This window comes from Python bivittatus, unplaced genomic scaffold, assembly GCF_059951505.1.
Source record: "Python bivittatus isolate LINGU-HERP-01145 unplaced genomic scaffold, Pbiv_v1 ctg000960_np1212, whole genome shotgun sequence".
Lineage (NCBI taxonomy): Eukaryota > Metazoa > Chordata > Lepidosauria > Squamata > Pythonidae > Python > Python bivittatus.
Window position 1 is genome coordinate 7,977,883 of NW_028277124.1, and position 122,082 is coordinate 8,099,964.

At 37.8% G+C, this 122,082-nt stretch overlaps 5 protein-coding genes across 17 annotated transcripts; 2 read left to right on the top strand and 3 right to left on the bottom strand.

Annotated features, from left to right (window-relative positions):
• Window positions 1–3,453: 3,453 nt before the first annotated feature.
• On the top strand, window positions 3,454–10,038 carry GRPEL1 (GrpE like 1, mitochondrial). Its single transcript, XM_007428937.3, has 4 exons — window positions 3,454–3,606; window positions 5,169–5,334; window positions 8,487–8,568; window positions 9,474–10,038. Exons 1-4 carry the CDS (start codon window positions 3,530–3,532, stop codon window positions 9,818–9,820), a joined length of 672 nt encoding a protein of 223 aa, XP_007428999.1. The 5' UTR covers window positions 3,454–3,529; the 3' UTR covers window positions 9,821–10,038.
• A 138-nt stretch (window positions 10,039–10,176) lies between these two features.
• On the bottom strand, window positions 10,177–18,007 carry TADA2B (transcriptional adaptor 2B). The gene is made up of 2 exons (XM_007428938.4): window positions 17,678–18,007; window positions 10,177–14,514 (listed from the first exon to the last, which is right to left on the bottom strand). The coding sequence occupies exons 1-2, from the start codon at window positions 17,945–17,947 to the stop codon at window positions 13,522–13,524; spliced, it is 1,263 nt and encodes a 420-aa protein (XP_007429000.1). The 5' UTR covers window positions 17,948–18,007; the 3' UTR covers window positions 10,177–13,521.
• A 56-nt stretch (window positions 18,008–18,063) lies between these two features.
• CFAP184 (cilia and flagella associated protein 184) lies at window positions 18,064–26,625 on the top strand. Its single transcript, XM_007428951.3, has 2 exons — window positions 18,064–19,319; window positions 21,475–26,625. The coding sequence occupies exons 1-2, from the start codon at window positions 18,237–18,239 to the stop codon at window positions 22,018–22,020; spliced, it is 1,629 nt and encodes a 542-aa protein (XP_007429013.2). The 5' UTR covers window positions 18,064–18,236; the 3' UTR covers window positions 22,021–26,625.
• Window positions 26,626–35,471: 8,846 nt separating this feature from the next.
• KIAA0232 (KIAA0232 ortholog) lies at window positions 35,472–91,874 on the bottom strand. 12 transcript variants are annotated; one of them, XM_088131477.1, is made up of 15 exons: window positions 91,739–91,872; window positions 91,106–91,230; window positions 87,996–88,163; window positions 77,530–77,588; window positions 71,318–71,359; window positions 66,119–66,256; window positions 63,807–63,873; window positions 61,130–61,214; window positions 55,477–58,717; window positions 54,550–54,658; window positions 40,703–40,801; window positions 40,401–40,475; window positions 40,069–40,167; window positions 37,740–37,837; window positions 35,472–36,737 (listed from the first exon to the last, which is right to left on the bottom strand). In XM_088131477.1, exons 6-15 carry the CDS (start codon window positions 66,164–66,166, stop codon window positions 36,564–36,566), a joined length of 4,095 nt encoding a protein of 1,364 aa, XP_087987603.1. In that variant the 5' UTR covers window positions 66,167–66,256; window positions 71,318–71,359; window positions 77,530–77,588; window positions 87,996–88,163; window positions 91,106–91,230; window positions 91,739–91,872; the 3' UTR covers window positions 35,472–36,563. The 12 variants fall into 12 exon arrangements, with proteins under 12 accessions (XP_087987603.1, XP_025022859.2, XP_087987601.1 ...); XM_025167091.2 differs by lacking the exon at window positions 87,996–88,163; XM_088131475.1 differs by lacking the exon at window positions 87,996–88,163 and having other exon boundaries at window positions 70,855–71,359.
• A 6,003-nt stretch (window positions 91,875–97,877) lies between these two features.
• Window positions 97,878–110,371, bottom strand: ECSCR (endothelial cell surface expressed chemotaxis and apoptosis regulator). 2 transcript variants are annotated; one of them, XM_025167093.2, is made up of 7 exons: window positions 110,215–110,371; window positions 107,794–107,841; window positions 106,032–106,154; window positions 104,819–104,917; window positions 103,919–103,955; window positions 100,736–100,818; window positions 97,879–100,534 (listed from the first exon to the last, which is right to left on the bottom strand). In XM_025167093.2, exons 1-7 carry the CDS (start codon window positions 110,270–110,272, stop codon window positions 100,503–100,505), a joined length of 480 nt encoding a protein of 159 aa, XP_025022861.2. In that variant the 5' UTR covers window positions 110,273–110,371; the 3' UTR covers window positions 97,879–100,502. The 2 variants fall into 2 exon arrangements, with proteins under 2 accessions (XP_087987605.1, XP_025022861.2); XM_088131479.1 differs by lacking the exon at window positions 107,794–107,841 and having other exon boundaries at window positions 97,878–100,534; window positions 110,215–110,361.
• Between the last annotated feature and the right edge of the window lie 11,711 nt (window positions 110,372–122,082).

Here is a 122,082-nt window from a genome sequence, read left to right on the forward strand (position 1 = left end):
CAGCAAGAGCACTGAACTGTGACGCATCCCACAAAGCAGGGGCCGCGGGTCGGACTACTTCTCCCTATCAACACCAATTGGGATCGGCCTTGGAGGAAGGAGCTGAACCAGCACAGAACTGTGTCTCCCAGCCCCAACTCCTGCAGCCGATCCAAAAGGATATCATGGTCGATGGTATCGAAAGCTGCCAAGAGGTCAAGAAGAGCAAGGATGGATGCACTATCCCCATCCCACTCTTGCCAGAGATCATCTAAAAGTATGACCAATACTGTTTCTGTCCCATAACCGGGCCTGAAACTTGACTGAAAGGGGTCCAGATAATCTGTTTCCTCCAGGATCCTCTGAAGCTGTCATGCTACCACATTTTCCACAACCTTTCCTAAAAAGGGAAGGTGGGTAACTGGACAAAAGTGGTACAAAAGTGGGATCTAGCGATGGTTTCTTGAGGAGGTGGCGGATGGTTTCCTGAGGAGGGGGCATATTATTGGGAGAAGGCAATCCTGCAGATATCTAGGCCCTGAGCCATAAAGGGCTTTAAAAGTAACAAGAAGTACCTTGAATTGCACCCAGAAGCCAGTGGTAATCAGTGCAGTTCTGGCAGTAGTGAGTGCAACGAGAAGTCTCCATGACTATTGGGCCACTGTAAATCAGCTGTAGCTTCTGAACACTGTTCAAGGATTGCCCGGTGTAGAGCACATTACAGTAGTCTGACTGCAGAGTCCCTCCCTCTGAATCCAAGAGGATTCCCAAGCTGTGGGAACAGAGGGAAGCATGGCCCTGTCTAGAACTAAAGTTGGAATCTCTCTGGAATTAGATAGTCTTGCTGGAATTAAGCCTCACCCTCTTCCACCCCATCCAGTCCCAAACAAATCTGGGCAGCATTTCAGCACTGATATATGACATGAGCAGTCTCTTGAAGATAAACTTAAAGCCATTATTTCTTCCAAGCAATTCAAAATCATTAGCTGGGTCTTTGTGTTAATTATGGTTTGTTAAATAAACCACAGTTGCCTGAGTCTACACAGTAAGACAAAAGCAAGCAAACTTCTTTATGGCTTAGTGTGATTTGTGTACCAGGTTACTGTATATCATATTTCAGATTACTGTGCATATTACAAGTGTACTACTGTAAATAGTTATGGTTAAGGCACTGAAAGAAGACAGATTGCAAAACAGTATAATTAGTTTCATAAAAGGCTAAGACCATCAGGAAATGCACACACACACCCTCCATCCCTACTGAGGCTACATCTTTATTGAACCATGTCTTAACTACAATTTATTATTTCCCCATATCAGTGGTCTAATAATCCTCAGGTATCAGTTGTTTTTTCCTTTCTACAACTTGACTTTATTGTTTTCTGACTTATTTTTCTGAGTTATTTAAGCTATTCTTAATAGCTTTTTTCTTTATCCTACACAATCATAGTTTCTTCTAGAACTGCAACATCTGCTCTTACCAATAGAATTAAAACTGCTGTTCATAAATGCATTTGCACTTAACCACAATTTATCAGTTAACTCAACTTTCTGGGTTTGCTTAACATACTAAACCATTAACCACCATGTAGACCAGGTTTATATAGCATGCTAAGCTAAAATGTGTTTCTTCCTGCTATGGTTTCTACCCATTTTCTTTTATTACTTTCCCACTTCCTTAAATGGTTTTGTTCCCAATTTTTGCTTTTATGCAAATGTGCTTTCTCCAAACTTGATAATTCCTCCCTTGTATTTCTCGATTATACCATTTTGGATGCATAAGGATAGATTTAGGGAACAAAATCACTATTAGCATATATAAATAGAGCTCTGTAACACGTGAAGCTATATACTCCTAGTATGTGTGCATATACTATTTTGGCCTGTGGGTGAGGAGGTTAAAAAACTAGACATTAGTATTGCAGAATGGTTGTTTTTTTAAAAAAACAGCAACCATTCTGCATGCAATAAAGCATAATTTGTCTTGAAGAAGAGGGTAATTTAACCAGGGAGAAGGAAGTCTTATCTGTAGTTAATGCAATCAAGTTTTACTAAATCTAATTTTCTGATTTTGCAATACACTCTGAACCATAAATTAATCACACAGGCTCATATAACATGCTAGGCTAAATGTGGTTTGTGATTCATTGTGCTGTGCAAACTCAGGTAATTGAATTACTTAGTAAGCTGTGACCTGGAAATGACCATTTTATATGGGTTAGCATGTTAACAGCCCTTGGGCCTTGCAAGCCCAGTAGGTTGGGTCAGGATCATGGCCAAACTAATCCAGAAGCCCCCAAGAATAAATTAAATACAGTTACAAGATCTAGGCTGCAAAAATCAGAATAGCCTTTAGATAGTAGTAACATTTTCAATATTTGATTACTGTCATCCAGAATGGCATGCATGACTTCTTATATCAAAACAAGAAAGAAAACTTCAGGCTAGCCTTCCCTTTTGGTCTCCAGACAGAGAGAGAGAAAGATGAGAACCTAGTGCAGTTATGCAAAAGTAGGTTCCGCCAGCTGCATTATAGGAGGAGGTATTTTCATCCCTCCCTTCTGGCTGGTTGGGAGAGGTGAAATGGGAGCAAAAGGGGGTGAGAGAAGGCTAAACCTTTCCCTAATCTTAATCTGTTGTTTTTCTAAATGTTGAAAAACTAGATAGGATGCTGTGTGAAATGACTGCTCCCATACAATCAGGAAAGACACTCTGACACGGAATCAGTGGGTAAGTCAGATGCCCAAAGTTCAGATCAGATGTAGCTATGGTTAATGTGTGTCATGTAAATTCAACCATAATGTGGCTTGGTTTAGCATTTGTGTGACTTACAGCTTTTTCAGTAACCCATGATTTAAAAAATCATTGCTAAACATGATGTGGCCCCTGTTTGAGATTGGCCAGGTTCACAGCACATACTGTCTAATGACTGATTAGTATTTAGCTCTGCACGTTGCAGCTGTTGTGATTTAAGTTATAAACCCAGGCAGAGAGCCAGTTTAGTGCAAGAGAGGCAATTTGGTGTAGTGGTTAAGGCACCATGCTGGAAACTGCTTTAGGTGCAAAGCCAGCTCAGTGACATTGGGCCGGTCACTCTCTCTCTGCCCTTGGATGAGGTAATGGCAAACCGCTTCTGAAATCTTGCCGAGGAAACTGCAAGGATTAGTCCAGGCAGTTACCAGGAGTCAACACTGAGTCGAAGGCACGAAAGGAAAGAGAGGAGAGAAGACCAACCCAGGCACCTAAAGTACAATTCAGTTAAATTTGACTTTGTGTTGCAAGAACTCAGACATTTTCTTCTCGATTCCTGGAAAAATGGAGCAACTACGACTGCGCCGATGAAGCATCACTTTATCTCGGCAAAAGCAAAGACCGATCCCTCCGCTTAAACGCTCTTGAACTGCAGAAGACGATGGCCTTCTCTTCATGCACGTGGTGTCAAGGACGCTCCTGATTGGCTAAGTGTACCGCCAAGTACGACAGATGTACCATCTGATTGGTCGGAGTCAGTTTCCGTTGGAAGTTAAGCGGAAGGGACTCAGGTGGCGAGATGGCGGCGGTTGTGGTGTGCGGTGCCCGGCGGCTGGCGGGACGAGCGGCATTTCTCTTCTCAGGGGCTTCGCGGCGGTAAGATGGGAAAGGTGGAAGCGGCGCTGCCCTCTTTTGAGGAGAGGAGCGCGGCTGGGAAAGAACGAGAGGAAGATGCGTAGCATCTGTTTGGGGTAGGGCCTCCGGCTCTTCAGGGAGGTGACCTATTTTAGCTTTCCTAGAGTGGCAAGTAGTGCAGCGACAGGTTTCAACCAAATAAAACATTTGGAAGAGTTGGAGTTGGGAAGCTGCGAGAGCCGGGAGGGGTGGCCGGGCAGGAAGGCCTGTCCTGGAAGTGGTGAAACAAGAGTCTAGAGCTGGGCCACCTTGCTCTTGCGAAAGTGGGACGGATGATCTGACTTTCCCTGTCTTTGGGTTTCGAACTTTCTCGGAGATTTTTCGAAGGAGTTTCTTTAAGTTTTTGAAAAGCTTGTGTGCATCAGGGTATGCTGCTTTCTAAGTATCTTCAAAACTAATTCAAAAGTTCTAGAAAGCAAGCAGTTCTGTTTCAATCCAATCCTTGGCCCATTCCATCTTCTTTCGCAATCAGTTCTATATTTTATTTGCACTCTGGTACATTTCAGTAAAGCCCAGATGTTCACTAGTTATCTAAACTACCATTATACCCTATGGACATTCATGTCCTTTCTTTCACTATGACCAGCAAGTATTTTAATCCAGCAGGCAAGCGAGTCCCTTGGATTAAGTCTGTTCACTTCTTCAAGTCTCAGCAAGCCGTTTCTTTCCACCCAGCCACCCCTTTCTTTTCAATTTTACCTAATGATGATCAACTGCCCATAATAGAAAATCTGGCTTTTTAAAATCCCGGATAGTATTTCTATTCCCCCTTTGTAAAGCCACAGAAAATTAAATAGCAGTTTACTGGTCATAGTGAAAGAAAGGACATGAATGTCCATAGTGTATAATGGTAGCTCAGAACAACTGTTGAACATCTGGGCTTTATTGAAATGTAGCAGAGTCCAAATAAAATATAGGATTGACTGTGAAAGAAGATGGAATGGACCAAGGATTGGATTGAAATAAAATGTTGCCTGATTTATATTATTTTAAGGGTTAACTCCATATTTGTTTTAACATTATGTTAAAATATTCTACCAAAAGCAAAAAAACATTCTATTTTCTTATTTTTAAAAGCCTCCTAAAGTTAGGTCATGCTTCTGGCACTGTTTTGGGATCTACAATGGTAATGTTAAATTTTTAATAGAAAAGTGTTTTAATAGATGATGTGAAAACATGTTTAATGTCAGACTATTTTTTTTTACTTCATTTTAATGGCTGGGGAGGTAACTGAAAATTAAGTTGTTTTGAAATGTCAGATAAAGGATAACTAAATATGTTTAGCTTAAAATACTTAATTTTAATACAAGGATAAGCGACCACCTAGAGATGCCTAGTTTGTATGCACTTGGCAAAAGACACACTAGCTACACTAGTGTGGGGTCAGAATGTGTTAAGCAGCATATTAACTGTTTTTCTAATACAAAGCAATAATACTTTTTTCTTGCTTTAAAATATCCTGGACTTGTGTGCACTCATATTCCTAATTTGTTAGAACTGTATTGATTCCAGTCTTGTTTCAGGTCTTCTCAACTGCTTTGCACAGTGACCCAGGAGAAAAACACTGGACCAAATTTGGAAGAAGAACAAAACCAGAGCCACAGTGAACAAAAACCTGATTCTTGCTCTGAAGCAAACGTATTAACAGAGGAAAAGACCAAACTAGAAGAGCAGTTAAAGGAGATAACTGTAAGGATCTTTCTGGCTTGTATATTCTTAAATTATTTATTTCAGGGAAAACAACTCTTGTAGTCTAGTGGCACTTGGGATTGAGCCACATGGCACAGGGAATGTTCATTTCATAAAGGTAACAGTGAACAGCCAACCAGCCACAGAACACTTGTTTAACAAAAGGTAAACTGGTGACATTACTCTCTACCTCCATTCCCTTCAATACCATCTTGGTCTATTTTGGGGCAGATGAACACATTTCCAAACAAAATGTCAGTCTGCAGTCACACAGTTTTGTTATCTAAGATTGCCTGTGGGGACTAGAATCATTATTGGAAATAAGGATGATGCTGGAAGTTGACACTGTTTGGGGTCATGCTAGCTTTTTAATTTATTTTTAAGAGAAAATATTAAATCAAGTTTGATAGAGATGTGTGCATAGTTAGTCTACTTCCTGCTCCTAACTTTAACTTTACTGAATTGTAGAAATGCAACTTATTTTTCTCTCATCAGTGTATTGAAGTTTCATCTTCAAAAAAGCAATTGTTAGGTTTTATTATGGATACAGTTAATTAAAGAGCTAATTGGTGTTCTGGGAGACAGTTTAATGCTGTACCATGCTTAAAAACAAATTAATTTCAATGCCATAGAAATATGTGTCCCATTGCTTCCAATTTTAAACAAAGGAGACATGTAGGAGTGCTTGGGTAATTTGCTAAGCAACTCTGGACAACAGGATCACCTAGACATCACTTTCTTTGTCTTTTGGGAACAAGTAGAATTTCTAGTTTATGTGAATAAGAATTTGAATTAATGGTTACTCACGGTGCAAATTAAAAATTGTGGATATTCCAGGTTTGGATGACATGCTCAGCCTTAAGAAAGTCAAAAGATTAGTGAAAGGTTATAAGTTAATGAATCTTTGGCTGTATTCACATGAGCACATTGGTGCTTGCTATCTTATCCTTAGTCTTGTATATTTTGTCAATGAGGTTTGGAGACTTACCTGAAAGTACATGAGTTGTACAAATCTAGAGTGGCTGTCATGGTCAGTTTGGAAAACCCAACATTTGAAATTAAGGCTTACTGTAGGTTTCAGATCTTGATTTAAAAAAAAACAATACTGGAGTGACTCTTGATGTATGAAATGTGTGGCCTCTGACCTTAAGTAGTGCTGCAGATAATGGGTGAGAAATTCAGAGGGAAGTGTTCATTCTGTAATCTATTATAGTACCTTAGTGTACTTTGTGAAACCAGCTGTTGTTAAAGCCATTTCCACTACTGATTGTCCCTGATTAGTGACCATTTGTTCAGTGACCGTTCAAAGTTACAAAGCACCGAACAGAGACTTAGGGCCAGTTCTCAAAGTTGCAGCAGTCTCAACATTCCTGCAGTCATGTGATTGCGATTCTGGTGCTTGGCAACCAGAGTGCAATTATGATGGTCACAGTGTGACTTGCTTAAGGACCACAACTGGAACTGCTGTCATAAGTCAGTGCAGGCATGTGATTTTTCACTTAATGACCACATCGCTTAGTGATGGAGTTCCCGATCTCAATTATGGTTGTTAACTGAGGACTACCTGTATCCCTGCAGTTAGGCTGGGTTCTTATACAGGTAGTCCTCAACCTACAGCCATTCACCGACTGTTCAGAGTTACAACAGCGCTGAACAAATGGTGGTTATGACTGGTCCTCAGAGGTCCGGCTATTCCAGCAGCCCTGCAGTCATGTGATTGTAATCTAGGCGCTTGCCAACTGGCTCACATGACCAGTTTGCAGTGCCCTGTGATCACGTGATGGCTGTTTGCAACCTTCCCTGCTGGCTTCCCCAGAAAGTCAGTGGGGAAGCCAGCAGGGAAGGTCACAAGTCACTGGGATAAGTCTCCCCCACCTGTGCACTCCCCCAATCCCTCTGTACTCGCATTGCGCTGGCCACTCACACATTCCTATGCACCCTCGCTGCGCCTCCCCCTCCACTTGTGCATCCCCGTGCACCCTCACACACCCTCCCCAACCCTCGCTGTGCCACCCTTGCACACCCGGCCCATGTCACACCTCCCTCTCACCCTCCCCAACCCTTGCTGCGCCTCCCTCATGCAATCTTGCATACCCTCCCGGACCCTTGCCACACCTCGCTCACACCCTCCCTGACCCGTGCCGCATTTTCCTTGCATCCTTCCTGACCCTCACTGCACCTCTCCTGTATCCTTGCACACCCTCACTGCTCCTCCTATGCAGCCCCACACATCGTCCCCAACCCACGCCTCCCTCAGATCCTCTTTCACCCTCCCTGACCGTTGGCTACACCTCCCTGGCACTTTGCACACCCTAATACACCCCTGTGCACCCTTGCCATGCCTTCCCCAACCCTCACCCCACTTCCCCCCCCATTCCCTCACGCCCTCCCCCACCTGGCAGCAGCCACTTGCCTGCCTGCCAGCCTGCTTGCAGGCCTCCTGGGACTTGCAACTTCCTGCTGGCTTCCCCACTGATTTGGTTGTGGGAAGCTGGCAGGAAGTTGCCTCACCTTGCAACTGTGGGATTCAGTTAACAGTGGCAATCGGGACTGCAGGGATTGCCATTGCTAAGTAATGTGGCTGCACTCTCTGACCGTATCAGTGATGGAAATTCCGGTCCCAATTGCCCTCATAAGTCAAGGACTATCTGTATTATGTTAACCCATGATTAATGGTTTGTAATCCAATGTTAAATCAGAGTCAACCATAAACACACATAGCTCAGTGTGTACAAAACAAGCAATAGATTGCTCTGTGCATATAAGAAGGGATTCATTAGGTGTGCCCATCATCCTGTTCAACAGATAAATTGCTGCAGTAGTAGTTTGCTTTATATTTTTAGCCAGATTTGACTGGTATCTCTCACTGGCAGTGTTCATCCTAAGTCATGAGAAAGGATTAATGAGAATGCATACATGTCCATGCTGTCCTACATTGCTTGTGATTCATTAACTAGAGTTAAAAGTTTAGCATGTCATCTGAACCTATAGTAACACCTATTTGGAACTTACAAAAAAAAAATCAGAATAAAGTACAATTAAAGACCTCACTCTGTAAAGTTAAATGGATCAATGGGGATGGTGTGAGAGGAGTACTATAATCTGCCTGCCTCTTGAGTTTCATCTTGCATCACCACACTTCTTTTTTTCAGGATAAATATAAACGTGCCCTGGCAGATGCAGAAAATCTGCGGCAGAGGACTCAGAAATTGGTAGAAGAAGCAAAGTTATATGGTACATATTCATTTTGCTTATTGGTGCAGTCATGAACATACATTTTGAATCTTACACATGTTGACTGGATTTGTGCATCACACTGTCATAATGTGGCTTGTTTGGTCTTGGCTCAATATGTGAACTCAGCTACTGTCATTTGTTAACCATGGTTTATGGTTTTGTACATTGTACAAGCTAACCAATTACAATTTATACAAGACACCATGGTTGCTAGTGTTTTGTTTTGTTTTTTAATTCATGCTGGGATCATTGATTGAAACTAAAACCACCTATTTAGTTTTCTGCTGGAAGTGTTACCAATGGTTGATTTTTTTTTGTTTAGGCTTTGTAAGAATGGGAGACAAAAAGGATGTGAGGGCTGGATTCTTTATTTGAAGAAACTGTAAGAAATAATTTCAGAAGATAAAGACTTTGTCATTTGAAAATGACAAACTGCATTTGCCAAATAACCCTTAGAAAACAACTAAACAGGAGGGTGATCTTCAGCACCTTGTAAATCTGAGGGAAAAAATAGAGCACAATTATTTTACCACATAGAAGGTCTTTTATTATAAATTGGAGCTGACAGTGGGTCTGATTTAAATTATTGGTCATGTTCTCATAAATTTAATGCTGTAGTTTTTAAAAATCCATTGATTGGGTATGTACTTAAAAAGTCACACTATAGTCCCACCAAAATTAATGGTACTTATGATAGTTATGATAAAGTTTTTCTGTTGATTTTGGTGAAACTGCAGCATGATCAATTCAGTCTGGATCTAGCTGATTCTCAGCTTCAGTGTGTTACAGCAAAACCAAAATGTAGTGAAATGCATTGTTCTCAAATACCATTTTACATGTGGTTGAAACATCATCCTATTTTTATGGATTGACTATAATTTTACTATGGTTTTGCACTTTAGGAATTCAGAGTTTCTGCAAGGACTTACTGGAAGTTGCTGATGTTCTGGAAAAAGCAACTGAGTCCGTTCCTAAAGAAGAACTAAAGGATGAAAACCCCCATTTGAAAAATCTTTATGAAGGTCTTGCCATGACTGAAGTTCAAATACAGAAAGTGTTCAAAAAACATGGATTGGTGAAATTGAATCCTCTTGGAGCCAAATTTGATCCTTATGAACATGAAGCATTATTTCATGTCCCCATGGAAGGGAAAGAGCCTGGCACTGTTGCTTTAGTATCAAAGATTGGCTATAAATTACATAGCCGTACTTTAAGGCCTGCATTGGTAGGTGTTGTGAAAGAACCATAGCAGTCTAATTTGAAAGAATTAATAAGCATCACATAAATATTAGTTAAATGTCTTTATAATGCCCCACTAAACATAGGGGTGATTCACCAAATGAGGTGGGATACCGAGGAAAATAATGGATGGGTAATAATGCATATAAAGCAGTGCTGAAAATGTTTTTTAAATGAATGCATATGATGTGGAAAGAATACAAACTAATAACATAAATTACAACCTCAGATTATTTATAGTACCTTTTCATTAATGTGATTCCTCAAGGGTAACCTGCACAATAACTGGGCAACAAGAATGCCATATAGGTTATTTCCAAATTTAAATCTTTTGAACTGTTGGTGTCATGTTGTTTATACTTCTAGGCAACCATGCCCCATCCTTAAGCCGAGATAGAGCTGTGATCGGACAAAAAAAGTGGCAAGACATACATGCACAGCCAGTAATGGCATCATCCTATGTGTGCAGTGAGGTCTTTGGAAACCATTCCTTGTTGATGCCACTTAGCATCTAATAACTGTTTTAATTCATATGAAGGTGTCTTAGAATAGTATGACACTAAAGTAATATGCAATTACTATAAATACTGTTGTTTTCTGTTTACCTTTGAATTGAGGGTTGTCTTACATCACTAAGAATAGAAGACACTATTGGAAACAAACAAAAAAAGAGATACGACTGTCGCATGCAGCTAAACGTGAATGCCCTTGAAGATCAGTTCTTGCTTGGGAAGGTCTGCTTTCCTACTGGAGTTCACTCCTTCCTGTAACAGCACAGCAGCTTGTCTCTCTTCTTTCCTTTGTCCAGTTCTCTCTCTCTTTCACCTCATCTTGCTTCAGTCTTGTTCCCCAGTTTTCTTTCCAATATGGTTACTATTCTCAATGAAGTTACTATGCCCCATCTCTTTTTGTTATTTTTCCTGGAGGGTAGGAAATAGGGGTGTCATGCGCATTTCTTTGTATGAGTGGTCTGTGTGTAAGAAGTAGCTGGTATAGACAGAGTGGGATCAATAATTTTTAACTGTAGTGCTTTAATAGGCAATTAATTTTGATAATGGTTATTCAATTAATATTTTGTCTTGATTGTGCCCTTTTGGGGTGAAGGGGTAACGTTTGTGACTGCAGTTGATATATTATCAATATAAATTAGTGTGATGAGAGATCACTTGTGATTAAAGTCACATAAAATATGAGGTTTCATCATCAGGCTGAAGAAGGGTACTGCTTCAGGAACTGTGGTCTTTGGTGACTTTTGTACACACTGGTGTTTGCAATTTTTCCCTGGCCATTGGGCACCATCACACAGTGCTGGCATCAGAAAATGACAACATATGAACTTTAATTTTAAAAAATGTTTAGCTATATTGTTCCATGATATCTTCTCTAGGGAGATTTTTGTATTTTTTTTAGATTAAATTACATGCATTATGTTGCCAGCCCCCATGTATGCCACAATACTTGTGGCAGATGCATAAGGTTTGCAGAATGATATACTCAGATCTATTACTATTGATTGCAAGTCTATCTTAATATTATCCTTGTCCTATACTGGGTAATAAATCAGCATGTATTAGCAGGAAAACTGTTCCATCACCTAAGTAGAAATTACTGTCATGCAGCATGTACAGTTGCATGCAAAGGTTTATGTATGCCTAATCAAATTGTATATTACAATGAAATATAAGTGAACAGAAGTTGAAGTCTGAATGCATACTTACTATGCATAATGTTGGGACACTCTTTCAGATGTAAGATATTTCAGCAAGACTGTCCAAAACACGCACCCAAATCAACTATGAAGTCCTTGCAGGAAAGAAAGAAAATGGTTTTGGAATGGCCTTCACAGTCCCCAGACTTGGGGAGATAAACATGCTGTGCCTGCATGTTAGCCCCCCCACCCAAGGGCCTAAGAATATATATGAGCTTAAAGACTTGGGCAAGGAAGAGTGAGAAAAAAAATTCCAGAAGCTGTTATTTCTAGCAAAGGTGCTAGAAATTCTGACTGAGAGGATATCCAAAGTTGTGTATCTGGAATATTGTTTTTTTTTTAAATTTAATCTAAACTGCATATGCAAGGTACGCAATTAGATTTGCAGAAAGATGCTGTGTTTAACTTTGTACCATGTAGTGGTTTTGTTCACTTCTGTTCATTTAAACATTCACAGAAGCATACAATTTGTTCTGAACGTTTGCATGCAACTGCATAGTGATTCCAATTGCTAAGTTTGAGAACACAAGAAACTTTTAAGGTTGTAATTCAAAGCACATTTACTAGTAACTAAGTTGCACTGACAAATGAAACACTTATTCTTCTGCTGCACATGTAGTAAATTAAACTATGCATTCAAGGGCCTGAAAGACTGTTTATGAATAAGCTCAACAAAAAGCTATCAAGACTCATTCTCCAGAAAAGTGAGTGGACCAGAAGTACAGTTTTAGTAATGGATGTTTTACCAGAATCTTGCCTATATATAACTGGGATGTTCATACCCAAGAAAAGTGTCCCTCTTTCCCTTTTAAGAAGCAGCTTGCAGGGCAATGTGGGAAGCACAACTATTATAAAGGCCACTAAGTAAAAAATGTGTGGCTACAGTGGTGGTAAAAGTAACAGGTAAGCAAACAGAGTCCTTTCAGGACAACAGTCCATCCTTTGTGTCAACTGCTATGTTAAAACATCTGAGGTACACACAGCATCATACATTAATCGTACTGTGTGCTCACCTGTTATATCCATGTGCAGTCTGACTGTATGTATGTTTCCCATTTTGGGATTCTTGCCCGAGACTGGGAAAGAGTATTTAAACTCTACATACAACAAATACAAACCTGAAGAACAGTTTGGGTTGGTTAGTGACAAGCAGTGCACAGTTAAGCATCTTATATCAGTATAGTCCAATTATATTCTCATAAACTCTATAATTCCCATTTTCTCAGATGATGCTTATATTTAAATGAAACCACATGCAGATTCCTTCTTTCATTTTTCAAATTGTACAGAAGTGGAACATTAGTACATAAACCAAAGCAGTTAGCTAACCAACCACTATGTTTACAACTGGAATGCCTGTTATTTGCTGAAAGTTTCCAATTCTATGCAAGCTAGATAGTGGAGCTACTTTATATGATGTGTTGTGCTAAACCATTTTATATTACTCAGTGTTGCATTCTCTGTGCTCTTGTGGCAATATAACAGAATGCATTGGCTTGTGAAAAAATGTAACAAACTCATAGTATACATATGCAATATGAAATCGTGATTTGTGTTCAAGTTCGTTACCCAGGATTTAGTAAGATACATAAGTAGCCCGATCTGATATGGTCTTACTTGACAGTAAATACCACTGAATGTAGTGGGCATACTTCCAAGTAAATGTGTGGAGGATAGCGACTTTAGCCAGCATCATGTCTAAAATACAAGCTTGTGCAGCAGAGGTAGAGTTCAGTAAGTATTGTCAGAGTTTCACATCTCACTTCTGATACACTGGTCAGGTAAAACGAGCCACTTCACCCACAGTGTGTTCTTTTAAGGTGACATGTAAAGTGGTTCACAAAATAAGACCTAACATTTACATGATCCTTTAAGTGAAAATTCCAGTTGTTCAGGAGTGAGCTTTTTACAAGATCTTAGATGTTTAAAAAGGCTGGTAACTAGATCAATGGCCAATGATGGTTCCTCTGTTCATACTGATGCTATTTCAAAGTAGTCAAGATTTAAGAAGCATCCCTGGATATCCAACCACTTTCTGTCAAAAAATTCAAAATCCTTTTCTTTAGTATCTTATCCAAGTAACTAGGAAGGCGACTTTTTGAGGGGATGCCCTGCCTTTTTTGGAGATGATCTTTAATAATTATAGTTTTAACAGTCACATAACGTGCTGGACTCAGATTAATAGAATTACAAAGTACTTTCTCTCGGTCAGACAATAGTTCAAAGCCAGGAAGGTTTTCAATTGCAGAGAATTCTCCATCTTTACCATCCTCCTTTCCTCTTTTAGAAGTACCAATGTTTTTATTTTCTTTCCTTTTCTCTCGTTTGTGTCTAGCTGCTTCATATTCTGCAGACTCTTCCATTTTTGTTATGCCATTTCGGCGATACCGTTGGAGTTCTCTTATTTTTGTTCGAAGTACCTTTTCCTTGTGCAGGTTTTCAAAGAAATCATCAAATTCTTTGCAAGACATAAACTGGTAAAGAGACCTGAGTTTTAACCTCAGTTCCTTTTCTTCTTTTGTAGTTTTGCGTTTTGAAGGTTTTTCTTTATCTCGCCTATCCTTCCCTAAAAAAGCAGGAACCAAGTTGTAGTCACGGGCAATGTTCTTTCGTCGCTGCCTCTCCTTCAGTTTTCTTACATACATATCCACATGAGCTCTTTTTAATTCTATTTCCACATCATCATCATCATAATTAACTGAAAGGCCACTAATTAGAGTCTCAGCATCTTGATCATACTCAATCTCATAATCATCTCGAAGTGGCATATATCCAAGCTGCTGTTGTTCAGCCACTGATATATCTAAAGGTGGCAGAGGCATGGTAAGGCTAGGAGAAAGTGGACCACCACTTGGGCAAGTATGATCAGTCACTCTGTTTGGAATAATGTCAGGAATGCAGGCTTTTCCAAGATTGCCATGTATATACATGCTTACGTAGTGTTCCATAACTTCTTGAGGAGTTCGTGATGCTCCAACATGAGTAGCCATATCTTCCTACAATAAAGAAGAAAATTTTTTGAATTATCTGTCTCAAGAACATACATGTACTAGATATAGATACAAGTAATATTTGTCAGAACCCAACATTTCACATTCTTTTAAGTACAACCAATGAACGTGATGTTCTAAATTCAACTTTTTGCATTCTTGAAAAAATTAATTCCCTTAAATTTAATTTTAGAATGGGATCTAATTTTAATTTTTTACACACACACACACACAGAGCTTGATTGGCATATAAGAACACTAGTAGTATTGATCAATTCTATTAGGATTAGTAGTAATGAGAACCCATTTGTGAACCCAGCAAAGGTCTTTCAAACAAAGCAAACTTACAATTCACAATCAAACTACAGTATCAACAGTGTACTCAAACTAGAAAATCCTAAACATAAATCAAGTTAAGCTTCAAGAAATCACATTAAAACTATAGTTTTTTCAGACTGGTAATACAGTCATAAAGCCATCTTTATTTGGAATATTTTTAAAAACTCTTCTGCCCTTTAGAAACCAGATTACTATAGCCTTTATAGAAGTACCATTCATCTTGAAAGATACAGCAGAGAAAGTGCTATATTGTATATTCACAATAAAAAAAAACAGTGCAAAAGTTGTCTGAGGACCTCATAGGGTCACCTGGATGTTGTAGGACCAGATTTTTTAAATACCTCAGTCCCAGTTCACATAAGCTTTTAAAAGCATCCTTTACATTTGGCTGAGAAAGTACCTGTTGTCTTCTGCTTAAAAGCTATTTTTACAAATTAATTAATCACATTATTGCCTAGCATATTGTAGAAACTCAGCTTATGTCATAAATATATGGTTCAGAATGTCATGCAGATCCATAAAATTGGATTAATAGAGTAAATCTGGATTAAGTTAACCAAAAAGCAGCATCTGGTGTGATATTAGCCATTCAAGGTAGTCCAGATCAAGAAACAGACACAGCAGGAATTCTAGAAATGCTATTTTATTGTTGTAATGCATACTAAAAATCTTAAAAGCCTGTCGAAAACATTAACTGCCCCTTTTTAAAGGATAACAGGGCAGGACTATTCTGAGTCCTTTTCTCACATATTTTACTTTCCCTGAGCTAAGCAACCATTTCTACTTTCTTCTCAAAGCCAAAGCTAAATTCTGATACGTGTGAACACACCCAAAATGTCATCTGATAAGCATATTTAAAAAGTAACTCAGCCACCGCATTCCACACCAGCTGGTTTCTGAGGACACATATTATAATAGTCCATTAAAACTAATTTAAATTTAGAAGTTTAATTTAGTACAATAACCAATGCATGTGCAACAGTTACCAGATTATTTGATCTAGAATGCAGTAAATAGCTACAAGTGAACCTGCTCACAGCTGCCACCTAATAGTCTGGAAAGCACTAAGTATTTTTTCAACATTTTATTGGCAAACTCTCATTACAATTTATTTTTAACAACAGTTAAAACACAAGAGAAAAGGCGGAAACAGCTGACATTTAGAATGGGTGAGATTCCAACTAATATTGGAATATTAGTAATTATTATAGTTAATATTCCAACTAATATTATGAGACAAGTTGATTACTTAGTTTCAGTTCCTTATTTGCACAAAACTTCAAAAGAAGCTCAATCAGAAAAGCAAATATAAACCTAGAGTTTATATAAATTTTGGACCTAAAATTAAGCAGAAAACAAATGGTACGTTATACCACTAATCAGTATACATTGCCTTTCCATTAGCTTTGGGCCATCCTAAGTCATATACCCATGTTAGCTCATTGTCCTGAATGTGATAGGAATGTACCTTGTCCAGACCAAACCTTTCTCTATATGCACAGCATCATTAACTATGGTACAACAAACCTATCTTGCTCAAAATAGTTAATGAATGATGATGATGATGCATCTGTACCCCAAATAATTTTAGGCAACCTGAAATCATATAACCACAGTTCCAGATGATCTATGAGGTAATTCCACTTGAGCAGTCTAAAAACTGACAAATGCAATGAAAGACTGAAATTCTGACAAACATCCATTATATGAATGGTGATACAACACTATTTTGGTTAACAATGTTAAGGTTTACATGGTTCATTTTCTGAAGCATCTAGCATCTAATATCTATTCAGTATATTTATATAGTCCTGAAACAATTTAGAAACATTTGACAGTCAAAATTTCCTTCATTTCAAATTTGTCAAGCTATATAAATTTTCATTTTGTAACTACTTCCACTATACATATCCTAGCACAACAGTGATTTTTAAGTGTGTCTTTACTTAGCATTTTTCCATACACATTTTTCCTAGTTTCATTCCTCCTTGGAGATATGTCTTACTGAACAGTGGGTCATCTGATTTCATCCTTTACACTAATCACTGTAAAAGAAATCTTTTCAACTAACTCTTACACTTCTGCACAGTACAGAGACCAAGTTACTTCTATTCAAAATTGGAATGGTGTGCCTCTATTGAGAGTACCATGCACAAACAGGTAAAGTTTGAGCTAGACAAAATATATTCCCATTACATCAAGGACTCTCTTGGGCATGTGGATGTATGATTTGGTGTGGCTACCTATGCTTTTGGATGTAGATATATGATTACTTATTCATTTCTGCTTACTTTGAGCAAGATAGGTGTCATGCACCCAGCTTAGGGCCAAACAAGATACATTCCCATCACTTTTCAGGGCAGTTGGCTAAACATGATTGTATGATTTTGGGTTGCTCAAATGTGAGATGCAGCGTTTTGGATATATAGATTATTCACCATGTTTTTGTTTGTACAAAAACAATTATTTTTATTATACTGAATTACTGGGTAAATTGAAACGCAGTGTGTCTGATTACAGAGATCTGACAGAGATAAATTTAGGTTAATTTTAAGTCCAATAATGTATAAAGTTTGGGTTTGTATTCACTCTATTGCTTGACTTGTGTTTTGAATGTTTGACCAGAATAAGGAACAGGGAATAAGTAACCACCTTCAGCTTTGCCCAATATTTCCAGCCATTCTTTTCCCCTTAACTGAACAAGAGCCCAGCTCCATGGACAACAGTCGTGCTATTGAAAATGAGAACTCAGGAACCGCTACGGGAACAGGAGAATTTCCCCGCCCCGGAAGGAGAGGGCCGGATGACAAACCAGCATGGAACTTCTCACCCAGTTGCCGAAGCCGAACTGCTCGATAGCATCCAGTAAGAGCTGCTCCTCGCGGCTGCTCCAGCCACCCTCGGCCTCGGCACCCCAGAGCGTGAAGCGCCCACCATCTACCAGCTGGTAGCCGTGCCAGCGTCTATGCGGGCCAATCTCGGCGCCCGCTGAGAAGCATTCGGGACAAAGTTCGATGTCGGTACATTCGGTGCAGCGAAAACGGAGCGAGCTAACCTCAGCCAAGCAGTACACGCAATACTTTTTCCCTAGTTCCGCCATCTTGCTTTCCCCCTCAAAGGCAAAAAGAGCAGCGCAGCTTTGACGTCCAAGTTTGCGACAGGGAACAACTCCCGCCCACTAACCAAGGCAAAACTTTGTGGGTGTGTCCCAAGAGCAAATAGCCAATCAGCTTCGAAATTTGTTACGCTGTTCCACGCGCAACCTCCAATCAAGCCTCGCTTCTCTTACTTTCTTCCCATTGGTTGACCAAAGGAACTTTTGTTGCCTAGCGACGTAGCAAAGCAGTTCGTTTACGGAGAGAGAAGAGTGGATCGGCAGCTGGGATGCCATGGAGAAGATGAAGAAAGAGGCCCCTAGTCCGATACCCGAAGATCCTGAGGATTCTGCTGTCCCGATTTCCCCAGAGCGACAGAAGTCGCCCGGGGATGCGGAGACAGCAGAGGTCGTGAAGAGCCCCCCTTCTGAAGAGCCGCCCACACCGGCCAAGGAAGGACCGGGAGAGGAGGCGACCATAGGAGAGAAGCCAGAGCTAACGGCTGAAGAGCCGCCAGCGGTAGCAGAAGCGGACAAGGAGGCTCTGGCGAAGGAGCATCCGGAGCACCCAACCTCGAGCGAAGATCTGGGGGAAGCAGAGGCAGCGAAGGATGTGGAGGACAGCACGGCACCGTCGGCGATTCCTTCTCTGGAGAAACTGACCGAAGTGAGCAGGGCGCAGCGGGTTCCCTCCCAGGTAACGCTCCTCGGCGAATTGCCCACCAGCGCCTCCTTCTCTGAGGGCGAGCTGCTGGAGCCGCCTCCGTTGCAGGTGGGCGTGGAACTGGGCGGCAGGATCAGCCAAAGCCTCTGGGTGCTGGAGCAGAGGCACCTGAGCAGCCGGTCCTTAGTCGTGGGTGGCAGCCCCGAGAGCGAAGCGGGCGAGGAGGGACAAGAGACGGAGGAGCAGATAGAGCAGCGCGCCGCGGAGGAACACCGGCGGCGAATTGAACTCATGGAGCAGTACCGGCAGCTGCTGGCAGAGCGAGGCCGCCTCCGCCACTACAACACGAAGCTGCAGAGCAAACTGGCCGAGCTCTTGAACAAGGCCAAGGGCAAGGAGCGCGTCCGAGAAGAACTAGTGCAGCACGTCTCGGACCGGGAGCAGCGCTACGGCCGCTACCTGGCCATGCTAGAGGAGCTGCGGAACCAACAGGCGGAGGAGATGGCCTGGTACCAGAAAGAGATCGATGCTCTGCAGCGGTCCTGCAGTCAGAAACTGGCCAAGGTGGACAGTGAATGGAAGACCTACCAGGCAGTCAAGAAGGAGGTAGCTGTATATACCATGGGGCGGCGGCTGGGAGGCAAACAAGCTGCCATCAGGGAAGTAGACAAGATCCAAGCTAAAGAACAAAACAAGGAAAGGGAGATGACAGAGGTGAGCCCTGTATAGAGATGTAAAATGCCCTGTCTAAGCAGCCTGCTGTTGGGATAATGGCATTCATTAATTTTAAGATGTGGCAGTTTCTTTTTCTACTGCTTTCAGTTGAAGGAGTCTTTGAGACTTACACTGAACAGGCATATAGCATCTCCTAAGTGTAAAGCCTGTTAAGGACACCAACAACTTCAAGACTAGGAGGAATTGAAACACATTGAAATGTCATTCTTAGATAAAGCAAAGTTAATCCAAACCAAGCATTTCCTGGATCTTGCACTGTTATGCCCATCCTTGCAAATAAGCCCTGTAAAATTCCTAACTTGCAAAGTAAGTAAACCGTTATTATGGCAGAAACTAATCTACTGCAGATACATAGCCTAGATTAGTACTTGTGCTACAGCAACAGGATGTTGAGGAACAATTCATTTTCTTTTAGTTTATAAAGCTTTTTATCAGGATTAATATGAACTCTTGTAAAACAACTGCTTGTCTAGACTAAGTTTCAGTTTGTTCTTCTCTATTCAATCTTTCACTGGCTTAACTGATGAAAGAACAGTAAGGGGAGGATAAACACCCCAAACTTAAGAGTTATACTGGATGATAACGAAGTCTACTGTTCTGTTCTCATGGTAGCCAGGAATACAGTGGTCAAGGACTGTATCACAAAACCTTTGAAAGTCCAAGTAAATAGTACCTGCTGGATCATCCCAGTCTCCATACTTGTCTGCACAACATCTGCTTGTATATCAGAAGTAGGAAACCATTGGGCAACTAGAGGCCATGCTTTGAGAATAGGGCCACAGTAGGCAGAAGGAAAGTGCCAATTGGACATGGATGTGTACATTCATTCTTTTTATTTTGTATACCTTTCCTGAAAATATCAGTTTAAATTTCTGCTCTATGTATTCTGTAGTAAACTTGAGAAATTATTTAGCTTCTCTGCAATTTCCTTATATTTCCTTATTCTACAGTTGCCTCCCAGAGCTGGTGAGTAGTGCATCTTGAAGTTGTGATATCACTGCTTTGCTGAAACAGGTGTATTATTTATCAGTTGCTTTTTGAGCCCATTTTAATGTTCTTTCTATAGTGTTCCCTTTTTTCATAGGGTCTATGACCACCTAATCACATGAACTCCATTGTATTCTAGTTGTAAGCCGTCAAGAGTCATTGGTATAGATGACAAATATGTTTGCTAAAAAGAAGCAGTCACAGAAAGTAATAGTTGAATGATCCATTAAAGCATTCAATTACAAAATCAGGAAGGACATTGATTCATAAAGTTCATGCCCATGACTTGGTGTATTCTAAAATTCAAAGTATAGGAAATAACCAAGACGAGCTTGAAGTCTTATATATTCCATTTATTGTGGGACTTGATGGGGTGATCCACATATTGAATGGTGCTCAAGATGGCTAACAATATCATTCAAAGATGCCATAGAATGCAGTATGCCATCCAGCACCATCAACAATAACTCACTCACATGACAGAGGCCTGCCTTGATGTCCAAAGACTGGAGCAGCCATAAAGAAAGCCCTCTCTATATTCTCATCAAATGTGCCTCTGATAGTGGCAGGTTGCAAGTAAGGCCCTGGGCATCCAGATGTAAAGCTAAGTCCAGGAGCACACCCAAGCTAAAAATATGTAGTGTGATGAAAGTGTGATTCCTCTTTTGGAAATTATACAGTTTTGTTGGCTATCATATCAGGACTGTGTTCCGCAACTGGTCATAGGGGAAAAGTTAATCTATCAAGGCCAGTTCTGTCCAACTCAATTGGACTTATTTGCAAGGTTAAAATCTGGGGCAAATTCTATTAAAATCAAAATATATTAGATTCATCTGTGATTGTGTTAATGAAAACTAAACCTCAAATCCCATGGTCTTTTAGGAATAGGTTGGTGGGGCTTATCTGAAAGTGTGGACAAAATTGCCCTGTAACTTATCAGAGATCAGAAAAAGAGGGTTTCTCTTTAATTGACTGCAGAGGTCTTTGCAAAGCACTCCTAAAGACTCTTCAGAGCTATTTTCCAGATCTCTAACCCAGAGAATGGCTATGTTCCCATGGCATGCCAAACCAGTATTTCAAATTAGTATTGCTCCAACATAAAACAATTATTTGGTGGTATCATTAGCCCCAGTTTTTATCATTTTAGGTTCGTCTTGAAAATATAAAATTTAAACACAGGATCCAAAAACTTGATGCAAGTCTAAAAGCCCAAGAAGAACTGGCAGAAGGCCTGCACTTAATAGACTTTGAGCAGCTGAAGATAGAAAACCAGACCTACAATGAGAAGATTGAAGAGCGTAATGAGGAACTTCTGAAGCTCCGGAGAAAGGTCACCAATACAGTGCAAATCCTGTCTCAAGTAAAAGAAAAACTGCAATTTGTGGAAGCAGAGAATCAAGGCCAAAAGGCTAAGCTAATGGCAGTGGAGGGTCTAGTAGCCCAAAACAGAGATATACTAACAAGGACAAAGCAGGTCCGTGATAAATTGCGAATAGACAATCAGAGGCTTCAGCAGAAATGTGGTTTACTTGGAAATACATTGTTATTGAGGGACTTTGAGGAGAAAGTTGATGCTGCTGAGATAATGAAAGAGAGGTTGGAAACACTGAAGCGTCATTATGCTGGACTTTCCCTTACTTGCAATGGAATGAAGAAGAAAATCAAAGGGGCAAAATCTTTTCTGCCATTCTAAATGTCTTTAATGGTAAACAGGACAAAGTGATGTGTGAAAAAAAATCAAATAGAACATACTTGTTTGCGCCTTTAGATTATATTCCAGCAATGTGTGTATTGTCAGGAGTCAATTGTGCCTCAGAACTAAATAGCACTTTGAGTGCTTATATAAGCAGAAAGATGGGGTATCACTTTAATAATAATACATTCATAAATACCCTATTAGTTTACAACCGACAGTAAAAAGTATACAAAACTAAACTGGTAATTGAATCTTTAGTGTATTCAATTTTAATGTAAAAAGTAGACTATAAGGAATAAGCATAATAAAATTGTAAAGTGCTTAGCCTCCATTTGAGACATTTGCCGCCTTTATGTGTTTTTAATTAGGCATAGTAATAGACTAACCTCCATTTTTTCTTTGCCCCTTTAATAATGTCAAAATTGTCCTAGTAAATTTTAAAAGATGTTGTGTATCAACATCTTTTGAAATGAAATACAAGTTCATTTATTATTTGGTTCTTTCCCCAGTAAAGATGGCTCTCAACACTCTTAAAAAATGTTCCTAAATGTATATGTGTGAGAAGTGGGAGATGACAGAATGCTCGGGGAATTGCGATAGGGCAAAGGGCTTTGAAGTTTTTGGAGTGTATGTGCTTGTTTCTCTTGGAGAAACAATTCTGAATAACTTAGTTTTTTCCCCAGTACACGAGGAGGGTATACTTTTAAACAATGTGGTAACATTTGTCAGCTTGTCTGCTTTGAGTTTTAGGTGCTTTGCAACTGGATTTGGATGAGTATTTCTTACTAGTTTTAAGTGGAATTATGTGCATGTTTTTAAAGAAAGTTGTAACTTTATGTAGCTTTTCCCACCAAATTTACTATATAGTTTTTAACCAACCCTTTGTCTCAGTCTTTCAACATCATTAGAATTGAAGAACCTTATAGGATTGGTATCAATATTCACAGTGTGGTTACAGAACCACTCTAAGTCCAAAACAAAAAGCAGAAGAGCTTCACGTACCTGTGGCTTCTATGTGTGTTGGGCTTTAGCAAAGTATACGTGTGGCAGCTGGAAGATATGACTAAATGTAAGGAAGGGATAATATTTAGCACATCAGATATAGAGATATTCAAAGCATGTTGCTCAGTATGATAGCAAGTACTATATTAGCTCTGTTAACAAACCCCGGAATATGGTGTTTCCTCCACACTTTTTAAAAAAGGGGCTTGTTACAAATATTAGATTTTTGTGCTGCTACCCATGTTGTGTATGAACATATTTAGTCAGATTCTTAATTAATGACTCCTGACCTATTTATGTTTGTTTTGTGTGCCACAAATCCTCAGATCTCTCAAAGTGTGGAGTAACATACCAGAAGCCTGGTTACACCAAAACAAACTTGGCCATAGGTTCTCAAAATCTATACCATAGTTTTGTGGGATTTTTTTCTGGGTCTTAATTTGTTCTTTTGTTCTTTTTTCTACTCTGTATTAAACATCTTTTGGGCATACACAACTCTTCTATATCTTCTTTCTCAAAATGGTGGGAAACTGTTACTAATTTTCTGTGCCATGTTTAGGGAAAATAGTGTATTTGCAAAAAAAAAAAAAAAAAAATAGGGTTCAAGAGTTGCAAATTGCCAGCTTCTTATGTAAACAATCCACCAATCTTGAAGAAAAGATTCCCTGGAATAGTAAAAAAAACCCCAAAAAACAAAAAGCTCAGAATGCAAGAAATGATCAAATAAAGCATGTCCTAAAATGTTTCTTTTTGCATTTAGATAGATACCATGTTATTTTATGAGCAGAAATCTAGTCATACGTTTCACTGATTATTATTATTATTATTAGATTATTAGATTCTTTCTCATCAGATACTATCAGTATTACTATTAGTGCTCTGTATGCAATAAGATAGAAAATTCTGAAGAATATTTGGATGCTCAAGGATACCTTCATAGCCATTGTAGATGTAATTCGCAAGATACCACCTAAAGGGTTCATGCAAAATATAGCATATGATGAATGTGAAATACCACACATCAGCAGAGTTAACTTGTTCGCTGTTAATACTGCAAGACAGCAGAGATTTCAAGTATTAGGACAGATGCAGCAGGATTGTTCACAAAGATAGGTGTGAAATCTGAACATTCTTTATGGTGCTGCTGTTCCCAATCCCAAGACTAAAAAAATACTTCTAATATGGTTTGGCACCTTCAGGATCACTTTCCCCAGCTGGAATTGGCCCAACTTGTACAGACTTCCAGGAGGAGTGTATGGTCCCCACTTCTAAGGCCACTCCTCAGTGGCAGCACTGGCACTTCAGAACGGCCTCCTGGCTCCTTTCTTACCTGCCTTCTGCAAACAGCTTAAATCAAAACTCTTTTGTAAAGCATTTGGGGACTGATGATCTTTATTGTTTTATTGTTTTTCTACTAGGTTTTAACTTTTTACTGTGAACATTTTAATTGTGTATATCTATCTGTAAAGCACTGAGTGTCCTTGTTTTTTTTTTTTAACATAATTGTAATATATCCTTCATAAAATGAAAAAGATAAAAATGCCACTTCCAAAAATCTCCTGCTATAATTGAAAACATGTTAGGGGCAAATATATCACTAAATATTTTGTACCATTACACAGGAGATCCATCAGTCCCCCGTTCTTTGGAACATTCTGACCGCGGAGGTGCAATTGGCCCCCTCACTCCTGGCCTTCCATAGGGCTTTGAAGACCTGGTTCTGCCACTTGGCCTGGGGTGGGGAGGGAATATTTCAAGCGTGGGGATGGCTAGCCCCATAGAAGCCTGCTGCCTTCAGCTCCACATTCTTCATCTCTTGGACTCTCCTTTTCTTTTTAGTAATGTTTTTAAATTGATGTTTTATGTATTTATATATATTTATGGTTTTAATGTTTGTGAGTCGCCCAGAGTTCCCCCATTGGGGGGAGATGGGCGGGGGAGAAATTAATTAAATAAATAAATAAATAAATAAATGTGCTATCAAGTCATTGTTGATTCTAAGCAACCATAGATAGATTTTCTTCATGATGATCTGTCCCTAACCTGGTCTTTCAGGCCTTCCAATAGTGCACCCATCACCATTCCTGCTGCTTTACCCCTACTCATATTCAAAATAATTTCTTGGATTTCGTGCATAGTCGAAGCAGCAAATATTAACTGTTGTAAGGAATCTAATTGCAGAAGGTCAGTTTTAGCTTAAGAAGCTTCTATATCTTCATGGGGTACGTTCTCAGGTTTGCAGTATTATATATTTTAGAGTAAAATTGAATTTTTTTATCTTCAGGACTGTATAATTCCCAGTTTTGATAGCTGTAACTATTAGTTTTGTCAACAACTTCAAAAAGTGATTTCTTTAGTGTCAAGAATGGTCAACTGGGGTTGATCAAAACTAGACATGGATATTTGGCTAGTAATGGATCTGACTGAACAAAGAGAGAAAAGACAAAACTGCAATTCTATTGTTTGAGGAAGAAGCTTTTGATATAAAATATATGTAAATTATCTTTCCCAAAGAATTCATAAAACGGCTCCAAATTCTCTGTGTATCCCAACATCTAAAGCAAAGACTCAATAATCTTATCTAATTTTTCACACTATAAAGCTAATAGTCAAAGATCACTAAATCTTATGGCCCTGGTATTGATAAATCAATGTGATATGGATATTTTACAGAATGAATAAGGAATTGGAGATCTTCATTTTGTGTGAACATTGGGAAACTTTTAACCTCAGTATCAAAAATTTCAGTAGATCTTAAACTATAAGGCTACTTTGGATTTAACTTATCCCCCCCTTTTTCACAGAAATGAATAAACCATCATGTTGTTCAAGATATGAGCTGTTGAAGTGTTAGCTTATAGGAATGGGGATTCTCAGGCTATATGTCAAAGGGGATTTAGTTGTATCCTCTTTGTACTCCCTTTTACCTAAACTTTCTCTTTGTCATCAGTTATTAATATGCATTGGAATGCTTCATAATAGGTCATATTTGAGATGCTCGACCTTCATTTTTAAAAGTCTTGTACATTGTAGCTTTATGTCCTTTTTTTACAGAGGTCCAAGATTGCGGTTCATTAGGGAGATAGCAATTTTTTTATTTTTTTTTACAGCAAAGAGACTGTTCTATTCCTCTCCTTCCTCATTGCAGAAAGCAGCATTCCTAGCTGTTAATTGCCAAAAATCTGACAGAACAGCAATTTTCTTCTGGGACTATTCCAGAGAGGTGAACTGAGTGGATTATAAATCTTCAGGAGACATTACATCTATCTTCAAATAGTCATTGCAGAGTTTATGAGAGATACCCACAGTGAACTTTCAGGTTTTTAGTTTCTTCCTCTTATTGTATTTATTCATCTCTTCTAAACAGTTTCTTTCTGAACCTTTGTTGAAACTTCTGATTGGGATTTATTACTCTTTTTTCCACATTTGATTGGACAGTTTATTAACCTAATTAATTTTCTAGGCTGACTTTTGAATGTATTCTTTTTTACAGCTCAATGGTTCAACATTTTAATTTTAATAAAATTTAGAACTGCAAATTTTGTTTACAAGGACACTTATTGGAAAGAACAATTAAATTATAGATGGGCTATTCCATTTTGTCTGGAGGTCTTTTTGAATACAGTCAAAGCTTTTGTATATTCTGTCAACAATGCTAACAGAATGCTTGAATCCTTATCTGTAACTGAGCAGGGGAATGAAATCCAAGGACAGAAGATCAAAACCTGGACCAAGCAGCTGGCATTTCTTTATAAATTAACCTAAGAATTGTTATAGTGGATCAAATCAAAATATTTTCAACTAATATTAATGGATTGAGTAGTCCATTTAAAATAAAAAGCAATATTTTTTAAGTTAAAAAAAGGAAAAAGCACATATTACTGGCAACTCTGCCGTTAAATGAGGTGGCTGGAAAGACTATTCAGGTTTCGTGCCTTTGACTTTTGTTTGCTTCCTAACCACTCCCCTGCCCTTTGGAATGCTCAACTGCCTGCCTTGTACACATTGAAAGCAATGCGATTGCACTATACTATGTAAACAGCTTACTCTCTTGAAACCCTTTCTCTCCAATCTCTCTGCTCTGTGAGGTGGGGGGGGGAGAAAAAAAGCAAGCAATTTCTGTAGGCAATTTTTCCTTTGCCTTGAACCTTTCTGCTGTTGGCCCAATCACATTGCTTTCGATGTGTGGAAGAGCAAACATTACTCTCTTGAAATTCCTCTCCAATCTCTCTTCTCTGGGGGGGGGAGTGTCAGGCAAAGGAGAGATTACCTACAGAAATCATCTGCCTCCCCCCCCACCCCAGAGTGGAGAGATTGGTGAGAGAGAGATTTCAAGAGAGTCAGCTGTTTGCTCTTCTACACATCGAAAGCAATGCAATTGCACTGGCAGCCCAGGGCTGGGAGCCAGAGGCACGCTACACAAACAGCTCACAGTACTCTCTTGAAAACTCTCTCTCTCCAATATCTCTGGTCTGGGGGGGGGGAAACGCAAGCCATTTCTGTAGGCAATCTCTCCTTTGCCTGACCCTTTCCTGCTGCCAGTGTGATCACATTGCTCTCGATGCTTACCCTCTTGCAGTCCCCTTTTCTCCAATCTCTCTGCTCTGCAAGAGGGGAAAAGAAAAAACAACACAGGTCAGGCATAGGACAACATGTACTGACTGTAGTGGTGATCACGTGACTGCGGGATGCTAAGAAGGTCGTAAATGAGCCATAAAGTTATTTTTTCAGCACCATTGTAACTTTAAATGGTCACTGAATGAATGGTTGGTAAGTGAGGACCATCTGTATATGTTTTCTAGAGACATACACTAAAAATGACAATCTTGGTTTGTTGGAATGCAAATATCTCAGTCAAAAATGTGTGGCCCCATATGGGGAAAAATGGAGTAGCTACATATATGAAAAAATTATCATGGACTCTAGAAAAACAAATCCCAGATGAGGAAGGAAATTTCATATTATGTTTTTAGACTGAATCTGGAAAAATTACAATTGTCTTAATTTATGTTTTGTTTTAATACAACTGAGTTGTATGAAGGATTCTTTCAATTACTTCTTAAAACTGCAGAGGGAGATATCCTAATTTTTGTTTTAATAATTTTTTTAATTAAAAGTTTTACAAAACAAGTAAAAACACAAACTAAGAGTAAATAGTAAAGAAGAAAGGAAATAGAGAGAAAAAGAAAAAAATAGAGAAAAAAAGAGTAAAAAAGAAAAAATAGAAGGAGATTCCAATTTCCTTTGCACCAAGTATAAGTACAGGTAGTCTCCAGGTTAAGAATTCCTGGTTTATGGATGACTCATAGTTAAGAACAGAGCCTATTGTAGCAAAATTTGAGTTAAATACACATTGGTTCGAGTTAATTACACAATACTACTTATACAGTATTATACAATAATACTCTTCTTACATACAAATTCGACTTAAGGACAGACCTTGTGAACAACTCGTTCTTAAACTGGGGACTACCTGTACAATTGCAACATTCTCTCTTACTCTATGATTACCAAAAAAAAATCTCTTTTTTCTATTATCTTTTTTTTTAATCATCAAAACCATATATAAGTGCATTTTTTTTCTGTTTCATATAAAAAGTCTGTAAGAGGTTTCCAGTCAACCATAAATGTAGATATTGTTTTTTCTCTGATGGTTACCCATCTCCACAAGTTCCACTATCTTCACCAACTAATCCCAGTTGTAGGTAGTGTTGAACCTTCCCACTTTGGAGCATGTAACAGTCTTGCTGCAGTTGTCATATATAAAAACAAAGTTCCATGACTTTTTTTTAAATTGCTTGTCCATTAGTCCCAAAAGAAAAGTCTCTGGTTTCAGTTGTACTTTAACCTTTAAAATCTTCTGAATTAATGCATGTATTTGTATCCAACATTTTTTGGTTTTTTTTACATGTCCACCAGACGTGATAAAATGTCCCTTAATTTTGTTCACATTTCCAGCAAAGATTCGAAGTACCTTTATACATTCTAGACAATTTCTCTGGTGACAGATACCAAAGATACATCAGTTTATAAAAATTATCTTTAAGGCTAGAACATAATATAAATTTCAATCCTTTCAACATGTATTTTCTCATTAATCCATTGTATATTATAGCCAAAATTTTTAGTCCATGCTATCATACATTCTTTCAGAGATAACCTAATTTTTGGAGATATGAATAGAGATATTTTATTTATTTATTTATTTATTTATTTATTTATTTATTTATTCAATTTGTATGGCTGCCCATCTCACCAAGTGAATCTGGGTGATGAACAAAGTTTAAAAAATAAAAACAATTGAAATGCAAAAATTAAAATACATAGCAGCTGGGAATAAATCACCCATCATAATGACTAAATTAACCACAAAATAGGTCCCTGCACACACTCGGGGCCCCAGGGCCAGATCTTTAAGGACTTACAATCAGCCAGCAAGTTTGGGGCCATCCTGATCTCTGGAGAATGTTCCATAAGGCGGGCACTACAGCAGAAAAGGCACGTCTTCTAGGCCCCACCAACTGGCATTCCTTTGCTGACAGGATCCAAAGCATGCCCATCCTGCCTGACCAGATTAGATGGGTAGAAACAACTGGGGAGAGACAGACCCTCAAGTAATCCAGTCCTAAGCCATGAAAGGCTTTAAAGATGACAACCAGCACCTTGAATTCCACCTGGAAGCACACTAGCAACCAATGCAGCTCATGGAGTAGAGGCGCTACATGTGCTGAACATCCGGCACCATTTACTACCTGTGCTGCCACATTCTGCACCAGTTGAAGCTTCCAAATGCTTTTCAAGGGCAGCCCCATGTAGAGTACACTGCAATAGTTCAGATGGGAAGTCATGAGGGCATGAGTGACAGTGAGCAGGGCCTCCCGGTTCAGGAATGAGAGCAATTGGCACACAACCCTAAGGTCTGCAAAGGCTCTCCTAGCCACAGCTGCCACCTGCTCTTCGAGCAGGAGCCATGAGTCCAGGAAGACCCCCAGATTGTGCACTGGATCTGTCTGAGGCAGTGCCACCTCATCCAAGACCAAGGAGTCGGGAGCAGTTGCTGGTAAGCACAAAAAACCGCGCGCGCCCAAAAAGGGCGCGAAGCAACGGAAACCCCGCCTCCTGCGCACACCAGCTGGGCTCTGCTCTAGGAAGGAGGCTCTGGCAAACCACTTCCGAAACACTTGCCTTGAAAACTGCAAGGACTCGTCCAAGCAGTCACTGCAGAGTCGGTAACGACTGAGCGCAGATTAAAAAAAAAAAAATCAGACTGGATTTGTTCTGTAGAGATATATGACATACATTAGACTTTTATTGAATGTTATTGATTAAATCAAAACAACAAAAAAGTGGCTAAAATCTTTGTTTATGTAGAAAAAGCTTTTGTCAATCTAGCATGGTCTTTTATGCTTGCAGTTTTAAAAAAGAGATGTAGCTTAATTTTTTCACATGGATACAAAATATTTATAAAGAACAAAAAGCAAGATAATAGTAAATTACTACTTATCACCACAATGCATCCTATAGAAGGGGACAAGATGATATTGTCCCCTTTCCCCTTCTTTTGTACTGGTATTAGAACCACTGGCAATGAAAATACATCAAGAAAATAAAACTGCTGGAGTTAAACTAGCAACTCATGAATATAAACTGAAATTACATGCCAATGAAGATATACTCACAGTCACTCAACCAAAAGACTGTTAATAGCATATATATTGACATTACTTTGACATGGAATCTAACAGACGAAGAAAAACAATACCTGCATCTAGTAATGACTTTTAACACTTCTGAGAAAAGGTTAAATACAAAAAAATCATTTATTTAAAAATAATTATTTGAAGAGCTGGAAAAAGACAACAGCAGTTGTTTCCAGAGGAGGAAAATAAACTTTCTTGATTAGGAAGAATTGCAATCATCTAAATGAATATTTTACTAGAATGTTACTTTCTTTTCCATATGATTCCAATACATATTGAAAATAAAGTATTCATTGACTGGCATAATGAACAACGTATGGTCCAATTAAAAAACCCCCAAGGATTAAATTTAATATTTTGCAGGTTTTGAATGAACAAAGTGGATTGGTGGCTCTCAACTTTAAACTGTACTATCATGCCAGTTGCTTAACATGGATTACAGACTGGATCATATCTCCTTATGGCCCAAATACAGAAAGGCCAGGAGTTCCAGTCAGCATAAATATCTCTGGACTGAAACGAACAGAAATAAACAATTTATATGAGATCATGTAATAATAAGTAATGTATTGAACCTTTGGAATCAGAATCTTTATTGCAGTCAATGACAGTCCATAAAACACTTGAATACATAAAATTAATATTATCTAATTAAGTAACAGATTTGTCAGTCAAACTGCTGCACATCTTACATATTATGTGACAGAATTTGGCCACACTTAAGGAAATAAAATCATTTGAATCTGATAGCAAGAGGTTTAAATAAATCTAATCAGAGTGGCCAAGGAGTTAACAGCTCATGACAAGTGTTGGTATAAAATGGACATTACAGTTAAGGTATGTTTGGAGATGGGCAGAGTTTGGATTTAAACTGAACATTTGGATAAATACAGGAAAAGAATGTCTAAGATGTCCCCCTCTTGCTTTGTTATTATTAAATGTTTATTTTTATGAAAACACAAATTTGCTCCATGGAGAGATATCAATTAGTTTAGATTGAAAGATCTTATTATTAATAACACGAAGATAAAAACTTTTGAGATTCTTACTTCACAATGGTCTCGTTCATTGGACTGATTTTTGTAACTTCACATAAATAGCCCAGAATCAAAAGAATTGCAGAAACAAAGAAGAACCCTTAGAGACCTGAGTGAATTTGAAAATCTTTTAAGACATAGTTTGGAGCAACTGCTGGGCCTTCTTTATAAATTGCTGGTGCAATATGATTCAGAAACCAAAAAGTCAAAGACCACATGATTATATGGATGCAGAATTTAGAAGTAGTAATCAATTTGCAACAATGAAATTTCAATAGGAGAGTATTACATTAACCTAAAAAATTACACTTAGAGAAAATCGGTATAAGACATTTTAATGTTGGTATATTACTCGAGTTTTGATTGCTAAAATTGTTAATTCATTTTCTAAAACTTGCTGGAGATGTAATGAGCAGGCGGATCATTCTTTTACATCTGGTAGCAATACTTTAACAATTGCAACAAATCTGAAAAATAATTCATAACAGAATAAAACAAATGTAAAAGTTGAATTCTCATTTCAACCTACAATATTTTTATTAAACGATCAATTTCCTCAAAATATACCTGAACTAACTTTGTACATACCAATTGCTGCAAAGATATTATACACTCTTTATTGGAAAAGTCTATGTTCCCTTCAATGGAAGAATGGCTATCAAAGCTGTGGGAGTGTGCTTCAGTAATCCTATCTTCAAAGTAAATCTGATTTGGAATTTAACTAAAAGTGGAAGCCATTTTTAAACTACGTGGACTTGTACCAAATCAAAAAAATTGGATTTCTATGCTCAAAGTCTACATAGGATTTCCATATCAGAGCAGATTTTTAGGAACACGGATAGAATTTATTGTAGATTGCAATTTCACTTGATAATTTATACGGTTCGTATTCATGGTTATTGATATTCATATTTTGCTTCCAGCTTAAGAGCAGTTTTTAGTCCTTTAAAATATTTAAAACTGATTTAAAATGAAAATGTTACTCATTATTAACTAATTATGTAACAATATATTGGAAAACTATAACTTCCATGATATATTAACCTCCCCTTTTTATACATTTATTCATCTGTATTATATTTTTTATCTCTTTTTCCTGTTTCTTGTTTATATATCTTCAACGTGTTTGATTAAAAGATAGAAAAAATACACAAGAATTTTAACATGGTAAGCCTATTATTTATCTTTTACTTTGACAGATCTGGCAATTTGCTGAAAAGTTGCCATTTGGGGAGTTCACTGCTAAGGCCTCGTGAGCTCACTCTGTTATCTTCTGATTCAATGTGTGTTTCTAGAAATACTTTTGAAAATACTTTTATTAAGAACATGATTATATTCGCCTCTGCAGCTGATGCTTTCACAAATTCTCAGGTTGGGCTGAAATTGCTTTTTCAAGATTCACAGCATAATAATCACCTATTATAAGGAACTGATATGCAATACTACCTGAATAAAAAGTCCAGGATGCAAACTACAAAATTAACTGCTGTGACCATTCAGTTTGCCTAGAGGCTTTGAACCTTTTTAGTTCTGTCTATAAAAGCTCTATAATACGAGATGACTCAATTTGGGAACTCAGATGTTGTTTTCTCAACAGTGTGCACTGAACTCAATCTTCTTGAGTCTCTGGTTAGCACAAGCTTAAGGTATATGCATTGGGAAGTTTATAAAAGGAACTTTTCATTTATTTGAATGCCTAAGCCACTGTATATACTTCCTCTCTAAAGGTGTATCGGCTTCTATTCAGGCACAGGAAAACAAAACCAAACTCCTTGTAACATTACCAAACAGCCATCTGTAACACTTACAGCATCCACACTAGCTAGCGAACCTTCAAGTACCACCTGCCAAGGCAGCACTTACAGCTATTTCTCTTTTATGCCTGAAGATGAGAGTTACAGGAATTTCCTTGAGACAGGCAAGCATAATTGTTTATGTTATTCAGTGACAGAAACCGATAATCATAGGATTTTTTTTTAAGCTGCTCAATTTAGTGTGAGAAGAGATGGCATGACATTAGCAAGCAGTATTTTTATGCTCATTTTGCACTGCTTTCTAATAGATACATATAAATTGTGTTACGATTCAGTATGAGGCAATAAAGGCCTTTGACTGAACATATACTATAGCAAAACTTTTGATTTTACAGACCAGTTTGGGGGAAAGGATATCTGTTAAAGATGAATTTAACTGATGTGATTTATATCATTTGTATCAATTTACGTAAGCTGCATAATTAACTGATACAACTGATATTATTTTGTCATTATGCAAATGACATACATTATGTTAACTGTCTGGACTGCTTTGGTAACAACAGACCTGACACGTTATTTTGGGGGGAGAGGTCAACACAACATTTTAGCTATTGCATCAGAAGGCAACTAAATGGGGGTCCCTAAAGGTTTTGCTGAATTGTACATAGTTCCCATATTTGTACAGTGCTGTTTAATAAGGAATTTTGCATATTGAACAAAGACAACACAATTTAATTATCCTTTTATTTTTTATTTGGTGTTAAGTAACTCCACAAAAAACCAAATTCAGTTACTCTGATGTATGTGAAATCAGAACAATACAACCACTTGAAGCAAAAAGGTAGAAACAAGTTCAGCCCAGGAATGAAAAACTGATACTTCAGTGCTATGGATATGCAATGCGCTTCATACCACAGTGCATTTCAGCATCTCCACTTTTAAATTATCCTTGCAGAAAAACAGAAACACGAACTCACACATCCACTTTCTCACTGGAAAGCTTCAGAATTTTATCCATTCAGTTATGAAACAAATAAATATTATTTGTTATTGCCCACACATGTAACATACATATTTTCAAAGGTGTTAGAATATTGAATCATAATGAAATGAACCATCCTTTCACTGAGATCTCTATCCAAATAAGCTGAATTTTCAAAGTGTGGGTTGTTCCCTCCCCAAATATTCCCATTTGGCTTTTCATAATTCTAACAATGATTCTTTACATTAATCACTAGGATTTATCAGTTTTGTTCTTTTTGCTTTCATACTGACAACAATATCCTTAGTGCATGTGCTATACAACATTTTAAAGGAAGCTCCAGAAGAAAGTAAATATTTAAACACATATCCAAAATTTCAAATAAGAAAAAAAAACACTGTAAAGATTTATAGTATGGATGCTAAAATAAAGTAGCTTAAAAGCCATTATTCATGTTATTAATAACATTTCCCTGGAAGGTACAAACCAAGCCAATGGAGTTGAAGTTTCAACGGAAAGGATAATATACAACCCGTACAAGGAGTTGATACCCTAGATCTTAAATCATGTACTATCAATTAAGAAAAGGCAAAAAACTTCATTCAATCCAATTAAGCTCACTAGCACAGAATAAAATTTTAAAGCCAGTTCAGCTTACCATTTCAAACAACTATAATTGTTAAAGAGTTTCTTGCCTATTAAAATTAATGGCTTAGCATTTTCAAGTCAACAGTAAGCTTTCTGTTCTTTCTGGTGTCTTAAACATGCTGCTATTGTATAGTTTTTTAAAACTATGAAATGGTATAAACCAATATTGCTCCTCCTGACTCTTATGATTTGCATAATACATTATTAGCACAGGGAGTTGATAGTCTTGCACAGTTACATTTTGACAGATGCATTGACTATGTTAAAATAAACGTTAAGAGCAGGTCACATAAAGCAACAATCACTACTGCAATCACACGTTCCCACTCCCGCCCACAACACACAACTTACTCCTAACATTCTCTCAGGGCACAAAGTTAGCTACAAATTTTACTAAATTACAGCCATAATAGTAGCTAACTGCAGGAGCCACTGGATTTATTTTGAGAGATATACTAATCCTCTGCATATAAAATATTGAACATTGACTCTTAAGATTTCTTTCGTTGTTCAGGCCAACTATATGAAGCTCATTACAAAGTTCACTGTTCATTAATTTCCCCACAATGCAATCCTAAGTACACTTACAAGCATGTATCATTGAAGTAAGTGTGCTTGGTTCAGGCTGTAGTGTCATTTGTTGGATCATCTACTTTTCAACACTGAGTCCTGAAAAAGAAGAAATACTAAGCCCTGAAAACAAGAGGGGAAAAGGGGGAATAATCATATTTCTTCCTCCCCGTCCCTGCAAAGATCCACAGCTTTTTCAGTTAACAAGAAGGTAACAAACAATTGTTCCAACTCTGTTTGTTTCTATGCATGTTAGGAGAAGAGATCCTAGAATAGAAAGTACAGTTTCTGAAAGTCTCTAAAGCACAGCCCTAGTATTTCTACTCCCAAGTTATAAGATCTTAAAAGACAGGACAAGCCATACATGCTTTCCTCTCACATTCAGAAAGGCACTGATAGATTACAGTGTTAAGTATTTATCTCCCAAATCTTAAAAGCCTAAATGTGCTAAAAGATAAAATCTCTGAATAGTCGTAGACACTGCAATGCTAGTAGGATAGTAATACTGATAGAGCTGCAGTTGAAAATAAAAATAACTGCAGCTAGGATGCAAAAGAGCAGTGATACTACTAAGACAATCACATGCACATCCATTCTTGATTTGACACCACAATCTACTCTAGGTCCAAATAGCCAAGGAGCTAATAGTTTGGAGAAAAGGGAAAAAAAGCTTCTAGCGGGACCATATCCCACTATTAAAAATAAAATACCAAGAAGAGAAAGATAAATACACTTCTGAATCCATTATATGAAGGAAGAACTCAATTTGTTGCTGAGTTACAAGCCTTCTGGAAGAGTTTACCATCTCATGTTATTCTTCAAACCATCCTTTTATTCTATAGCTTTATAGGTGAGTTCGAGAAAAAAGCTCCTCTTCACAAGGGTCTGTCCATCCATTTCCACCTTCTGATGCTTCAGAACTGGAGCTGTCGCTGGAGTATAACTTTTTTCTAAAGCCATTTGATTTTACTTCAGAATCTCTAGGATCTGTACACCTTGCTTCATGCATGGAAGAAACCTATGGGATTGCATTTAAAAACATTATAGGTTATAGTTTTGTAAAAGGAGAAAATATAAACTTTTTTTCAGAAGAAAAATGAATCAAAATCAAAATCCTTCACGTTTTCATATAGCAATTTTAAAGAAATGACTGGATCCAAATTTATACTAGGCAGACTTCTGCTGGCACTAGAGAAAAGGGAGCAGGATGGCATTCCTGATGGCTCTTTCCCTTGCAGCCCCTAGTACCAGTGTGAAGTTCTGGGGAACCCTCTGGGACAATGTGGTGAATGGTGCTGTGAGAAAGGGAGAATATGAGGGAAACGCCTCCTTCATCTGCTCGAACTCAGCTCATCAGCCCCTGGGAAAAGGCCTCCCTATTCAGAGGAGCCAGGCTGGGTCCAACCTATTTTTAAACCTTGGGAGTTTTGATTTATCAGTATCAATCCTGAATGTATACAGTGAGGCCTTCTACCTTAGCTTGCTTTTCACTAAAGCACCTTTGACTCCTCAAATCTATAGCAAAATTTGCTATGTAAAGTGCTATGGTTTGAAAAGAACTATCAGCAACATCTTTCCCTTCAGTCTAGGTTTCTTTTTGTTTGGTTTTGTCATGTGGAATTATTTGATTCTATGCCTTTAAAACAGAGGTACTCCTCGTTTAGCAACTGCCTCGTTTAGTGACCATCTGTGTTATAATGGTGATGAAAAAGTAACTTTGTGACCAATCTTTACACTTATGACCTTTGCAGGTCTGTAAGGCAAAGGAAAGCTGAAATAAGATTGTAAGCATAGTCACGGTTTCACTTGGTGACCACTTTGCTTAACAACTGAGTTGCCGACCCAACTGTAGTCGATAAACGGGACTACTATGAGAAGATTTAAAATTAAAAGCTGTTCCTCAATTCAGCCTTAATTTTATTACAAACGTAACAAGGAATCATAACATATCTTCTGTTCTTTAGCAGACATTTACATAGTTAGATGAGTCATACATATCCAATATGGTTTTTTTACTTACCATATTAAAATCTTGAAGATGTTCTTCACTGTGTAGTAATTCTTTCACATCTGTGAATTCTTCAACACTGTTTTCCCTCTTGACATTTGTATAGCATTCTTTGAAAGTTTTGTTTCAAAGAATCAAGGCAATGATGGGGGAGAGAAAAAAGGACTTTAAAAATTAAATTCAAATTTAGGAAATCTAAGTAAGAAATCTCTAGTTATAATATTTGATAACCAAAAGTGAGCAGAATCACAGTACAAGCTAGTGAAGAAAACTGGTTTCAGAAGTCAGGTTCACTTATCTCAGACAATTATTATCTTAGACATATTATTCTTATGTATCTTATAAATTTTCCCCTCCACTATTATTTAAAGTGGATCAAGAGACTCTTTGGCAAGTCAGCCCCAAGATCCTCCTATGACGATGTTTTTAATTTCCTCCTATCCACTTTATCTATTCACAGAATGCACAATCAATGCTTGATACCATAATGGTGTGACAGAACCCATTTACATCTAGGAACAGCGCTGTTGCTGCAAGACAGCTTCACACATCTCTCTGTAGACAAGACAGCAGCTAGTACTTGCACCCAAAGTTCCACAGACAGGAGTTCAAGTCCACTAGCAACTCAAATGCAGCAGCTGCTTGCAAGCCATGGTTTGTAAGATAAATAGCCAAGACTGAACAAGCAAGGAAAGACTGTCACCCCAATTTCAACTGCCAGACATTGATTAGAGAAGCACAAATAATCAGTAGACAACAGCTCTCTAATAGGTATGTTTTAGTCTTGTGAAACTAAGGCAGCCTTTCCTAGTGCAACACCCTCCAATGGTCGATTATAAATTCACATTACCTTCCTATTGCTAACAGAAGGCACTATGCTGGGGAGATTATGCTACATAATTTAAACAATTGGCCTGTGCAATATTTTTGATTTGACTCTGAAAAAGTTGTTTCGGAACACAGAGGAGCATGAATGCAACATCTGTTGGTGACTCTATAAAACAGGTGTGCTTACTTCAAACAGTGCAGCTTATTCTGTAAGTCACTCACATTCCATGTGCTCCAAAAGAAACATTTTGAAACTGAATTTAAAATGTACAGCCTAGTAGACCATGTGAACATTATGGGTATCTTTACAACCTTTCTCTTAAAAGAGTGTTAGTTAACACACCCAGAAACTGCTCTGTGACAAAGACCAATGCAAGGGTTAATAGGAAATACAGCTTTAACTTCATGTCTGAAGAAGGCAAGTATGGAAGGTACTGCAAAGACAATTCTTTGAATGCAGACAATAAATATTTTGGATGTATTTTAATTCTGTAGCCACGGGATTAGACAAAAAAGCCACTCATTATGAAATAAAAGAACTGATCTATTGGGTTAGCACAACAGATATTCCCTTTTCAGTTCTGTGCATGAAACCCAGAAATCTCAGCACCACAGCCCTATAGAGAAGACTTCCTTAATAGAGCTGTCCCTAAGTCAGGGGTCCCCAAACTCTTCAGCTCACTGACTCCTTCATGAAGTTTCAGATTGTTCATCGACCCCCAAACATTTATTATATGAAAATAATTTAATAAATACTTTAACTAATAGTACTACAAATAACAACATCGACCCCTTGGCTAGTCCCATTGACCCTTGATGGTCAATACTGACCACTTTGGGGAACCCTGCCCTAAGTAGAACAACACACTCAGGATATATATAAAAGGTCTCAGTGCTATCTTGAGATGATAAACTGATAAGAGCCATTTATAGAATAGCAGACATTGACTCCTAATCATATTCAAGTAATTGCCTAACTCATTCATGCCAAGGTCACAAACAGTAATGTTCATCTCCCACATTCATTTGATAGCAGCTTATTTTCTTCTTCAATAATGCTGCTCAGTTTACTATCTAAGCAGTAACTGAAGCAAGGGGAATAAATCAGGAAGATATGAAATTGTTGGGATCATCTCCTTGACTCCAACAACAATGCTCTGAGAAAAAAAATTCATTCATTTGGCTATAGTCATCTATGAGGAATAACATTTGTTGACAGTTGTAAAGAATGTGAAAGAGTCACCACATTTATTGAGCAATTTCAATTGTGGAGCAAGTTCAGACAACATTACAGAGTAAAAATGGCTCCTATTTGTTCAAAGGGATGACTGTCCTTCTGAAAGCTGCACGACAAAGGAGCAAATGGATGCAGCTTTCCCCAACACTACATTCATATGCCAAGTACAGTTGCACCTACTGCCCCTATGTATTGTATCTTATAGCTTTTAAAGAGACAAAAACCCTCTTGGGACAAAATGGTGACTATCCCATATAGGAATAGTTGCCTTCTCACTGGCAGCTGCTGAAGCTGTAGATCTTCCTTGTTGTCTACATGACAAGGTGTGAGAAGAATATCCTTGCTTCTGTGTATGTTGAATGGCTGCCTGGTTACCTGTGGAAAACAAAACAACATGGGGAGATATCGCACAAGGTCTGCTACATATGAAACATTTCTCTGTAACTCAATCAATGAACAGCAAGAAGAAAGAAAAAGAGCCCTCACTTAAGAGAATGCCTTTCCACATTCTTCTGCCATTATCCTCACTATCCCAGCAAGTACGCATTCTTGGGGTTTGTAAGAATGCCTTGTGGAAGAGGAACTGTTACTGTGGACAGAATACTCACTCATCAAATGTAGGGAATCGCACCGGAACTCTTTGTCCAGCAGCTGTTCTGTTGCAATGTCACCCATCTCTGATTCTGAAAGAAAGAATGCATCACAAAGTTTGGCAAACATTATGTTACTATTATGTTCTAATAAGTAGTGGGTTGTTATTTAGCTAATACAGAGTTTCTGAAATCTTCAGAAGCAATGGGGCAAAATGGTCTAACTACAAACAGGAGTACACTGCTCATTTTGATAGACAATGTTCAGGAATTTCAGGTATGAGCACTCTTCCCTGGTGAATACCTCCCCATTTGATTACCTATGTGAGGTGCCTTGTCTTTTAATCCCCAGTTACAGCAATGGGGTTCGTGGTGCACATGCATGCCCGGAGTCCAGAAGCAGAGTACCTGTAAGGGGTCTAAGAATACAAAAGTTATTCATCTGCTATTCTTGTATTTACTGTTAGCCTTGGCTATTTGTGATTTTCACAAAGTCCTTCTCTGATAAAATTTGCCAATGCTCACAGCTTAATGTACGTATGGTATAGTTGTGCGGAGTACTACTGTCTCCAAATAGAAAATGTAACCATATATTCATACCATATTTTTAAGTTGATTTTTCATAGGTGTAATAGTACATTAGCATAAGGGGAAGGAGCAAGGTCTGAGAGAGAAAAAATCTAACTAAGTCCCATTTCTCTTCTTCTACCCTTTCAATTCCAGATGGTGGTATTGTGATGCAGATGCAAGACTATTCTGTCATCCTTTTCTATTGGTTAGAGTGACAAATTCAGTCAGTCCAAATATTTATAGAAACTGCACTTTCAAATTTATTCTGAACTAAAACTTTTGCATGTCCAATGCCTTTTAGAATTGTACAATGTAATTTTTACATCTCAAAAATATTGGGGGGGAAATTACAAGAATGTACACACTAGAAAAGTGCATACAAAAATATCTATGAAATTCTAGATCAACTTTTATTTTTCTAGTTCAAAACTGATGCAGAAATACAGTTAAACAGGTATACAGCTGGGAAAATGAGAATGAATAAAATAGCATATGATAGGTTTCTCCATCACTAGTGATCTTCTTCCATTCAAAAAAAGGAATGCAAGCATCCAATTGACCCATGTTTTGTAGCTAACCTTATTTCTACTACACTGCAACATAAAATTACAGTAATTATTTTACAGAGAGAGGACAGAAAAAGCTTACTGTCGTAGCTTGATATTAACATAGTCTCAACACATGTCTTAATTCCAAGCATTAACCGTTCCTCAAAATACTGACTATTCTGAGAGGATGTCAGAGAATGTGGTTACATTTCAGTAAGCATTCATGGATTACTGAACTTGCCTACATTCTCACATTCCTTCCAAACATTCTGTCCCATTCTCACTGTTGTCTTTTTCCTACTGAAATGAGACTTTCTCATTATATCCCACAAAGAAGACATCAGCACAGATCATATCTCAGATGTGTTCCTCAGATTCTCTTAATAAGTGATTCAATCACAAGTGTGATTATCTCTTCATGAAAGTGACTTGGCTGAACTGAAACATACTGCACCTTAAAAAATTGTTTCAAGCACCTTTTGAATTTGCATTTTCTTTGTTCCTACAGCCATATCCTCAAAAAGGTTAAAAGTTCACAACACACAATAAGACAGAAAAAGGAAGGTTTATAAATTTACATTAATATAAATTTAAGATCAAAACAAAATTGAAATAGCAGGTATAATTAGAGAGTAATTTTTTGTTCTGTTAGAATGCACGTAAAGGTTAACAGGCTATGTTCTTATAATGAAAGCAGGTGCAAAGCAGAGAACTTGGAGCAACAGGCTATGAGAAGGGGAAGGCAGCCATCAGTTGGACGGGAAAAAGAAAAAGCAATAATCACCATACTACAAACAAAAGAAAAGATATCTGGTAACTCCTTATGACACACTAAACCATCATTTCACAATTAAGTACAGAGTAGTAGTTTTGTTGGTATACCTGTTTGAAAAGAAATAACATATTTGGGCTGTGCAAAGCATTTTAAATAGGTGGTTCGGAAGGTGCGTTAGCAGAAAGCACCTCTTCCAGGCCCTCCTCTGCAAGGCTTGCTCAACTGCTTGGAAGGCTGTCTCCTCATCTGTGTGCATGCACAGCCACCACACGCCACTGGCGGTCCCAGGGTCTAGGCATGCTTTCACATTCTAATTGCAGACAGTCGATTTTAGCTAAAAAACCTCTGTATCTTCATCAGATAAGTTTTCAGTTTACTATATAAGTCCAAGTAATATTTTAAAAATGGAAAATGTATATCTTCAGGAGAACTATATATCTTATCATCCCCATCTTTTTCATCTCTTTTTTTTTTCACTTCAAGCGGTTTGCCAAGATCCTACCAGGTCTGGATGGATTTCCTGTGGAATGGCATAAAACATTTATTGATATATTTGCTCCTAAATTCTATCAACCATACAAAAATGGTGTTTTATCTTCAGTTAGTGAAGCATATATTACAATTATATCAAAACCTGGAAAAGATCATACATTATGTGTTAACTACAATCCTATTTCATTGATTGATTAGATATTTTGTTTTAGCCAACAGATTTCAACAAGTAATTTTTTCAGTGGTTAAGAATGATCAAGTGGGCTTTATTAAACTATACGTGGATCACATAATACTTGGTGGGTAGTAGATTTGATTGATTTGAACAAGAACAGAAAAGACAAAGCTGCAATTCTGTCACTTGATGTAAAAAAAGCTTTTGATAAAACGTATAAATCAAATATGTATGTTACTTTAGCCAAAAGTGGATTTCTCAAAGGATTTATAAAATGGGTCCAAATACTCTATGCAACCCCCAAATCTAAAGTGAAATCTAATCTACTTTCCAATATTGTGTGGAACAACACTTGGTGATCAATTATATAAAAAAACTAAAGTAATGCTATTTGCCAATAGACCCAAAGTCCATAGATAGGCTATTAAAAACCACCATTTGAACAGGTTAAAAATTTTAAGTACCTTGGCACTGTATTTAAAAATAATAGGAGGGTCATACTGCAATGCCACTAATTGTGTTCAAAAGCATTACAAATACAAGCACAAAAATCACTCCTAAGCATGTTCCCAATACTGTTTTCAGTATCTGCCAGAAATGAAACCAGAGCCTGGATTGTAGCTATTAATTATTAGCATAAACTTAAGTATAATCCATCTCTGTTGACTCACCTCATCTTTGATTATACATTTTAATCCACTTGGAAGAAAGCCCTAATTCAGAAAATGGTGTATCTATTCACAATTATGTTATGTATTCTACATTGGGACCAGGCTAAAGAACTGATAAAATTCTAGACACAATATAGTTTAATTTTATCCACTTATCTAGGTTTTGTCAGTTTCCTAATTTTTTCAAGGGAGAGTTATAGCCTTCTATATAGGACCCAGCCTAATTATCCTTGTATTTTGATGAGAATGTGTACCAACATCTCCTATCCATCTTACTGTAGGGTACATCTGCTCAAATTCCTATAATACACAGATTGTGCCCATCGAGCATGGAAAAAGTTAAATAAAATATATAAAGAGGTTTTCTTGTATATTGATGGATGGAAATCTTTTAGTCCTATCCTTTGGGTACACAGTCTCAACATGAATGTAATTGTGGATTGCTTTATATTTTGCAATTTCAGTGTCCTGAATCTTGAATTATACTATTATGCATACCTTTGAACTAGTACTACATTTTGGATGTGTTCACTTCAGCATAAATTTTCCTTCCTGGGTCCTTTTGGAATCTTCATTTGTAGCTCCTTTTATCATTTTAACTACTTTGGCTTCAAAATATCAGATACATATCTCCTGTTGTTGTCATACCAAACTGAAAATTGTGATATCCTTTTTTTTAAAAATCATACTTTTTTCTCATGCAAATTTATATTATGGTATAATCCAGACTTTAAAATTGAGAGAGATGCTATATGGAAAATCTGAGTGGATCCTAACATTTTTACTTTAGATCTATTATTTGATGACAATGATGCATTTTATCGTTTTCTTTGTTAAAAGAACAATGCTATTTGTCCATCACCATTCACTGGCCAGTATTAATAACTACAATATTTAATGACATCTCAATTTGGACCAGAGACATTTTCAGCCTCAGAGTTACCTAAATTATTAACAGTGATCAATAAATCCTACAATCCTGGTATTGGTAAATCAGTAAGATATACAACTTTTAAAGACGGAATAGAATAAGAAATGGAAATCCTCATTTTGTCTGAACAAAGGGAAACCATTTTAACCTTAGTATCAAAAATTTCAGTAGATCTTATATTGGACAGCCTATTCAACAGAAAATGATATTTTGGAATTAGTGGACCCCACAGCATTTACATAGAAAATATGCAAATGTGAGCAAATCCTTATACTGTTGGAAATGCTATGGCATAAAATCATGTCTCTGTGATGTCCTAATGTTATTAAATTCTAGGAAGAAGTAATTACAGATATTAATTTGTCAGACAAAGTTTAGTATTTTCAGACATCCATGTTTTTTTTTTTTGAACTACTATTACAGTGATGGTTGGACAATAGTGAATCTGTGATATCCTTACTGCTAAAAGACTTAGTCCTTCGATACTGGAAAGGTACATTTATGACCCCAAACACTCAATGGATTTAAAACCTCATGTTATTTGTGACTTATGAATGAGTTGCTTATAGACACAGATTATGTATGGACAATTGTAATGAAATATGGCCATCCTTTATCAAAACTGTTGGGTAAAACTGTGTGTGTGAGAGAGATAGAACTCATTATTTTTTATTTTGCTGCATTGCTTTCTTTCCCCCCCTATTTTTTCCCTCTTTTTTTCGTTTTATTAAATTTTTTAAAATGCATGTTTTCAAATTCTTTGCACAGCCCCATAATATATCATATTACATAGTATATGATATTATGTACTATGTATTCATACAAAAGGAGGTGAGCAGCAGGACATAGACTGAGCTCTGCTCTAACTCACTATCTTTATTAGGAATGTCTTTTATTTATATCACCTCACTATTTAAGTGATATATTTACTAATTGTGCTATCCTTGAACCTGATAAGAAAGTAACAGGAGGCACCGCAGAGATGGGAAATAAAAATAAATCTAAAAAACAAGGCAGGATAAGCTCTGAACAACCATTGAACAAAATGTCAAAAAACTGAAAATTGGCAACTTTTGCTGACATCCTTGGTAAATACTTGGAATAATTTAAATTTAGTAACACTGAACAATCAATGTGAGGTATTAGCTTTATTAAAAAAGCAAGCTGAATATAGATACAGCTACAGCAACATCTATAGAATAAATTAGTCTCTGATGCAACCCAGAGAAACTACAAGTGATTATAAATTAACAACTGAATTCATACCTAAACAATGCCTTTTACCTATGCAAACTCTGCTTTCTATTTTTGAACATGTAGATAGTCTACAACAAGGTGGAAGAACCAAAGCAACTTTTGGGTTTATTTATACATAAGCATTCAGACAAGGATACAAAAAGTACAGAAATGTTGAAATTACCTAAACAGCCAGAATTACAGTATGTCTGGCCATGTAAAAAGTAAAATCCTGAGTGACATTAAAGAGGAAAGCCAAATAGAAGAAAGAGCAGAACAAAATCAGCTCGAGGGGGTAATGAAGCCTCAGAGAACCTTATTGGCCCAATTACTAAGCTTCTTTCTTTAAGTGATAAAATTCAGAACCAGCCTGGTAGCACCTTTTAATCAGTGATGAAGTGAGCTACAGCTCACAAAAGCTTATGCTTTTAATAAAATCTGTTAGTCAGAAAAGGTGCCACCACACTCTTCTGATTTTTTGCTGCCATAGATTAACATGGCTCTCCTCCTACAATGTCAAGACAATTCAGGTATCAGATGGATTCTCCAATAAACTGAGTGCTTCTACAAATGAGAAAGATCAATATTAATAGAAGAAAATGGAACTTAGGTAGAGCAATTCTAAACTGAGACAGGTGATACAATGACAAATCTATTCTGTTGATTTGGGGATTATAAAATGGTTACCATTTTACTACGATGGTGTCAGAATTATAATTGAATTTAAAAAGGCCATCTTTCCTTCAGTGCTGTTTTACATAAAAGAATTTTTGAGAGGATTCCAAATACACCAGTTAGAATCTTTCAGGATACCCTGTTCAAACCAAATCACTTTCCTCTTATAAAAGGAGAAGAGCCAGAAATAAAGGGTGGCATAATGCTGAAGTTAAATTAGAAAGAGGGACAGGAACTTGCTCAGTGTCATGAAATCCCCTTATCTCAGCTAAGGCCAGCTTCAAGCAAACACCCTCTGAGAAGGGAGAGACTGGAACATCAGAGCTTTTATGAGGATGGCAAGCTTATTAACTCTTTGTTGCCATCCCATTAAATGAGCAAGAAGAAATAATATACAAATCAGAAACAATACAAAACTCTACCGGCAGTCACTTCTACCATCAATGCTCTTATATCATTAATCTCACTCAGCATAAGTCCAAAGAAGTCAGGTCTGGCATAAACAAGAGCCCGATATTCTGTTACCCAAAGATATTAGAAAATTTGGTAGAGCTAGAGTCACTATCATTACAACTTCCTCTTACAATCCCTCTCAGCAAATTACTTTCACCAGATCTTTTTTTGGAATTTGTGAGGAAGAACACCACATTAGAAGGGAATCTGGTATCAAAAAAGCTCCTTCCCTTTTCAGAGGTAACAGAACTGGCAGACCCTTTAGGGGAAAAGACTGATTCTACTACCTTATCAATCCCATGCAAGCATTGAGGCTATGCAGAACCAAGGGATCCATGGGAATTCAGAGACTGGAACTAACTAGCAAAGTATACCAGAGTGTCAAGAGGAGACCTGGCTGAAATTGGGAAATACAGTGGTACCTTGGGGTACGAACCCCTCTGTTAACGAACTTTTCGGGTTACGACCAGCTCCAGCCGCAAAAATTTACCTCGGTTTGCGAACTCCGCCTCAGGGTACGAACAGGATACACGGCCATTTTCCCTCCTGTGACACGGTCCACGGCCATTTTTCCGCCCCTGACACGTGGTCCGCGGCCATTTTCCGCCCGACATGTGGTCCGCGGCCATTTTTCCGCCCCTGACACGTGGTCCGCGGCCATTTTTCCGCACCTGACACGTGGTTCGCAGCCATTTCCCGGCCCCTTACACGTGGTCCGCAGCCATTTTCCGCCCGACACGTGGTCTGCGGCCATTTTTCCGTCCCTGACATGTGGTCCGCGGCCATTTTCCGCCCCTGACACATGGTCGTAGGGAGGGGGACTCTCCCTCCAAGCAATAGCCGCCTCCCTGTCCTCCACGCCAGAACGGATTAATGGTAATTACACTGCACCTTATGGGGAAATTTCCTTCGGGTTGCGACCAATTCAGGGTGTGACCAGAGTCACGGAACGAATTAAATTCGTAACCCGAGGTTCCACTGTAAGGCTGTCAGAGGAGGAGGGACCAACAAAACATGTCATTTCCAAAGGCGTGTTTTACAATTAGAAAGGTGTCCCCTTGCAGACAACTCACTGGATATAGCCACTATCAAATCAAATGAAATATACAAACTACTCCACAACAGTATAACAGAACAAAGGCCAGCTGACCCCAAGACAGAAAAGTTATCATCAGAAAAAGAGATGGCGGATCCCCAGATTACAGGAAACCAACAGTTACTTTCGTTTCATTATCTTTCCTTGATATTCTGAAATACTGCAGGATGGCGAACTAAGTTAAGAGATCCAGATATTACCAGTTTTATAACTAATTTTATCTTTTTACCAGAAACATGGATGAAAGAACACCTACACAATTTCACTGATTGCAATAGGGCCTTTGTTGGGAAGGCAGCCAAATAAGAGGCTGGCTATACTAATTTCCACCAAATTTAAAATAAACCATACCATAATATTGCCATTCAAGACAATGGCAACGGCAGTGATAGATAAGCTCAAATCTCATTCTTTTTGGCTGATGTTTACCTATCCCACTAAGTATAAAATCTCAAAACAACAACAAAATACAGCAGAGCCTAGAAAAATATGGATCCAAGCTGACAGCTAATCATCCTCAAGCTCAAGCTGTGCTAGGTAGTGATTTTAATGCAACACTAGGTCCAAGTGATCTGGCCTTTTATTTAAAGTACCATCACTACCCTCCAGAAAGTAATCTGTCTCTACCATTAGAGCTATGTCAGCTTAGGGATGGAAAATGCAATTACGCTGAACTTTGCCTGGCACAATGTATTACTAAAATAGATTTTCACATCTTAAATGGGGCAACTCAGGGAGACAGACAAAGGGAATTTACTTCTGGGCGGATTCCAAAGTTAGTACAAATGACTACATAACCATTTCATGAAGCTTCTAGTAACCATCTACCTTTGACTTTATACCTGCACTTAGATGAAAAACCCAAGCTAAGAGAAATCCTCTGCTTAACAATAGTAGATGTGAATCCTTGCTCTGGTTACACAGGTTGGTCAGCAAAACTGTGTGTGACTCTGGAAGGGCTTTTGAGTTCTACCCAAATAAGAACAGGTTCGAATGGAGATTATCTCTCTCACACACACACACCCATTAACAACATTCAGGCTTTACGAATATGTGATCTGTTCTTATAAAAAGGCAATACTCTCTCCCAGATATAACAATGGTTTATAGATTCATCTCCAGGGAAACGCTTTGGCACAAACTTAAATCCTTCACAATGGATAGACAGCTCCTCACCCTCTTCTATGCACTTCATAGTAGCAGCAGACTGAAGGTGAGATGCAATTCAGCAGGCCATCTCTCAGATATAGTGCGATCTAGCAAGGGAGTTGAGCAAGGGCATATTCTATCCCCATTATTATTTGGATATTATATTAATGCATTCGTAGAATATCAGCCCCCAAAACTGGCAAAAAATCTTTAATGTTTTATGCACATGATGTGGTAATTTTATCACAGAAAACTGTTGGATTGAGAAGGACTAAGGGGTCACACTCTCTCTCTTTTGCAAGGATCTTTATTGCAAATCAATTTTGAGGAAATTAACACTATGCACCATGCACCAAGAGATATAAAGAACTGTCCTGGAGTTGGAAAACCCACTGAAGAATCTTACTTTTCATATTTGGGACCTGCGCTATAATATACATGGAAGTAAAATGCCCTTTATCGTCCAGATTTTGCTGACAGCCCAGAAAAGCTCAGCAGCAATTCTCCCCCCCTCCCCCCACCAATGCAGTTTATTCTGGCTGCACTGGATTTATCTATGGCCCTACCAGTGGCCCACTTCTTGTACAGGCCTTAGTTGAATCCATTAATTACGCTAAACGTGAGAATGCAGACTAACCTATTATGAATGTTGCTCCAGGTAACAAGATACATCCCTAAGCAGCCCCCATAGCTAAAAGTAGGGTTGCTGAGGGTTGAGACAAAGGTGTAGCTAAGTATTTTCAAGTACTGGCTAAGATTAATCTACAACCCCAAGGTTTCACATCTCTTATCTTGTTAGACAATTCAAATCCATCTGGAAATAGCAAACTGCAGAGAGAATTCAGAAATTGGATTTTGCACCAAAGGCACTGCTGACGCTGGGACAAGACCAGTCTACAGCAGTTCTTAGATAAAGGATCCTGGATTTAGAACTGCAAACTGAATACAGCAAAACACCACTGAAGAACAATTGGGACGCAGTAAGTTCTACTTCAAACTGGCCCACTATCTTAACCAGCTTAAGTTTAATGAATTCCATAGGGCCTTTATTTAGCTGCATGTTGATATCTTGCCATCAGCTGTACTGGAGAGTAAGTTTCAGAAAACACTACGTAGAAAGGACTGGCCCGTGTGTTACATTATCGAAACTACTGGGGAAATAGATGCATGAAGTGAACTCTCTCCTTCTGGCAGATAAAGTTAATAAAACATAAGCCATTGTTAAGCTGCATTTGCAGTCTGTAGAACTTGTGTTTTACTAATGGCAAATTAACTTTGGATTGATTTGGTATTATAATATGTAGAGCACTGCATAGGCCTCTAAAGTACTGTATCATTCTTACCTTATTGTACCTTATTTCTGCCTTCCAACTTATTTACTTATTTAACTGTACTCTATGTTTATTGCTTTTGATATGCTTGGTAGGTCTGTGACTTGTAATAAAGTGTTCCAATTCTGATTTCTCTATAGAATGCTATTACTAAATTTGTCCTCTTAGTGAATGGGAGAAAAAAAATCATTCCATGCACATCTAAGATAAGGAAAAAAGAAGGTAGGAAAGCACAATATAAATATAAAATCAAGCTTCTATATGTGAAGTTCAGTATCACTTTGGGGTAATGAGTTCTGAAAAGATATTTATTGTTAATTTGACTTGAAATAGATGCCAGATTTATTCAAAAAATCAGAAAAGAAAACTGAAGAAAAAAGATTGATATAATTTTACTATAGAACTAGCTCAATCCTCTATTATATTTTGGTTGTTATATTTCACCATTTTTTTTCCCCAATAAGCTCTGGTTTCAACTATAATTAATACTACAATAAAACCTTTAACAATCTAGGTACCTCTTATTTTCCTAAGTATTCTACATAGCTACAGGTCAATTATAATTAATTAATTTTTTGTAATTAGATTCCCTGTAGACAATTCATTGCAAAGGAGTAGCAATGCTTAATACTTCCCTAACGCCTCTTCCCAATAACCCAGGTTTCATTCCAACCAGGGCCCTAGATCTTTTTAAATCTTACGTATATGGAGTTAAACTCATCTGCAAATGGGAAAAGCATATTGAGTACCAAGAAATTAAGGAGACAACGGGACAACACTAAGAACTGGATGCAATTATTTTCCTACCACTTCAGAATGGCCTTTTACAATCTAAAAGAACTCATGGGAACCAGGGCCTTATTTTCCGATGTATGTATGTATGTGTGTGTATATATATATATATATATATATATATATATGTATATGTATATGTATATGTATATATGTGTGTGTGTATATATATATATATATACACACACACACACACACACACATATATATATATATATACACACATACATATATATATATATATATATATACACACACACACACACACACACACACATACATACATACATACATACATACAGTCAGGTCCAGAAATATTGGGACATCGACACAATTCTAACATCTTTGGCTCTATACACCACCACAATGGATTTGGAATGAAACAAACACAATGTGCATTAACTGCAGACTGTCAGCTTTAATTTGAGGGCATGTACATCCAACTCAGGTGAACTGTGTAGGAATTACAACAGTTTGCATATGTGCCTCCCACTTGTTAAGGGACCAAAAGTAATGGGACAGAATAATAATCATACATCAAACTTTCCCTTTTTAATACTTGGTTGCAAATCCATTGCAGTCAATCACAGCCTGAAGTCTGGAATGCATAGACATCACCAGACGCTGGGTTTCATCCCTGGTGATGCTCTGCCAGGCCTCTACTGCAATTGTCTTCAGTTCCTGCTTGTTCTTGGGACATTTTCCCTTCAGTTTTGTCTTCAGCAAGTGAAATGCATGCTCAATGGGATTCAGGTGAGGTGATTGACTTGGCCATTGCATAACATTCCACTTCTGTCCCTTCAAACACTCTTTGGTTGCTTTTGCAGTATGCTTTGGGTCATTGTCCATCTGTACTGTGAAGCGCTGTCCAATGAGTTCTGCAGCATTTGGCTGAATGTGAGCAGATAATATTGCCCGAAACACTGCAGAATTCATCCTGCTGCTTTTGTCAGCAGTCACATCATCAATAAATACAAGAGAACCAGTTCCATTGGCAGCCATACATGCCCACGCCATGACACTACCACCACCACGCTTCACTGATGAGGTGGTATGCTTAGGATCATGAGCAGTTCCTTTCCTTCTCCATACTCTTCTCTTCCCATCATTCCGGTACAAGTTGATCTTGGTCTCATCTGTCCATAGGATGTTGTTCCAGAACTGTGAAGGCTTTTTTAGATGTCGTTTGGCAAACTCTAATCTGGCCTTCCTGTTTTTGAGGCTCACCAATGGTTTACATCTTGTGGTGAACCCTCTGTATTCACTCTGGTGAAGTCTTCTTTTGATTGTTGACTTTGACACACATACACCTACCTCCTGGAGAGTGTCCTTGATCTGGCCAACTGTTGTGAAGGGTGTTTTCTTCACCAGGGAACGAATTCTTTGGTCATCCACCACAGTTGTTTTCCGTTGTCTCCCGGGTCTTTTGGTGTTGCTGAGCTCACCGGTGCGTTCCTTCTTTTTGAGAATGTTCCAAACAGTTGTTTTGGCCACGCCTAATGTTCTTGCTATCTCTCTGATGGGTTTGTTTTGTTTCTTCAGCCTAATGATGGCTTGCTTCACTGATAGTGATAACTCTTTGGATCTCATCTTGAGAGTTGACAGCAACAGATTCCAAATGCAAATAGCACACTTGAAATGAACTCTGGGCCTTTTATCTGCACATTGTAATTGGGGTACTGAGGGGATATCACACAACTGGCCATGGAACAGCTGAGAAGCCAATTGTCCCATTACTTTTGGTCCCTTAACAAGTGGGAGGCACATATGCAAACTGTTGTCATTCCTACACCTTTCATCTGAGTTGGATGTACATACCCTCAAATTAAAGCTGACAGTCTGCAGTTAATGCACATTGTGTTTGTTTCATTCCAAATCCATTGTGGTGGTGTACAGAGCCAAAGATGTTAGAATTGTGTCGATGTCCCAATATTTCTGGACCTGACTGTATATATACACACATACATATATATACACACAAACACACACACACAAACACAAACCAGCCAAGATTTCAACAGAGAGTTATTATTCATGAAGATTGGGAGGGAGGAAATTCCTTGAAAAAGATTAGGAAAACCCATACTTCCATCTTATAATGGTGCCAGAGGATTCTACATCTACATATGCCTCAAAAAATCTGGGATTTTAATCTTAGACTGTAAACCTAAGGATTGGCATCCATTATTCATTTCTGTAGGCTGTTCTAGTACAGTTGATATGTTTTAAATGAAAAGTTCTTGTTTCGGTAAGCATCTTCCTATTGGCTAGCACTTTAAATAGTAAGCTTTTCAATCAAACTGTTTAACTTCTAGTTAAAAGCTACAGATTTAATCTTAGATGGATAAAAAACCTTGTTACATCTCAGTGGGTGGGTTCCAAACTTTAATCCCACTTTAAGTATCTTTGAATCCATCAAATCTTTTTCAAAAATTGAGTCTCTGCATTCAAAAGCAAGATACTGCTTTCAGTGGAGCATATTTCCATATAAGTAGGCAAAAAACACCACAGAAAGCTCTACACAATCTCTTTTTTTAAAAAAAGTTCCTTTTTTTGTAAGAAAATTGTGTAGAAGAAAAAATAAAATATCAATTTTATGAACCCAAATCACATTTTATGGTTTGACCCTACAGTATACAAAACAACTTAAATGCTGTTTTCACATTTGAGCTGGCAGAGGAGAGATGGGAAAGGAAGAACAGCCTTAAACAGTTGAAAGAGAAGATAACTGTTTAAATCTGTAGAATGAATCACATGTTAAATGTTTAAAGCCTACTAGAACCTAGAGTTCACTGAACAATACTCTATTTGTACTGATATATACATGTAATGTTGGAGTACCCAAGCAGGACTTGAAGTCTAGTCTGGCTAGCAGAAACTAATGCAGTTAACTATAGCTCATTCTCTGCCTGCAAAGCCCAGCATCCCCCATATATTAATATTGCCACTCTTATGTTTCAATAGTCTCATTTCTTAGCACTCAGGTTTGGTAGCAGGGAGAATGAGAACTACTTGTTTGATGATAGTCAAGAACTAGTTTATCACAGTGTACCCATAATCATTTGATAAACTAATCAGCATTGATCCTGCCATGTGGAGCAGTTTCATCAAACGATGGCATTGATGAAAAAACAATGGAAGCACATGAATGGAACTATTTTCCAGAAGATGATTAAGTGGCTTCTATTTGGAACATGATCATCTACATTCATCTTTTATCTAACTCAGCTGTAAAGTTTCAGTCCATTACAAAGAGGTCAAAGATGCTGCTACCTTCATACTGTGATGTAGGAAAGAGTGGAGTATAAAGAGCTTTCTCCCACCAGCACTGTTTTGCTTGATTGTAGCTTATTTTCTGAAGGTCATTGTTCAATACAGGAAACTGTTTTGAGAAGAATCGTGTTTTAGTTTAGAGGCAATAGAAAGTAACTCTACACTATGCTACTTATTCTAAAGAACATATATCCCCCCAAAATGTGGTACTGTTTAAAGAAATTACTAAATGTTTCCATGTAAACAGCTGGTCTCAGTAAGTTAAGCACAGCATAATCCTATACGTTTACTTTAAGTCAACTAAGTTTACTATAAGACAAGTGTGTACGGGGCTATTGCTGCAATGTAAAAATTTAGTGCTTGAAATTCTAGTTATATTTCCCCTTAAAAATTAAATCTTACATAGCCATTATATCTTTTTGTATATTTTTATATTCAGTAGCATCTTTTTCTCATCTTTCCTCTGAAAGCTAAGAGTTAATGCCTATTTTGACTAGGTAATAATTGCACAAAAGCATACGGATATATAATGTTTTATTTGCAAGAAAAGAGGGAGGACTCAATGTAACATGAGCCTCTACCAGCTGAAAAATGTGCCTTCTGTAGAAACTCTCTATTAGCAGTTTCTCTTTTCCCTTCTATGTTCATTTTCAGAACAGAATCATATCACTTTTCCCAGGCATCTGAGAAGGTGGGCTGATGCTCAGCTAGAACACTACTTTGCTTCAAATATCAGTTTTTGTGGGGAAGAAAAAAAAGTAAGATTGCACAGTGGCACCTTGGATTGGAAAAGGTTACTAATCTTGTGAATTCGGTTGACACAATCTTCCTGATGTATTTTAAAGGCATTACAAATCCATTAAATTGCGTATCATTTTACTGAAACCTGTTACCTATCTATACAATGTACACCTCTCCAGGGCATACCTCTTTCAGCTGCGCTGATGAGCTTTCTTTGCAACTGCAAGACTTGTCTTCCTCTTCTTGTGGCTCCACATTGCAGCTAGCTTCAGAATTTTTCACAGCCATTGTGTCTTGCACATCTTTCATACTGCATTCTAAGCAAGAACTCTCATTTTCTACCAGCAATATTCCAGATGATTCTTCCTGGGAGTCCAGAGATGTCTGTGCACTCTTTTCCATCCCACACTTTTTTAATGTAGGAAAGAACTTCCCAGACTCAAGTTCTAATTTGCCATAATAATGCCCTTCTTTTTCTGCATCCTCTTCCAGTGGTTTCAGATCTGCTTGTGGATCATCAAATGCTTCAGCTTGAGAAGAGATAAGAATATTCCCCTCATCCTTCTCCGATTCAAAGTCAGATTCACTTCCACCACATGGAGAAAGTTCAGATGCAGAAATGGGGCGAAAGTGAGTCCTAGGAGAAATCCGTATTGCTCTGTACTGCGTCCTCCCAGCACCACATATTCTAGGGCGAAAAACTTCTCTGTCAGAATCAGAGCAAAGGATTGATTTGGGTTTAAAGCAAGGGCTGAAGGATGTAATTCCTTCTGGTTCAAATGTACATTCGACATGAAGAACTTGTGAAAATGGATTATTTAAGTCAAAGGAAGAGAAAGAATACTCAAGACCAGACTCTTCACCTTGAAAATTACCACAAGCTTCTAACAAGTCTTCATGGAAGATAAATGAAAAACCTCTATTTAATCCATGATCACCACATTTCAAATGCTCATTCTGTTCAAATGATACAAAAGGTTTCCATAATTGTCTGTGACCAGGAGCAAAGCTATTTCCTGGTGTCATGAAGACATCTGTACCAGCTATTGTGACTACATCAGAAGCTGCACACTGTAGTAAGTTTCCTTTTGGGTGCTTGGGGGGCACTACTGCCCACTCTCCATCACTGTTGAATGTTTTCAGTTCCCCATACACACCACCAAGAATAAATGAACTTTCTTTATCTTGGTTAACATCCCATGATTTAGAGGGTGTAGTATAATCTCCACAATCTATTTCTGATAAATTGGTTGAAGCAAAGCCTCTTTTCTCTAAATTTTCTTTCTGACCTTCCCAAAGATGGTATTCTGATCTTTGCACTGCTTTGTTAGGACCTTGAAGAATTTCTACCTTTGCATCATTTAAGCAGCAACAATAATGATTTACATCAGCTGGAAACAGTTCCTCTTCTATTCCTTCTATTTCTACAATTGCTGCAGAATTTTCATCTGTCATATTTGTCCAGATGTCTTTCATAACTCCTGAGCCATAGTCATCTTCATGTGGACTACTGTCACTACACACTTGTGGAGTCTCATATTCTTTATCTTCTGTTTTTTGTTCTAGCTGAATACCACAGACAGATTCTAGTTTTGACTTCTTTGTGAAAATTAAAGTAGGTATTTCTCCTAAAGATCTTGTCTGTTCCTGGCAGGTTTCCTCTTGCAAAAAATCTACAATTTCTTCATCTACATAACTTGAAGATACTCTGGGAACTACATAATTAATATCATCAGAGTTAAATTGAGGGGATTCTTCAAATGGAATATTTAAAGTCTCATTGTCTGAACGTGTTTCTTCAGAATATGACCATGGACTACAAGTTCTTGTTGACAGATTAGAACAGTGTTCATTTTCATCAAAGGCACTATTTTTGGTCCATATTAACAATCTAGACTGTGTTTTCCCAAACATACCAACATTGCTATTAGAATCTGTATTTTCATTTCCCAAATTTAGTTTTTCAAAAGGAAATGGTAAGACAGAATTACTGCATTGCACTTCAAACACTGAAAAAGAATTTAAACCAGACCCTTCATTAGTATCTGAAAACAGCTCTTGATTGCCTGCAAGCATGTATGAATTAAGCATTGTGCTGTCTAACGTAGGGGAAAGTCTAATAGGAGAATCTCCTCCAAAACTTTCCCCATCTGCATCACCAGAGCTAGAAGATGAACAGCACTCCCAAAATTGAGCTAAATTACTAAGATCTTGCAAGAACCACCCTTCAGCACCAGAGGTGGCTGAATCTGCCCATATTGCACTTTCCCCTTTCAATTCCATTCCATCAAACACTATGCAACATTCTGCCTCAAAATCAGTTCCTTCTCTACTTTTCTGCCGAATCATATTCAAAATCCGACTTTCTCCTTGCATCTTGCCTGAGGCACCAGAATCCAACATGGATTGATCAATATCCACTTCATAGAAGTGTGTTAGTTCTGACAGATGAACACCATCTGAATGTATATTGTCCTCTGGTGGAGAACATATTGAGGTCCTAGTGAGGCCAATATCCTCATTTAAAACCGCAGGCATTTCCACAAAATGACCATCAATGAAAGTACCTGCTGCGAGGTATGTTTTATTAATATTATTGTTGTTACTAATGCAAAGACCTTGCACTGATTCAGCTAATTCTTCTACAGCCTCTGATGTTGCATCACATACATCTTGCTTGTTGCGGTATGTTGTCTCAAGCTTACTTTTTCTACTCAGGGGAACAAAATATTCTGTAATTGGCTCAGTATACCATAAAGGCTCCTCCTTATACTCAGTTTCATTCCTGCTATCAAAATATAGCTCTTTTCTCTCATGGTTTCCACCTTCTTTTCGTCTAATTTCTTTTAATGGCCGTTTACCCCTTTTACATAACTGCTTGATGGATCCATTGCTGCTGCCAGGAATTTTCCTTTCAGTTTTTTCACCAGCTTTTGGCAAATACCTACTTTGTCCATTCCGTCCTTTTTTACTCCGAGCCTCCCTTGTTTTATGCCTTATTTTTACATATTTTGTAGCTGCTTTTAATTCACCATGATTGCCACTAGAATTTGAACCTTCTTCACTGGAGCCAGAAGACCAGGATCGAAGACGTATCTTTCCCTCAGATTTATGCCGGACTTGCTTTTTGTATGAAACAGATTTTCCTTCAATACGATTCCCAAACTTATTCTCTTTTTCATCTTTATCATTCTTTTGTGTGGCTCTCTCCTGTATAGTTACAGATGCTTTGTTACTACTTCTCTCTTTGGATGCTTCATTTTCACTAATGCAGTCCTTTGGAGATGATGTATCTGTGCTAGTTGCTGGGACAGTGGAAGATGAGGAGGTACTGGAGTAACAACACATTTTGGATGTATTCCATACAGTCATGATTTCTTGCAGGCAAACTGGTTTCTGGGAAAGAGGTGGAAACGCCTCATAATACCTGAGAGAGAGAAAAAGACAAACATGCAGTGTCATGTTTTACAAAATCAGACCAAATGGCAGAGTTGCAACACCAACTAAGCATTCACTCTTTACTATCAACATTTACTTTCATTAGCTGTTTATGACCTGTAAAGTTTTAAAACATGAATTATACTAATCAATATTATTTAGCTCATTTCAGGGGGGGAAAAAGAAACTATTACTATACTTCAAAAACTGTAAGTCGCTAACAAGTTAAATATTGTCACTGTAGTTAAAATAAAATAAAATACTGTTACACACTTTTTCCCAATAAATATTAATACACAGTTGAAATATTCTATTTTTAGTTGTTTGCTATCTGGGGATGGATAATTCAACATTTCTGTTGGACACCAAGTTGGGAAAGACAATTTTTCCCATTTTATACAAGAATCAGCTTAGCAGTTGTTAAACAGATAAATTGTAGAAGTCAAAACAACAATTATTTTCAAATAGACTAAAAGGCCCTCATGGGCAGGACCATGCTGAACCTTGACAGGGACTTGAGAGAGACCACTTATAAAATAGACAATATTTTAGCAGTCTGCTAAGTTTGTTTAAACAGGTTCATAATAGCTATTTTGGTGGAGGTAAATAGCTTCTGTTTCCTCTTGTTTTGGTGTTTTGTACTGGGATCCTGCCAGTGGTTGAGAGGACTGAATTGTTGGCCTGAGATCAGAAGTGCATATGATGAATTGTTGCATCCCTCCATAAACTGAATTGATGGCCTCATCATCCAGAGCCGGCTCACTTTGAAGTGACATCTCTTGCTTTGGCTCCATTTCACCGCTTGCCAGGTCAAAACTCTTCAGTTGTTCTCAAGATTCCCAAATGTTGATAGTAACATTATAAGCTTCCATTGTTAAGACTTCTGAGGGCTGATTTGATAATGTGCCTGAAACATCTACTGGCTTTTGTATGGTCAAGTCCATGGCAACAAGATCATTAAAACTGTGTACCCCTTGGTTCTTATCAATCTTAGCAGGGGGTCAGTAAAATTAATAATACTAGTAAAACTCTCTCACAGAAGGCCTTCCTTCCAGATTCAGTACCGAGTGGTCAGCTACATTTTGTGCTTTTTCTTGCTCGGGGTTTTCAGCTGCCATTGATTGTGTCAAAAATGTCCTGAAATCAGGCTCATATTGAAATTGTTCTGCACTGGAAGTTGAACATACCAAATGCACTAGAGTTACTGCCGTGGCAAAACTGCTAGCAATACTGTCTTAACTGACCATGCAAGCTTGTGTATTGTTTATGCTGTATAACCTAAAGCAATTCCACTGTGTTTACTGTGTCGTCTTCTTAGATTCATGCACAAAGTAATAGAGCCTTAAGCTATGACTGTTAACTGAAGTTTGTAATTAATAACTAATAATGCCATAATCCTGCCCTGAAAAAAGCATGTAAAACACACAAAAACTTCTTTTTCCAAGAGCGTTTGTATTTCTTGCATTTTGTATATTTTATCTTTGCTTTATGGGATAATAGTATTTTCATGCAGAATTTGGCTGGTGCCAAATTCTGGAAATACTAGTGTTTTCAGAGGAGGGAAGGTACATTCTGTAATGTGGATGAAAGTAAAATATCCTACCTGCCTCCCAACATATGCCTCAGGATGGTGAAGGACTTAAATAGGCTATAGACCTCTTCCCTTCCCTCTAATATATTTCTAAGTTTCTCCATAGAGATAACAGGTATCCTGACACAGTATCCTCTGATGTTCTAGGTTGTGACACACCTCTCTACTTCTCCAGATTATGAATCTGACTCATTTTTTTCAGAAAGGAGTGTGCCTATCTCAATCATATCATAATGGATTTGGGGTGAGATTCCAAGGAAGCCCTGCTTGGTCAATGGTATCAGGCACACAAAAAGGCACAGAAGCCAGCCTCATTTGTAATTAATCAAGGGAAAATTCTGAGTGGAATTTATTTATTTAACCAAGTAAAACTCATAATGATACTGCACAAAAGATGAAAGAAGTTTCATTTATTCTATTATTTCAGGGCTTCTCCAGCCTGAAGAGATTTGGGTTCTGCAAATAATAATGTGTCTAAGCCAAATTCTCAGTTTCAATATCTGTTTTGAGTGCTTTGGCAAAACCTTATTTCACAGTAAAAATCTGAAGATGTACATGTTACTGCTTGAGGATGAAAATCAATGTTATCATTCACTAAAAGGAAAATAAGTTATATTGCAAAGAAAACCTTTCATCCAAACTAAAATTAAATTTTAAAAAGTTTAATAGTCAGATAAAAACATTTTAATATAAAATGATGGCTTAAAATTATTATTTCATGGCTGGGGCCATTCCAGAAAATATGTGTGCTTTTCTAATTTAGAAGAATAAAATACTTAAGAGGGTTTTTTTTTAAGAAATGAAACATACATTTCTACTTGATCTTTTGCTGCAGGAGATAAATCTATTTCAGGAGGCAAAGAGTCCTCAAGTCTTTTTGAAATCTTCTCCTCCGCTATTAAAAAAAAGTCAGTACAAAAATCTAATCAGACTCAATTTCAAATCAATACAAATATACATCACATTAATTTTATTTACAATAATCAATTCCATAATTCTGGTCCACAAACTCATGCAAGAACTTATACACTGAATTTACAAATTTACATCACCCACATTCTTTTAACAGTAAACTATTTCATCTATCTGGAGATTAGTAGAGCAGTTATTAAATTGTGGCTAAGCTCACACTACAGTACTAAAGCATGGGTTGCATTAATTACAGTTTGTTGAAAAAGATTACTACAGTATACACTTAAAATAGTCACAACTAACCTTCCCAAAGATTTCAATGGGACCAAAACAAAATACTGATGCATCATGTTTGGTCTAAGGACATTCTGAGTGTAATTAAGTTCAGATAGATGGTTTTCATGTCAGAAGGCAATTAGCTACACATTTATCTTTTTAATATTATAGTTTTAGTATGTTTGTTTTTTGATATTTTATACAGAATTCTGGACTTTGACCATAAATAAATTGTGATTAACTGATGGAATCAAAGCATAACCAACCTAGGTAATCTACTGTCAGCAGAATTCTTCCTTTATACAGCAAAGTAAATGTACCACAAATAACTTGTGGGTTATGCATGTCAGCTTAAAATATAACAGTTCCACTATAATATTTCTGTTGAAATATTTAGAATGAGTTGTGTTCTAATGGAACAATCCCCCTTTTTCTCTCCCAAGATGGCAAGGCTGCTGAAATTAAGTTCTTTTGCTTCTCTAAAGATAAACCTATAACTATGGAAGATCGGAGATAAAAACTTTATGACAATAAATAATGACCTGAAGATTTTAAATAGCTCATCTCTTGGGAATTTAGAAGATGAGCTCACCTTCTGGAGTCCCATTGGCACACCATTGATTACATACTAATATCCAACTTGTTTCCTTCTACTTCGAAGTAATTCCATGCCCTGATAATGACCACTTCCCTTTACTGAAATTATTTAACATTTCATCTAGCACCTGGGTTCAAACAATCTAACTCAGAACATAAAGATACACAGTCCTTCAGTTAAGTGGCCAACTGCAAGCACTGCACTAGCCCCCCAGTTTTTAGCTTCCTCCGAAGCTTTACTATTTAAACAATCAATCATATCAGTGATTGATGCCCCAAAGCATTAAATACTTACTATCAAGTGATCAAACTCCTTCAAGATCAACTTGTCTAGTTCTATTCCTACATGTAGTAATCCAAGCAACACATTTCAGCCAATAAATCAGCCCCTAGAGAAGTCTCAAATGTAGCAAATAAAATCATTCCCAAGGTTTGGGACAATTACTTCTGTGATATGTTCGGCTTACAGCATCTAATGTTCAAGCATTTCATCTCCCACTGAGTGATCCTCTCCCTGACTGCCCCCCCTCATTATTACCTAGAAAGCCACAAATTGATCTCCCAAAACTAGTAAAGGGGTTGGAGGAGACTTGATACCAGAATGATGGTACCCTGTATTGGCATCTTCTTTTACACATAAAAGTCATTCTATGCAGATGCCCAATGAAGAGAACCACCAATGAAAAAGGCATATAAGCTTAATCCAGCAAAGTACTGCCCAGTCATCCTATTAAATTTAATAAGCAAATTATATGCCAAGCATCTCTATGCAAATCTAATGGGTTTGGTGATTCAAGAAAAAATCCTAACCATAGAAAAAACTGGCTACAGGCCAGGATTTTAAATTTCTGATCAAGGCATCATACTCCAACATCTGGCCAAAAGATATTCTAGCTGTCCTTGCAGAATTCTCTATGCTACTTTTATCAGATAAAAGCAGAATGAAGACTGCTTTTCATTCAACCCTCCTTGGGTAGCTATGGCAGAAATTGCCCACTATTTCTACTGACTAATATTCACTGAGATTAGTTATAATGCTTCAAGAGAACACCTCCAAGCAAGTACTAGCATTCACTCTAACAAGGCTTAACTCCTTATCACCTATATTGTCCGAGGGAAAGTTTAACAACCTACCCTATTCGGAACACTTTTATATTTGCTCAGGGTCAGCTATTGAGTTGGTTGCCCACATTTTACTTCACTACCCCCTTAAGTTAATTGGTTTGTTGCCCTTACATTTACTTCTTACTGGCTGCACTAGTTGGCCAGAAATTGAATGTGTTCACTTCCTATTTTCATACTTTTCACTGAAGATCTCCAGGATTTTTATCAGGTTCTGCTCAATCAGTATTGCAATTTGAAGGTTTTAGGCTTTCCTTTTACTTTAGATGATTATTTGGATAATCTCAACTATGCTAGATCACCTTTCATTTATTACTTCTTTTACTGTGCATTGCATTATGTTTTTGTTCTGTTTTATTTATTATTACTATTACTATTTTATTATTATTGCTGAATCTACCCCCATCTTTTGCTCTCCAGATATACTACAATTCCCAGAACTCACAGTAAAAGTTCTAGTCCCAACATATCTGACTGGCAGCAGGAAGAAGCTCCTATCATGCTACTATCATAGCAGCATTAATAGGAAACAGCAGCTTAACACGTCTCCAAGAAATCTGATCCCACAATGGAATCTCACCTTGTTCACTCTGGAGATCTTTTAGCCTGCAACAAAGTTCCTCCACTAATGTCTCAATCCCAGAACTCTGCAATAAAAAAAAAACTAAACTGAATTTAATTATAGCTGAACATTCATAAAATGCATGTCTAGTGATCATTTACATTATCAGAGAAATCTTTACAAGTCTATTTCTCTGTATGCAGTTGCATTAAAATTAAAATATACTTTTCCCCAATTCCATATCACTGATTTTACCAAAAGACCATTAAGGACCACACTGTTCCTTCAAAGATTTTAATGAAACATTTGCTTCAATTCTATGTCAATTTAACAAAGGCAGCCCTAAAAGAATCCTTCTGCCTGTATTTTGAATACTAAAAAATTAAGAACTGAGGCCATTAATTAAGATAATGAATACAGTAAGAAATAATGGTCTGCGATTATTTGTTAACACATAGTAGCAGCATAAGTAATATCAGATTTACTGTACTATATTTTTAATATATAATGGATCAGCAGAAGCAAAGTTTCCAAATAACAGGTAGTAATTGTTCTACCATACTTTTCACTGGTCTGATCCCACTTTGAGTACTGTGTCCAGTACTGGGTGTCACACTTTAAGAAGGTGAAACAAAGCCTGAGAAGGCCAATGGAGATGATTAGAGCACTAGCAACTAAATCCTATGAAATGATCTGGAAATATTTAGCCTTCAGGAGAGAAGCCTAAGGAGAGAGGTGATAGTTACTTAGGTTTGCCCAACAGAAGCAGCATAAAATACTAGTAAATAAATACAGACTTTTGAAAGGCTGCCATGCTAAAAAAAAAAGGGGGGGGGAGAGGGAAGACCTGCTTTTTTATCATTTCAGAGGAAGGAATAATGGTTTTATGTTACTGGAAGACAGATTCTGATTGAATGTTAGGAACAATTCCCTAACAACAACAATAGATGAACTGTATAACCAATTACCCAGAGAGGCATTAACTCCCTTTTACTAGATGTATTCAAGCAGAAGTTAGCAAATAGTGAATGCTGGCTTAAATAGGACTGATGGCCTAGTCCCTTACAATTTTTTTTCTTTTTTGTTTTTTGGTGCCTAGCGACTGCCTGGATAAGTCCCTGCAGCTTTCTTGACAAGATTTCAGAAGTGGTTTGCCATTACCTCCTTCCTAGGGCTGAGAGAGAGTGACTGGCCCAAGCTGGCTTTATGTCTAAGGTGGGACTAGAACTCAGAGTTTCCTTAACCACTACACGAACTGGCTCTCCCTCTTACAAATACTTATAAATAAATTTAAAATACTTAAACAAAAAATTACTTCTCTTCTCTATTATTATTATTATTATTATTATTATTATTATTATTATTGCTTTTCTTAATTGAATACAAGAAACAAATAGAAAAAATAAATACAGAAAGTTATAATAAAAAGAAATAAAAGAAAATGGAAAAAGAAACAAAAATATATAGGGCATATTTTCACAGATACACATACATATATAAAGTTCCACATAAGCACTTCAATTTATAACCATCCAACGCTAGTTTACATCAATAAGTGATTCATTTGTAAGTTGTTCTTAACATCAACTCTGCAGACCACTGACTAGTTGTGGACATATTTTTATCCTTCCAGTCCTGAAGAATACGTTTTTTAGTCATAAGTGGCCTTAGAGAACCTACTTTCTTTTCCAGATATCAATTTCTCTGCAATAGGAATATAATCCAAAAAATAAATCCTTAAAACCAGTGAGACACATAATTATTCTGAGCAGCAGTTAAATTGTATCTTTGTTACTTTTCTTTTCCTTTTGTTAAGTTTAATTCATCTGATGCTTTAAATGAATTTTTATCACCACAGCACTAATGTGAAAAACTGAAGCTTAAGGGAAAAGGCCAAGCAGTGGTAGGACAGAAGAGTTCTCTCCTGCCCTTCCTGAAAAGAGCAGAGAGAGTTTAAACTGGTCTAATGGATTGCACTGTGCTGAGAAATACAATGGCACACAGGTATTGCCATCAAAATTTACTACTGACCCACGCGTAGCAAAAGTAGCTAGCAACTTAAGGACAGTTTAGGGATTACATGTGGTGAGCCTATTATAATCCTATTATAAATTATTATGGATTCAAGTTCAATAAATAGCAAATGCAGAACTTAACATGTTCACATTAAATACAGATTTCATTTGAAATTTAGTTATGTTGAAAAAGGTACCCCCAAAATAGCAATTTCAATTAGATTTTTTTAAATGAACAAAAAATTGTTATGCTACTTTACATCACAATTAAGAATCAAAATTTTAACATAACTGAACTATATTGCTAATTCTTACTTCATCAGAAGCAGAGCGAAGACACTGAACAGCAGCCTGTTTCTTCATTTCTTCTAGTGTAAGATCAGAACACTTTTTCTTACTTTTCCCCCATTTCTTGTAAGCTCCCTTTTCCCAGCCCAGGAAGATGTCATTCTCCTAAAATAAATTGAAAATCATAATAACTGCAATATTTTCTTGTATATTGTCTCTGCAACTCTTAATGACTTTTAAGAAAGACACTTTGGGGGAGAATGACTCTGGAGAGATTAACTACAGATATATATTCCATGAACCATTTACCAATTCTTGGTTTTACTTATATAAAGGACATTCCGTATACCATCCTTTCAAGAGATTTTCTCCAGGCATCTTTACTATTAAAAATGCAATGCAACAGTAGTAATATTCATTCCAATTAGTAGCAGCAGCATCTTAAAATAGCAGGTGGTAAAGGTAGGTAAAGACCAACTTACTGACTAGGAAAATGAAATGGCCTTTATGCCAGAGTTACCCTAAAGCAGGAACTATGCAAACTGTAATCCCACTAACAAGAATATTAAAAGCCAAATAAAGAAATGAATGAAACCAGCAACTAGGGACACAGTGTTCAAGTGAAATGTACAGAAAAACTGGAGAAAAAAATGATACAAGACAACTAAAGGCAAAAGTGGGGGATGGGGGAAGAAGAAAGCACTTAAGAAGTTGTCCTTAGTGTCTCTGGACAAGCAGATTCTGCCTGAAATGGAAAGGCTAAAACATGATATAATCCCAAGCCAATATTACACTTATCCTGAGGAGAGTTTAACTAAAGAACTTGCTCACTCATAAACAGAAAACATCAGCAATTTCCAGCTGATTATGTCATAGTCCATATGCTGCCATTTGGTAATTCACTCTGCTTATGCATGACAATTCTAAGACCATGGACCTTTTTTTTTCAGTGATCTCAAGTTGATAATTTCCCTTAATAAATAAATGAAAATGTGTGTTTTTGACTCATTTGCTTAACTGGGTTCTCATTATCTAGTTTTAAGACTTGCATGGAGAACAAATCACATTTTAGGTCATATTTATGCAGAAATATTGAAAATTCAAAAGGATTCACAAACTTTTAAGTGCCAATGTAGACTAACCTTACTAGTCAATGTGAACAGTATAGTATCAAAGATACACAATTCTAGAAAAAAATCTCATCTACACTTCCTAGTGATCCAAGCTATGGCTCTCATTATTTTGGATTATTTCTTCTATGCTTCAATCCGTAATGTGTTTCTCTTTGAGAACCCCACTCTTTTTTAATTGTATACTTTGTATACAGTTGTATCTTAAGCCCTCTCTTCTTTCTTCCCCTTTTCCCTTGAACTATATTACTGTATAGCAAGTCTCCCATTTTTTAAATGTGCTTTAGCAGAATAAAAGTCATCACATAACAGATGCTTACAGCATAAAGTATAACAGACATATTGCTTCTACACAAGCCAGGAGCTAGAAGTAGTCAATCTAAATTAAATTGTATTGTTTAAGATTATTAAAATAAGAAAAGAAATAATATACTAGAAAAGGGTTAAACAAGGCTATATTAATATAGCAGTAAGACAGAGACAGAAAGATAAAACAAAGAGTTCTTTGGCATTTGATTTTCAAGTTTCAAGCTTTTAGAATTATCTGTGTTTCCTCTGAATTTTTCATTTTATTCTGTGGTATAGTTAACTGATCTAGGAAGAGAAGTAACAAGAGATTCTCTGCACGTGATTTCTCATAGACAATCATTTTTCATATGGAATAAACATGTCAAATTATATCTCTGTACAGCAATAAGCATCTCTATATTACTAGGAAGCCTATGTTTATATACTAATTTCTGCAAGGTATGAATGCAGTTGAGGAGGTGGTTCCTATCAGGAACAAAAGTTGAGATTTCCAGAAAGCAGTAGCAGAGCAAAAAATAACCACTTATGTCTCAATACCTGCAAATTAAGCAATGAGCCATATCTACAGAAATCCTGGAACACAGGATATGCATATGCACATACCCCATTTTGCAATTTGCATTGGTTGGCAAGATAGTCTATTTCTTCAGCACCAAGCTGCGTCAAGGAACACACTTTTCTGGAGTCAAACACAGGGCTATGAGATGAAAGTAACTGCATCACTGCTCAATGCCCAACAAAAAGCCCAACCAAAAAACTTCTGCACCACTCTCTTAGCACTGCAGAACTCTTCCTCAGGAAGACTGCAGTACAGAAAGCAGAGATGAATGGGGAAGGGGGCAGAAAAGATGTAGCAGACAAGTGACATGTCATACAATGTCTAAGCAACCATTTGCAAGACTGTTTAGAAAATATTTTGTGCTTATATCTGGAATCAAAACATGAGCGTTACAATAAACCAACATTTAATTTTTTTCCTACAAATTATGATGAACTTTAAGTAGGGAAAGAAAAGTAATTAATGTGCTGCCCTGTTAGGATCAGAATCTAGGCCTTAAGAATTGGAACTGCAGCGCAGTATAATGTTGAATACATGGGTCCAGTTTTTAAATACATTTCCCAGCCATGATTCTCTTTGCACCCATGACACAAGAGCAATAAGGGCTGGGACTTTAGGCGAATGTGGGGCTTCACAACTCAGGTACTCACAAACTACTACCTGGAGAGTAATACATAAAGGATGTTATGGCAAACAATCTTAACATCTGCCAATATAGTTACAACAGCATTCTTGCAACTTATTTTTAAAAAAATATTTTAAGGAAGAGAGACTGCTCCCATAATAGCCATAACTTTTCTAGACCAAGTCATAGGTTATTTATTATGAGTGGTCTAAGTAATAATTCAAGTTATCTGAGTGGTTACAAAGTTCCTAAATACATTAAAAAACAGAAAATGAACAATGAAAATAATGCAAGGCAATTAATATATAGCACAGTAAGAACAGAAAGCATAAATCTACCATCCCAATGCAGAGCAGGCACTTCAAATAACTACAAAACTATAACAATGCTTGGGACAAGAGAAATGTTTTAGCCTGCCAATTTAAAAAAAAAAAAAATCTGGACATTTCATCAGCAAGGTCCCATAGCTGAAAAGCCACCAACCTCATTTCACTTGAGCATAGCTTTCAGTACTCCCAATAACTAGTTTTCTACAGCAAAGGTGGGCAATCTTTAGCTCTTGGTCTAACTTTAGAAGTTCTCTGCAATTAACCATTCAAGACTTCTATCGAGTGGAGAGGAAGCAGCCCATCCAGCTCTGAATTCAGCTCTGCCCACTGGTGCGCAGCCCCCAACAGAAAAATGGTTTCCCAACTGTGTTTCACAATATAGAACAAAGCACTTAATCTTGCCTGTACACAATTTATTTAATATTTATTTATTTGAGCAGAAATTCACATTGTAGAGCTTTTAAAGTGAACAGCTTAAATGAAAAATATAAAATACAAAACCAAGCACAGCGGTTTTCAAAACAAGGTTTATAAACACAAGTGTATTCAATACTCTACAGAAGTATAATATCCAGCAGGCTAAGAACCACACATATTTTGAGAGGCAGGGTAAGTGGCACAGTCCCAAAGTAGTTGGGAACTGCTGGGGGTGTCCATTCAGATTAAAAGTAAAAATAACAAAGTTGAAAATGCATACACAAATGCACACTAATATATATGCCCATACACCCTGACACATGCACACATTAACACACACTTGATTTTAGATGGGGTGGGGAACAAAAGAACCCACTTAAGAGTTGTATGAAAGCTGCATGTTATATGATTGAAATAGAATATAAGCATTTGCATTAAGTAAGTAAGTAAGTGACCAGAGTGGGAAGGCAAAGTACAGCAGGAAGGGAAGAAGAGCACTAGGAAAGTTGTGGAGAGCTCAATGAGAGCAGCAGGATGACGTGGAGAGTGAAGGGAAAGGAGCAGAAAATGAAAAAAGTTGAAAAGATGGAGATATAAGCATCCCACAGAGTACAGCAGATAGAGTGGAGTGTAAAGAGAGAGGCTGAGGATGGTGATGGAAATGCTGCAGGGAAGGGAAGAAAGAGAAGATAAGGAGACTGGGAGGGTGCACCAAGGAACAAAAGAAGAATTCGAGGAAATGGGGAGCATGGGAGGGCAATGGGGCATTGGAGCACAGGGGATAGGACAGACAGCAAAGGTCAAGGACAGTAGGACAGAGGTGTAGGGTAGTGGAATGGGGCAAAGAGAAAGAGAAGCACACAAGTGGGAATGTGGCAGAGCATTGGATAATGCCAGTTTCAACCTACAGTTTCTATAATCCTATAGTTAAAGCATGATTTAAAACCACAGCTTAGTACATTGAAGATAGACTTTTCTGTTCTTTAAAGTTTTATTTTTTAAAAGGAACTAAAAGAATCTAGCACAGTTCATTGCAAGCTTTTAAGACTTTTAAAATACAATGTCCTTCTTCTAATAAAATAAATAGTACTAATCACTAGACTTACTAATCATGTTTCTTAAAAGGTATGCCCCATCTTCTAAACTGTATCACAAATTATTTTTGAAACTCAGTTCTCCAAAGACCATATGTGATATGTCATGATGGTACTTTATCAATCAAACATCCCACTGAGTATAACTAAACTTCAGGATGTGCTTTAAGTCCCATGTTTCCTGCTCTAACAATATGAAACTAAGATGTATTATTTATTATAACAACATATACAGATAATGTAAAACATGTGTTACAAATACTCATTTTTCAGTGAAGCACATCTAAAATATGTAAATACCTGTTCCTGCAGATCGTAGTCATAATTATCATGCAGCAGAAGACTGAGGACATAGCGAGTATAAATCATGGCATCAATGCCACATTTTTCTAGCTCTTGTCCCAGCCAGGTCTGCACAGGGCCCAAAGCCTGAAGCAGAGACATTTCAGAAAAAGATACAGGACCCAGACAGGAGCTTGAGGAGCTTTCAGATGGCAAACCATCCACAACAACTGTATAGACTAGGTGCATGAATCTAGGTGGCTTTCATCCTTAGAACATGAAGCATTTTCTGTAGATGATATTCCGTGGGGACCTGGAGGTGGATATTTTCACTCCAGTACGGAGGAGACACGCTTGACATCTAGGACAATCATTTATATTTGCTGGCAGTTATCAGTCTAAAGACAAGACCCACTCTTCAGGCATAACCAGAGTACACTAAATCTTAACAGGAAACACATGTTTATGTGCATTTTTCTACCTTAATTTCACATTGAAGCCAGATGTAAATCCCCAGCAGGACCTATAAAAAGGGAAAAAAAGAAATTGTGACGTATTAAGAAAACAGACAGCAATTAAGAACACACACACATATTGATGCACTGCAGTAATCAGACTTGGCTTCCTATAAATGAACACATACAATAAAAGCCAATAAAAGAAAGAATTAGACATGCACCTGCTTGGAATGCTGAGAAGTTAGAATTTTAAAAGAGCCTTGGGGAGCCTGTTACAAAACACTTCTTTATCTTAATTTTTTAACATTTGGAAATACAGACTACCCATGAATGCATTCACCATTTTGGGATTCACTAACTCAATTTTCATGCACTACTTTCCGACCCCATTACGTTAGCAGTTAGCAGCGAACATGCTTATTATCTTATAACAGATGGAATGTGAATAAATTTTTAGTACAATGGCAGTACCCTGTTACTCAGAGGAACAACAACTATAATGTGAGAAAGTACCCCAGAAAGAGAAAAAAATGCCAGTCTAGCCAAAAACTTGCTGGCCTTTACTTGTAAATTAAAACACAGAGTTTTAAAAAGATTCATTTCATTTATAAAAAACATGAAAAGTTAATTAATGATTGAGAGTGCAGAATTATGCAGCTATGACTCCCTGAGAGAATGTGTGAAGCACTATGTTGCAGTACTGCACGCCCCAGGTGTGCTAGATAATAATCTCATAATCCTAGCTATCATAGACATAGTACTGGGAACTGTAATACAACTCATCCAGCATGCACACTGAGGGTAGCTGCTATAGAGAAATTCCAACATATACAATTCAGATATGCAAAAGCTACCATTTGGGGAATGGACCATCTTGGGAGAATTTTTTCAATTCCTCCTTTATACCATGTCCAACACACTAAAAACCTCTTCCAGTTTGGAGGATTAGTTTCTATAAAACCACTGAACCATCCTGAAATGGTCAGACTGGCATGGTCTGGAGGAGGAATGGAATGCTTTGCAATTTTTTTAGAACTTCCCATGCATTACTTTTTAGAATATCACTTTTCTAATATCTGAAAACTAGCAACCTATGAAAGAAAGTACAAAAACTCCAGTTTCCCAGTTCTAAATATATACTGAAATAAAAGATGGTGCAGATAACTAGCTATAGTTGAGGGTTTAAGCAGTGGAAATTGTCACACAAACCACAGAATGAAATATTTGATGTATGTGTTTACAAAACGCTGCCAATTGTATGCCCATTTACTCACAAAGGGATATTTACATAGTTCTTCAAGTTCTGTAGAACAATAAAAGAACAGCTTGTCTAAGAAGATCTCTATTGTTAATGGTTATAATCTAATGCATAAAAAAAGAGCTTCCTAGTAATGTCCTTCAATCTTTGGCAAACTTCAATTGAACAATTATTTATGTACTGAATCTGTATTCTATAAACTATCAGAGCAGTTTACAGAACTAAAATATAAAATAAAGATGACTAAACTCTACATCAGTTGTTGGCAAACACATCAAAAGAAATCAAATGCTTGCATAAAAAAAGGCTACTTTAACTCTGAACAATAAAAGTGCCTCCAGAATTGGGAACTAAGCCAGCAGTAGATAGAGGAGCAATATAGTTTTCAGATTATATTTTGTTTTCCCTACATTTTAAAATGTATCTATAAAATGCTATAACTAAATTTCAACTTGAAACTTTAAGATTACATTTGAAACAAAATATAAAATTTGCTTGCCTAATTCCTAATTCCAGCCACCCACTAAGAATGCACAGCTTGCTTAAAATAAAAAATGGAACCTTGATAGAGAAAATATCAACTCCTTGGTGGGAGCCTGCCATCTATCTAGAATAGCTGCCGCTGCAGGACCATCCTTGCAGGAATACTGATGACCTAGTGAGGAATGTCTTCAGCAATGGGGAATGCTAATCTGTTGCTCACTATTCCATTTGCCCTGAGCTATCATCTCTGGGGTTTGATAGGAACACTAACTATAGCAACAGCCTGACATCCACTTAAAGGATGACACCAAAGGAGGGTCACTCTCTTGTGAGAGAACAAGGGGAATGGCCACTCAAATATTTCTATCTCCAGCAGAGGGAGAGGCTGGGGTATCTGATTCTGTACATCGCAGAGCATCTCTCAATCATGTGAATGTGAACTAATGCCTGATGTGAAGGCTATTCTCCTTTGTGGTGATGTGAACTGACAGTCTGGCATGGCTACATTTACATCATTTGGATTCAAGATAAATGGTTAAAAGAAGAGAGCAACAGCAATACTTAATGCTGTTAGGACTACTTGAATGCAAGTAACTAACTGTTCAACTAACACCTTCAAGTATGAACATTACTAGACACAGTCTGATCAGATTATTTTCAAACTATTTCCAAGTTCCAGAGCTGTGTGCATCTATTGATGCCAAAGAAATTTACTTTTTCCTAAAGTTTAACAACTTAGGGCTGGGAATTATTGTCAGAAAAAGAAGGGCAGTTAATCCTTTCCAACCCTTGTGCTGCAGCTCACAATCTTCCCATACTGACATGAACTTTAAACACGAAAATTTTCATTAGCCATCAATAAAAGTTGTTTCTTTGAGCTTAACTGCCATAAATTTGTAGAGAGGAAATCTTTAGAACATGTCCATATGGGAGTGAAGTATTAAATTTCTCATTCCCTCCCCCCCCCCATATTGTCTATTTCCAAGGGAAGGAGGGAGAGAGCTATCATTGTATGGATGCAGCAACAAACCAACATTCTTAGTTCATGGTAATTTGGCTGTGAAGGAAGCTTCTAACAGCCTTATATACAGGATGATTTCAGTGTGGGTCTCCAACACACTTCACAGATGTTCACAATAAAAACATGTCAATCCTGGAAAAAAGTGGGAAAGTTGTTGCTGAGAGAGTGAAAGTGAACCCTTTATTAAACTAAAAACAGCCCAGTTTAAAGATGAATTAATTTACTATTAAATAGAGCTTTTTTCAGGCTCACACAAAAACCTGAAAGAAGTCAGGCTGGTTCAACGAATAACAGAGATATGATGCATTTGTGTAAAAACACTTCTTCTGTATCATTTTCAAAGTATATGCAGCCCTACCACTATTAAATATACTTTCTGTAAGCAAGCTGTTACTTAAGAGGCATGAACTGTGCAAGTACTACCCAAAAGGAAGACAAACCTCAAAAACCCCTAACAAAATACAAAAACAACCCGCCCCCCCAAAAAACCTCCCATCTGCCTCCATTACTATATTCTCAGAGAATCTAAGGCAACCTTCCATTCTAATGGTAAGTTATATAGGATAAAAACTCAAATCTTTCTTCCAAGTAAATATAGCATATGCAAAGATTTATGCTGACCCACATAGCACCACTTAATTTTCATGTAGCAAATTTCAAGCAAAGAAAAGCCCAAAAAAGAGTCTGAAAGTTGAGGTGGAGGGATGGGGAAGGTAATGGCAAACTTGGTATGAAGGGGTTGAACCCCTCTACAGGACCCAATTTGCAATCCTGGGGATACTCGGAGTCATTTATTAGTGCAGATGGAAATATTACTAGCAGAATGGAGCACCTTTCAACTATTGGGGCTGTAATGTCAGCTATAGTACCTTCTGGATAAATATCCATTGTTATAACCTATAGAAATGAGATGTAAACAGGCTGCTTTTGAAGACTACTCAGCAAGACTGGTCTACCCATGAGATGGACTGATAAAAAATACGCTGGTGAAAAACTGGAAGGAAAAATGGATTATGGCCATGGGGGCCGACCATCCCTCCCACTCGCAGCTGCCACATTAGGTTGCTTTGGTGCAGCATAACTGCCATTGATAGAAGCCACTATTTGAAGAAAGAAGGATAGCTGTTCTTAGTTGGCTATGGAGAAACTGTCAGACACTCCTGGAATGAAGAGCAGCAATTTTAATCCAACAGAAAAAATATATTTACAATCTAGTCATATTCCAGTGTGACAAAAGCCTTTTCTGCATCCAATGATGCTATTACTGCACATTCATGTGCATCAGTTGACAAGGCTATTTATCAAACAGAAATCAGAAAACAGTAATTAATAGTCATCTGGAGGTTATCGATAACTGGGAATTGAGACAAGTCAACAAAGAAATTCAAGGTAATAGCAGAGAGATAAAACCACATGATGGCACTGAAGGACAATCGATGCTTGTTTTTTGGCAGTGGATATGGATGGGACAAATTAGTGAGTGCTGCTGGACACCATTGCCAGGAGCTGTCTGGGTGTCTTCATATCCGGCTACTTCCAACTATACCTCCTGAACAAGAATGAGTACTTTCCTGAGCATGCACAGCTACTCTGCAAGCCCTTTAAGGGGCTGCCAACATGTACTACAGTAATACATAGGATCTAAAGCATCTTTATCTGCTTTGACTCTCAATACTGCACAATCCTAAAGCAATAGCTGAGACAGGATTGAGCTGTCAGGAGTATTCAACATTATGACCTCCTGAGGAGAGGATGCCTTGTAGTAAAGAAACTCATTACACCAATCCCTGTATCCCCAGGGGAGGGAGGGTTCTTTGGAATGCCATGTTTTCTGGTGTTTATTATTTTCCTATCTGTTCTTATCCCAGTTGTCACCTTTGTTATGCCAATGCTAGAAGTGACAGTGACTGCCTAGGACTTAAGAGTCTAGAAGCTGCTTCAGAGATTTGAGACTGTAGTTTCAAAAAATAGAACTGGCTTTGAAACTTGTGGTTTTGGGCTCAAGCACAGCACTTTAAGGAATTGTCAGAGCATTAATGGTTGAATGAAAGTCATAATTGTTTAATACTGGAACTTTGAAGAGGGATAGCTCACATCTCATTTCACCTTCAGAGCCTGCACCCACAGAAGCATGAGAAAATGGAATTATTTCAGTGAGTGGATGCGTAAGTCAATCACCTATCCAGTGCAAAATAGGCACCTAAAGGACATGTGCTGATGAGGGTGGAGAGAATCTTCATGAACTAAATCATTTCCTAAAAAATTACCAATGGCCACAGACCTTGAGATCTGAGGGTGAAATGAAAATACTATTTCATTTTCAGAGGGTTTGTGTCAGAAAGGAAGTTAGCTAGAAGTGGGCAAACCACAAAGAAACACACCTCATGGAGTTACCACCATGACTGAAAAGAGAACTGAGAGGATTTGATGGGAAGATGCATATTGGGAATTAATAGCATGGGACTCCCCGCCCCCCCCTTTTTTTTTTACTAAACTAGACGTGTTCCAAAATGCCTATATGTAGACTAGGATTGTGCAAAATTTGTTTATTCTGGAAGAGAACACTCTGGAGAACTCTGGAACACTCTGTCCCCAGCCCCCAGTCCATGCTGAACCTCCTCTAGGAACCAGGCTATTTCAGGGGCTGATTGACAGTTCACAGAAGTAAATACTCAAACTAAGAGACTGAGATTGCCTGGACATAGCATTCAATATATAACAGGCCTCTTTTGAGGCCAGACCATTCCCAGAACACCTATCACTAGACCTTTGCCTCTTGATCAGGAGTTCTGCAACTTTTTAAAAAAAAACTAACAAGTTCCATCCCATTGATCACCAGGATTGAATGTGAATAGTGTGTCTTGTGCCAAAGAAGCACGTCCTTTAGCAGCACTTGCCCCAAAACATGGTGAGTGCTGTTAGAGAAGCTGTCCTGAGGGTCTGTGAAGCACAGCAAAGCAACAATGTTGATGACCATTTTTTTTATTCTTGCTAATATTGTTTTTTATTATTTTAATGTGATGCTAGCTGTGCAAATTGTATTGGCAAGATGGGCAGCCATATAAATTGATTTAATAAATAAAAATAAACACAAAACTCTTCACATCTTCTTCACTCTTAGAAGGGGCCACAAGAGATCTCAAGTGAAACAGAGTGTGTTTCACTTGAACCTTCATTGAAGCAAAACACCCTTTCAAAGACTGGTACAACCCTCTTCACTAATACTTAGCACCATAAATATGAGTTATAATGAGCTGGATCACATGAGAGGACACTTTTTTTAGCTATTTTGAGAGGATCAGGATATTAAAATGATACTGGAATATCTATTATGAACAGGCAAAAAAAAAAAAGAAGAATACAGAATAAATTAGATAGCGGTTCTAAAGCAGGAGTGGATAACCTGTGATGCACATGCAGCCCCTCAGCATCCCGTGACTTTGTGTCAGTCATTCTCTGTCAGCCCAACTTACCTCACATATAGCTGTTGCAGGAATAAAGTGAGGGGAGAAAAGATGTACATCACTTTGAGCTGCCAAAGAATAGGCAGAAAATAAATAATTTACACTACCCAGAGCCCCCATAATGGGCAGAACCAAACCTTTCAGCCCACTGTTTTGCATTTTGGGGTTACCAGTAAGTTTTAAGTCTGAGTTTCAGAAAAGGTTAATTTTCACACTGGGAGTTTAGAAACAAAATTGGTGGCTCTTGTGGGTAGGTACAAAATGGAAAATACATCTTGTTTTGAATGCAGAACAAACTATGGCATCCTAGGTTGGCCACAGTTCTATAGAAACAAAAACTGGAACTTTTGATTTTTCCAGGTTTCAGATGAAACAAAATCCAGAGTGATTTTACAGGATGAGCAAGGCAAAACTGGTGCACATCTCCAGGAACGAATGCAGTATATTCTACCACTAAATTTGCCCCTCCCCACATTTTCCCAATACTTTACCTTCCTTCTAAACCAATCCTGTATGGGTTCTGTAAAATTTCTATAATCTTTGAAGCAATGGGAAAAAAGGTATGGTTTCCCAGAAAATTTGGAGAAAATGGAACAGCACATATATATTATTTAGGTAATAGCAAATATTATTTAAAATGTGTTTAAATTAAAAATGTTTTAACTTTTTGTGCAAATAGGCTACAAACTTTTAAACTGTTAAAGATTGTAGCCTATTTAGGAGAAGCGTGAAGGCAAAAACATAATGGTGAAAACCAAAGAAACCATAAGCATTTGAGTAAAGCTAAAACATTACATAATTTTAGATGCTGTCCTCCACTGTATCAAGGAGGTACAGAAAGCATTAATTTTCAGAAACTAAAAAGCTGGAGGGAGGGGCAGGAGGCAAAGTTCAAAATATATAATTTCTCAGAAAGGATGCCGTCCAATCCAATTTACTTTTGAACTACTCCCAACAATTTCTATTCCTTCTGATCTGCATTTTTATCATTTTATAATTTCCACAGACTTCTGCAATCTATACTGACATATGCTCCTCTACTCTTAATTCTATCATTATTGTATTTTAAATATATATACTCTCAATCTGCCCAGAAGCTGCTATTAGTAAAGAACAGAACATAAGGCAATCCCTTTATGCGCTCATAAATACTAAAAAACTACCATGTAGTCCTTGATTTACGACCAGAATTGGGACCAAAACTTCCATGCCCAATTTTACAACCTTTTTTGCCAAGGTCGTTAAGTGAATCACCATAGTTATTAAGTGAATCACATGGTCATTAAGCGAATCCAGCTTCCCCCATTCACTTTGCTTGTCGGAAGCCCCCTGGGAGGGTCGCAAATGGCTTGTAACTGCTGTTAAGATCGGAAGCCACTTCTTTATAACTTTTCCTTTTCTTTTCTTTCTTTCTCTTCTCTATTTCTCTTTGCACATTTTTTCACTCGTTACTTATTACTTTACTATAAGTAACTAGTGAAAAAAGTGCAAAGAGAAATAGAGAAGAGAAAGAAAGAAAAGAAAAGGAGAAAGGAAAAGGAAAAGTTATAAAGAAGTGGCTTCCGATCTTAACAGCAGTTACAAGCCATTTGCGACCTTCCCAGGGGGCTTCCGACAAGCAAAGTGAATGGGGGAAGTCGGATTTGCTTAACGACCATGTGATATATATAAATTTTAGAGTATTTAGTCATTGTCATAGGCAATGCTGCTAAGGTATCTATGATTAGAAGTTGTCAAAATGATAGCATAAGCTGTACAGGTAGTCCTTGGTTAACAACCACTCATTCAGTGACTTTTCAAAATTATTACGGCACTGAACAAGTGGTACTTACAACCGGTCCTCAAAGTTCTGGCCATCCCAGCACCCCCACAATCACGTGATCACCATTTGCAACCTTCCCTGCCAGCTTCCCACAAGCAAAGTCAATGGGGAAGCCAGCAGGGAAGGTTGCAAGATGCTTGCACTTGCACTCCCATGGCTTTTTTTCCTGAGGAGCCCAGCTACAGAGTATGAAATCCCAGGGATTTCATACTCTGTAGTGCTCACACCCACAGCAACCACTGCCTGCAGCAGCCCCCTGCACACCCTCCCCCACCTGGCAGCAACAACCCCTGGCCTTGTGTTTGTACTGCGGCAGCCGCTTACACACCTTCCCTCACCCAGCAACAGCCCCCTGCAGCTCTGCAGCAACTTATCCACCTGCTGGCCTGTTTGTGAGCCGCCTGGAACTTGCGAATTCTTACCAGCTTTCTCATTGGTTTTGCTTGTTGGAAACCAGCAGGAAGGTGTGAGGAGGTCCTCACTTAATGGCCTGTGATCCTCACTTAACAACAGCAATTGGGACTGCCATCACTAAGTGATATGGTCACATGACAACATGATTTACAATTGCATCAAAAATCTGTAGTATTTGTTTAATGGTTCTGCAGGCAAAAGACTTCAGTGCCCCAGAAAAAAAGGCTACTGTAGTAGACCCTGAAAAATAGTTTTGCAACAATCACATTGCAACAGGCATTCTGAAGAAAAGTAGGGAAGTCTATTCTCAGTCATGGAAGTTCACTGAGTGATTTAGGGGTAGTCATTATCTCTCTGCCCAATTTTCCCCACATAATTAACGCTGTAGGAAAAAATGGAGGGGAATGTTACTTTTAACTTCCTGGGAAAAGGCAGGAATTATTTATTTAATTTAATTTAATCAATTTATGTAGCCGCCAATCTCAACAAATGACATTGGGTAGCAAACAATATTAAAATAAAAACAAAAATAATTACTTCTACAAAAATTAAAATACACAGCAGTCAAGAAAAAGACAACAATCATTAGCATAGCCCAGAGTAGATCCCTTCACACACTCAAGGCCCCAGGCCCAGGCCCAGGCCCAAATCTAATCTAGAAATCATCCTACCATAACACTAATTATAATAAATTTCAGGGCAAAGTGTAATCCATTTAAGAAATATTTCATCACAATGTTTTACTTTTTTCTATTTTTTAAATTATTTTTCATTGCACACTTTAAAGAAAATACATAGAGAAGTAAATAGAGAACATGGAAAAAAGAATATAATACAGTACAGATAAATCAACCAGGGATTTAAAAATGTTATGTAGGTTATAGTTTTCTAATACATCATTAAATAGTTGTAAATAGTTAAATACATTGCATATATTATATCAGTTGAACTTGGGCTAAAATTAAGTATCGAGCACTTTGGTCAACACAATATAAATCACCAAATGGAATTATATGCTATAATAGGTTCAATCCATATTGCTAAGGATCTATTCTATTCTGAGTTAGGTAACTCATAAAATCAAAATATAGATTCTATGCATAGATAAAGCCAGATTTTGGATGTGGTACCAATCTATATATTAAATTATATTCTAAGAATGTTTTCCAGTTTGAGTTGAAATCTGTGCCAGATCTGCTTTTAAGGTATGAAGTTATTCTAAACATAGTAGCATACTCCCATAACTTGGTTAGCTGTTGTTCTGTTGAAGGGATTGAATGACCTTTTCAGTAAGAAGCATATAGTATCCTTGCAGCAGATATCATATATAAAGGACATTTGGTATACTTTGAGGGGATATATGGCTTCATAAAGTTTAATGAATATATAATAAGTGAAATGGGAATTCAACTTTTCATATTTCTTTCATTATAGTATGAATCATTTTCCACAACTGTTGAGCTTTACAATATTGCCACCAAGTAGGAAAAAATTATCTTACTTTCTCATTACATTTCTAGCAATATTTTGAAAATGAATTGTCCATTTTATCAATCAAAACTGGAGTGATACACCATATACCAATTTTCTCAAACATTCAGAATAAATTTAATGTTCTTCCATTGAAATTCCTATTGTTGCATCTCTATTAGTGTATTCAGATTCTGCATCCATTGAATCATACAATCTTTGACTTATTCAGATTCTGAGTCACACTTCATCAGTCATCTATAAATAAGGCCAACAAATGTTCCAAGTTATGTACTATGATTCAATCAAATCTCTCATTATTCCCCTTGTTTCTGCAATTCTTTCCATACTATTGTACATATTTAAAGATTCTATAACCAAAAAGGTAAGCTAAACCATTATGAAGTAAGAGTTTCAAAGGATTTATCTTTGTCTTATTAATAAATAAACCTTGCAATCTAAACATATTGTTAGAGATCTACTGAACAAATTTCTTGGTAACTACTACTTCATAAAAAAATAAACATTTAATAACAATACAAGCGGGAGAGATCTGGACTGATTTTTTCTGTATTTGTCCCAAATATTCAATACATTATTATTGCATGATCTCTTATAAATTGTTTGTGTCAACCCAGATATATTTAAGCAGACCATCTTCAAGTCTTGGCCCTTCCATAAATATAACCAAGCCATAAAAAGATATAATCCATTCTGAATTCCATTTTAAGTAGCTAGCATGGTAACACAATTTAAAGTTTGGAACTGTTAATCCACCTTGCTCGTTCAAGTCCTGCAGTATCTTGAATTTAATCCTTGGTCTTTTACTGTACCATATATTGCTCATTACTTGCTTATATCAATCACGTAATAATTTGTTGTCAATGTATTTAGAATAATTTTAAAAAGATAATTAATATTGATAAAATATTCATTTTAGCAGCTGCAATTCTATCCAGCCAAACCAACGGCTTGGTAGCACAATTTAATTAAGCAAACAAAGCTGGCTACCTTGAAGGAAGCTAGCCAAAATGAATATTATGGCCAATGAAAGACAGTGAACTCCAGAGATCTAGCCAACAGAATAGGAACTGGTAAGCTAGATGACATCAAGGACTGAAGCAAATTGAGTCAAAGTCCAAAGGCTCTTTGGCACTGATTTATTTAAAAGTTCTATTATGATACTGCAAACTAATTTAAAGCTGCATTATTAGCCTTTCTTTAAAGCACATAGGTGCTAGGCAAAAGAGGACTGCAAAAAGTCCCATACATATATACACTGCATTTCCATCACAAATCAGTTTTTTCAAAATTCCCAAAACAGTACAGATAGTCCTTGACTACTTGTTTAGTGACCATTCAAAGTTATGACGGCACTGAAAAAGTGACTTACAACCAGTCCTTGCACCTACAAACATCACAGTGTCCCCACAGTCATGTGATCAAAATTTGGTCACTTGGCACTGGTATGTATTTATGATGGTTGCAGTGTCCTGGAGTCACATGATCGCCATTTTTTACCTTCCCAGGGGCTTCTGACAAGCAAAGTCAATGGGGGAAGCCAGATTCGCTTAACAACCATGTGATTTGCTTAACACCATGGTGATTTGCTTAAAACCTGCAGCAAAAAGGTCATAAAATTGGGCATTACTTACTTAATGACCACTTATTTATTTATTTATTTATTTATTTTCAGATTTGTATGCCGCCCATCTCCCCCAATGGGTGACTCTGGGCGGCTCACAATAATAAAAAAGAAAAAACACAGGACTCTCCAGACATGGACATAATCTATAAATAGTTAAAAAACATATATAAAAATGGCCTAAAAATCTCCTGTTATTTGGCCCTAAAAAACCTGTAAGATGCTGGCGGGGGGGGACAACCCCTCACCCCACCAGCCATCTCCACAGGTGCCGGCCCCCCTCTGGCCCCCAGGCCTTCTGGCAGAGCCAGGATTTGATCTCTTTCCTGAAGGCCTTGAGGGAGGGGACATCACTTAGCGATGGAAGTTCTGGTCCTAAGTTCAGGACTATCTGTATTGTAATGTTCTTTCAGGTTGTGGTAGCTTTCTATCTTCTAAAATCCAGTATCAAAACTAAAATGATATTTAGAAGCAAAGATTTTTAGACACCAAATCTTATAAAGCTAAGTTAAACTGCACCCATTTTTCCAGCAACAGAGCATACCAGTCCAAGACAGCTAACTTTCCATTTGATCCTATCCATGTGTTGTATTAAAATAGTAATACAAAATTTAATGATTTTCTGTTCACTAAGCATTTAAAGGACTTCAGCTTAACTACAGCCAAGGAAAAGATTAATATATAGTGAAGCTTCTCCTTAACAGATTAATCGGGGGGAGGGGATGTCCATTTTTATACTTAATATTCATTAAGTATAAAAAGATGTCATCATGACAATTTACAGCACTTGCATGGGGATATCATTATACATTACACAAATGTCATGGAAATCTGATCTATTGCATTGTATTGTGGCCTGGTATATCAATGTTTCAGTGTTCTCCAATGTTTTAAGTGATCACTGAACTATTACTCTTTAGTAACACTGGGTAATATACGACATTTTTTCATTAATAGAGCTAAATAGAGGAACCTGGTAGGCAATTTTTTAATCATCCCAGTGCTCTCCTCCCACCCCATGTATCCTCAAAATCCCCAGAGAACTGAATGAAATCTTCCTCCATTCACGCTAAATGAAATTTGGTCTTTTAAAAATGCTTTCAAATAATAGATTTCCATTACATACATTATAACTAATGCAATAATTTTAGCTACAGTAACGTACAGTAACAAAAGAAGTAAGATACATTAACAAAAGAACAGAAAAATGTAATATTATGTAAAATATATTAGGCATTATACATGTCATACTAAGCTGTCTTAATTTTTTCTTCTCATTTTGCATGATATTGCGAAGTTCTACATTTGTGAATAACAAAACTCTAACAGTTAACAGTCTGTTGAAATGAGTTTCATTGTATTGGATAATGATTAGATTATACTTTACAATAATATTTTAAACTTAAATAAAAGAGGTTACTTTTCAAAAAAAAAAATTTCAAAAGGGGATGAATATGTCTAATGTCCAGTTAACAAAATCTGAGACATAAAATTCATAAAGCGATAACCAATCTATTTGCATTGCCACCCATATAAGCAACTGAATTAGATTTTCATGAATTAAAAACCTGAGAGAAAGGTCCAACTGATTAGTTGCCAAAATGCTATTGGACAGGGCACCGCTTGAATCTCCAGAGGTAGACAATTTCAGAGTAAATGGGGTATATGCAAAGAAGTATCAGGGCCTTGATTCCCCTCTCATGAAATACAGTCTTGGCATATACAGAATGAACAAACTAGATAGGTGGATTCTGTATGAAACAGGTAGGACGGGATCTGAGCAATGTAGAATAAAGTGAAATAATTACTTTTTATGATTTTATAACTCTACTTCTGTTGGTGCAGACTAAGGTTGTATTGTATACCACATTTTTATAGTTCCATCACTCTGTTGACTCAAGCAGTTTGTAATCAACTACTACTGCAAGATCCTTTTCACAAGTACTTTTATCAAAGTCAAGTATCCTCCATCCTAAATCTGTGCATTTGATGCTTCCAAAGCAAAGTATGTTTGATCGCATTTTTTATCAATCAAGATTGTCTTTCAGTTTGTTTTCTTGCATATTAGATATCACTTTGTGTCATACACAAAGCAGATGAACATTCCTTCCACCTCTTCATTCAAGTCATATTGTAGAATGGAAAGACTAGCACTGACCTTTGTGGCATCCATACAGTGCATATCACTAGTGTGATCATGGGCTCTCTGAATACTACTTGAAGTACTTATGAATTCACTTAACTCATGCTAAGTAGAATTAGTATGTTAATTAGAATATTCTGTGGCACTTTGTGAAATGGTTTGCTGGAATCAAGATATATTATGCCTACAACATTCCTGAAATCTATTAAGTTACCTAATCAAGTAAATTAGATTGTCAGTCTAGTAAGACTTGTTTCTGATAAACACATGCTGAGTTATCCTAAACACTCTATTTTCATTGTGCTTACTTTATCGGTTCTAGAATCAACCCTGATATGGAGGTCAGTCGATTTCCCTGTGTCCCCCCCCATCACTACCATTTCATACTTCCTTGAAAGATCTGCAATTTATTTCTGAACTATCACCCATATCTCTCTGGCTGGTTGGGAAAAATACTGTTTATTTTTCCCTTCATTTACTTCAATCTACATGCAGTCTACAACTATCACATTTATTTACTTGGATTTCTGAGCATGTGTGGATACATGTAACATACAGTACAACTCTTACCTCCGTTTTTATTACTTCTGTCTCCGTTGAACTGTATGCTTTAATTGCTCTATTTCACCATGGGAATACTCATCTCTGCTATACATATTAAATCACATTCACTGTTCTGTACTAGGAATTCAAGCTCATATTTTATCAGTATCAGTATATAAACTGATATATTTCTCAGTATAGTGTATAAACAACCAAGCCAAACCTGTGTAAACTGCGTCCAAGTTCTTTCTGAATTATTCAGTATGCCCCATTACAGCAATGCTCCCATTTTCTTCCCTTGTATTTAAGCTTTATCTGAAATCTTTTCTTCAGGGTTTTCATCTCCAGTCACCACAGGATTAAGTTTAAAGTTTTCCTAAACAAGCTCAACATGCGTCAGACAAATATATTTTTCCTTTATGAAGTACAACCTATTTCTTACCAACAGGCCTTTCTTTAAATAGCCAGACCTCGGTCCTAAAACTAAATGTCCCTAACTGACACAATTTGTGAACCCTATCATTTGCTTACAATATTCTTCTTTCCCTTTCCATTTTTCTTTCATGGGTCAGAAATACAATGAGAACACTAGGTGACTCTTCAGAGTTCTTCAACTTCCTTCCTCCAAGACTATGATGACATGGCTACAGCTGTTTTTTGTGTTTGTTTTTTTCTGGTTATCATTCTAAACTATTTTTTGTCCTCTTTGATTCTCTTTCTTACAGAGAGTAGCTTCCTTTGTTGCAGCACCTCCACTGGCTGATCTGAAAACTCTTCATCCTCGATTATGAGCTGGACATTTGCTGTTCCAATCCTGATTACTTTTTCAATCAGCAGGATAAGTTTGCATTTGCTGAAAATGTATTTCAGGAGTGCAAACATCTGCAAGTCATATCAGGCCCTACCCATTCTTTCTTCAGGCACTATCATTTGGCTTGACCCTACTGTATGCGAGGCAGCTGCTGGCCACGCCAGACTTCTTCCCAAGGCTGTTCACGCTGCTCTCCAAGCCACTTGCACCAGTCCTTCTCCAAATCACTCACCTCATTCACGCAATCCTTCAGAAATCTTATGGTCTTCTAAAGTTTATAGCTTTGTTTCAGACTCTCAGGTTACCCAGGTATACACTATAGGTAGTCCTCGTTTAGCAACTACAATTGGGACTGGCAATTAGGCTGTTAAGTGAAGCAGTCACTAAGTGAAAAAACACATGAATGCAACTGTGCTTATGATTTTACTTCAGCTTTCCTTTGCTTTACAGTGTTGGATACCACCCCAAAAAGCCAGGAAGGTTCCAGAATTTGACTCATGAGGAAGCCAGATAAAAGGGGAAATCTTATAGCCCTTTTTCCCTTCTCCTCTGTCCTTTGGAATGCTCACCCTGGTGCTGGGATAATTAGCAAGAAGAGAATTGATGTTTGTTATTTACATTCATTGGACAGGAAGGGATTACTGTACAATGGGGAATACACATGGAAAGGAGCCCACTTGTGCTTGAGAGCCAGGCTTAGGAGGCAAACAAAAGCCTTTAGTGTGAAACTGATTAGGATCTTGTCAATTTCAGGAAGCAGCTACAAGAGTTCTAATCAACTAATTCAGGTCACAGAGCTGAGCTTGTAAACTTGCTGTTAGCATTCTTAGGGAAGGGCTGCACTGCATAGGGAGAAAAGTAGCTCAGGAAGAGATAGTTTGTTTAAGCAATCCCTCCACTCTGCCAGAGGGGAAAAAAGAAAAAAATCAGGTCAGGCACAGGACAACATATACTGACTATACAGGTAGTCCTTGCGGTGATTCGGGAAGACCACCCCATTCTCATGGTGATTCGGAAGACCTCATTCTCCAAACTGTGTGCCTCATTCCTGCTCCAAATAGCATACCCGTACTTGCAAGAACTGGAGAAGACCATAAGGTTTCTGAAGGGTTGCATGAATGGGGTGAGTGATTTGGAGAAGGACTGGTGCAAGTGGCTTGGAGAACAGCATGAACAGCCTTGGGAAGAAGTCTGGTGTGGCCAGCAGCTGCCTCGCATACAGTAGGGTCAAGCCAAATGTGCTTTGTCAGCAGTGGGAGGAAAATGGCAAAGGTCAGCTGGGCGTGGCAGAACCTGTGGAGCACAGAGTGGCGGGGGCAACTGGGCTTTTGAACAATGGTGTTGGGGTGGCTGAGGCGGCATTTCTCAGTGGCAACAGTGGCACTTGAGCTGAAGTAGAGGCCTGGGGGCAGTGGCAGCTGGCCAAAAGGGGGAGGGATGGGGGGAGATAAGCAGGTGCGGGGAGTTGCAGTGCCCCTGCAGTTGTAAGCACTGCTGGGCCAAGCTGGGGCCACTGAGGCTTCCAGGGATGGCTGCAGCTTTGCACTCCACTGCAACACACCCCCAACTCATGCGTAGCCTGCACCAGGCCTCCCCCACTCCCCTGCAGCACCCCCACACTCCTTACCTGAGACTTCCTCCACTTAACAACCCGCAATTCTCAGTCAACGACAGCAACCAGGAGTGCCGGGATTGTGGTCGCTAAGCAAAGTGGTCACGTGACATCTTGCTTTACAATCGCATCGCTTAGCAATGGAAATTCCAGTCCCAATTGAGGTTGTTAAGTGAGGACTACCTGTAATGGCAAATGCATGACTGAGAGACAGATGCTGTGAAGATCATAAATGGGGCCCCTGGTCACACAGTTACTTTTTCATCACCATCATAATTGCGAACAGTCACTGTCCAAGGCAGTTGCTAAACAAGGACTACCTGTACTGACTTGGTGGAGAAAAATGGTTAGTCCCCCTAGAACTCAGCTGCCAAACTCATGCTAGCTCTCCTAGTCCACTAACACCATGGAAATATTCACAAGTGTGAAAGATACATTTCACTCTAGTCTTTCCCTACATAAAGCTACCAATCACTGCTGACAAACAAGTGGCTGAATTCACATATTATACTATACCATAAACCATATAAACCAGTGACCAGGTTTATACAACACACAAAGTCAGACCAAAATATATTGTGGCTTAGCACAATCTATTATCTTGAAATAAACAAATTAAAACTAATATTAAACAATCTTTCAAATAAAGTATTTTTTAAAGTAAGGCTTTTGTCTAGTACTATGTGCAGGTTTCATCTGGTGAAAATTATTCTATATAAGTTCAAAACCCTTTTTAAATTTATGTTTCCTTTTGGTACCAAAATGTATTTGGAACCCTACTACAGACAAAATTATACATATAGCTTGTAGCTTGAAGCCCTTTCATATTACTCAAGACTTGAGTTTTTCTAGTTTTAAACAATAATCACATTCTTCCAACTAATATAATAAATAAATAAAATATACGCATTTTTTCCTACACTGAGTTACTTGGGATTCTAGAATATCCTTCTTTCTTTCTTTATTATATTTATATCCCACCTTTATTTTATACAACTGAAGGCAGTATACATAATGCTCCTGCCTCCAATTTTCCCTACAACAACCCTGTGAGGTGAGTTGGGCTAAGAAACAATGACTGGCCCAAAGTCACCCAGCCAGCTTTCATGCCTAAGGGAGGACCGCAACTCACAGATGCCTAATTTCTAGTCCAGCACCTTAACCACTATACCAAACTGGCCCTGTAACTAAATCATTATATCACTGGTTATTATGAAATTCCTCTGCCTTAATCTGTTCTACCACCATTTATATCATCCCTCCCTACCTCTGGTCTCTAATGACATAAATAAGGATAGAAAAAGACAAAAGGTGACAGTTCTTCACTTGCACTTAAGAATATATCTTTACAAAATGGGGGGTGGGGGTGTCAACAAAAGCCATTCCACCAAACAGAAGGGATATGAACAGAAGTAACTGTGGGTGGTGCCCTCCAGCATAGCAAAAATAGGAACTGGGTAAGTGAATAATGCTGAACCTGTTAACTTTGACTCTAATGGAAATTATACATTAAAATATGGGTAGCATTATTAAAGATGTAGAGAGTCAATGGTGAAAACTCACTGAAAGCCACTTGGGAGAAATGCATTACCATGACAAAAAGCAGAACACTGAAGTGCAACTGCAAATCCATCACTCTGTGTGGATCAGTCATTCATGGAATATTACACATATACATTTTAAATCAGATTTCTACCTCTCATGTATGTGTGTGTGTCTGTGTATACAGAGAGTGAGTGAGTGAGAGAGAGAAACAGAAAGAGAGATAAGGAAAGAACGCAAAATGTATGCCTGAATACAAGGCCCAGCTTGAATTCGCTGATGAACATTCAGTGCAGTGATAGAAATACTGTAGTTCCAGGGCACAAGTCTGCATGAAACCAATATTCTTACCTGACATTAGTTGCTCTTTTTAAAAAGGCCCTGTCATATATTCAGAGAAACTTTGCTTTACTATTCTTCATAATCTCCAGGATTGAAAACTATTATACAGCCTTAGAATAAATTACTCAAGTACCCTGCTAATTAAGATCACAACATATGTATGTTCTGGTTCAATCAGGAGAGGGAATGAAGATCTTCTGTGTTTTACAGCTGATGTACACAATCTGCATAAGTATTTCTCAATTGGATGAGTAACTCATTTTAAAGAGCTGGCTGAAACTCCTCCTTTGAACATTTAAAATAGGTATCGAATGCTACTTTCTATGTATTTTATTTTTAATCCAGGACATCAAAACCATTTTAACCTCCTTTAAACTGTTCAGGTTCAGGAGCTGAACAGTCTGAAAAAAAAGCTATTTCTTTCAGAGTAGTCTTTGATTTCAAGCCACATACTAAACCTGGTCTATTAGGATTTTATAGTATATATTTCCATCACCTTAAGATTTCTAGTGCCCTTCAGTCAAATAATTGTTTTCAAGTACAGCAATAGCATGAACATTTAAGTTGCAATTTGACAGGTACTTAACTTCATCAAAATACTGATTATGCCACAAATGGCTAATCAAAGGCAGGAAAGCTAGTAAAATGTTCCTTGGGTTTGATTCAGATATTCAGCAATATCCTTATAATCATGTGAAAACCAATGTTGTCACTTGCTTAAGCCAGTTTGTGACCAAAGCTCAAGAGCTGGCTATTTTCTACTCATCTCCCAGTGGAGCTCAATAGATAAAATTCAAGGCTTCCACATATCCCTGTAATGATCTGGCAACAATCCATGAGTGGTTTGTCATTACCACCTTTGGGGATTTTTTACATCCCAGTTTAGCCCCACACTTTGAGTTTCCTGGTGGTCTCCCATCCAAACCATGACCAAGTCTAACCCAGCTGAGGTTTTTCAAGATCAATCAAGGTCACCTGTCTATTATTGGCAATACATATCTCAAGTAAAAAACAATTAAGAATACTTGGTTCCTGCATACATCTGGCACTATTTATACCTAAATTATACACCTAAATCATCTTGAGTACACTTAGCACAAGAATAGTGAATAAATGCAGTAAATATCAAAGCCAACAAAACTAGATCACTACTTATTGAGCCTCACAGTGCAACCATACTATTCAACAAACCCATCGAGTCCAAGCCAGCAAAACCTGCAGCAGTCAAATAAGGTGCGAACCTGCAGCAGCCAAGAAAGGTGCCCACTCAAAAGGAGCGCTTCTCACAGCAAAGTCCTTGGATCTTCTCCACCCTCTTCCAGTTCAGCACCGCAGTGCCAAACCATCCAAGGACGAAGAAACGGATCTGAACAAAACCACAGGGGTATCGTTAAGAAACGCGCCTGTTATTTGCGAAACGAAGCAGTTTCGATAACTGCCTGCCTTCAGAACCGACCTCGCGAAAGGCCGCTGGCCGAAAGATCTTTCACGAAGGCGTAGTAGCCTCCCATCGCGGCCGGCGCAATCTAGTCCCGGGGCGGGAGGCCCGCGGCGTAGAGTTGCCCGTCTTACTACCCCTCCTGCAGGAGGCAGGCGGCAGCGGCGGACAGGCCGAGGGAACGCGAGCATTCTTTCCTTGAGGGGGCGCCCCGCTGCCCTGCGCCGAGTCAGCCGTGCCTCCGGATTACTTGGCTGCCGAGGCCGCCAGGCCAGGCCAGGCCAGGCCAGGCCTGCCCTGCCTATCCAGTCCGTCCTCGCCTTACAGCGCCACAGGCCTCAGCAGGCCGGACAGGCGGGGAGGGCGGGGAGCAGAGGGATGAGGAGCAACGCTGTCCGAGACCGAGGGCAGCGGCCTCCCTCAAGGTCGCCCTTACCTGCCGGGGCCTCTGGCAACCCGTCCCAAGTCAGGCGGCGGGACCAAGCCGGAATTCGCCCGAAGAGGCGTTACGTAAACCGGCACCGGCCCCGCCGAGGGGAGGAACGGAGGGGCGGGGCGTCCTCGCTGGCCACTGCGCAAGCGGTTTGCTGTCCCCTGGCTCCGCCCCGCTCCTTCCGCCCGGCGTCCGCAGCGGGACTGTGGCGCCTCCGTCGTTGGAGCCGTGAGGCGGAAGGGCGGGGCTGGGGCCTCTCGGAGGCTTTCGAAGGGCGCGGGACGGTTTTAAGGCGCTGGACGGCAGTCGGGCTTTGAACCTGAAATGAAGGGGCCTACTTCACCGGTTTCGTCGGCTTGAGTTGAAATGTGATAAAAATGGCGGTTTAGTATTATTGAAATCGAACGTGTTTATTCCTAGGCAGCGCTTTTCCCTTTTTCTTTTTGTTTAGTTCTTTCTGGTCACTACAGTCGTTACCTTCCTGTCACTTTGAATAGGGTTTGGTTGGGGTTTTTTTTGGCTGCTTAACGCCCAGTTTAAAATTGACAGAAAAATATTTGCATGGATCAACTTATAGTTTAAGCTTTCTATTGAGATAGGAATGCTTAAGATAAACCCATGGATGTAGGGTTATATAGGGATATAGGGTCCTAAATATACTTATCTAAGAGCCCCATCAAACTTAAGGACAAATTCCCAGTGGTTGAATTCAGACATAATGTGAAACCATAAACAAATTAAGCATATTATGGCTTAGCATAGTGTCGGAACTGAGCTGTGGTGGCTTGGTTTACATATTACACAATAAACCATGTCATAAACCATGGTTTATACAGCACCATGACTGGCTTTACTTATTGCCCTAAATATAAACTAAACAGGATTCATATGGTATGCTAATCATAGACATCTGTTCTTAAACATAACAATGGCAGTGACAGAATGGGTATTGTGTCACAGCATAAGAGCCACCCTTTAGTTTTTGAATCATGTCACATGTAAGTACATAAGGAGGGGAACTTGTCATATGGTGTTGCAGAGCACATTGCATCCCTTGTCCCCCTACCCCCCCTTGGATGCCCATTATGCTGAGCTATAATGTAATTTATTTTATTTTAATTTTGTATAATGTATGAACCTAACCAGTTGTGTTTTGTCCCCCATAGTTAAGCAACCCATAGTTTAGCACAATCTGTCAGACAATATATTGCTCTTTCACATGCATGTTCTTATTCTCCTCAATCTGTCAGGCCTAGCCCAAGGAACTCCAGGAGACCATGCAGATTCAGTTCAGCAATGTTTATTAGCTTCAGGAGACGAAAGAGGATGCTTCCCTCCCTGAGTCTGGCCTTCATAATTCCACTCCATCACACAATCTTATCTTTATTCTGAGCAGGCTCTAACAGTTATCACATTAATTTTTAACGGTTTGCTTTTATTTTAACATGTTAAAATGATGGTTTATGTATAACTCTGGTGTAAACTCAGCCATTATGACTCATTCAACAAACTGAGTTATGCTGTGTTCATACAACATACTTACTCCTGCTTTATTAAATTAACTCAATTTTCTGGGTTCTCATAAATTAATCATGTGGACTTCATTTGCACAAGACATTAGGTTAAATTTTTACTTGATAATCTGTCACCTAACAAAAGAATGGAGAGTTGCCCACCTATTGTTATGGTGGTAAAAGGTGTGTTAGGTGACAGTAACCGATTATGAAACTAATGAATTGGCAATTAAAGGACAAATGCCGATCAATTTCAGTAACTGTAAAATGATGGACACTGGGGCAAACACTCCTAACTTCACTTCCACTAATGAAGTCTGAGCTGATTGTAAGTAATCAGGAAAATAATCTTTGAGACTCAGTGGATATCAGGGTGCAGCAACTGTGAAAAAAGCAGATTTCATGCTAGGGATTATTAGGAACAAAACAGGATAAAACTTCCAACGCTGTAATGCCCTTAAAAAAATGTATGTGTGCATATGGAATACCGTGTACAGCTCTGCTTAACCCATTTGAAAACAGATATAACAGAGCCAAAATAATCTGAGGAAGCTTGAAGGCTTCTGTATAAGAAATGGTTACAATATTGGGAACGTTTTAGCATGAAAAAAAAGTTTACCGAGACATTACTGTGATGTCACGCAGGGCATGGCAGAAGTAAACAAGGAAGTTTTCTCTCTCAAAACACTAGGATCAGATAAAAGAAATAACTTCATGTGGTGTATAATTAACCCATGGAATTCATTACCACAGGATGTAGTAGTAACCAACTAACTTGGCTTTAAAGCAGTAGTTCCCAAACTTTTTCCTTCATTATCCAAAACTCAGGGGAAGGAGGGCACTGGTGGGTGCATGCATGTGAGCAAAGAGGGGAAGAAGGGCGTGGTGTGTGTGAGCGAGCAAAGGGGGAAGGAAGGTGTAGTGTGAGTGAGGGAAAGGGGGCACGGTGCATATGAGCAAAGGGGGGAAGGACAGTGTGGTGTGTGCAACTGAAGAAAGGCCAGGGTGGGTGGGGGAGACTTTACCTGAGTGATTTGCATCCTCCCCTGCTAGCTTCCCCATTGACTTTGCTTGTGGGAAGCTGGCAGGGAAGGTTTCAGATGATGATCGCGTGACCACAGGATGCTGCAGCCAGTTGTAAGTGCAAGCTGGTTTGTATGGATGGCATGAGTGGGAAGATTCTGGTATGGAACTTCAAGGTTGTCAGGAAGGGGGAGAGACTTTCCAGGGTAAGCGCCTCCTCGGCCCACAACAAGAGTGTGGAAAGATGAAGGGGATGAGACTGGCCCCTCCTTAGAGTCTCACGGGGTTTATCTACTAGTTGCTATAGCATAGATTTAGTCTGGCGAGATTCTGTCTATTAGGTGTGAGCTAATAAAGGAACTGAACTGTACTGGATTGCCTCGTCATTCTTGGGCTGAACCTGACATGGTTGCCAAGCACCCAAATTTTATTCACATGATAGCAGGGGTGCTTCAATGGCCAGATGAGGACCAGTCGTAAGTCCCTTCAGCACCATTTTACCTTCAAACGGTCACTGAACAAATGGTCATAACTCGACTACCTGTATTATACAAACAATGTCATTAAATGATCTTTATGTCATTTCAACAAATTGTCATTAGTAATTTCATCGATTTTTGTCTTAATAGGAATACTTTGGGAGATTTTCAAATATATTTTAGAAAACGTGGCAATCTTTAAGTCAGTTTAAATTTCCCCGTTGTGAATGGGTTTGTGTGTCATTACCAAAAGAAAAACCACTTTTACCCAATTTTGGGTAATTTACCCAGATTTGGGAAGCACTGCTTTAAGGGGGTATAGATTTGAGGATAGGTCTGTCAAGGGCTCTTAGTCCTTAAGACTCAATGGTGTCTCTGACTTGGGCGTAACATGCTTCCAGATACCAGTTGCATTGTGGCTTAATGTGATGTGTACTCATACATTTCAATGCACATTGAGAACAAGGTTTTGAGAGCTGTAGGAATCCAACTCAAGCAAAATCAAGAATTTTGTTCCTTCTGCAAATGTGAGGAAGCATGTTAAAGTTATTTATTTCAAATGTGAATTTCATACAGTATCTGGTTTTCTTTTCTCTGATCAAACTGTTTTCTACTTTTTTACTTTCAGATACTCAACATAGTACCCTGCTCGGTTATGTTCTTGGGAATTACCACTTGAATAACTCAAATGTTAACATTTGAAATGTTTTTTTTAAAGTTCATTTCACCATGGCTGTCCACAAACACTGTAAGCCATGGATTATTCAGGTATAGTTTACCAACTTTTCCAAACCAGTAAGCCACAGACAAGCAAACTACATTTTGATTTGGGGGATTAAGAGAACCTGGCTAAGCTATTTTAGCATTTAAAGATACCATGCTAGGCCAAAAGGTAATTGGCTGGTTTTAGCTTTATATGGTGGGTGAACCAGCCTATACTCTGAGGTGACTGCTGCTAGCAAGCCTAAAATGTATGTAATGGAGAACTTTCTAGGGTAAAATATGGATGGGTACCTTGTGGTGCTTTCATATTTACTCTTTTTTTTTTCAGATTGTTAAATCTATTTGTATGTGTCTGTAGTAAATGCCAAAAAGGATTGTGAGGCTTCCAGGAAAAATTAATTTACATTATGAGCTGCAGTAATGGAATATGAATAGGAAGCAGAACAGGCTGAGCAGAATTCACAATTAGTTTCTTACACTTCAAATGCAATTTTTTTTTTCTGGTTGAAAATTCCTTGTGGCAAGAACTAAATCCTGTTTCTCTGTCATAGGGACTGACAGATTTTTAAACTTTACCTGTCAGAAATTGAACTTGACAAATTAGGTAACCTGTGGTGTTCCATCTGTTGCTGAATTATAACTCCCAATCTCTCTCTCTCACCATTGGTCATGCTTCTTGGGATGCTGGGAGTTGTAGTCCAGCAACATGATGTGCATACTTTTGGATTAGATCATGGGTTATATTCATTGGAATGAATCCTATAGAACAAATTGGGAGGAGTAGTTTGGGAAGCAGGAATCCCACTGAATATGTGGTGTTGCATATTTTGGCTACGCAAAGCATTCCAAAGGCTGTGTTAATGCAAATGAAGCATCATTCCTCAAAGTCCTAAAACACCTGTGTGCTTTAAAAGGCTCGTGCAACTACTTCAGAGGCCATCATTAGTTGTCTGGGCATGTACATCCAGCTGAAACAGTCTTGAAACCACCCACATGAACTTTCCAAAGGATGTGGCTGCTTAAGCTCTAAGGAAGGGTACTTCGTTCTTCAAGGAGGGGTACTTTGTAAAGCATCTCTGTTGAATGCTTTGCACACTCCTATTGTGTATAACTCATTATTGCAAATTATTAAGATGCTGTTAGTTCCAGATCATTGTTTTTACTCTGGTTAAGGGGCACTAAAGCTAGAAAAGAAAATAATTGACTCATTTAAGAAGTTTCCAATGAAACAGACAAAGAGAGTATGTTATTCTATACAGACACCTGGAAAATGGGATAATTTCATTCACCAGTGATAAGGGTCTTTACCTTACTTGGTTAGGGTTATTTTTTGGACAATAGATCAACCCTTACTATAATTTTCCCACTAAAATGTTGCTTAACCATATGGCAGTATTGTTGCTCCAGAAGTATGTGAGGGCTTCAGCAGAAAATGGCATGTGAATCAACAAGAAATCATGCTCCATGCTGCTGTTACTGTTAATAGCTTATAAAGTACCTAAATGTTTGTAGATCCCTTACACAGTTTAAGAAGTTAATTCCTTTCTGCAGGTTACACACCAATCAACACAGTACAAAAGGAAAATAAATGCAGAGGGAATAAGAAGAGAACCAACTTGAATACAAACAAAATACACCTGCTAACAGTAATGTTCCCATTGAGTTTAACCATGCCTTCTTGCCAATTACTGGAAAACTTGTACTGCATCTCTTCTCTCTCTATCTCTTTCATCTCCCCCTCCCCCCAATTTTTTGCATTTTTGTTTTTTAACTCAAACACTGAACTTTCTATAGCTGTTAGATACTATGCACCATGCTGGTTTTTTTCTTTTACATCTCTAATTAGCAAGTGTTTTCATATTAGGGGAAGCCCTGATGATGTATACACTGCTGTTTTCTATAGGTGCCTTTAATCTGCTCCTATATCCAAACATACATTTTGAATACTGGAACTCATTATTTATATAACTATATATAATGTTTATACAGTTCAGACTTCATAATTATATAATGATGGTGGCAAGCTTAAACAGAGACCATCCAAGAAGAGCATGAGCCAAGAATCAGTTTGTGCCAGGAGAACCAAGAGAGTGAGTCTACTGTCCAGCCTGTGTGTTGGCTGGAAATTGATGGCATGACTAGAAAGGAAAATTTGGCTATAAAGAATTCAAAAGGAGATTTCAATAATATATAGTGGTTTATCTTAACCTGTAGAAATAATATTATATTGAAAAAGTCATTCTTCTTCCTAATTTTGAAACTTGAATATAGCAAAATGGTTGCCTTTTGCAATTTAAGTTTGAGATGATGGCATCTCTAGTCTATATTACATTAGTTAAAGGTAAATGTTTCTAACATCAAACCCTAAAAATACAGAGGCCTGTATTTTTTAAAAATATAATGTTTACAAATATATACTTCTTGTCTCAAAACAGACTTCTTCCGGTCAATATAACCATTTTTGTCCCTGTGACCCAATGCATTTCTTTTCAGATTTCCATCCTTTCCTTGATTTCTTACTTTTCTGCATCTTGCACTGATATCAATGCAGTCCAGTTATGTCAATTGTCATTCTCTATTCCCATTGTTATGGAATTTTAAATTATACCTGTCATTTCCAATGGACACTGTGGTCCTTCACTTAGTGTATCCTCCTCACAAATGAGACAATTGCCTAAGGACCTCATGAATGCTCAGAATTCTATTCCCTCTGTTTCCATAGTGGGCATGGGGATTGTTGGAACCAAATAGCAAGGGATCCTAAGAAAATGACTACTAGTATTTCATTATCTTCCATTTCAAACAGCATTCTCATACTGCCTAGTGATGTTCTTCACATCTTCTATGCATTGCTTTACTGTGCCTATGAAAACTCCCATGCCATAAGACACCTAGTAGGTTGTATGGTTGGTGAGTGGAGTTGATAAGGGGAATAGAAAATAGAACAAGGCATACTTGAAAAAAGATGGGGCAAAATAGAACCTAGAAGGGTTTAGGGTTAAAGAGCTTGGAGGAAAAGAAAGCAGAGCTGAAACTGATTTTGCTGGTCAGCAGCCAGGGTGTTACTACTGAGCTAAAGATAAAAAAAAATCACACCAATGTTTTGAACTGTTGACGTGTTCAGAATTTTGAGAGCATATTATGGACAACCTCATAAAATGCTGCCATAGTGGGTGTGGCTAATCCCCTTTACCAGAAGACAAAACTGGTCATGTTATTCTTTCTTCCTCCCTCCCCTGAAATCTCCTTTAGCCTCTCTGAATGTTCCCTTCTGCTTCAGTTTGTTTCTGTATATTGGCCAGGTGAGCATGTTTCCAATATAGCACAATTTTCATTTCAGCTAATCTAGTTCTAAATCACATTCTGGAATCATTTGATAAAGGCAGTAGAAATTGTAAGCTCTTCTGATCTAAAAGATCTTTTATGACATGACATAAGATCTTAGCTTTCCAAGTATCTAATGGATTGCTGTCACAGAAAACATGACATTTTGACTGAAATACAGAACAGAAATCTATAGAACTTTAAGATGTGTGGACTTCAACTTCCAGAATTCCCCAGCTGACTGGGGAATTCTGGGAGTTGAAGTCCATACAACTTAAAAAAGGTTGAGAAACACTGCATTATGTGAAGACCTAGCTCTCTAGAGAAGGCTCTAATTCTAGAAAAGGTGTAAGGAAAGAGAAGAGGACAACTTGCGCCAAGGTGGATGGACTCAGTTACAGTAGTAATGGGTGCACGATTGGAAGTCCTGAAGAACCAGGTTGGGAACAGGCTGTCATGGAAAAAATCTGTCTATGTGGTTGCTAAGAGTTGATATTGACTTGATAGCACATACAGCAATCCATTAGTTCCACTGTCGTACATTGGCTACACTTCAGATTCTTTAATTTAAGAAGTTTGAAGGAAGGGAAATGAAATATATGTAGAAACTGAAGCAGGAAATTTAATGATGAAAATTTTGCATAAACATCAAATGCATAAACGGCCAAAGAAGACACAGTAAAGGCAAATGATTAGCACCAAAAATCTAACAGGAATGTTCATTCCATTCTTGCAACTGCGGCTTCAAGGCCAAAGTTCCTGACAGGAATGTAAGAGAAAAGAAACTGGCACCAGTGCAAACTCCATCCCTATTTTCTGAAGATATTTTTTGAAAATTAAACAGAAAAATGTCTGTGAAAGTGAGTGGAATGTAAAATAAGCCAATGGTACTCAATAAGATTTTCATCTCAGAGAAAAATGGAAATACATCTTAAAACATGCTACATGTTTTAAGGAAAATAAATAGCTCAATCTAAAGAAGAAATTGTATATGACATGGCAGAAGGAAACATCCTCCTGCTCTTTCATGGCCCCTTGCATTACAGCCTACTCCCTTCAATAGGTGGGAGACTTTTAGGAGGCTGGAAGTTTACTGAGGGAAAGAAAGGGGCAGAAGCCTCTGCTTCCACAATTCCTATTATGCTGCTTTTTTCTGCATCCAACCCTCAGTTTCCGTGCCCAACCAACAGTATAGCAGCAGACGATCATAGCCCAACAGTAAGATGCAACAAGAGTCCCAGGTACAATCTCCTATAGATTCAGATAACAACTATTAGGAAAGTCTGCCTAAGGCCCTGAAAGCTCTTGAGTATACAATACTAGGCTAGTTGGATCATTTATGTGATTATGAAGCCTGTGCGATGCTCCATAAAGAAAGATGAAAAGGTGCTTCGGAGCATGCAGGGGTGCGACTGCAGCAAGTCTTTAAACCATATGCTTCTTTTCTGGGTTGCGTAGTAGGTGCAGAGGACACCCACATGATCCTGCAGAAAGGCCATTCTGCTTTAAACAGTTACAGATACAAGCTATGTTTGTGCCTCTCCCCCAAGGATTCAAACCACCTTTTTGCCTTCAGATATGAAACACTGATTATAAAGCAGCTTCATATAGTTATATTCCAAATGGTAACAGCTTAATGCTTTGCTGAATTCTCCCTGCATGAATACATACAATAAAAATAAAATTGCTGGTGTTTCGTTCCCCCTACTCTTCATGAGTAATTACCTTCACAAGACCTAGAAAAACAAAAAAAGGCAAAAATTAGTAGACCTCTGACCCAGGTTCAGATCAAACTGAGAATACTACACATCCCTAAGATATGTGTGCTGCATTGAATTCTGCCATTCTGAAACATAAGCGTAAGTTGCGTCTCTGAATTGTTTGAACGAAAGGGAAACAGTTGAACAATATTTGGGTCCCTCTCCCCACCCTCTTACTTTTGCTGCTGGTTGCACTTAAGTCCTTCATGGAGACCAACAAGACATTCTTTTTGCCAACTGTAGTATCAGCGTCCGAGCAGCTGCCAAAGAAACAAAAATGCAACACATTACTTATCCAGTTCCTTCATGAGAAAATGTGTAGAGTAAAATAGAAGGAATTAGCCCAATAGACTGGGAATTATATGTGTCTTTTTGTTTTAGTGTCATTCTGCCCCCATATAATAGTATAGAAAAAGAACAAACTCTGCTCAGGTATTACACTAATATGGCTAATGAAAATAAATCTTCTTTCTTTCTGAAACTTTGAGAATGTTTGGCTCAAGAAGCTTGATTCAAAACTTAAAAAGTGCTTTGGTTTTAGAACAAGAAATGTGATGGTGGATATTCTGAATTATGTAGTGGTCAAAGCCAGCAGGCTAGAAACCAGGAGACTCTGAGTTCTAGTCCTGCTTTAGAATGAAGCCAGCTGGGGGACTTTGAGCCAATCACTGTGTCTCAGCCCTAGGAAGGAGGCAAGGACAAACCACATCCGAAAAATGTTGCCAAGAAAACTGCATGAATTTGTCCATGTAGTTGCCAGGAGTCAAGACTGATTCAAAGGCACACACACATGCACACATACACACTTGTACATACATGTATGTTTTATTTGCCTTGGGATTAACTATTTTCACCTGTTTTCTTTAACCAACTAGGATGTTCAGCATAGTTAGAAAAAAACAACACTAGACATGTAAATAAGAAATACTTAGAATGCCTGCACAACAAAAATATTCTGGCAGAGGAACAAGCTGCTTTCAGATCAGGTCAAGGAGATTTGCGCCAAGAGCTGATTTCCTCTACTGGTCTGAGAAATATCTATCTCCTAGGGCTGTGCAGCACTTTGGATCTGATTGTGCACAGTCACAGCACCTGTTTGCTACTCTTTAACACGGTCACATCTTTTCACTGGATCAAATGGCTCCCCTCTGCCCCTTTTTGAAATTGGATCCCACTGCCCAACTCTAGTATCTCCCCTGCAGCCCCAGAGGGATGTTTCTTACGATACTTCTGGACTCTAAATCTGCTTCTGACTTCATGCCTAAGGATAGACTTTGGGAAAAATTGAACAATCTTCAACTGAAAGGCAGTTGCTTCTGTTGATCTGCCAGCTATTTTCTCAACTTTATTACATAAAAGAACAACCAAAAATAATATAATTCAGTCCAAAATAGAAATTAAAACATAGATAATATACCCTAACAATTTATTGCAAAGTTGATAAAATAACAACATTTCACAACCTGAAGTATTAATTTATGATCTATATCGGACAGTAAAAAAACAAAAGGAAGGAAATCTACCTGGATAACATACAAAAATTGGTATAACAAGGGATAAATATGCATCTCTATAATATTGGCAGTATATTAGGACATGGCCAATTGGTGCCCCTCTCCATAGCCACGTGGATCAAGCTGTTCAGAGAAAAGAATGCTTGTGCATTGGCCCAGTAAACCTGCTGAGGGCATCGGGTCAAGAAATGCTAGTGTGAATGTCCTCCTCAGTTTGGCCTGAGTAAATCCATATAGACAGTTTGCCAAATTATATGGACTCTCTAACTGCCAACAATTAATGGCCTTTTTGTAAATCCTCTATCCCATAGGCAGTTTAACAATTTTCCTTGCTTCAGATAGTCCAATGGTATGTAAGGTTGATGAGTGTAGGGCTACACTAGCCATCTTCTGCTTCACTTCAGATATCCAATAAAAGGGTTTATTGTGGAGAATCAGAGGGATAAGGCCAGATTGTTGATATTTCAGTCTGAGGTAGTATGTATGATAATTTTCACTAACCAAGCTTGGTTCTCCATTCTTACCACTTCCATTTCAGCTCTTAATGCAGCACTGGGGATACTCCAGGGGCTCCAAAATAGTGTGCAAGAGCTGAGCCTGAATTCATTCCAGGGGGCGATAATCTTTGAGGTTATGGAGTTGTGCCCATGTAATAGTTGGGGGATTACTTTCCCCTTAAATACTTCAACAGCCACTGGAATATAACCAAGTAAGGAGCACTGTCATGTTCTTCCAACTTCATCATTATAGGGGTTAGATTATAGGGATATCCAGGAACCATTATGTTGAAAGATTCCATTCAAAGTAATTCCATTACTTTGGAAAACCAGAATTTTGGTTTTTAAATAATTAATTTCAAGGTCTTGCTTCTGGCATAATCATTCCTAACTGGAATGAGAAGAAACTTGCAAGTGTTTGCCTCCTTTTGCTAAGCAAAGAATTGTCTTTCAAACATCAAAAATCCAAGACAAAGGTTTTTTTGGGCAGGGGGAAATCAAACAAAGCAAATTGATGGGCATTTAATTGAACAAGTGTCCTAATTTATCTATATCCAGGCCATGACAGGCTGAAAGGCCAATGTTATCGGTGATGCCATTTGAGATTGCCACCTTATTCTGGAAGTAAACCATAACTGTATGGCTTGAGGCAAATGCTCATTAAAAATTATCATTCCTCTAATAATTAGAGGAAAATGACATCCAAAAAAATGTTAGAAGTAATGAATATAAAAAGGTTGCAAATAACAATCAACCAAAGGAAGTAGAAAGCTTTTTATCCCAACAATCCGATGGTATGTTGGAAAGAGTGAAAGCTTTTTATTTCTTCCAACAATCCAATGGATTGTTGGAAAGAAAATATGCCAGTGGATTCAGAACTCTGTCTATTGGTCAACTCGCCAGAACCAGAAAGAAACAGAACCAAATTTGGTGTGGTAGAAGAAGCCACCAAAAGAAATACTGAGTCTGAAAATGGCCCAAATCTGGCTAATGTTGGCAGTGAAAACAATTCCAGAAAAAATCTCCAGTCCATCTTTGTAGGAGAAACATCGCAAAATCTGTATTTTAGGTAAAATAGTTTTCTCAATGAGCAAATATCCTCAATATCAATGGTTTCATGATAGATATATATTTTTTATTTACTGCTAAGATAAACAGATTGGCTTTAAGAGATAAAATTGTCCAATTTCAAGAAAAAACTTAGATCTGTCTTAGAAGTGCTGTATCATTCAGAGGGGGACAGAACTGAGTTCAGAAACAAAAAGATGAAAATAGAATTTATCCCAGCTAACATTATGACAAAGAAATATCTTTTAATCAGCAAACAAAAAAGACATTAAGAGATATACCTGTATGATACTATTGGATGTTGAGGTTTCTGTTTGTCTGACGAGAAAAGAAAAACATGTTACCATCTTATATTAGAAGTTAAAGATATGTACAGGTTGTCCCCAGTTTAAGAACAAATTCCATTCCCAAGGTCTGTCCTTGAGTTGAATTATGTGCCCATAACTGCCTGTACCACTGGCTTCTGGACCAGCTTCAGCTTCCAAGTGGTTTTCAAGGGCAGCCCCATCTACAGTACATTACAATAGTCCATATGCAAGACATCAAATAACAACACTGTACTAGACAGCTATCGAGATTTTACACAAAAGTTCAGAGCCATCTTTGATGACTCTGTTATCCATTCTATCATAGTTGGTCTCCTGACAGACCATGGAAACACAGAGGAAGGAGCAAGACAGTTAATGAAGTAAATAGCTGAATAAAGGATTCTGTATCACGTCCTCTACTTTGTCCCAAGACACTCTGATTGAACAAAAGGTAGATTGCAAGGATCACTATGATTTGAGGGCAGATCTGTCAGTCACCGAGGCCAATATTCCTCCTTTTTTCCCTTCAACTAAGGTATTTACAAGACCAAGTACCAATTTTTCAAAATTCCTTTGGAGTGTATAACAGAATTCCTCAAATACATATTGGAGGCAGATTTTCATGAAGGATTTTGAATCAAAAACAGAGCAAATTAGAGTTTTCCATTCCATTCTTAACTGCTTTGATACCAGAAAAAATAGGAAAGAAGAAACATAAAACAAATACTAAGCTCTGAGTATCAGAGTCAAGGAAGTGAAACAGTGTTGTCAATAACTTCAATATGAATTTTAACTAGTTAAAATGAAATTAGCAATCAGATATGACCTACCAACATGTATTATACTGCAACAACATTGAACACTACTACATACCTGTTACTTTTTTGCAATGATGGCACTTGAATTTTATGCTGACCATGCTGACGAGGATTATTACAATCACCACAAGAATGGCAATGAAGATGATGACACCTAAGTAATGGGGTGAGGGAGGGAAACAACCATAATAACTTTTCTATTGAATATAATTAGATACCAAGAGTGTCAATGATTATTGATAAAACCAAAATAAAAAGGGAATATAACCAAAGGTGACTTGCTCAACAATTCTGCCCTAACAAACTTTATTATAATTGCTCGGGGGGGGGGGCAAATTTCAATTTGAACATGTTCAACGTCTGAGTTCTCATGCTCAAAACTAAGCAATAATAGAGATGGGTACAGAATGTAATAGTGTGAGCTAAATGAGACTGGAGATCTATGTTGAGTTCTCATTTGTCCCAGGAATCAGTTCTAAGGTTTTATTGCCCTATAAAGCTTAATAATTATGAGATCTCTTGACTTAACAGAAACCTTCTCACATAAGATTTACCCATGCACCTGAGAGTAGGACAAGAACTAATGGGTGAAAGCTTTACAGGGGAAGAGTCAAACTCAAAATAAGAGGAATATCTTGACTATGAGAGCTACTAAGCTGTGGAACAGGCTGCATCCTGAAGTTGTGGGTGCTCTATCACTAGAGGTTTTCAAGCAAAAGTTGGATAACCATTTATCTGGATGGTCTGAGGATTCTTGCCCTGGGCGGGGAGGGCGGGGACTAAAAGAACTCCAAAGTCTCCTCCAACTCTATGATTCTTAAATCATTTATGGAGGCACTTTGTCTCCTAAGTATGAAGGTTGGAGTACAGCTATGAGGAAGAAGGAATTTGGGTAATAGTCCTCCCCTTATGGAATGCTCTTGCTTGGAAAGCTTACCAGGCACTCATATTGTTTCCTTTCCAGTTCTAGCATACCCAAGTTTTTAATTATCTTTTATCATCTTCCATTACATTGATGGAAGCTTTAGCTTCTACAGTATTGCATCAATGTTGGATTCATATGTATGGAGTTTTCATAAGACTGGATTTTTAAGATTTATTGTTGGGCTTTGATCTGTATTATTATTACATTCCAATCAACTTTGCATAAAAATATCTAACAAATATAAAGAATAAATCAATAAATCAGATCAATGTAAATAATCTTAAACTATTTGCATTAAAACTTTCTACACCATAATGAAACTTATGCTGTCGTCCCTACTTACTTGATGCTGCCACTGTTAATGCTACTGATTTCTCTTCTGTAGGATAAGAGGTAGTGGGAAAATCTGATTTTTGACTCTGGAATTCTTTTGTGAGAATCATCTGTTTAGATATACCTGTGGAAACTTGGAAGAAGAGGACAGAGTTGAGTAAAAAGGGGAATCTTTATACATGAAACAAAGAGAAAATAAATCCTCCCATTGTTTAGATAGAGGTGAAGTTGGACCATTGTCCATGGAGGTGCAACTTTAGGGAATGGGCTGGTTGGGCTGCTATGATAAAACACAGTCTTCAGTTGGAACTGAGTTGGCATGGGAATCATTCCCATTTGGTTCCTCCTATCAGCAGGAATACCTAACCAAACAGAAAACATCAACCCCTTGTTCAGTTATGTTGAACTAGGCTTCCTGACTTGTTGCTTTCCTAACGAGCTAGAAACAGAACCTAAGACTTATTCTTGGCTTTAAGATTTTGACTTGTTAGAAGAGCAAAAAGCCATGGATCCTGGTTCAGAAATAACACAGCAAACAAGCAAAGTGGGACTGACTAGGCAGTGTGTACCAACATTACTTGGTCCTAGTAAGTAAAAGTGTCAAGCAATACTGCTTTATTCTGATATACAGATTGAAATGGTTAACTAGATACAGAAATACTGTATGATTGTGCTGGAGCAGATTTGCTTGCTAATCATTGTCCTCCTCCTGTGCCCCAGCTGTCAGACATGAAATGTACAGCATAGTCTTAGTTGGCACTACTAATATGGGACACAAAGGAGCCTCAGAGAAGATCAGTAATTTCATTTATTCCACTGGTGTTGCCAGGCATACATACAAACAGAGAGACAAAATATTGGAAAATGACTTAGAGGCAAACTGACTAGCCAGGGTGAGCTTGCCTGACATTCATTCATCATTCATTCATTCATTTACTCATTCAGTTTGTTTCCCCCTTTCTGCCCTGAAAGGATAGAGTAGTTTTCCAGTTGGTTGGCAAATGTTAAAACAGCTATTTTACTTCTGTTTTCTTAATGCTTTGGGGATAGTCTTTTGGATGAGGCATGCTTAAATATCTTAGCTTTGCAAAATAGAAAGCTGTTCAGTCATCAGATCACTGATGGTCACTGATGCAATATATAATAACAGAATAACAACATGCTGCTTGTATACAAGTTATATAAAATACTTTTAACAGTATGCATATTCGTTAATATGTTGCAGGCTGCCTGAAGGCAGGGAGAAACAGTTTTTAAATGTATAAATTAATGTTGATTTCCTATTTTGGATGATTGTCATTGTTCATTGCTGCCTTTTGCTCCATTTTTTATGTAGTTGGGTGTCACATTCATCAGTAAAGAAACTGGGAAAAATAGTGTGAGAAACAGTCTGGGAACAGGACTGAAGGTATCTTACCAACCATCTAATAGGTCTTTTGGCTACCTTGACAACAATCTACATAGCTTTCTGTGGTTTTTTTTCTTCTGAACCAAGCTAGAATCTTTTAAATATATAGGAGAACATTGATTGCTATGGAATGAAGCAATACCATAGCATGTTCATATCAAAGAACTTGCTTAGTATAACAGACTTTGCAGATAAAAGGGAGGATATGAAGAGTAATGCTTTATTTCACAGAGAAAAAAAAATTACATTTCAAGCTTAGTTTTTATCCATCAGGTTAATACATGAGATTTTGTTTAGTTTTCATACAGGTCTAAATTGAAAAGAAAATGTTGTCTTATAATAAATAGTAGTAGCTGTCTTCTACCTGTCAATGAGGGAAGAAAGACACCGCTATTCTCCTTGGGCTTAGAACCTACAAGCAAAGTGAAAAACAAGGAGGTTCTTACAATACATTTGGGGGAAAGTTCTAGTTTCCATAACTGTAAGTACCTAAAGCAAAACTCATGACATTTTCTCCCTCATAAATCTTGAAATGGCCTATTCCTGCTAATGCCTACTTCTTCCCATTCATTAGCTACTAGTACTCCAATTTCAGATTATTTAGGCATGATCTCTACTTCACTTCTGGCCCTTTTAACAAATATTTCCAATAATCATAAAATGACTGCATACAATATGATCTGCCCAAACCCGTTATATATCACCTCCCCTCAGATTTCCATAAACAGTGTAGATTATCATTCCCATATTGATATCTGCTTCCCAGATGGTTTGCTTGGTTTCCGATTTTTCCCACCCTTTTCTTTTATTCCATTGTTGTCCCTTGTTGTTTTTCACTCTAGCTGATTTTCCATTTCTTTCTTCCTAATGTGCCTTCTCTGTTGCAGCCCCTGCCTGCCCCTCTGGAATAGCATTCCCCTAGAAATATGCATGGCTTCCACTCTCCTTGGTTTCTAGAAGTTTCTTAAGACCTGGATTTTTTCTCTGGCCTGGGGTTAGGGTGGTTGTCAAGCCCCTCTGGAGCTTTTGCATGTTGGAGAGTGTTATTTTAGTTTGGGCAATTTTGTGGTTTTTAATGTGCTTTTAATAAGTCTAGGACCTATTGAACATTGCTCAGAGTATTCTTGGTGTTGGGAGACCTTAAGAAATCAAATAAATAAATAAATAAATAAATAAATAAATAAATAAATAAATAAATAAGCAAGCAAGCAAGCAAGCAAGCAAGCAAGCAAGCAAGCAAGCAAGCATACTACATGTGTCCTATTTGATATTTTTTGGCATGGTGCTTTTGAAAATATAATTTATTGTTTTAATTTATTAAAACAACTTTCCTTTCCAACAAAAAGTATTTTTTAAAAAATATAACCAGATTATATCATTGAACTCTGATTCATTTGATGTAATTGTAATTTATGATTTCAGATTCTTTGCTGGGAAGACAAGGCAAGTTATAGTTTCCCTGATTTTGAGAATACTAAGGCAGACAAAAAGCTGGCACTTGAGGCGTGGGTTAAAGGAAGAACAGTAGACAGGAGCAGGGACAATTCAGGCCAAGAAAGAGGTTTGCTTATCAGGTCCCTTAAGAATGGTCTTACAAGAATAATTGCTCTAGAGAATGGACTATGATTTGAGAGATACTTTAATTTATGTTTTCTGTAATCTATGTATAGGTTGTTCTTATTTCCTTCTCTCTCCACCAAAAACATATCTCAGCTGAAACCATCGAGTAAGTCTAGAAAGAAAAAATTCAGTGGCAATGAGAACAGCAGTTGTGACAGTTCTAGGCTGAATGCAAGTGGTCTTCCAGTCACTCTGGCTTTGTGGTGTCTTGCTGAGACTTCGATACATAATAAGGAAGTCTTTCAAAGTTATTGCCTCAGCTATCTAGGGAAGACTTACTATATATGAAGTCGTATCTGTGTCTTAAGAAAACATATTTGCAGATGCCTCACTGTAAATTATAATTTGATTGAGACTTGGGCAGCAAATTTGCATAAAAAGTCCACTTGCTGCTTCTATGTATAAGCCTTTATATCCTGACCATAATGTGCTATGATAATATATCATGTGCACCTGTAGAATAACTATTTACACATAAAAATGATGAAGAAGGCTATGGCCTTCTGTGTTACATAATCATTCAGCCTTTGTTTTAAGTAGCAACTCCATCCATTTGTAAAACACTTAATTACTTTATTTATTTATTTATAAATACATGTATTAATAATTAATTAAACAATTAATTAAAATATATGAAATGCTATTATCAGTTGATATACAAGCCATTCTTCCCCCCGGTCTACTTATGTGTAATGAGACAAACTGTAATGTCAAGATTCAAAATCTATTTATAGTACAATATAAATAGCAAGAGATTTCTAGATTGCAGCTTTTGACAGCCAGGTTTGTTAAAAACTTTACAACCCTTTTGGCCATTCATGAATACAGAGAAACTGCTTTATCTTATTTCTTGATAATTTATGAGGCTGCTTTAGGCTGAATCAGAACATACTTGCATCTAGCTCAGCAGTATCTACTTCAGATGGGCAACAACTCTCCAGTGTCTCAAGCAGAAAGAACACTTACCTAAACAAGTTAGGTTAGATATTTTTTTAATTGTAGCTGTTACAGACAAAAACTTATGCAAGCTAACCATCTACTCTATTGCTGAACTTTGATCTTCTAACTTAGTACAATTAAGGCTGCAATTGTAAACTTGCTTACTAAAGACCTTCGTGAGACTTATTATTGAGTAGACATATGATTGGTCAATAAAGTACCTTACCTTGGAGAAGAACAGAGTGACACATCCACAAAAATACTAACATTTTTAAAGCTATCATGTTTTCTTCCACTTGCCACTCCTTAGTGCCTTACTGTTCTGTTCATTTTGTGGTCAGGGAGAAAAAATGGGGAGAAGTTTGTCTGTGTGAGTTGATTGTCCTAGAGCTTCCTGTTAAATAATAGAAGGAAGCAGGCTGAATCAACAAAAGGACTGACGCTGTGGAATTCCTCTCTTGCCTGTTATAGTTTTGAAGGATATGAGACAGAATTAATCAAGTACAAAAGAAATTTCATCACTATTGTTGTAATTCTATATTGTTTCAAAGCACCTACTTTCTGAGGATGATCTTACGTACATGTAAAAAATCAGATTTAGATATGAGGATTGTATTATAAAATGTAATTTCCCCCATCCTGGCCCTAGAAAAAGGGTCCTGTTCATTTTAAGTGATTAGTAAGATATCATCAATTCAGGCCTGATGGCCAGAGACTCGGATGGACAAATGCCTGTAATCTGTCTCCAGCAATAATCCATAATGCTTCCAAAGATATTCCAATAATATCCCATTCACTCACCTTACCTATTTCTTCCCCTGCTATTTTCCTCAGTCTTGCTGAGAGAGTCTTCAAACCCACCACTCAATATTTTGAGCTCACATCACAGGCTCAAAATATTCCCCAAACTCAGTTCTTACAGTAGTTTCTTGTTCATTGTAAAGTTTCCTCAGAATAATCAGGTGTTCTGGTACACTTATGGATTTTAATATCTTTTCCTCTATTTCTTGACATTCTTGTTTAAAATATCTTTCCTTGTCCTTAGTCGTTTGACTCTGAATGTTGGTGTTGGCCTCTTTGATGCCTAAAGCCTTCATTCTCCCTCTTTCCCTATTGTGATAACCTGTATTGAAAGCTACTTGTCTCTTTCCCTTTTTGAAATTTTGGGAATTTTTCTTCTGCTTTGGTTTTCACAATTTTTCTTTATCTGTTCCATAACTCCTCAAGTTCTCTTTTACCATGTACACATTAAGTGTACTGAATCTGTTTGTTATGCTGATCTTATATACTATGTTATCCAGGTCAACTCCTGCTGCCATACCTATCATCTTTAATTTTCCAAGTTTACTACATATTTAACATTAGTAATTAATAATCTGTCCCACAACCTAAACTTGAAAGTCCTTGATCTTCTGCTTCCTGTTATGTAGCTGATTTGAATCTGATGTTATCTATCAAGTGATGTCAGGTATGGAGTCCTTGGGGTTCTCTGAGCTTGGTTGTTTTCTTGCAAACGTTTCATTACTCGCCTCGGTAACATCTTCAGGTATAAAATCTGCATTTATGTTGCTTGAGGTAGGTGTTAACAATAAACAAATGTCTTTGCAATATGTATTAACCTATCTCCTGCATTATGTACTGCATTTGCCTATTCCAAATATTCCTGTAATTCCAGGTTCTGCCATTTCTCCAACTTTTGCATTCTTATTATCTCTTAGTACAGTAGTACTATGTTATTTCTAAATGTAGCATTTAGTATAGCATTTTGTTATAACATTCTTTAACGTCTTCCAACATTGCATCTAGATTAGGAGCATATACAGTACTTGTATATCACTGATTGGTCACTGTTGTTGTTCAATGATTTAGTCTATTCCAACTCTTCCTAACAAATGGGCACCACTTTGCCATGATTGCCTGCCAGTAATTGTTCCCTGAATTTTTGTAAGCTTATGCTTCTGTCCTTAAGACAGTATCTAGCCACCTTGCCTTTTGTGGCCTCTTTTTCTATTGCCTTTGATTTTTCTAAGCATCAGTCTTCTAACTCTTCCCCTCAAAATAAGTGTCCAAATATTTAAGTTTCACTGTTAATGTTTTCAGCAAGCAGTCTAATTTTACTTCATCTAATAGTGAATTATTTGTTCTTTCAGTCCTAGGTATTCTCAGGACCTAGCTCCAGCACCATAATTCTCAGGCAGTTTTTAATTCATAACTGAATCTGCCTTTCTGATGGTTGAGCTTTCAAAGGCATGTACCAAATTCCAATACCAAAAAAAGAGCAGTGCCAAACAATATTAAACTATTGAACAATTGCACTCATCTCACATGCTTATAAGATAATTTTCAAAATATTGAAATCCAGTCTTAATGGAAAAAGAACTGCTGGATATACAAGTTGGATTCAGAAGAAGAAGGGACATCTAAAATCATCCAATGGATAATGAAAAAAGCAAGGGAGTTCCAAAAAGATGTTAATTGGCTAGCCAATTATTGTAATATACATAATCCTGTAATTTACTGGAATATGGCCAAGCACATACTTGTGAAGCCATTTTGGGGTATCATTGCTACTCCCTTTCTTCATATGGTCTCATGCCCTGAATAGTATAAAACGTAATTATCTGAATTGAAATGCCAATGTTGTTCACTTACATTTACTTATATCTAAAACAATTTTTAGTACATTTGCAACTTTAACAATTTCATTTTTTTATATTCATGCTTCTCATATTCCATTTTCCTACTGAACATGTCCTTGTAAAAGAGGAATGCTTCTTTCAACCCTGTTCCCACCGAAAGATGTCATTTCCTTTTGGCACATCCAAATCTACTCATGAAAGTTAAAATTCTTTCCCAATAACTAGAGGAACTGGAGCCATGTGTGTCTCTGTGTGTGCGTCTGTGTGGGTGTGGGTGTGTGGGGTGGAATCTCATCATTTGGTACCTAAACTCGCTTACTGTTTCAGCTTTGTCCTTACTGTCCTTACTGTTTGCTTGGCAACAATACAGGTGTTATTTCCTATTGCTTTTTCCAGCTTTAGAGCTCTTTCTTCTAGGTGTGTTCCTTCATGTCTGCAGAGCATTAGCTGCTCCTCCTTCCCCCAACTGGATTGTCTTTAGCTGTACCCCTTCCCTTTCAACCTTACAGGCAAGGGCAACTCTATCTGGAACTCATGCTCTCACTAGCATCCCTCTCAGGATCACTGGTACTACTGAACCCTCCCACAACAGCAAGGAGGGATGTTAGTCCTTCACAAATGTTAAAATATTATTTCTGAAAAAGGAAAGAATGAATCAAAACCTGAATTAAATTTTAATGTATAGAGGAATATGACAAGGATGCCTCCAGGAAGCAGAGGTGTTCACTGAGCTTTATCAGTGTTCCTGGTTCTATGTTAGAGTGAGTCTCTAAGTTAATGGGTCAATCAGTGGGTCAATCAAGTTAAGGTCAACTACTTTTGAATAACATTCTTTCTTTTTATACCTCCTCCAAAATTCCTCCATTCCCCAGTTACTCTTTAGAGTACAGTAATCTAAAAGGGTGCTTAGGAAAAGTAATCTTTTGTCCCCTCCATTCTGTCTGTAGGAAGAATTCCTGTCTCCAGATTGGAAGCTACCCACGCTTTCACCCAAATCCCCTTGGAGGTAGCATGTCCCTTTTCTTGGTTTTGACTTTACACTTCACTCTTTATTTTATATATTGGCTTGCATTATTTCTCTCAGCTAAAATAATGAAAATGTGTTGTGTTTTTGCTATTCCCCAAAGAACTACTTCAGTATTTTGATACTGTGTGCTTAAGATGTATCAATAAAAACTTTAAACTGGAAGAGGCATTGTATGTGTGAAAACTGGGTTAAACTCACCAAACATCACTTCTGACTATTGTTTAAAAATCCTTTAGTGAAAAGATGTTAGAAAGTGATTTAAATTTTGAATCAGGTCCTTAGCATATTTGGTAACAAAACTTTATCTATAAAGAAGTAAAATTATAATACGGCAGAGTGCAGAAATTCTTAATTTATAGCTAGTCTGTGCTGTTCCTACTCTGATGTTAGAACAAATAACCTATGTGTGAAAGCGCATATTAGCTGCCTTTCTTATATTCAGTAAGATGAGCATTTTAAACACTTCATATTGTCTGAGCAACAGAATGTCCAGAAAAGCAATCTGAAGTATCCATCCCTGGACCATTAAATCTGTCACATGTGAAGTTGGCAGTAACTGCCAAGCAGTGGTCTCAACTGGGCACAGAGAAGAAGGGATGTGGTAAATAGGAAGCAGTTTAAAAATTCCTAATACACATCATGTGTTGGAAAAAAAATTCTAGGTAAAGGAAACACATATTTAAATCTATTTTTAGTGGTTGAAGATTCATTGCTTTTAAAGATTCTGGACAGTACCCAGATTTGTGCTTTGGTAATTTGTTTTGCAAGTCCCTCATTAGTGATACACTGATAATAGCAGGAAGGCTCAGGATTAATGGGTGTGAACTGCGGGGAAAATGGCAATGTGCAGATCCAGCATCCGGTTTGGAGTCAGGAGTTTGCCATTAGTGAGGGCATGGTTTGAACTCTAGTGTAATGCAGCATCTCCTTAAGTTTCTGAGCCCTACAGGGCAAAAAGGGATTAAATGTTTCAAAGACTTTCAAATATTTCAAAGACTTCAAAGGAGAACGGATGCATTCTAGGATACGCTAATAGACAAGTAAACTGCTGAGGCTCTATGAAAGCTGCTGGAACCAAATGGTAGTGACAAGAATCATCTAATATAGTAAAGGGTGGAGGCAAGGCCAAGAAAAGGGCTAAGATTTTAATTATCAGCTGGGAGACAAACTTTTTCAAACAGGGTACATCCAAAACATTGTTGACCTGTCTGGCTGAGAACTTTCTCCTTCTGAGAGTGGAAGAAGTCACAAAGGGATAAGCTATTTGATTTGATACAAACCAATAGTAAACTTGTATAGGCAGAGTGAAAGTAGTGTAAACTTTAGGGAAATGTTGGAATTCTTGACATTATGGGAAATTAAATCTTAAAGTAGATAAACATATACTGTGAACTAATCACCCCTCCCAAACAGATTTTAATTATTCAGAGCAACAATAAACAGGAAGAGAAGGATGATCTGCCTCTTTTACATCAGTATCCAATCTGACAATCCTTTTCTCATACTGTAAACCATTTATAACTCAGATTGTAGCAAACTACTGTGCAGCAGCAGTGAAAATTAGGCATCAATTGGAGAAAGATCTCCTACAGTTGTAACATACTCTTATTTCAACTATTATAATTGCCTGTATTATTCTACTTTTATTTAATGATTTTTAGCTGTTGTCACTATACCTTTTATCTCTGCCCTTTGGCTGTAATAAAGAGTTGCTGTTGTTGTAATCTGTGGAATTATATACCAGTTGATCTAATAGCAATAATGGGAAGATTTTGGAATAGCTCACAAAGTGATTGATTTATAAACTGCTTGAAAAGAACACAGTGATTACTGGAAGTCAGGATAGATTTGACTAAAACAAGATTTGTCAGACAAATTTTATTTCATTCTTTGGAATTAGGATCAGTGAACTGCTCTGAACATTATTTGATTTCAAGAAAGGATTCAACAAACTATGCATATATTCTAATTAATATGCTATCTTATTCAGAGTTAATAAACTTTTCCTTATTAAAGTGAAGGGTAGTATTGAACTATTGCGTAGGGAGCTTTGATTCAGTTCATCAATGGCCTTGATGAAGAAATAAAGAAAATGCTTATCAGATTTGTAGATAAAAGGACTGGATACAATAGCTAACACTCTAGAAGATGACACTCAGAAAGTTCTTGAAAAGTTAAGAGTATTATCCTTCATATGTTTTCTGTTCTCTCTATGAAGACAGGCTGAGTGGAATGGATATGTTTAGCCTTGAAAAAAGATGGACAAAGATGAATGTAATAGGAAAAACTGCCTACAGTTAGAGCAGTTTGATAATAAAGTCAGTTGCCAAGAAAGATGGGAGGGTCCCCCTCACTGGATTCATTCAGGTGGAGGCAGATCTCAGCAATGCTTTAATTTGGGTCCCTCCGCTGAACAGAGGATTGGACTTGATGGCAAAAATGACTTCTTTCAAATTTATGATCTTATGAAATGGAGCTAAACGAGCCCTAAAAATTAAACTGACTGCAAACTGGATTTCTCTAAAATCTCTGGAGGATAAAATCACCATGCTTACCATTATAATTAGTGTATTAATGTAGCAAACACAGATACTTTATGATTATTAGTCTTAAAAGGAAAGTAGAAACATTCAAAGGCCACTAGAGAGATTTAACTTAGACTGGAGAATGCAAAGAATACAATGGTCCTAACAATTTACCTTTTCATACTTTTCCAGAGTCAGAGAGTGATAGAAATGGTTGGTCCAGTGGTTAAATTTCCTAGTTATATAGTGTTAATATAATGATTTTGGAAGAGGACATCACTCACCTGGGAAAATATTCAAGGGAGAGTGTATTCCTGGACATCATTGGTTGTCTTGCAAGGTTTCAAGGAGAGAGTATATTAAGCACTTTAAAATGTGAGCATTGTAAAATTTCAATATACAATTATTCTGGTTTATTAAGATAATTGCCATGCAATAGAAGAAAGCTTTTTGGTCCTCAATGCAAAGATTTCAGGAAGTGAACATTTCAGTTTCCTGGTGGTTAAAATATTAGACTTGGACCAAGGAGTCTCATGTTTTAATATTCTTTTGACCAAGGAACTTAATTGTGACTTTGAGCCAGTCATTCTCTCCCAAACCAACATACTGTAGAGTTGTTATGAATAAGATTAGGGGAGAGCCCCATGAAACCTCTTCTCAGAAATATCAGAGAAGAGGCAAAATACACGTGCAGTACAATCACTGATTGATTAATTATATGCCATCAAGTCAATGTTGGCACATAAATAGACTTTCTCCACAATGACCTGTCCCCAACCTGGCCCTTTAGGTCTTCCAATGGTCACCCAATATCATTGTATTTGAGTCCATCCACTTTACTGTTGGTTGCTCTTTTCTTCTCTTTCCTTTCAGGTTTTCCAGCATTATAGATTTCTCAAGAGAACTAACTCTTGTTTGAGCCTGAATATTTATTTACTTATTTATTTAACAGGGCATGGAGCAGCTAAAATGCTAATTTATCCAGGGTTTAAAGTCCCAAATATTTCCAAAGCAGCTGGAAGTCAAGAGGATCAACATGATAATGAACAAAATGCTTCAAAGATTACAGCACCCCCAGCAAAACAAAATCACAGTTGGTCCTCTCCTATAAGATTCCTGGTGGGATTTGAGTACAGCACAGCACAGTACACCTTCTGTTTATGAATGTGTCTTTATGTAAGACTTGATGTTATAAATATACTTAGTGAAGCACTAAATGAGGGTTTTTTTTAGCAATATGAGTCTAAATTTAATAGTGTCCTCAATCTGTTAGGCATGAACAACAACAACAAAAAACATCTATTTGTTAGAAAATTAGATATTATATTCAAGTCTGCCATTACCCTGATAAGAGATCTAAACACAGTGGATTCTTTAGAGTCTCGCTTTTATGGAGATACTCCTATACAGAATAAGTAGTGTTCATGTTTCTTTGTTAGAAGTTTGATCTAAAAAGTGTTATTCTCTGTGCTAAGTTTGTTAATAGTTATACTACAAGTTGTAAACAAAGACAGCTTTGCTTTTCATGTTAATACCTAACTCAGTGAAACCTTCCTGAATTCTAAATATAATGAGAAAAAAAATTGTATTGTTCCTTTGTTTGCAGGGAAATTCACCAGGCCCCTTTTTGAGGCCCCCTGGATTAGAGAAGAGTTTATAGTCCGGCACAGCTAAATTCAGACGGCTTGCAATACGTACTGTACAATTCTGCCACCTCATGGTAAAGATAGTATAGTGGACCTATAGAATGATTTTTCTTTATTAGAGCATGTACTGATGGAAAACAAATTAAGTATGTTGCATATATAGTGAAATCTTGTTTTAGCAAACTAATTGCAGAGAGGGGTCTTCATTATTCATGAATGTCCATTAAGTACAAAAGTGTATCATTGCAGCAATGTATGCCATTTGCATGATTGATGTCATTACACAAATGAGGCAACTTGATGCAAATGATATTACACAAATGATGGGAATCATCCCGGAAATTGTGTCTATTGTATGCAAAGGCCATTGTATTAAGGTCCTGTAAATCAGTGTTTCTCTGTACTGCCCAAATGCTGAGCATACTAAATTCCTGACTGAGACTTTTGATATACAGGTAATCCTTGGCTTATGACCATTCATTCAGTGTCTATTCAAAGTTATGATGGTGCTGAGTGATGGTACTTAAAACGTTTGGTCCTCAGAGTTCCAGACATTGCAGCGTCCCTGCAGTTTTCCAACGTTCCCTGCTGGCTTCCCATAAGCAAAGTCAATAGGAAAGCCGGCAGAGAGTCAGAAGTCACGGTCATGTGAGGTCCTTGCTTAACGATGCAACCGGGACTGCCAGAATTGCCATTGCTAAGCGGTACGGTCATGTGACATCACACTTTACAACCATGTTGCTTAGCTATGGCAATTTCAGTCCCAATTGCTGTTGTAAGCTGAGAACTATCTGTATAACCAGCCTTAGGACTGATGATGAAGACATTGAAGTGGTGGTTAGCTTCTGCCTTTTAGCATCAACCGTCAACAGTAAAGGAACAAGCAGTCAAGAAATAAACCAAAAACTAGCACTTAGTAGAGCAGCCATTGAAGGCCTTGGGAAAGATATTCAAGTGCCATGATGTCTATATCTACAAAGATCAGAATCATGCAAGCAGTGATATTCTCTGTGACACCTTATGGAAGCAAAAGTTGGACTTTGAAGAAGCAGGATAGGAAGAGTATTGATGCTTTTGATCTTTGGTGTTGGAGAAGATGCCTGAGAATACCATGGACAGCCTAGAAAACAAACCAGTAGGTTATCAAAAAATCAACCCAGAGTTCTCACTCGAGGCACAAATGACCATGTTCAAATTATCCTACTTTGGACACATTATGTGAAGGCCTAGCTCTCTAGAGAAGGCTGTAATGCTGGGAAAGGTGGAAAGAAAGAGGAGAAGATGACCAGTAGCAAGGTGACTGGACTTAGTTACAGTGGCAATGAGTGCAATGTTGGAAGACCTGAAAGATCAGGTTAGGGACAGATCGTCATGGAGAAAATCTATTTGTGTTGTTGCTAAGGATCAACAATACCTTGGTGGCACATAATCAATCAATCAATCAATCAATCAATCAATCATATAAATGCTAGCCAGAAATTGGAATGAAGTGCTGAATTCATGTCTTGACCAGGGTAACAAAAAGATAACTCTTAATTCAGGCAGGAGTAATAGGTATAGTCACCACCTTAAATTATATATAAAAAAGGACAGGATAAAACAACAACAACCAGACACTACTATTTTCCAGTTTCTAGTAAAATATGCTGGCTCCTTTTCTTTCTTTCTTTCTTTCTTTCTTTCTTTCTTTCTTTCTTTCTTTCTTTCTTTCTTTCTTTCTTTCTTTCTTTCTTTCTTTCTTTCTCTTTCTTTCTTTCTTTCTTTCTTTCTTTCTTTCTTTCTTTCTTTCTCTTTCTTTCTTTCTTTCTTTCTTTCTTTCTTTCTTTCTTTCGCTTTATTTTTTTGACTGTTAGTCAAACAGTTAAGGAACTAGAATAATATGTTCAGGTAAACAATGATTCAGATACAACTTCCCATATAGTCTGGGATGCAATAAAATCTTCATGAGGTAATGTTGCATTGGCTACATTCTCATCTAAATAATGCCTCTTAGAGGAGGAAAAACATATAGACTACATTCCTTTTCCAGAAGCCAACCATGTGTGCATATATGCAGACGCATAGCAAAAAATATGTGTCAGAATATGTTAACCACATTAATTCATGGATCATGTATTGAAGTATTAATGCCTGTATATTGTCATTAGCATATGATGTGTATAATGCCATAATGTGCAGGTTTATGCCATGTATTTAGGTGAGCGGACATGTGGGAAAGATGGAGTATGTGAGATTAGTTCAGGACTAGTTCAGGAAGTTTTCAGCTTATGCAGCACATGAAGAATGATGATTTTGAAGAAGACATCATATGACACAGGAAATATGGTACTCAAAATAGATGGTTCCCAAATCAACAGAATGTTCTCATGTGAACTGTATGAACGAATAATATTCCATGGAAAAGTACCAGAAGATGTGAGAAAAGTACCAAGATGGAACTCATCCAACTTTGATGGACTGGTCAAGTTTTGTTAAAAGATATAAAAATACATGGAAACTGTTAGCCCTGCAAGGTAGTCCAGATAAGAAGCACAACCAGGATTACAATACTAGCTCTATCTTTATTGTAAGGTTACGTTAATAGTATCTTGCAAGACTGAAAGTACTTCTTCCCTCCTTTCTTTTTACTCTCTGAAAAACCATGGAGGGTCCCTTCTGAAATGTTTCCCATACCATCCCCCCTTCTGTGGGCTGAGATATCTTTTACATGCCAGTTGTCCAGTCTGTGGCTCTCCCTCCTGTCTCCCAAGGTCATTCCCACATATCATTACATAAACTGTAGTCCTTGGAACCATAACATCAAAGCAGGGGTACTGTTTGCAATGGGCAACCTGCCTTAATTCTTAAGGAACTCAAACTGGCTGGTCAGCTACATGTTCTGCTTGTCCCAGCACAAGGTTGTACCATTAACCATCTGGTAAGAACATGAACACATAACATCATCCACAATCCATTCCTGATCCACTGCAAGGACTGCCTCTACCTGTGTTTTCTTGCCCTGGTACAAAAATGTTGGCTTTTTTAACTTCTGCAAGGCACAAGCCAAGTTAAGTTTATGGGAGATTAGAAGCATTGTGATTCTGCAATGGATGGCGAGAACTTAATATCAGCATGCTGAAAGGCAGCCACTCACCTTAAAGATACTTTCAGAGACATTTCCCTATTCCCTGTTTCCCTTTTCTCCCCACTTTCTATTCTCCCTTCCCTTAGTTTATGATGCTACACTTTGTAATCACCAAATTTTAGATGCTCAATGTTGTAACCATTTATTAAGCTGTAAGAAAATACATAAAACTGGTTTGATGTATCTAGATGTATATGTTCCATGGCTGTGCTAATTATGAAAGACAGGTTGTGTGAATTCCAGGAAGAGGCAATCACAGAGGACAGAAAACTGAATATTATCAGTTCCTCAGTGGCAGCAATGACTCCCAAGGGAAACTGACAGTCCCCATTTATTGGGCAAAAGTCTACCAATTATTCTGGGTCAGTGATGAATCCAAAGGATGAGAAATTGATGATCCCCAGTTAGTGGGCCAAGGTTTCCTAGAGGGCAGATAAATGAAGCTGTGTGAATGCAAATGAAAGAAAGTAAATAGATCCTGAACTCAAGTGAGCATAACAAAAATGGATGAGAATTATACAAACCATCATCCTGTTGGATTTTGTTGCTGATGCTGTTGATGAAGTGCAGAACTTCAAAGAACCTGCAACTAATTGATTGATTATGTACCATCGAGTCAGTGTGGACTGTTAGTGAGCACATAGATAAATTTTATTCAGAATGATTTGTCCCCCTCCTGGTCCTTCAGGTCTTCCAACAGTGTACGCATCAGTGCTATAATTCAACCCATCCATTTTGCTGCTGGTCTTCCTCTTCTTTTCTTTCCTTCCAACTTTCCCAGCGTTACTGATTTCTCCAGAGCTAGTTCTTTGCATAATGTATCCAAAGTAAGATAATAAGGTCTCCACATAATGGGTTCAAATTTGAGTCATTCATGCTTCAAGTGAGAATTCTAAACTGATTTTAAATTTTTTTTAATTTATTTGTTTTCTTGGCTATTTATAGCATAATCAGGAGTCTTCCACAACACCAACATTCAAAAGCATCAATACTCTTTACTGTTGATAATTGATCCTAAAAGGCAGAAGCTATCCACCACTTCATTGTCAGTTCTAGGCTATTTGCTGTACCTATTGTCATTAGTTTAGTCATCTTTATATTTAATCTTAGTCCCATTTTTCACTTTGCTCCTT

Coding starts and splice junctions, on each gene's coding strand:
- TADA2B (XM_007428938.4), bottom strand. CDS start 17,947: ATGGCGGAACTAGGGAAAAAGTATTGCGTGTACTGCTTGGCTGAGGTT. Junction 14,515..17,677: donor AGTTCGGCTTCGGCAACTGG/GTGAGAAGTTCC, acceptor TCTTTATTGTAG/GAAGATATGGCTACTCATGT.
- GRPEL1 (XM_007428937.3), top strand. CDS start 3,530: ATGGCGGCGGTTGTGGTGTGCGGTGCCCGGCGGCTGGCGGGACGAGCG. Junction 3,607..5,168: donor TTCTCAGGGGCTTCGCGGCG/GTAAGATGGGAA, acceptor GTCTTGTTTCAG/GTCTTCTCAACTGCTTTGCA. Junction 5,335..8,486: donor AGCAGTTAAAGGAGATAACT/GTAAGGATCTTT, acceptor TCTTTTTTTCAG/GATAAATATAAACGTGCCCT.
- CFAP184 (XM_007428951.3), top strand. CDS start 18,237: ATGGAGAAGATGAAGAAAGAGGCCCCTAGTCCGATACCCGAAGATCCT. Junction 19,320..21,474: donor AGGAAAGGGAGATGACAGAG/GTGAGCCCTGTA, acceptor TTATCATTTTAG/GTTCGTCTTGAAAATATAAA.
- ECSCR (XM_025167093.2), bottom strand. CDS start 110,272: ATGATAGCTTTAAAAATGTTAGTATTTTTGTGGATGTGTCACTCTGTT. Junction 107,842..110,214: donor TCACTCTGTTCTTCTCCAAG/GTAAGGTACTTT, acceptor CTTTGCTTGTAG/GTTCTAAGCCCAAGGAGAAT. Junction 103,956..104,818: donor TCATTGCAAAAAAGTAACAG/GTATGTAGTAGT, acceptor TTTTCTCGTCAG/ACAAACAGAAACCTCAACAT.
- KIAA0232 (XM_007428941.3), bottom strand. CDS start 71,085: ATGCACCTAGTCTATACAGTTGTTGTGGATGGTTTGCCATCTGAAAGC. Junction 54,659..55,476: donor CATCAGCGCAGCTGAAAGAG/GTATGCCCTGGA, acceptor TTCTCAAAACAG/TTTCCTGTATTGAACAATGA. Junction 40,168..40,400: donor CGATTCCCTACATTTGATGA/GTGAGTATTCTG, acceptor TGTTTTCCACAG/GTAACCAGGCAGCCATTCAA.